General features: G+C 37.4%; 1 protein-coding gene across 2 annotated transcripts; it reads left to right on the top strand.

Annotated features, from left to right (window-relative positions):
* Positions 1–73,038: 73,038 nt before the first annotated feature.
* AHR (aryl hydrocarbon receptor) lies at positions 73,039–133,368 on the top strand. 2 transcript variants are annotated; one of them, XM_034402175.3, is made up of 11 exons: positions 73,039–74,117; positions 90,329–90,516; positions 115,475–115,593; positions 116,846–116,935; positions 117,863–117,986; positions 119,987–120,117; positions 122,853–123,055; positions 123,962–124,071; positions 124,826–124,967; positions 126,309–127,563; positions 130,488–133,368. In XM_034402175.3, the coding sequence occupies exons 1-11, from the start codon at positions 74,062–74,064 to the stop codon at positions 130,638–130,640; spliced, it is 2,571 nt and encodes an 856-aa protein (XP_034258066.1). In that variant the 5' UTR covers positions 73,039–74,061; the 3' UTR covers positions 130,641–133,368. The 2 variants fall into 2 exon arrangements, with proteins under 2 accessions (XP_034258066.1, XP_060541663.1); XM_060685680.2 differs by lacking the exon at positions 90,329–90,516 and having other exon boundaries at positions 73,940–74,117.
* Positions 133,369–144,179: the final 10,811 nt, after the last annotated feature.

Raw genomic sequence — 144,179 nt, 5'->3', positions numbered from 1 at the left:
AATGGAAGAATGAGGACTTACCAACGGATTCAAAAATAATTTATAAAATCATGGAATGTGCGGAGTCCAACAGACTTACAAAACTGATCAAGGGTAAAAGAGACTCAGATTTTTATAGTAGTTGGAACATGTGGTATGATTGGATCCAGAAACGATGGGAGAGAGATAAAGGATAACGTTGGATTATAATTATAGATGATAGTATAATTATGGTAATCAATAAGTATTGGAAATATAAATATGTACATAAGAATATGTAAATAATTTCTATTTTTACTTTCTGATTATTGGTGTATATATACATGGATATTTTGGTGATGTTACACTGTGATAGAAAAACTATTATACATTTGTTTTTGTTTTTGTTTTTTTGAACTATAATAAAAAATTATTTTAAAAAAAGGGGGGATATGATATTCCCACCAAAAATCCCCAGGATAAAAAGAATGGCTGGATGGATACTTTCCTTTTCTTTTCTTCTAAATCTGATTTTTAATATTTGTTTACTAAATGCAACATGCATACTCTCTACTATATAGTTATTATGACTTCATGTGTTGTAAAAACACAGCAATGTAAATTCATGGTATTTGCAGGACATTTTATTGTTTTCCACAAATTAAAAGAACTGCAATCATCCTGGCATTCATCAGATATGCTCGATTTCAATTCATAGCATCGCAATTTTGATTGGGACACCAGTTGGAATAGAAAAAAAGCTTTTCATTCATTCCTGTATGATTTTATCCTCCCTTTTATGACCTGGCTTTTCTCAAGCAAAATCTAAATGAAGTGGAAAGCAAAGAAGCACTTCACAAGATCTTATTCATTTGCAAATGCCAGCATTTCTGCAGGTACAAATGTTGATATTTTTCTTTCCTTCTCCTCCCTCCCCCTTCATGCCCCATGTACCATTCATTTGCTCTCAGGTCTTGTTTAGATTATCCTATTCATTTGTTGAAGATTATTTGTACAGATAGTCTTTGACTTGCCATTATGGTTATGACTGTTGTAAAATGATTCAGTCATGTGACCGACCAATTTTTTTGAAGTGGTTGTTAAGTGAATACCACAGTTGTTAAATGAACACTGCATCATTAAGTTCACTTTGGTTCACATTTGCTGAAAACTGGAAGTAGCTTCTGGTTTTTGGCAAAACTATTGTAAATGCAGTCATGTGGTCATGGGATGCTGCAAACAGCCATAAATGCAGCTGTGTTGTTGAGCGCTGAAAGTGCTTCAGGTTTCCCATAGTTGTGACAGGGAGAGATAAGCATGTTAAATCAACTCTTGTTCATCCAATGATGAGTAGGAAGACAGCTGTAGAGATAGGATGGTCACATCATCTGCCAGATAGAGCTAATGGGTTTGGATTTCAGATCTGACACTAAGTATATTGAATTAGGTGAATTTTAAATGCTTGGCTGGATTGCCTTCTGATTCCCACTGCGGCACTAAAGTGAAAGTGCTTCTGTAGCCCTTAGCTGAAACTTCTTTCAGAGATTTGAGAAATGAGGTGGAACATATTAGCAGCTCTTTGTCACCACCCTGGAAATATAGCCTTTTCTTTAAAAAAAAAAAAAAAGTCAAGCAAGCATTTTTTGAGAGCCAATATCTTAGACATAGTTAATTCAATACAAACATTCCATGCACAGTTGAGTAAATGAAAGACAGTGCTAAATAACGCTCTATCTATAATACATATTTCATCCATGCATTGCGTAGACCTGCCCTAAGGCTTATTTAAAAAAGCACCAGATGTTTCTTTGAGAAATGTATTTGTCTTTGTGTGATGACAGATGCTTTTTGAAATCACAGAGTCTGTAATGGCAGAGTTTGTCATCTGCACTCAGGCAATTCAATTTGTTTCCTCAAAAGCACAACTGAAGGGCAAAATATCTTTGTATTTTTAAACTATATAAATGAATCATTGTAAATGTTAAGGACAAGTTTTGCTCTAATTTATATCCATGGTTTCAAAAAGAAATGAGAACATCAATTTCTGCAATATTGTTGGTATGAACATTCACTGTATCTGAATATTAATTAAAAGGAACATTCGCCTTACTTCAGCTGACTTTATTAAACTGAATATTGATCACTATTATATAAAATGTCAGACTGTTGTATTAATTTTGAAATAAATAACTAAGTGTGGTTTGAACTGATTAAAATGTGAAAACAACCTGAACCTGTAGTGTGTAGCATCAAATACTTTCCCCCATTTATTCATTTATATATCAACATTATCCACCCATCTCCTTCACAAAGGGGGTCTGGGTGAGGTACAATTTAATCAATGCAATAAACATTTTAAAATAATGTAATATTAACAATTTTAAAGTGTAAAACAATATAAAATTGTAAGAGATAGAGAGATGCATGATGGGAAGTTGTTAATACAGATGGGAGAATGTCATGGGATGATGGTGTTCTCCAGGCAAGGCTACACAGCCACATTTTGACCCCTTTGACAAGATCTGTAGCATGGCTATAACTAGATTGGTATATTCCATACCATATACGCTGGTAGTCTCAAAATGACCTTCCCTATACCTTACAATTTCCCTGAGTTCTAGCCAGTATTGCCAGAGGAGAAACTGACATAAGATGTCTAGAATGCACAATATTGAAGAAAGTTGCCATTGTGTGTATGAGTGTATTTAAAACTGAATAGCTATGAATATTTATGCAATAGAAATCTTCCAAACTACCCCTAGTTTTGCCAAATAATATAGAACCAGTAACCACTCATTTTTCAATTAATGTGTCCTTCAGGAAAAAATAAATAAATAAAATGTAACACTTTTAGTGCTATTTTGAAGCCTACTTATCTGTCCTGCCAGCATCCAAAAATGAGATTAATTCTCCATTCCCTCCCTCACATCTACTTCAGTATATGGTGCAGGGAACAGGAAAAATAAATCTTAAGAGCTCAAGTAGCAAAAAATTCATAAAAATCAGTAAGAATAAGTAACATTTCAAATTAATTGAACAGTGGAGATGTGATGTTCTTTCTTAAAGAAAAGGAAGACTTCTGGGAACTGTTAGTACCTATATATAACTTGCTGTGCCACATTTAGAAAATGCAAAAACTCAAAATTGCATCTGATTCAATATTGCTGCCATCAGGTGGGTAGTATACCAGATACCTTTCCAGATGACTTGGTATTTACAAAAATCCAGAGTCTCTAGTTAATATGCTATGAAATGTGTAGTTCTAGCCCAACTAAGGGCACTTTGTTGCACGTTTGTCTTATTGTCAAATTTCCATTTTCCTGATGTCACATTTCTAAGATGCCAGCTACTATACCATTTCTGAGAAAAGAGATGCCATGAATTGGAAGAACAGGAAACAAGAAAAACTTTCTTCCTTTTGAACCTGGACCTAGAAAGGAAGGTTTTTACTTTGTCCTTGCCATTTTTTTGAGTTGCTTCTTTTCAACTACCTAGACCTGTGATGGAGAACCTATGGCATGCGTGCCTGAAGTGGCACATGGAGCCATGTTGCCTGGCATGCGCAGCGGTGCCCATTCCTCTTCTGGTACGCATGCATGTGCGACGATCAGCTGGCCTGTGACCTTGCCAGAGCTGGTCTTCTATTTTCCTGCATGAGCATGTGCACTGGCCAGCTGATTGGTGCGTGCGCATGTGTGGCAGTAACCTGAAGACTTGCCAGCTGGTGCACATGCCGCATGTGTGCTCCCTAGACTGACAGCTTTTGTCTCTAATGTTATGCTTTATGTTCTTTTCATGTATTATTTTATGGTGGGAACATTCCATTGATCCATAGTGGGGATAGAGATGTGTACCAGAATTAAACAGATATTCTTGACTGTGTACCCAGATGTCCTGGGTGCATAGTTTGCTTTTTTTTTTTTTCAGAAGAGATGAAAACCATGCATAGTATGGTTTTTCAGTGCAATTGCTTTAATTACTTTTTTAAATAAACTTCAAATGCTGGGTGAATGGTTTCAGTGAAGAGTGGAGCTACAGTCAGTACCAGATATGCAACTGAGAAATTCAAACCACTGTGTGTGGTCTGAAGTAATGGCATTTTGTTCTGCTGAATTTTCTGGAAAAGGAAACAGATCTTTGTTAACACCAAGGTACTTCAACTCCAATGCATTACCCAGTTAATTTCAATGCAAAATGGACAACAGTAGGAAATAAAATATCTTTTTTAATCAGTTCCACAAAATACGAGTACATATTGATAGGTTGATTCCTGAATTCACAATATGGGCATTGCAGAAAGTGATGAGTTTTGAATAAGTTCAATGTCAACATTATGATACACTGTAATAATTGAAGTATTTTTTATAACTCTAAGTGTACTATTGATGAAGATAACAAGGAGAATCAAATTTGGAAACTGAAGCAATAATTTGAGATATGCAGATAGAACCACTTTGTTAACTGAAAATAAAGAAGACAAAAGAACCTATTAAAAAGCAAATAAAAAGATTAAAATGCTAATATTAAAAAGTAAACAAAAATATCAATCAATATACTTAATGAATTTATTGTTGGCAATGAAAAAGAAAAAGGTGGTAACTATTGTTGTATATTTTAGTTTTAAGAACAAATCAAGAGAGAGTATTAGAAAAACAAAGATTAATCCGACCCTCAGGAATGGGCTGCCCACTAGCCTCAGGACAGCCCCTGACCTCCTCTCCTTCCGCCGTGAATTGAAGACGTGGCTTTTTCACCAAATGGGCTGAATCCGTAGGGGTGATTTTAAATAATTTTAATTAATTTTAATTAATTTTAAATAATTTTAAATTGATTTTAATGTTTATGTAATTTTTTGTTCGTTCTTGTAAGCCACCCTGAATCCTTCGGGAGAAGGGCGGCATATAAATTACATAAATAAATAAATAAATAAATAAATAAATAAATAAATAAATAAATAAATAAATAAATAAATAAAATAATCCCAGGGAGAAAAGCAATACCAAATCTAAATAAGATCATAAAAAATAATAATATTTCGGTGACAACAAAATAAAAATTAAAACAACAGCATCCCAGTGACAATTTATACCTACAGTATGTGAAATGTAAATACTGACAAAGATACAAAGGCAGAAATATTGTCTAATTGCTTACTTAAAGAGATGAACAGCAAGTAAAAACCCTTCAGGCATATTACTTGAGTGGATGACAGAAAAAAATATAGTATGTTGACAAGGTTGAAAAAAATAGAATAAGGAAAAAACAATACATAAAGTGAAAAACTGGAATTAAACAGATTACTGGAAAGTCTGGCAGTTTAATAAATTTGGGGCCCAATGCAATACCAGCCTTAGATTAACACTGCAGATAGATTCCTACAAAGTGAAGGGTTAATACTATACATTCAACCAGTGGTGAAATCCTCCACTGTTTGCCACCAGTTTGCTGTCCATGCATGCACAGTGCATGCCAAACACACACTGCATGGGCATGTGCAGTGTGCACCAAATGTGTGCTTTGCATGGAAAAAGACGCTTAACAAGGTAAGTAGAACAGTGAAAGGAGGAACAGCTGTGCCGCACTATTTAGATTTGCTAGAAAGCAGGATTTCCTGTTTTCTAGCACATATAAATCACACAGCATAGCTGATCGTTGGAAATACCGGTTCAGACCAACTGGTAGCTTTTTTTAAACTACCGGTTCGCCGAACCAGTAGCTTTTATCACTACCAGTTCGCTTGAACCGATGTGAACTGGTAGGATTTCACCACTGCATTCAACATGGAATATTCATAGAACGTGAAATAAAATTAAATATCTATCTCAAAGAAAATGTTGTTACAACATTTTTACAAGGTTACAAGGCATTATAATTCTCACAAATTGGTCACAAAGTAGGACTGACTTATTACAAAGTAAAGTAGACATTTGTCTACTTTAAAATTTGTCCATACAGTCATTAGTAATTGAACCAAATTCAAGGCTTCTAAATCTAGTCCTTACAAACCAAACTATTTTGGTTTGTATGGACTTTTATGGTTCTCTTATCACAGAACCATAAGAGATTGGATCCAAAGATTAGATCCAAATAAAAATAGTTAAAATTGGGCAATTTCTCCAACCTTGTCATAGAATAATAAAAGTGGAAGGGGTCCTTGGCCCATTAACTCCAATCTACTGCTCAGCACAGTATAACAATTCTTTTTCTTCCATTAAAGCGATATGCAAAAAATTGAGGTTATATATTAAATATATTAAGCCTTGAGAAAGGTTGATCTCTGACATCAGAAAGGGATATAAACAGTCTCACCCAACAAAGAGACTATGTGATTCATCAGGAGCCTCTACATGGTTCAGCAAGGGCCTCTATATAGCCTTCTCAAACCTTATGAAGATATTTGGTTATGAAGATATTTGGTACTTAGTAAGAAGAAGACAGAGCCAATCCTCTATATTCTATGTTTCAAAGCAGACTCACTGGCAACTGAATCTTATTTTTAGATAACAATGAGTGAGCTCCATCACAACCAAGGAAGCCAATTTGATCTGAAGGCAGAAGAAAGGCTGCCTGGCACAATGAGTTTCTTTCTCCAGCAGAAGGGAATGTCTGGGCAGTTCAGGAGAAAGGGCCCGGAAGCTGAATTGCCAAAAGCAGTTGCTTCATTCTGCTTAACAGTAATGTCAGCTTTGTTCAACAATTGGAAAAGTTTCTGTGGGGAAGTAATATACTGTTTATATGTTTTATATTTGACAGACAGCAAATAAACACTCTGAAGTTTTTGTTTCTTGTGAATTTCTTCACTTCTGTATAGAGGATTTTAGTGCTTATTTTTTCTGGATACATAATTACAAGACAAAGTAATTTTGGGCTTTAGAATGACCATCTATTCTTCTGAAATGTGTTCTACATCATTTTTATCAACTTGCTATTATTTTACTACTTTCACTAGCACATCATGGCGAAGTGGCAGAAGATTCCTTCGTCTTCTGGGGTCATTTAATAATGGCACTTTCAGCCAAAGTTTGGTACTACTCTCATACTATCGCTACACTCTTACATTCATATTGTCCATGACTAGGTAATTTGTTTTCTTCCTGCTTTCTGGCAAAGTACTCAAATGTCCAAACTTTCTTTGTGATTTGTGATTCTGAAGCTATATTGGATTGGTGGCAGGTCATTTCATTGGATTGTCACCTCCCTTGCCTGAACTCAAAGCCTTTTTAAAGATTTTCATAGTCACTTTGTCAATAAATCTAATGTTAATCCTTTCATCACTTTCACAAACTCTGTAAGAAACTATCAAACTTATCCCCTATTTATATAAGCAGTGTGTTACAAACCCTTGCCTTATTCCACCTTGCAAGCTCTTGATTCAAGTATTCTGTTATTCTCCTATGTATATAGAAACCTTACACTGCAACCAATAAGTTGCAACTTGCTTGATACAGCTTCTGGAAAAAAAGAGTGCTTGGATGCAAAATGTCATGCCATTATAGTCTTCCAAGGGAATTTACAGGATATGTAGAAATAGCACATTCTTGGTTGTTGGCCAAACTGCTGTGATTTGTGGCAGGAGCTCAAAGTTTATGGAAAACAATGAAACAACTGCACATAACATGTACTGAAAACAGAGGGGAAGGGCGGGATACAAATAACCCATTTCTCCTTTTCAATATGTTTTGGACGCAGGACGACAGGTTTAATTGATGTAGTTTACATGTTAGAGCTCTATCACAATATTTGCATTGTCCAAAAGCATGTAAATGCAAGTAGATAAATAGTTACCACTTCAGTGGGAAGTTAACAGCATTCCATGTATAATCATGTTGACTACATGAACACAGATTCTCTTCGGATAATGCTGGCTCCTTCAGCTAAGCAACAGAGATGAGCACTAGAGTCAGACATGACTGGACAGAAGAAACTTTAATGTAATCTGGAGGGGGCACTGGTTATGTAATTTTCTAATTGGTCTCAGGGTTCTAGGATGGCAGGAATAAAGATGATTGCATGGCCAAGTTTGAAATAATTTGATAGGTGCCATGTAGATTCCTACACACTGAAATAACATTGATTTGGGAATAAAAATGTTTTTGATATAACACAGGTTAATATTTGGATGTAGATTTTGTTTTTATATATAGGCATAATCATTTATATTGTGTTTAGAAAGAGATCTGGAAAATTTCATTTCTAACTATTGATGGTAGCATGCTAGGAATTGTAGTTTGTGATCTGGAATTAAAACTTACCCACCCTTGTTTCATGTACTTATACAATACATAACTTTTACCTGACCCAGTTAACATCTAATAGCTAACTATTGTTTCTGTCAACCCAATTTGAAGTTTGTTACAGTACAGTAATCCAGCTCTAAAATTATCCAGAATAATAATAGACAAGTAGGTATAATTTTGATGTTCAGGTATGAGCCAAATGATCATTTTAAAATAACAGCAGAAACAAAATGTATATAACATGATTGGATGATTAATATCATATTGTAAATAGAACAGACTTGGGTATTTCATACGAGATTGTGTCTCAAGTTCTTGTATAAAATACATAGTTTTGTTAAAATGTCTTTTCAACTTTCACATACTTGCCTTTGTTTTATAGCATTGATTCAGTCATTTCTAAAGTTCAACTCAGTCTCAGACTCTTTAGGGCATGACCTCTTAGTTCATTCATGGTACTGTTGTTGTCAAACTGAGAAGCATATATTAGGTATTCTTTTTTGGCACTCAGAAGTGGCAAATTTATTCAGAGCAGCAGTCCCAATAGCTTTTAGAAGATACAGTGTTTTTTTTCTTCAGGGGAAACATTAACCACATAACCCCAACTAGCTTAACTTTGGGGAATGTCTGATATCAGTCATAAGATCCTGAGGCTTCAGCCTAAACAGTGATGCAAATATGGGAAATGCTTTTATGTTTTTTTCTCTAAATACTTACTCATTTTTGTTATGGTTTTTGAGACTTTCCTTTGGCATGAGATGATAGAGATGTCACTCAGGAAGATCAATGGATTTCTTTTTCTTCCTCTTCATTAAAAAAAAGTAAATTTTATTCATTCCTAATGTTGTTTGTTTCCCTTTTTTAAGTTCCAGCTCATCTTGAAAATGCATTCTTGTGTTCTGAAATTAGTTTTTCCTGCACAACTATGTGTATTTTTCTTGTGGGTGGGAGATATATTTTCAGTAATATCTCTTGAAGACTGAATATTTGTCATCTTGCCATAAATGCGGACATCCATGTAGGCCATATTAGGCATGAAAGCAAAAGGATGAATTCTGCAGGGTTGCCTTGCAGCTGTAAATGCCTGAAGTACATTTTGCTCTTTGGAATAACTAACATAAAAGATTGATTTTTAACCCTTTTCATTTCCCATCCTCTAAAATCCATTAGTTTTTGTAACAATTACTTCTTCATCCAATATAGCTTTGAAGCTTTGAAGAAAGTCAGCCTTTCAAATGTTAAATGCAATTATGTGTTTACAGACACCATTATGTGTTTCTTTGACTGGAGATGAAACTTTACCAGACCTGACGACTTGTTTTTTCAGCAAAGGTGAGGATTTTTTCTGTTTTGTAGTAAGTCCTCCGTCTGGTCCGCTCCCCTAGCGGAGCCAAGCTATTCATGTCTTGTTCCTGATTTGCTGCACGTTTGACAACTTAATATAAAAGAGCTGTCAAGCGGGCAGACTTCCTCTCTGTTCTGTTGTTGACTGTTGCCGTGTAAAGTGCACTGTTAGAAATAAACATTAATTGTATTGAGATCTGTCTCACCTCAGTTATTGTTATACCCACTCTAGCCCAAACAGAACACTGGTGACGAGGGTGGGATGCTGAACTGAGGAAACAGATCAAGCTGAAGCACTAACGAACGAGTCACTTGTGCACAATTCCTCATGAACGACGAGAAGTTGTTCCCTGTTTTAATCACACAGAGAGCCATAGCCTAAAAATTACAGAATGGCTACGTCAAATTTATTTTTATTTTTATTTTATATCAAGTTTATATACCGCCCTTCTCCCTGAGGACTCAGGGCGGTGTACAGCCAAATAAAAACATAAACTACAAACATTAAAATACTATTAAAAAGATATATATAAATTTGGCCCCATAATTAAAAAACAATGACAAACCAGTTAAAAACATTTAAAAGTGTTAAGCCAGCCCAGCTTGCTGAAAAAAGAAAGTTTTAAGGGCACGGCGGAAAGCACCAAGGTCTTGGATTCTTCTTATCTCTGGGGGCGGTTGGTTCCAGAGGGTGGGTGCCCCCACAGAGAAGGCCCTCCCCCTGGGGGTCACCAGCCTACATTGTTATAATAATAATTTCCCTCCATTCAGCCCAGCCACTGAATCGTGAGAGGCCTATGTGCAATGTTTTGAATGTTTCTTCATCACTAATGCCTACATGGACCTGTCAAGTGAGTGGAAGTGCACCTATTTCCTAAGTTTCTGTGGGACAGAAATGTTCGAGACTGCCATGATGCTGATGCTCTACAATCGATACATTCAGGATCCTGGGACAACTTTATGAATAAGTTAAAAAACCAGTACGCCCCAGTACCCTCAAGGATCGCTCTTTGCCAAGTTTTTTATCATAAGAACCAAGCTGAAGGCGAAACAATTAATCAATACATGGCCATGCTGAGGAGAGCAGCCCTGCATTGTGAGTTTGTGAACTTGGATGATTACCTCCTAGACCATCTAGTGAGTGGTGTGAGGGATGACCGCCATAAACATTGGCTGCTAACCAAACAAGACCTCAACTTCCAGACGATGTTCAAAGAAGCCTGTGTGGCAGATATGTCCACCCAATCATTGGCTGACATTCAGAGCCTACCAAAATCGAGAGGAGCAGCCATTCATTACAATGGAGCCAACCCAGAACCTGATTCTGATGAGGAGGAGGACACCAATCGCCTTAATGAGGTGATGAAAAGAGCTGGCCAGATCATAGCATCCCAGGCCAGGTGCAAGGGCTGTGGGGGAAATCATCCATGAGTGGCTTGCAACTATAAAGATGCCATCTGCCATCATTGTGGAGGAAGGGCCATCTAGCCAGGGTCTACTGGGCTGTCCAAACATCTCAACCCCAACTTCCATACAACAAACATACACCTCAGAGACCTGTCAAAACCCGAGATGAGTGCTGAACAATTTTGCATGACCCCACAGAGAAAGACACAGTGGTTGTTCACCAAACCACACAGCAAATTTGCCTCACAATCCAAACTAAGGGAACGCCTTGCCAGATGGAGGTGGACATGGGGTCAGCCACATCCATAGTATCCTGGAGCACCTTGAAGTGGATCATGCCAAGGATTGCCAAAAGATGTCTTAAACCGTGCCCCTCATTTTGAGAGACTACCAGGGAAGCTTGATTCCCATCGTGGGCAGTGGTAAATTCAGGGTTCAATTTAAGAAATCCTCAGGTTGTCTACTGCTAGTTGTCATAGATGGATCATTACCTAGTGTCCTAGGGCTGAATTGGTTTGAGGCCCTGGGTTTGACTACACATGGTATCAATTCCATCAACTCCACAGAGCTGAAATCACTCATCAAGGAATTTCCCACTGTTTTCAATGGCAAATTGGGCACCTACGCCGGAACTCCGGTATCGTTCAACCTGGACCCCCAAGTGGTATCTCGCCGACTCAAGCTGCATCGAGTGTCCTTTGCACTGAAGCTGAAAGTAGATGCAGAACTAGATAGAATCATCGCCCAGGGAATCCTTGAGCCAGTTGACCATGTGAGATGGGAACCTTCCTGGAGCACCTTCAAGGTGCTCCAGGATACTATGGATGTGGCTGACCCCATGTCCACCTCCATCTGGTTCACCTTGGTTCACTGAGGAGCTGAGGGAGATGAAATGCCGGAAAAGACATCTAGAGAGCGGTTGGAGGGCCAGTCTCGCTGAATCTGACCGAACACTGGTAAGGTCACATATTAAGACCTACTTAGTGGCGATAAAAGTGGCAAAGTTTAATTACTTTTCCGCTCTTATTGCATCATCAGAGAATTGTCCGGCCGCCCTGTTCAGGGTAACCCACTCCCTGCTCCACCCGGGAGCGCAGGAGGACCCCTTGGAAGGCAGGGCCAAGGATTTCGAACAATATCTGTATGACAAAATCGCTCAGATCTGGGGGGATTTGGACTCTGACTGGGTAGATTCGGGCAGGGTGGCGAGGAATAGTCTTGAGAATGTTATCTGGGAAGAGTTTGACTCTGTGACCCATGATGACGTGGACAGGATTCTGGGGAGACTTAGTGCGGCCACATGTTTACTGGATCCGTGTCCCTCCTGGTTAGTACTGGCTTCCCAGGAGGTTACACGAAGCTGGCTCCAGGGAATTATTAACGCTTCATTGAGTGAGGGTTACTTCCCCATGGCCTTGAAAGAGGCGGTGGTGAGGCCTCTCCTCAAGAAGCCTTCCCTGGACCCGGCAGTATTAGCCAACTATCGTCCTGTCTCCAACCTTCGCTTTGTGGCGAAGGTTGTCAAGAGTGTGGTCGCATGACAGTTTCCGCAGTACCTGGAGGAAACATCTTATCTAGATCCGTTCCAGTCGGGTTTCAGGCCCGGGCACAGCATGGAAACGGCATTGGTTGTGTTGGTAGATGATGTCTGGAGGGCTCGGGACAGGGGTTGCTCCTCTGTTCTGGCCCTGTTAGACCTCTCAGTGGCTTTTGATACCATGGTATCATGCTGCACCGGTTGGAAGAGTTGGGGATGGGGGGCACTGTGTTACGGTGGTTCTCCTCATTTCTCTCAGACCGGTCGCAGTTCATGTTGGCAGGGGGCCAAAAGTCGACCTCGAGGCCTCTTATACCCCTCAGGGGTCGGTCCTCTTGCCCCTTCTGTTCAACATTTATGTAAAGCCGCTGGGCAAGATCATCCGTGGCTTTGGGGTGAAGTACCATCAGTACGCTGATGACACCCAGCTATACATCTCCAACCCAGGCCACCCCAATGATGCCCTTGAAGTGATGTCCCAGTGCCTGGAGGCTGTGCAGATCTGGATGGGGAGGAACAGGCTCAAGCTCAACCCTTCCAAGATTGAGTGGCTGTGGTTCCCGGCATCCCGATATAGTCAGTTGACTCCATCACTGACTATCGGGGGTGAGTCTTTGGCCCCCGTGGAGAGGGCACGCAATCTGGGAATCCTCCTGGATACGCAGCTGTCCTTGGAGAAACATATGACGGCTGTAGCCAGGGGGACCTTCTGCCAGGTTCGCCTGATTCGCCAGTTGCGGCCCTTTCTTGATCGGGATTCCCTGTGCACAGTCACTCATGCCCTCGTCACTTCTCACCTGGACTACTGCAATGCTCTCTACATGGGGCTCCCCTTGAAGAGCACCCGGACGCTCCAACTGGTCCAGAATGCGGCCACGCGGTTAGTCACGGGAGCCACATGGCGCTCCCATACAACACCTCTCCTGTGTGAGCTGCACTGGCTCCCAGTGGTCTTCCGGGTGCGCTTCAAGGTGTTGGTTATCATGTTTAAAGCGCTCCATGGCATAGGACCTAGTTATCTTCGAGACCACCTGCTGCTACCGATGGCCTCCCATCGACAGAGAGGGCCTCCTTGGGCCTCCTTGGGGTGCCATCAGCCAAACAATGTAGGCTGGTGACCCCCAGGGGGAGGGCCTTCTCCGTGGGGGCACCTACCCTCTGGAATCAGCTGCCCCCAGAGATAAGGAGAATCCAAGACCTCGGTGCCTTCCACCGTGCCCTTAAAACCTTCTTTTTCCAGCAAGCCGGGCTGGCCTAACACTTTTTTAAATGTTTTTAATTGTCTGTTATTGTTTTTAATCATGGGGCCAAATTTATATATATCTTTTTAATTGTATTTTAATGTTTGTAGTTTATGTTTTTACTTGGCTGTTCACCGCCCTGAGTCCTCAGGAAGAAAGGCGGTATATAAATTTAAAAATAAATAAATAAATAAATAAATAAATAAACAAACACCCATTGTGACTCTCATCAAAGCAAATGGAGCGATCCGCATCTATGCGGATTATAAATGCACACTTAATTGTGCATTACAAGCCCACACATATCCGGTGCCCGGGGTCCAGCACCTCCTACATTTACTGGGTATCTGCTCAATTTTCACGAAACTTGATTTGGCTCAGGCATACCAGCAATTTCCTGTCAAAGATGCCATCGCAGAGGCCCAGATGATTGTCACACACCGGGGTGTGTTCAAATGCCACCGCCTTCAATTCAGAGTCAGCATGGACCTGGGGTTCTTCCAAAGCCTGATGGAACACCTCCTTCAAGGAATCCCCGGGTCGTACCCTACTTCAATGATGTGCTGGTCTCTGCCACCAGCAAATCAGAACTTATATCAAGGCTTCAAAAGGTGCTCCACCAATTCCAACGCGTTGGTCTCAAGGTGAAACAGGACAAATGCCACATTGCAGTACCCCTGATCAAATTCCTGGGTTTCTTCATTGATGGATTTGGTATCCACCCCACAGCAGAAAAGACAAATGCGATCCTGAAAGCACTGGCACCGAACAGTAAGAGTGAACTCCAGGCTTTCCTGGGGCTTTGGAATTTTTATGTAATTTTTCTACCACACAAGGCATCCATGGAGGAGCCTCTCCATACACTCCTTGATCTAAAGTATTCTTGGTAATGGGGCATGAAAGAGGCCTCAGCTTTCAAAGCTTTTGTTAATTTCCAATGCTCTTCTCACTCAATATAGTGACAACCTACCACTGCTGCTGGCCTGCAACACCTCCCCGTATGGAGTGGGCACCATCCTAAGCCACAGATTTCCAAACAGCATGGAAGCCCCCATAGCATTCTGTTTGTGAACCCTGGCCACTGCAGAAAGGAACTACAGTCAAATTGACAGAGGCCCTAGCATTAGTAGCGGGAATCAAAAGATTCCATGATCAATACGGATGCCATTTCAAACTCATTACCAATCACAAGCCTCCCTTAGGACTGTTAGCCAGCGACCACGAAATGACTCAAGTCCTCTTGTCGTGAATGACTCACTGGACTGTGTTCCTGGTGGCATAGAACTATACCTTAGCTTACTGCCCAGGAAAACACCTCTGCAATGCCAATGCACTAAGCCGTTGCCCCCAATGAAGAGCCGTGGAGGACCCTGCACCTGCCTCGTCTGTCTTGCTGATCAAAAGCTTTCCCCTCCCGGTAACTGCCGTTGATATTGCCAGACATTCTGCAAGGGATCAGGTAATATCCAAAGTTTTGGACTGGGTACAGAGAGGGTGGCCACAGAGGCCGGTCAGCCCAGAGTTACAGCCATATAAGATTAGACAGCATGAGCTTGCCAACCAAAGAGGCTGTCTTCTTTGGGGACACTGGGTTGTTGTCCCCCCCCTCACATTTAGACATGCAGTCCTTATGACACTGCACCAGGGCCACCCGGGCATTGTGAGAATGAAGGCCCTGGGACGGAGTTACCTGTGGTGGCCCAATTAGATCAGGAAATAATTGAATTGGTATCTACTTGCCACTAGTTCCAAAATGATAGATCCTTACCACCTAAGTCACAGGCCTGGGAATGGGAAACCCCTATGTCTCCATGGTCCTGTATACATATCGATTTTGCCGGACCATTCCAGGGGCAGGTTTTCTTAGTAGTAGCAGACGCTTATTCGAAGTGGCTAGAACTCACATTAATGTCTTCAATCACTTCAGAAGCAGCCATTAGGGCCCTTCAGAGGCTTTTTGCCACTTACTGACTTGTTAATGTCGGACAATGGCCCACAGCTAACATCTACCACATTCAAGATGTTTCTAGCCTGACTAGAGATCCACCATGGCCTAATTGTGCTGTTCCATGGCCTTGTGGAGCAGATGGTCCGATCCTCAAAAGAAGCACTAGCGAGGATGGGCCCAGGGAATTGGTAGGAAAAAGTTGACAAATATCTCTTAGTGCAGCACACCACACCTTGCCCCCTTACAAACAAAAGGCCTGTAGAATTAATCATGGGCAGGCAGTTAAGGACAACTTTGGACAGATTGCACCCCCAGTACTTGCCCATTAAGCCCCTTGATTCTACTGGCACACCCCATTCTTTTAACATGGAGAATGCGGTGTACCCCTGGAATTATGGAGGCCATCACCTGTGGTTGTTTGGCAAGATAGTGGGAATAACTGGGCCCTGTTCTTATAGGGTGGAGCTAAACAATAGTAAGTTATGGCATTGCCACTGTGATCAATTTATGACCCGATGGAATGCCTCAACACAACCATTGTCAAATGAGGCCGCAGCTCCTGTAACTTTTCCCATTGCAACACCCACGAGACAGACCAACACCCCAACGCAAACGGTGCTGGGCGACCCTGGTGTTAACAAACCAAGTGACTTACTGTCCTCCCCAGAGAGCCCTCCTGCAGTTCATCCTCCAATAAGCCCCTTGTCAAAGCCACAAAAGGTAATTCACCCAGAGAAGCCCCTGGCCAACTAGAAACCTCGGCAGCAACAGAAGCCAGAAGATCTGGACGAATCCAGCATATCTAAAAGACTACGCATGCACGGACTAGGTGGGAAGCAGTATTGTATATTAAGTCCTCCATCTGGTCTGCTCCCATAGCGGACTAAGCTATTCATGTCTTGTTCCTGATTGGCTGCCTGTTTGACAGCTGAGTATAAAAGAGCTGTAAGTGGGCAGACTTCCTCTCTGTTCTGTTGTTGAATGTTGCAGCATAAAGTGCACTGTTAGAAATAAACGTTAGCTGTATTGAGATTTGCAGCCACTCTAGCCTGAACAGAACAGTTTCTGCTTACCAGACATCATTTAGTCATTTGATTGCTTCAGTGAGGCTTACATATTTATGGCATTGAGAACCTGTAATTGCAAAATTTCCTGCATGGCAGTATGCATTTTTCTTGTGGGTGGACTTTGAGGAAACTGCTTAAATGCACAATCCTATACTGTAAAATTCCAAAATAGTTGAAGAACTGTATAAGATTTAATGACTAATGATTGGCCCAAAATCACTTTGTGGGCTTTCATCCCTTAGGTATGACTGGTATTCAGGGTCTCCTGGTTTCTAGGCCAGCACATTAACCACTACCTCAAACTGCCTCTCTGCCATTCAATAGACAATAGACATGGTATCTCACTATTAAACTCAGTTATAGAAGCCTATTACTGAATGTAGATTTTCACAAATCTTTCAGAAAGTAAATAATAGCTTGCCATTTTCATACCATGACATAGGCCCCCTGCCTTCAAATTTATAAAAATAATAAATAAATAAATAATGTAACAAGTTTTACAACATTTGCATGTTCTGAAGCAACTGGGTCAGGTAAAAGTGAGAATATGGAGAGATTCTGTCTTCAAATATTTCAATAATTTTATATTGTACTACTCTTTTTAAAATGTGGCTGTTAGGCACATTAGTCATAGCAAATATAAGCAGCCAGCTAATCTTGGCTAGCTTTCAAAGAAAGTAAGCTAACTACATGAAAGATCGCCAGTGATTTCACAACAATTCTAAATTGCTGATATTTGTTATCAAGAAAGTCATATTTATCTGGAGTCATGCCTTTACTTTTAGGTGCCATCTAGTGGTGTTTCAAGCAGTGGAAAACTACCCAACCCCAACTGAGGTCATATCAAATCTTTCTGTGGACTGTACTGAATGTTTAATTATGGAAATTCTGCTTTGAAAATTACATGATACACCTTTTCCGCAAAGTGGACTGCATTAATTAGCCACAGTTGACCCAGGGTTTTCTTCAAGAAAACTCCCTGGTTTGTCATTAGGAAACAGCTCATTGTTCCTGATAATTGCATTTTTTGGGGGGGGTGGGGAATATATGTAACTAATCCCTGAGAAATTTAAAGGCCAATAAGTAAAAAGAGAGCATAAATGAATGTTTATTTAAAATGACTGAATTGAATAAATGTTAAAGCATATTTGTAAATTACTGGTGCATTCTTTACATATTTATTTGGGAAGAAAGTTCTGTTTCATCTATATAGTTCAGTGCAAGATTGCAAATAAGACAGAGAAACGGTAGAATTACTTTTGAAGACATATCTAAATTGCATTGTCACTTGATAAATGATAAATAATATTGCACTTTTCTTTTTCACAGCTGTAAATCTATATGCCAAGTCATTTGCTAAATTATGCCAAGATAGACATCTGAATTTTGAACATTAGGCTAAGATTACTTGTTCTGCTGAACTGTGTTAAATTGCTTATGTTTTTTATTTCAAATCTTTCTCCTTTTTTTTTAATTTTTAAACTTTTATTACTTTAAGAAACCACATAATACATTTATAAATGCAATTAAAACAATTTACAACAAGCATCATCTTAATAACATCTACCTATAATATCTGAATTGTTACAATATCAATATCCTATATTCTTCAATATATAATATTTCTCTCACCTTATATAATGATATTATTTTATTGATATCTCGTGTCTCTTTCTTAAATTTCATTTGATGTAAAAATTTATTTTACTCTATTGATATCTTTTCTTTTATTTAATTTTTCTTTCTTTCATCTTCTCTTTTTTTTCACTTTCCTCTAACCATTTATACCATTTTTGCCAGACCAGATAATATTCAGATTCTTCCTTTCCTTGGATCTCCTTGGTATGTTTATCCATCTCAGCGCATTCCATAATTTTGGATATTAATTTCTCTTGAGTCGGGACCTCTTCTTGTTTCCAATTTTGTGCGTATATAATTCTTGCTGCAGTCAAAATGTGTGTTATTAAATATATTATTTCTTTTTCATATTTGCTTGTAGGTATTCCTAATAAATAACTTTCTGGCTTTAATGGCATCTTTTGAGTTATTATTTGTTCCAGTTGCATTTTTATATTGTTCCAGAATTTTTTAGCTTTGGGACATGACCACCATATATGATAGTATGTCCCTTTATGCGCTTTACATTTCCAACAGAGTGGAGATGTGCCGGGAAACATTTTAGAAATTCGCGCCGGTGGGAGATGCCACCTATAGAACAATTTATAAGCATTTTCTTTGTATGGTACAGATAATGTTAATTTATTAATACTTTTCCACAATTTTTCCCACTTATTTAATTCTATTGCATACCCAAAATTCGTCGCCCATGTGATCATATTCTCTTTAACTACTTCCTCTGCTAGTTTATATTCCAACAGAAAATTATAAATTTTGGTTATTAATTTCTCATTGGGGCCTAATAAAATTTTATCCAACTGATTTGGTTCCATTTGAATTCCAGTTTTTTCCATATCAGATTTATATCTGGATTTTAATTGCAAATATGACCACCACTCTGTTTCCACATTTTGCATTCTCAATTCTTCTCTTGTTTTTAGTTTTCCTTCTTCAATTAAGATGTCCTTATATGTTTTTAATTTATTTGTATCTATTGTATTTGGATAAATATGTGCTTCCATTATGGAAGTCCACCTAGGAATCCTATCATAGTGATATTTTCTGATTTCATTCCATATTTTAAGCAGATTATCTCTTACAATATGTCTGCGAAATTGTTCTTGTTTTGTAATTTTCTCTCCCCAAAGATATGCATGCCAACCTCTTGTTAAGTCAAAACCTTCCAATATTAATGTTCTTATGTTTTTGAGTTCGATCCAATCTTTTATCCATATTAACGCTGAGGCTTTGTAATAACTCTGCCAATCAGGGAGTCCCATTCCCCCCCCCTCTCTCTTTTGTCTTGTAGATGTTTTAATTTGATTCTTGCTTTTTTCCCTGCCAAATAAATTTTAATATCATTCTGTCTAAATCTTTAAAATATGTTCTTTCTGGGTTTACTGGTATTACCCTAAATAAGTATAACACTCGTGGCAGAATATTCATTTTAATGGTAGCAATTTTGCCTAAAAGAGACAATTGGAGTTTTGCCCATCTTTCCAAATCCTTTTCTATTTGTTTAGCCAATTTAATATAATTGTCTTCCTTCAACATTGATATTTTGTTTGTAATCCATATTCCTAAGTATTTAACTTTCTTTGCTGTTTGTATCCCTAATATATTTTCCAATTCTTCTTTTTGATACTTGTTAAGATTCTTTGTTAAAATTTTAGTTTTTTGTTTTTGTTTTTACTTCTCCATATTGTTGTACTTTTATCATTAATTTTGGTCCAGATTGTATGGGTTTATCTAAAATGAATACTATATCATCCGCAAAGGCTTGCAGTTTATATTCTTGATTTTTTATTTTTAGTCCAGTTATTTCTGTATCTTTCCTGATTTCTTCTAGTAATATTTCCAATGTTAATATAAACAATATAGGAGATAATGGGCCTCCTTGTCTCACTCCTTTCTTTATATCAAATTGTTCAGTTGTATCTCCATTAATTTGTATTTTTGCTGTTTGGGTGTTGTATATCTTTTTAATCATTTTTATAAATCTTTCTCCAAATTTCATTTTTTCTAATTGTGCTAATAGAAATGTCCAGTTGAGATTATCAAACGCTTTTTGCGCATCTAGGAAAATTAGAGCTAACTGGTTTTCCGATTTTTGCTCATAGAATTCCAGAGTGTCAATAATTGTTCTTGTATTGTTATGAATTTGTCTTCCAGGAATAAAACCATTTTGATCAGGATGTATATAGTATTTGACTAGGTTTTTCAATCTCTGCGTTATAATTGATGTGAATAGTTTATAATCTACGTTGAGAAGAGAAATTGGTCTATAATTTTTAATTTCCATGGGATCCGAATCTTGTTTTGGTATTAATGTGATTATTGTTTCATTCCATGACTTCAGAATTTCAGCTTCCATTAATGCATCATTGAAAACTTGTATTAATATATCATCTAATGGTTGTTGGAATGTCTTATAAAACTCTGCCGGTATACCGTCTGTTCCCGGTGTCTTGTTATTTTTTTGTTTCTTCCTCGCTTCTATTAATTCTAACATTGAGATTGGTCTGTTCAATAATTCTATATGTTCTTCTTCTAATTCTTGAATCTTTATTTTATTTAAATATTCTATGATATTTTCTTCTCTAATCTCTTCCTTTGCATATAAGTTTTTGAAAAATTCCTTTGCAATTCGTTTTTTGTCTTCAATATTCTGGTATAAACAACCATCTACATCTTTTAACTGTATTATAATATTCCTCTGTTTTTCTATTTTCAATTTATATGCTAACCACCGTCCGGTTTTGTTTGCATGTTCAAATTGGTTTTGTTTAGCGATTTTTATTTTTCTTGCTATTTCTGTTGTTGTGACCAAATTTAATTTATGCCTTGTTAAACTTATTTTCTCCTTAATTTCTTGGTTATATGGCTGTTTCTGTAGATCTAATTCATATTGATGTAATATTGTCTGTAAATTTTGTTTTATTTGTTGTTTGTTTTTATTTTTTTGTGCAGTATAGGCAATTGTTAAACCTCTGATATATGTCTTGGTTGCGTCCCATAGATTTTGTAAACTGGTGTGCTCTTTAACATTAATTTGTAGAAATATTTTCAATTCTTTTTGGATCATATCCACATATTGTTTGTCATTTATAATATCTCTATCCATCATCCATCTTTTACGCTTTTGGTGTCCCTTCCATGTTATTTCAATGGGGTTATGATCAGCCCATGTGTTCGTTGTAATTTCTATTTGTTTAATGTCTGCTATAAGGTCTGCCGTCATCCAAGCTATGTCAATTCTGGACCATGATTGATGTGGATTTGAATAGAATGTGTATTGTTGTTTATTATAATTGAGTTCCCTCCAGGCATCTTGTAATTGAAATTCTTCTACTATATCATAAAATGTTTCTGGAAGTGTTTTTTTCCTGGATTTATTATGTTTACAACTCTTATAGTCCTTCTCTATGTTTACAATTGCATTAAAATCTCCAATTATGCATATGTTTTGGTATTCCAGTTCCTTAATTTTGTTGTGCATCTTTTTAAAATAATCAATTTGGGTTCCATTTGGTGCATAAAGTGATACTAGTAATATCTTCTTCTTTTCTGTTTCAATTTCAACCATCAGCATCCTACCCTCCTCATCTGCAAATAATTGCTTTGATTGTATATGATTCCGGATGTACATTGCTATACCTCTCTTTTTTGGTTCTGTTAGTGCTGTATAAAGTTTTCCTAATCGTTTGTTCTCTAATAAACTGTGCTGTTGTTTTTTAATATGAACTTCTTGTAATGTTATAATATCTATCTTCAATTTTTGTAAATTTCTAAAAATACGTGATCTCTTTGATGGAATGTTTAGTCCATTTATGTTAATCGATATCAATTTTAAATCTTTCTCCATTTCAAATTTCTATTTTCTTGATGTTCTTATTTTCCTAGTGTTTTTTTTCTGTAATTTGTATTTTATCCCTTGCTCCCTCTCTTTCCATTCTTTCTTTCTCCCCTCTTTTTCTTCCTTCTTGCTGTATTTTTCTCGGTTTGTCCTCCTGATTTGCAATTTCTTGCTGTGTTTCAGATTCTTGTTCTTCCTCAGGAAAAAAATTGCTATAAAAAAATTGCTGTGCTTTCTCTAGTGTATCAAGTTTATATTTTTTATCTTGCCATGAAACAAGCAGTCCTTCTGGCGTTAACCACCGGAACATTATTTTATGTTTGTGTAATTCTGTTGTCAGAAAGTTATAATTTTTCCTTGTTTCTCTTATTCTTCTTGGTATTTGTTTTAATGTAATTATTTCTTTTCCCTTATATATAATTGGTTTTTCTCTCATTTTTTTGTATATTTCCTCTTTCACCAACTTCCTTTCAAATCTAATATGAACCTCTTTTGGTAACTTGTTTCTTCGGGCGTAATTTGTGAAAATTCTATAGATTTCATCAATTTCCTTATTAATTTCTTCTTTATTCTTTAACGTTGCTTCAGCCAGAATTCCCACCATTACATCTCTCAAATCTTCCTCTCTGTTTTCCATTATATTTTGAAATCTTAGGTAAAATAATGCCTTTTCCATTTCTAAAAATGAAATTGAATCTTCCAGTTCTTTGTTTATTATTTTTGATCACATTCTGACTCTTCTATCTTTTTTTCTACTTTGCCCATCTTATCTTCAATATTTTGGATCCGTTGTTCATTTTTAGCAATATTTTGTTGAATTTTCCCCATCTTATTATCCATTTTTTTAGATTATCCTTAATTTCACCTATGTCCATTTTCAAATCCTCATGGTTTTTCCTACTTTCTTGATGATTATCAGTAATTGATTCCTGTGTTTTGTTCATACTCTCTTGTATCGTTGCTAATACTGAGTGAATGTTTTTGATGTTAATTGATTGAGGAGATTTCTCTTTTTCTGGAAGTAACATTGTGTCTATTGTTTTCTGTTGTGCTGATGATGTAATAGACATTGCTTGATTGGCTATTGCCTTTTTACCTGGTTTTGTCATTATTAATGAGGCAGTAGTTGTCATCTTAATTTTCTAATTTAATAGTTCCCAAATTTTCACGCACTGTCTATAGTATATAGTAAGATTTTCCTTCTGATAATTACAGAAGCCAATATCACTTGTTTAGTTTTCAAATACAGTCAAATTTCTGTAAATCAAACTATAATATCATTATATGAGGGATTAATTAAATTTAAATGAGGAACAGGGATAAAATATGATATCTCAGCAAGTCATATTTCAGTTTCTAAATTAAATATTCTATTTAAAAATATTATTAATTCTATTAAGTTCTATTAAATCTTTAGTTATATCTCTATTAAATTTTATCAATTTTAATATATTTATTCTTATTCTTATTCAATATATATCAATATTAATAATCAATTTTCAATTCATTCTTTTAACACCATATCAATTTTTAAATTAATATTAAATTGTGTCCCATAAAAAACTATTAGAATAGGAAATAAGATAAAACAGAAATAAGAAAAAACAGATATGCTATGTGTTATATTATTATATCTATTCAAAACTTATATATTCCAACTTTTCTTACTTATATTAGAAAGTATATATTTAACGTTTAAACTTAAGTAATCCTAAACCTTATGCTATTTGGGCTATAATATTATATACTATATTCTATATTAAAACATTAAGTATTACATAAATAAACAAATAAATAGATAAAAGTACTTAAAAGTACTTAAAATATTATTAAAACAATTCAATTAAAATAATTCAAATAAATTAAGTCTCTCAAACAGTAAAATAAATTTCTTTCATTGTATTAAGTTCCAGAATATATTAGAAAGTATATATTTTACATTTAAACTTAAGTAATACTAAACCTTATGCTATTTGGGCTATAATATTATATACTATATTCTATATTAAAACATTAAGTATTACATAAATAAACAAATAAATAGATAAAAGTACTTAAAATATTATTAAAATAATTCAAATAAATTAAGTCTCTCAAACAATAAAATAAATTTCTTTCATTGTATTAAGTTCCAGAATTTAAGTCTTTGCAATCCTCACTTGGTTTTGTGTCTTTTCAGTCGTCTAGTTTGTAATTGTTTCCAAAGTCCTTCAATTTGCCTTCTAAAAATATTTTAAACACCTCTTCCAGAGCCTCAATGTTTTTTATTTATTTGCAAGTTAATACTCTAATATAGTTACAGTATCTGTTCACTGAAGCTCTGCCACCGTTACAAAGTTTTTAAATCCCTCACAGTCACTCCCGAAACTAGATACTGTTTCTTCTTTGTCTCTTCTTTATTGTCTTCACACCACCTCCGTTCTTTTTTTAAAAAAAAGTCCAACACTTGGATCTGTATTCCTTTCCCCAAATGAATAATCTTTGTCTATTTCCCAATTTCTGTCTGGTAAATCTATAACTATGTGTTTTATTTCCAATCCACACCTCTCCGTTGCGCTTCCTCAAAATAACCTCAGTTCCGTTGCCTGTCAGTTTCGCCCCCTCACACTTCAATTAGCCTCGTTAACTCACTCCATTATACTTTCACTCCGTTTCTTCTTAACAATTCTGCTTTGCCGATCAGTTTCTTTTTTAGTTATGTATCCGTTGTTTTAAATATTTAAAATGTTTCAGAATAAGAGTAATTAGTTATTCTTATTGATGCTGTTTGCTCGATCCTCACTTCCCTTTTTTTTAAAGCAACCATCAGCGTTCTGGCCAACTGACAAGAGGTTGGTTTTTTTCCGGGCTGAATTAAGGGACTTTCCTTGAACCTTCAGGGCAATTTTTGATACTCCCGAGGTCCTCAGGATTTTCTCTTTAATCTATTGACCTCTTCGTGGTCAATAGAGCTAAAAAATTCAGCTTTCAGACCGAAAATTGGGACCTAGGAACGGAGCGCTGTCCCCTCAGTTCCTATCACGCTGACGTCACCAACGGAATCTTTCTCCTTTCATTGATTTTGGTATGTTTATTCTAAGTGCATATTCATGAAGTATAGACAATACAACATCCTTTTTCTTAGTTCATTTTTTCCTTTTATAAATTCACTTTCAGAAAATAACATTCACTTTCAGAAAATAACATTTATAAATTCACTTTCAGAAAATAACATTTCAGAAAATAACACTTTCAGAAAATAACAACATAATTTCAACTATTATAGTATATCAAGCCTGATAATAATAATAAAAAAGACTGTCATGAGGTAAATTCCTGCAGAATGAATTAGTTAATTTAGTTATAAGCTAAAATTAAATTAGTCAGAAGTTATTTTTTGGAAATAAGATGCCTAAACCTCTGAAGTTCATTAAACAAGCTACCTATTTCAGTTGCAGTGTGGTATTATTATATATGATACAAAATTCAGTAAAAAATAAAGAAAGACTTTCTATTCCATTTATGCTTTTGTTTTTTTATTTTTCTGATTCTTAGTTTGGGATAAATCCATAATTCTATATCCTTAGCATGAGCACTGGACAACAATTTTTTTCAAAAGTTTTGCTTTTTGAAAAGCTTTTGGTGATTATCATCAATCCCTTCAAAATGAAGAGAAAGATGATTTCAGAATGACTGTATCATGTAAGAATCTTGAGAAACATGAAATTGAAATTTCATGACTATAATGTATTTAACCACATAATCTGACATGCTGCATGAGTTCATCAGGGTTAAAACTATTTTGCTATTCCTTTTCATTTGTACTCAGTGCCTGATGCATTGCAGTGTCCAACAAAAATCAGTCAGCATTGATGGATTCTAGTTGCCCTAAAATAGTTTTTTCACTGTTGCAATATCCTGGAGAAACCTTTCATCATGTTCATCACTGATTGCACCTAGATTCTGGGAGGGAGGGGAGTTCAAGGTGAATGGAAAAAATGAACCTTCAGTGACGTGTTGCACTTCATAGTCTTCATGTTATAAGAAGTTTGCCACCAGCTGAATGTAGTTTGGTGCTCCTTGGATTCTTTCCAGGAGATTATCTCTGGCCATATAAACAGACCTTTGAATTATTTGTCATTGATGACATATCTCATTCCAATCAAACTGCCTTTCTTAATTTTGGCATCTTGGAAACATCTCTCTCAAATAATGAAAAACTTTATCCTTGTTTATCACTTTCACAAATTTTTTCATTAGTCTGACTTTTTTATGAAGTTTGGCAAAAGTATCTTTGTTGTATTAATAAGGGGTTTGTGTATCACATTTTTCGGTCCTGGAACCAAATTCTTTTGGAGTGATTATTTCCTTTTAATGTAATGCAACTCCCTTGCATGGCTGTCCCATTCACATATGTAGCAACAGTACTTGGTATATCTGAGCTGCAGCAGCAGAGACATTATAGATGTCTCCATAGATATTCCAGTTGTACTGAATCTGCTTCAGCAACAGTTCCAGGTTTTTGTATATTTCTTTCATATGTGCATCATGGCCAACAGATATTGAAGGCTGTACATTGCCATTATGTAAAAACAGAAAATTTCTATAAAATGATATATGATATTTGACTGAATCTAGAAAGATGGCTAAAAGAGGCTTGGATAACTCCCTGGACTATATAAAGGGACCTGACTGACTAGGTATGGAACATAAAGAACTGTGGTCAGAGGATACTTTGAAGAGTAACCTCAGGTTGGAATAAATGGTTGTTGGGCTATTGACTAAAAGTGGAATTTATTAAACAAGATAAGATGCAACAGAAGGAGCAAACAAGCAGAACTTTGATCGAGATCAATTTTATGTTCCAAAACATAAAGGATATTATATAGAAAGAGCATAAGGCCATGGTGGAATTAATGGATGGGATATATCAAAAATTGGAAAACATCATATAAAGGACAATAAGTAATGAACAAGATGCCCAAGAAAGGAAGGAGCTAGCAGAAGGAATAGAGGGAAAAATAGAATTGAGGAATCAACTGACAGAAGATAATGAGGAGTCATTAATAAAATTAGTAATGTTTGATAAATCAAACCAGGGGAAAAATATTTTAAGAGATCTGAAAAGAGAATGGGAGAAGCAGGAAGATACTTTGGGAAGGGAGACAGGGGATAGGGCTGATAACTTTAAAGCTAGACAGTGGAAAAGGATAGGGATGGGAGAAACACTTAGATTGACCAGGTAGGATGTAGACATAGATATAGACAGAGATAAAGATTTAAAAGAAGACTATCGGAGGCAAGTTAAAAAAAAGAAAAAGAATTAATGTATTGATGCAGACAAGAGATGATGGATAGAAGGCAGATAAGAAAAAGAAGGAAAAAAGAGAAGAAAGAAAAATCCTCTTTTTTTGTTTTCTTTCCTTTTTTTATAATAGTAGCATAAGGAGAAATTAGAATAGGCAAGCTAAAAACAATATTCTGATTGGTAAACACTAAGTAATTAAATAATGAAAAGAACATATTTTAATATAAGCATGTGTATTAATACTAGAATCATAAAGATTGGATGAAAGCAAGAATATGAAGAGTTATTTTGTATGCTTAAATAATATTGTGATTTGCATTACAATAATATATTGAAATATTGAATAATGAAATAATGAAGGATAAATAATGACTAAAAAAATGATGAAAGAACATATTTTATGTTGGTATGAATAGGTGTATTAATAGTGGAATCATATAGATTGGATGAATATAAAGAATAAGAATAGAATTAAATAATATTGTGATTGGTATTAGAATTTCATATTTAAATATTGAATAATGAAATAATGAAGAATAGCACTCTAAAAACGGAATTTCTTTTAATATAATGGTCACATGAATATAAGTTAGAATAAAGACAGAAATAAGAGGAAGGGGGAATATTAGTATACACATTTTTATAAGATAAGATAAGTGTAATGATAACAGGGTGGTTTAGAAATTGAACAGGGGTAGCATTTAGTATGTTTAAACCATATGAAATAATGAAAGATTATAATTTGATAGAAATGTGTATTACTATTAGAAATATATAAGCTGGATGAATGTGATAACTATGATTAATAATATTATTTTATTTTATTTGTACTGAAATGTATGGCACCCAGGTGTCACGCTGTTCACGCATTTTATATGTAATATATATATATTATATTACATATATAATATGTAATATAAAATTTAAAAATTAATATAAAGAGAAAATTTCTATAAAATGGTAGATGATAATTTAAATTATAGGTCATTTTTGTGATTAACAACCCAACATCTATTAGATACAATCAAAAGTGTTCAGAAACAAAATATTTGTTGTGCAGTATTCTTTGAGATAAACTTGTAGTGGTTGTAAACAACACTACAGACTCATTCTGAAAGAGCTCAAATACTATTAGTATCACTTTCATACAGTTTCATGATATGAACACTGCATAAAACAATGAGCAGATTCAGGAACAACAGTTACTAAAAAAAGTTTCAGAAGGCTAATTGATTGAATGTTCTAATTTTCCAAATGCGTGTCTTTATTCTAACCTACATCTTTCTTGATGCCAGAAAAATAATTATGTTATCAATAAATAAAAAGCATACATATTCCTACTGATCAAGAGTAGAATTTTTCTTTTAGCATTATATAATATTTATTTTCAACAGGATACCATGCTTCAAAAGTCTATATTTTTTTAATTTACTAAGAGATTCAAAATACTTGGGTACAGCCAAGTGAAACACATATATATTTACATACGGCACTTATTAGGCTTATAATATTTGCGATTTGAGTTTTAAATGTGGTAGTATGACAAGTACAGAGCATTAATTAATATTCCAACTCATGAATTTCACTTCCAACCTCATGGTATTTGCAATCAATTCTTAATAAACTTTGCTTAAAGGGTCCAGTATATCCACCAATTTTTATTAATCTTACTTGAACTTCATGCAAACTAATTGCACGTTATTTGATTTAACCCTCCACTGCTTTATTAGATAGGATATTCAACTTATTATCACAAAAGCTACTTAAATTTTTCTTCAGTTTTCTTCAGCTTCCTATAATAAGTTATGGATATAGGAACTACAATTAATTCCTCTGAAATCTTCAGCTATTGTGAAACATGTCTAATTATACATGCATACATAATTAAAGAATATCAAATAGTTATTCTATTCTATAAAGTGCTAGAAACTTCCATCCAACATTTTTTCAGGATGAGTCTATAAATTTTATTATTCACCTTAGCCAGCCATCAGGTATTCATGGCATCTTACTTAATTTAGTCCTTCAAGAAATTAGAATCTATATGTCAACTAAGGGGGAAAAATAGGTGGCTCAATACTTGTTGGATTTTTCTGAGCAATTCTCAGGACTATCAAAATTACAATGATACTTTTTTTATTAGCATGTGGCCTTAAAATTTTACACAGTGTTTCATTTGTTTCCATAAATTATATTAATGTGTAGGATTCAGATTCTTGTCTGTTAATGGACATTTACAAATTGGAAAGCTTTATAGCTCGATCGGTCTACTGTAAGAATTTAAATAAATCATTTCAAAATCTGATTGAAAAACCCACATAAAAGTATTATTACTTATCATTTTTAGTAGTCTTGAAGTTCTGAAATTGTAATATCAGATTTGTCTCCCTTTTGCATCTTACAGTCATAAGTTTTGTCTATATCTTTCTAAGAGCCATGGTGGCACAGTGGTTAGAACGCAGTACTGCAGGCTACATCTGCTGACTGCCAGCTGCCAGCAGTTCGACAGTTCGATTCTCATCAGCTCAAGGTTGACTCAGCCTTCCATCCTTCCAAGGTTGGTAAAATGAGGACCCAGATTCTTGGGGAGAATATTATGACTCTGTAAAGAGGGCTGTAAAGCACTATGAAACAATAGATAAGTAAGTGCTATTGCTATATCTTTATTGATTAAATATTACTTTTCATCTTTGTGATTGACACTGGCATGATCATGACCCCTCATGATCTCTCTTTCTCTCTCTCTCTCTCTTTCTCTCTCTTTCACACACACACACACACACACACACACACACACACACAACAAGAGAGACAGACAGGCAGGCAGAGAGACAGAGAGAGAGAGAAAGAGAAATGCAAATTATATTTTTATTTAAAGAGTAGTATTTTTCCTAACTATAGCAAAGTTTATGAACTCTTATTTGACCAAAGTCTAGTTTGGTCTAGTTGACCAAAGTCTAGTGAAAGTTATTTAGTTATTTGATCTTCAGTTGAGCAAAAATGGAGAGTTTGTAGATTTTACATGCATCTAGCTGTTATTTTTTTTTTCTTTTACTTTATGTTGACTCATCTTGTCAATGCAACTATTTTCCCATTTTTTAATTTAAAGATTATGCTTATTTGGTAATACCTAATTGGAATCATTTAAAGAAATTCCTTCCCTTTGAGGATGTTGAGTAAAAAGACATTTTGATTTTTTTAGAAGGGTAAATTACTCATTTCAGCAACAAAGTCATCAAATTGGAATTAGGGAGAAGTTGGAGTGGGGATTGGGAACACCTTTTCCTAACTATTAACAGTTCCTTTTCTGAAAGATGTTCAGTAACCAGTTCAGATTATTTTCACACTGCTCCATAAGAAAGAGATTAGTATAACTGCACTGCCTGTATTTTTAGACTTAAACAAGAATGAGGAAATTGCTATCTTTCTGAAAAAGAATTAGAAACAGAGACCATTGCTCATTTATGAAAAAAATGTTAGTTGCTCAATCCTATGAGTTATTAACTGGGGGTGAAAAAGATGACCTGTCTCCATATTTCCGTCTTTGTACATTCAAAATTTTACCAGAAACCTTTATCCAGGGTTTCCTGCTGTCTGACCTACAGAAGCCAGAAGGGGTAGGTAAGGTTTCTGTTATTCTTGATGCTATTTTCAGGGAGCTCAGTTCAGCTACCAGGATCTAGTTGGAAGTCACTTCAGTGCCAAAAGGTTTTTTCTTAATTTTCCCATTCCCTAAATTTTAATGCATTTTATATTGACATTTGTTATGAATGCTAACATAAATTCTGTGTGGTGTAGAGCACTGTTTCTCAATATGAGCAATTTTAATACATGTGGAGCTCAACTCCCAGAATTATCCAATTAGCATGATGGGAGTTGAAGTCAACACACATATTAAAATTGTCAAGACTAAGAAACTCTGGTGTACAGTATCTGAACTATGATGTCTTTCCTCTTTTTGTTCTTTATAATCAAAAGATATTCCCAATAAAAATGTAATTGGTTTTATTCTCATAACCAAGGTTTTTCTATATCTGCAATTTTTTCCTTTGTGCATGTGTGTGCGTGCGTGTGCATGCACACGCTCGTGTGTGTGTGTGCATTGTAAGGATATAATATCTGAAAAGTGTAGGCATATACCTCAGTTCAATATCTGGGAATACTTCATGCATTTCTCCTACTAATCTGTTGAATAAATCCTGTACCCAGAATTTATTCAGAATAAGATCTATCCACAAATTCAGAATAAGATCTATCCACAAAGGAGAAGTTTAAAAAATAATTTATATGAAGGTTTGCAAGAAATTTTAATAAAGCTACTCCGTTTTCAAATTGTTGTCAAGTGTCTGAAATATTTAAAATAATTTCATTAATATCATCCATGTCTTCTATCTTCACTTGAACTGATAAAACTGCAAAATCAAGACTGTCGAACTATTTCTACCATTTTTGTTCATCTTGTTCGTATGTTTCTAACAACATACTAAATTTTGGCTAATTTTAACCATAGGTTCTCAAAGAACTCAAGGCCTGATTTATAGATTGACATTAAGGTATAAGTGTTTCACTTCACACATCAATTAAATCATATTTAACCAAAATATACTGTGCCTTAATCAATCATTGTCTAGGGATATAGAAATAAATTTTGAATAAATAGTAGACTGTTGTTTTGTAACTGACTGTAGGCAATGGCAATGGAAGCAGTGGAGCAGAATGCAAGTTATGTGAATCTTAAACATTTTTCTTCCTTGACTCTTGCCTCCAACAGGGCTATTATCATCAACTTTTCCATACTAAAATTGCCTGAAGACAGAATGAAAAGGAAGGCAGGCACCATCATTCACTGCCACCCTGGTATCATTGTCACCCAACTTCCTAAAAATTATTTATTTAATATTTATAGTGTTTTATGTACAAGAATTGTTATTCTAGAAAGCAGAACATAAATAATTATGATAAATAAATATTTGATCCCATTCCTTGAGAACAGAGAAGGAGGTTCACTATGTGGATTCATTCTGATAACTGCCACCAGTGCATTAAAAGGTTTGCAGTATATCACTTTTGGCAACTGTGTCTTTCCCTCTACCTCTCTTGACCAAATGACATTACATCCAAGATATTTGGAATGGCAGTTCATACTAATGCATATCTCAGACAGTGATGGTAATAAAATCTTTCACAGCTGGGTGGTATTATTGATTTATAACTGCTGTCATATGATGAATGTGCATGGAAGCTTATGTGTTGATGTGAAATACTGGCAAATCATGAGAAACGAAGATGAGAATATCAAGATATGAAGCAGCACAACAGCAAGCAACAGCTGTTGGGAAGAAAATATTCCTTAGCCTGAATGTCTTGGGGTTATGCCAACTATGTAGAAAGAAAATATTCTGCTAATGGGTTAGCCACTGAAAAATTATGCTGCTTCACTGGGCAGAAGTATATTCAGAAATAAATTAAAATGAGCTTCTCTTTTTAATTCAGAAAACATTTAATGTACTGTTATAAGTGATTTTTACATTGATAAGTTGTGGGGTAAAGGATACTTAAATTTGCTTCACTCAAATGATAAACTGTAGAATTCCCTACCAAGGAGAGTAACAAACATGACTAGTGAACTGGAGACTATAACACATGAAGAATGGCTGCAGGAATTGAGTATGGCTAGAAAAAAGAAGGATTAGGAGTGACATGATAACAATATTTCAATATTTGAGATTCTGCCACAAAGAAGATGGAGTCAACCAGTGGTGGGTTGCTACTGGTTCGCACCAGTTCATGTGAACCATTGGCGAAAATTTGGCCAAGGTCCCAGAACCGGTAGCAATGGCCGGCTGGCCACACTCCCGAACCAGTAGCCCGGTCGCTTGCCATGTTTGCTGCTGCCATGTTCTTTGCGCATGCGCATCCCATTGCCTTGCAAGTTCAATCGGATGCGCATGCGCGAAGAACATGGTGACAACAGCTTTTTCTGCCAGTACTTTTCAGAGGCCTGCGGAGAAAATGGCTTGCAAAGAGGCTTCTTTGCCAGCCACTTTCCAGCAGCGACAGGACCGTGGAAGGTAAGCAGGTGGTGGTGTGGGAGGAAGTGGGGCTAGGTCTGGGGCCGGTAAAGGAGAGCCAGGTGAAGAGAACCAGGTGAAACCATGCTGCTGTGAAGCAGTCACCTCCTTCTGCTGCCACTGCTGCTGCCACCTCTGCCTCTTCCTTCTTTCTGCGAACAGAAGTCAGAGAGAAAAGGCAGTTGCTTCAGTGGGTGTTTCTCTGTGCCAGAGTCCTCTCCATGAGGTTGCCGAAGCCGGCTTGCCTGCAAGGGAAGCAAATGAGAGATCACCAGCCAGACTAGGGAGGTGGACAGGGGGGTGGGCATCCCTCAGGAGAGTGCTGTGCTGTGGTCTGTGTGCTCTGGGGCCTCCCACCCATCTCTGTTTCTGCAAAGCAAAAAAAAAGCCATAAAAGTCTTCTGGGACCCTGGTCTCGGCGCCAATTTGAGTGCATCCTCTGCAGACTGCTAAGAGCCCAAAGTTGGTGGCACCAAGGCAGCCCATGCCTCCTGCTGCTTTGGGCTCAGAGCTGTAAGCCACATCCAGGGAGCACTCTGACAGAGAAAAGCTGTCGAAGTCAGCCCTAGCTAGGAATCTCAAATACAGATGAGAATAAAGATTGTGTTGTAGCCAGCGGTAGATCAGCCCACTGAGAACTCCATCTCTCAAGGACCCCAGCCGCTCGCCAATCGTCAAGTTGCCTGGACTCTCAGTGAGGGGATGGGGTCCTTCAGGCACTTAGTTTGGCCACCTGTTTAGTAACTCCAGCCAGCAGCTACCAGACAAACATTCATTCTCATCCGTATTTGAGATTCCTACTGCAGTTTACTTGTGAGGACAAGAGAGGCAGGGAGAAAGGCCAATGGTGCTCACGAGTAAATTGCAGATTACAGGCAGCCAGCAGATTGCTGGCTTGCTTGCTTGGCTGCTTGCCACCTGGAGCTCACAGGTAGTGAATGAAACTGCCACCTCCTGCCTCCATGCATCCTGGAGGCTGAGCAGCAGTGGGAAAAGCACAGACCTCCTGAAATGCAGGAAGCGGCTGCCAGCAATGCCCTCAGGCAAAGATGTGAGTGGGGAGGCTCAACCCCCCTTAGGAGCCATGAAATGCTTGCTGCCCCTCTGATACCCAACAAACCTTCTCCCACTGTGCTCCTCTGCCTCTTAACTAGAAGCACTCATAGTGCCGAGATATTTTTGCAGGCTTGCCCCCACCTGGCTTCAGTACGTGGCTTGTCAGCCTCCAGATGTCATATTCTCACCACCCAGCACCAGTTCAGAGGTTCCTCCCCACCCCCGGGGACAGAAAGAAAGAGGAAGGGAGGGAAAGAGAGAGAGAGAGAGAGAAGAGAGAGAGATGAGAGAGAGAGATGAGAAAGAGAGAGAGATAGGGAGAAAGAAAGAAAGAGATGAGAGAAATGAAAGAAAAAGAGATGTGAGAGAGGAGATGAGATGAAAGAGAGAGATAGGGAGAAAGGGAGAAAGAGAAAGAGATGAGAGAGAAATGAGAAAAAGAGAAAGAAGATGAGAGAGAGAGGGAGAAGGAGTTGTTGGAAACTGGCAAAAAACATAGAAAACCTTAGTCATATGACTGTGGGATGTTGTAACTGGTCATAAGTGTAAGTGTGTTTGTGTGAGTGTGTGTGTGTGCATGGCTGTCAAAACTCCAAAATCAGGTCAAGTAGCTCTGGGAAGGTCAGTCGTAAATTAGGACACTTGCTAAGCAACCAGCCATTAAGCGAGGACCACTTGTATTTGGTTTGCCTTAAGGGTTCAGAGTTGTATGGAATACAGGTCCGGATGGGGGAATCCTCGTAGTGGGAACTAGGATCGTGACCGCCTAGCCATGCTCACCCAGTCAGATGAGCACCAAGCCACACCCACCAAATAAGCCCACAGAACCGGAAGTAAAAAAATTTGGAACCCACCACTGGAGTCAACCTATTTTTCAAAGCACTGGAAAGCAAGAACAATGGTTCTTGCAAGAACAATGCAAGAACAATGGTTCTCCTAGGACCAGGAGAAAAGCGACTTAGAACTAAGAAAAAATTTCCTGACAGGGAGAACAATTAACCAGTGGAATGGCCTTCAAAAACTGTAGGAGGTCGTCTTAAAGACCTCCATCTTTGGAGGTCTTTAAGATGACACTGGACAGCCATTTGCTGAAATCATATAGGGTCTCCAGCTTAAACAGAGGGTTGGACTAGAAGACCTCAAAGGTCCCTTCCAAGTCTGTTATTTTATGTTGTTCTAAGTTATTATTCTATGGTACTGACCACTAATTTAAATGCTTTAAAACATTATTAGAGAAACCTTTGGCCTCTCTATTATTGGTTACTATTCACAAGGACCAGACTTTCAGAATCAGATGTAGTCTGTTTCTGCTTAACTGTTGCTGGGAAACAGTATTTTATTACATCTGCAATGTCATATGTCTTTAAATCTGTTGCACTGTTTTGCTTAATATTTCATGCCACTTTGAAACAGCGTTGTCATCTATAACTGTAGGCTTGGGAGAGCCCATCCTTGTTTTATAATGCAAATGATTAGTTGTATTATCCTCAAACTAATATTTTGTATAAATGTATTTTTTGCTCTAATGCAGGCTTTTTCAAACTTCACAACTGCTGGCTGGGAATTCTGGGAATTGAAAACCTCACATTTTAGAGTTGCCAAATTTGAAAAATATTGCTTTAATGTGCTTCAAAGATCCCTAAGCTAATGGGCAGTTCATGCAAATGTAAAAGTATATTAGAGACATTTGCATACAATGTCTTTCATGAGGGATTGACAATATAATTAAAATGTTGAGCTTTGAAACATGTTAATCATTTTATTTACTTGGCATGTGTCAAATAATTTTGTACAGTAATGAATTCTAAAGCATTACATCTTGTAAACTGGTCTCAAATTTCAATCAGATTTATCTATTAAATTAGGAAATCTGTGATTTCTTTATCAGTCTCCAATTATAATAAACTATAATAAAAAAATTAAAGAAGATTGAACATTTATGAAAATATCTAGTCCAAGATAGGCATAGGGCCTAGCTATCTGCGAGACCGCCTGCTGCTACCGACGACCTCCCATCAACCCGTGCGCTCCCACAGAGAGGGCCTCCTCAGGGTGCCATCAGCCAAACAATGTAGGCTGGTGACCCCCAGGGGGAGGGCCTTCTCGGTGGGGGCTCCCACCCTCTGGAATCAGTTGCCCCCAGAGATAAGGAGAATCCATGACCTCAATGCCTTCCGTTGTGCCCTTAAAACCCATCTTTTCCAGCAATCCCAGCTGGCTTAAGAAGAAATTTTTAAATTCTTTTAATCAGTTTGTGACTTCTTAACTTTCGGGCCAAATTTATATATATTTTTAATTGTTTTTAGTATTTGTATTCTATGTTCTTATCTTGGCTGTACACCACCCTGAGTCCTCAGGGAGAAGGGCGGTATATAAATTGAAAATTAAATTAAATTAAATTAAATTAAATTAAATTAAATTAAATTAAATTAAATTAAATTAAGATGAAAGCAAGAGTTTGTAAATTTTGTATTTCTATGCTGATGCATCAGGAGTGATTGGATGTTCATAGGCCAGACATATAAAGAATGGTACATCTTGAAGTCTGATTTCTACCACCACCATTCCACATACACCTTTCACTATTGGAAGACTTGGGCTATAATTTAGGTCCACAGATAACAAGTTAAAAGTTCAATTTAGCATCATTAGTAGATATACAAAATAGACATTACTGTAAGGAACCTATATATACTGTATATACAGATGTATTTCTAAACTGGCAAATGCAATTTAGCTTGTTTATTGTGTAATGTGAACTCAGCCATCAGATTTTTAAACAATGATAAGGGGCTAAACATATGATGTAGAACTATCAATGGTGGCTTATTCAATAAATTATAATTAAGCAAAGTATGACTTTGAAATTATGACACCAAGACTATTAGAGGCCTTAGTAGAAGACCTTAGAAACCAAAGTTAGACGAGCTTAAAAAATTAAGCTCTGATTCAAAATAAATATTCATTCAATTTGATTTGATTCAAATTTTGTGGCTTAAAATTCAGATACAAAAGCAAATAAGTTCTGATTCATAATAGAGGAAACCACAGCAACTACAGAAACCAGAGACTATAATGGACATGCCTGCAGCTGCTTCACTAGAACTTTTCAAGGATGTTAACTTCACAAAGGTTCATCCAGATGGGTTCATAGATTTCATGGCAAACATTTCTAAAAAATATTTTTTATGACCCTGTTTAAGGCAGAGATAGCAGAAATGAAGAAAGGTTAGCACAGTTTCCAAAGTGTCCAGCAAAGAGGTTAGAGAATTTGTCCTTGAGCAATGTTGAAAGAGTTGCAGTTTTCCCCTTCAGATATTGCTTAGAAGTAAAGCCTTACTAAAACAATATTACTGCATATGAGTTGAAGAAATCCAGAAAACAACTTTATGGGAGTTTTACTGGTATAGAATGGTGCTCTGGAAGTTTGTCGTCAGTCCAGACACAGTACACAATGGGTCCCTGGTCCATATATATAGATGCAGATTTGACCCCTAATTATTTGCTTTCATAATCTGACATATCCATAGGCCTGTGGTTTTAACATAATCTCCACATTATTTGTGAAACGTTTAAAAAATAACCATTGTATGTGTGTTAGGTGGTTTCTTTATATCACAACATATTATACAAAGCAGTCCAATTATTTCAAACGTACACAAAAAAGTACCTTCACTCATTACTGTAGGATTTTTGCCCTTCAGAGGACTTGTGTTAAGAATGCCCTTAAACCCTGTTCCAAAACTGTTGATCTTCGCACTTCAATGATAACATGACTGGTCAAAAAAACCCCACCTAGGTCTGAATAATGAAGAAAACAGATGAATCCAAATCAGCTGCTTTCTGCTGCTATTTTACTGATACACTTGTGAACGTCACCCCATTGAGAATGCAAGAATTGCAACATATTCTGGAAATCTGAATTAATCAAGAACAATCCTAAATTACAGGGAAAAGAGGAGGAGGGGAGAGGAAGAGAAGGAGGAGAAGAGAAGAAGGGGAAGGGGAAGGAGAAGGAGAAGGGAGAAAGGAGGAGGGGGAGTGGAAAAGGAAAAAATAGTGAAAACTGAAGATGCCCTAGGGAACTAACATCAAGAGCTTGGATGAAGTTGATAACTACTACAAATACCTGTGCATTCTCCAAGCTGAGATCAAGTACACTGAAGTCAAGAAAAAAGTTAGAAGTGAATATATCAAGAGAATGAAGAACATCTCAAAATCTAAACTCAGTGGAGGAAATACCATCAGGCAATAAACACATGGTAATTCCAGTAATTAGATACACAACTGGAATAGTGGAGTAGACTGAAACAGAACTAAAAGCCCAAATAGAAAGATCAGAAAAATAATAACAATGGATTGTGTCCTTCATCATCACAGTGTTGACAGACTACCTACCTACCAAGGAAAATAAGTGGGCACACAATGTTGCAAATACACCAGACAGTTAAGAAGAAGAAAAAAGGCATTGGAAGAATATGTGAAGGATAGTGAAGAAGATATGCTAAAACTAGTATATCAGCAAGGCTTACTGACTACTGGAAAAACTAAACTGGCATATAAGAAAGAACAAATAAAGAACAAAATGGAGGCATGGGAAGAAAAAGTATGGCTGGTACAGATAATAAAAAGATCTGGCAATGGCTAAGGGCAGAAAATGTGAGGCAAGAGACCGAAGGGCTAATTCTTGCTGCATAAAACCAAGCCTTAAGAACAAATGCATATAAAGTCAGAATTGAGAAGATAGCAACAGAAAGCAAGTGTGCCTATGTAAAGAAACTGAAGAAATACTGGACCATTTGGTTAGCTGCTGCAAGAAGATACAGATTGACTACAAGCAATGCAGTGGTGGGTTTCAAAATTTTTACTACTGGTTCTGTGGGTGTGGCTTTGTGGGTGTGGCATGGCTTTGTGAGCATGGCTTGATGGGCGTGGCAGGGGAAGGATACGGTAAAATTTCCATTCCCACCCCACTCCAGGGGAAGGTTACTGCAAATTCTCCATTCCCTCCCCAATGCAGGGGAAGGTTACTGCAAAATCTCCATTTCTTCCTGATCAGCTGGGACTCGGGAGGCAGAAAATAGATGAGGGCCAGGACAGTCAGAATTTTTACTACTGATTCTCTGAACTACTCAAAATTTCTGCTACTGGTTCTCCAGAATTGGTCAGAACCTGCAATGACAATGACAAAATACAATAATGGAATATCTGCAAGAAATATCATTTTCCTGTAAGCAACAACTTATGAGAACATAAAATATTGAAAGTCATAGAAAATCATAGAAAATGAAGAAGCTAAAGTGCTCTGGGACTTTAGAATTCAAACACCACCTGCAATATAACACCTCAGACTGACAATTGTCAATAAGAAAGACAAAAACGTTTGTCTCTCTTATCAACAGTGTGCTTTCATAGCAGACATGGCAGCACGTAGAAACAACAGAATAGAAGAGAAACAATTGGAGAAGGTAACAAAATATAAAGACCTGCAAATTAAAATAGAACAACTGTGACAAAGGCAAGCAAGGGTAGTACCAATAATAATAGATGGCTTGGTGCAATCCCAAAACAACTGGGGCACCACTTGAATACCACTGGCATTGACAAATTCTCCATCAGTCAGTTGGAAAAGGTGGCTTTAGTTGAACAGTTTGTATCCTGCTTTATATCTATATTAAATATCTATATCAGGGGTGTCAAACTCAAAGCCTGCAGGCTGGATCCAGCCCATGGGATGCTTAGATCTGGCCCATGGGACTGGCCTGGAAATATCAAAGGACGGTGCCTCTGCCGGCCAAAATGGTCTGTGGATTGTTTTTGGCCAGCAGAGTGCTGCAGAGTGCTGCAGAGTGCTGCAGGAGGACTGGCTTGGACTGGATTACAGTTATGTGGCCTCAGTTAAGTGCCTGATCTGGATAGAAAACAAACAACATTGTATGTTAATACTATAGTTTAATGGCAAATTTTACATTCTGTAGGTCCACAGAACAATCTATTCTGTATTCTGTATTCTATTCTGTTTCCTATTCTGTATCTAAATTTGACAGCTATTTCTATTTACTATCCTGGAAATTTACTCTCCTGTTAGATTTTGTATTATCATGTTATTTATGCTATTGTATTTTTATTATTAGTTGAATAATAAAAATACAATAGCATAAATAGCTTTTCTGGATGGAAAAGCAATTTACTATTAAACAATGAGGTATAAATATAGAAATAAAAAGTTTAGTGGAGTATCAAGAATAAGTAATAAATGTTTGCCAGTAATATCTGGTAGAAGAGATAGGAAAATGGTTATAGTAAAGAGCTGTGGAAAGAAAGAAGAGAAGGGGGAAAATGCATCTTGAGCCTGTGTCAAACGCCCACCATGGCCACGCCAAACTCCGGCCACTCCCTCTCTGGCCTTCCGAGGTCAAACACATGATGTGGTGATCAATGAAATCGAGTTTGACACCCCTGATTATATCTAGACAGACAGACAGACAGATAGACAGACAGACAGACCTACCTACCATCTATCATCTATCTATCTATCTATCTATCTATCTATCTATCTATCTATTTTAATATCTGTAATACCATCAAATATCCACATCTGCCTGTTCCAGGTCCTTAGAAAGCACTTGATAAGAAGACAAAAGTGCCAATCCACTCTGGCTGACTGTGTATCGAACCATAAATGTATACAATATGATGGAAAGAAACATAATCTATTCCAATATATTCCTATCAATTTAAAGAGTTTTGTTGTTTTTTTCTTCACCACTACTAAAGGGTAAACAAAATGTCCAAAAGTTTTCACCTGCCAAAAAGAGATTGTCAAAATAAGAAAATATGATTAATTGGTACAACATCCTTATTGATATTGGTTGATATTTAAATTTGCAGAGGTAACCATCAACCACTAATTACCCATTTGATGGAGAAAAAGGCATGAGACAGACAAAATTAGTGGATATACTTGATTGATGCACTGATGGGACAGCACATTCTGGTATACAAAAAAGGAACACAAGAACACTTAAATCCTGTACAGAACAAAGAACATCTTTGTTCTTTTGCATTCACACCTTGAGCTCAGTTTGATCCCTTTTCCAACTTTCTACAGGTAGAGGTCATATTGTGACTGAAGCATATGTTGGCTTCATCCGGCCTTGATTCTTATTACTAAGCTGAATAGCTTGTTAATAAAATTTGCAGCTGACTTTATTCCTGGCATTGCTAGTTTGTTATGTGTTTGATACTACTTTTCTAGTGTTAAACTTAAGTTTTGTTTTTTGCCTTCTTATTTTATGAAATGGATGTGCACATGTGCACATGTGCACATGGACATAATACACAGACATTGGTTTTCCATTGGTTTTAAATAATTAAAGCTATTTAAATAATAAGGGGCAAACAACAATTTAAAAGCGACAAGCAGTTTCACAAGTATTTACCATACAAAATTAATATTAATTTGTTCATATATTTTGTCTGAATCATTTTAAACAGTTGTTTAAAAAACAACAGCAAGTGATGAAACAGTTATTAAGAATCCAGACTGAAAAATATTGTCAGAACTTTGTAACAGAAGCAGAAAAGATAATTGACAACAGTTTTTATCATTTGTACTACCAATCTCAAAAATTAATTACATTAATAAAAGAAAATAAACTTGCAAGCAAAACTTTATTTTTTTTTATTCTTAATCTGTATTAGATTAATGTATAGATACATTTGTGGTCATAGCACTAGGAGTTTTGTCTACATCGTTAAGCTTTGAAAACTGTTTATTGTTTTACATAAAGAGGGTTAGCTATTTTGTCTTTCAAAATTTTAAGTGCAGATGTATTGTTGAACAAACAAAATGTTCTGAGATAATATGACTGTCTTCCTAGAAAACGTCAACTAAAAGACGTCAACGACAGGATGTTCATTTTGTGGCTTATCCTTGTGGCTAAGAACAAAGGTGATAGAAAACTGACCCTTTCTTTCAGTAAAATGCTATGGGGGAAATGTCAAAGCATTTTAATTACCATGATTCCTTAAGTGTTTTCTTAATCCCATTACAGATCTGTTTATGGTGATGATCTTAATGCCATATTGCTCTTTTTTCTTTCAATCAGCTTTTGTCATTTTACCTATATTACCATTTTTATAAAATATTTCTTGCAAAACTTCCAAGGACAATCCTAATTTTTTTATGACTATCCTGTAAATTTCTTTCTATGTCGGTATTTTTTATGTAGTGGAGGACCAGATTAATAAGAAAGGTCCTAGTACTAAAAGCTTCAGCTAGCATAGAATATGGCAATGTGGTGGTTAATGGTGCCAGTTTCAGCATATGTGACTTACAGAACTTTCTCTTTCTAGTTATTATCTACCCATCCTATCCAGACCATCAGGAGTCATACTATTAGTAGTATCGGCTAAGGGAATATAAATTGGTTGAACCCAGAAGGAGAGTGTTTCCTGCCATGGTGCCATGGTGCCCATTCACTGAAACATTATCTGCTTAAACCAACATCATTAGGTTGGCCCCAACTTCCTTGCCTCCCATAGAACCTTGAAGACTTGAAGTCCTAATGGACTAATTTTCTGGGTCCACTGTTCTGGGTGTTGGGAATTTATAACTTAATTTGTGAGTTACCCAAAGCCATACATTTAAACTGGGTGGCCACAAAAATCTATTAAAGAAGTATTTCTGGGCACACCCACTCTGTAGGTGAAGGCCAGGAGGTTGGGGCAAACCTAATATTGTTGGGTTAAGCAGATAATGTTTCAGTGAGTGGGCACCATGGCAAAAAAAGGCTGTGTGATGAGCCTTACAAATATCTGAAATTCAAATACTTTGGTCACCAAATGAGAAGAGAGCTGAGAGAAGAGAAGAAAATACCTTGATTTTGGAAAATATTGAAGGCAAAAGGAGAAGGGGACAGCAGAGGATGAGATGCATAGATAGTGTAATTGAGGCAATGGACATGAATTTGGGTAGATTCTAGGAGACAGTGAGGCCAGAGAGCCTGGCATGCATGGTCCATTGGATCACAGAATTGGACACAACTTAGTGACTGAACCAGAACAACAACCTGACATCCTCCTATATGTTAACATTAAATGTTAGAATGGTAATCTCAAAGGTGCTTTTTCAAAAGGCAACTGGACTGGGTTTTCTTACTTGAGGAAGAAGAACTATGACCTAGATGACTGAGAATAATTACAATGTTTCCTATAGTGTTGATATGGATAACTGTCCTGAACTCTAACAGCTGAACAGAAAAATGGAATTAGAATAGGAATAAGTCAGTAAGCAAATCCCCCCCTTGGTTTTGTTTTCAAATAGTTTTTCTGAGAATACTCACCTTGTGTTCTTGTGTTTTGTAGTTCAAATGTAGCCTAGTATTGTAGAAAAAGGGAAAAACAGAGTGCCATTCCTGTAATGACTATGACATTCATGATGAACACATAATATGTTGTTAACATGTTGCATGGCACATTGCTTCCTCTTATTGGGTAGAGTATTGATTGGCATAGAGGTGCTAGGTGCAGTTCTAGTCATCATTGTCCCTAGATTCCTAATGTTTTGACTACAAAATGCACAAAATGGCTTCCTTGGTATCAAAAGATTAGTACAGCAGATAATGAAAGGATACATTTTACTTATCCTCATACTGAATTGTAGATTGGCTTATTTTCAATCCAATCCCTTCTGCCTTTCACTCTCTCTGTCTCTCCCTCTCCGTGTGTGTGTGTAAATGTGTATGCCTGGGTGCATGCCAATGCGTGAGCATACACAAACAGAGGGAAGTAAAATAGCATTTACGTCACAGGTAAATATGTATAGAATGGGAGAATTTAATTTATTTGATTTTTTTTAATTTATGCTTTGCAAATGATTAATTTCAATGTCTGGAAAAAAGTGAGGAGGGCTACCTTGTCAGCCCATGGAGTAGGAAAAAGGGGTTAATTGAAAAATATATGGACGAAACAAAATCACCATTTTTGGCTCTTGTTCCATCTTTTTCCAATGCTGTCACATTCAACTTTACACACTATTGCCTTGTGTTTCTGCCCACTGATTAATCCTGAAGGAATGTAGGGAAAATATATTTTAATGATTACTTTAGTGAAAATTTAGGCTTTTTATTATAAGGCTGTCTATCTAGCCATGGCAGATATGAATCCCTACCTTGATTATTGATATATCACTATATTCTGTCCTTGTCAGTGATACATCAGTTCACTGATGACTGGCTAGTGCTATATATAGATAGTATGGATTGTATATACATTTCCATGTAAGGTTCACAGCCCGATCTTGAATCTTGTGTTTACAGGAATGTTACACACTATGTAATTGTGCAGCTTAAGAGCTGAGACCTAGAGCCAAATATGTAATTGGTTTTCCAGATCCATGGAATACTATTGAAGGACAGTAGGAGTCATGTCCCTTCATCAGAATTGCATCATATGTGCTATCCTATTACAAGTTCTCATGCAATATCTTATTTCAAGATGAAACAAAATAATCAATTAAAATGAGGGGGACACCAAGCCCACACAGTGAAAAACTATATCACATAACTTGAAATATGTCCCTTAAGACTTCATATTGTACCATCTACAAAGGAATGAAAGACCTATACAGGAGGCCACCAAAAAGAAGTTATGTCAAGCTCTAGTTGAAAATATTTTAGTGCAGCATATTTAAATACTATTCAAAACTAGCCATTTGAAAGGAAAACTTGGTTTAGAATAAACTACAATTGGTTGGATTGGCATAAAATACTAAGTTGTGCACAAACCAACCATATTTGTATTAAATGATTATTATTTGGCAAGTTGTTCTCCCTCTCCCACCCACCCCCCTTTTTTTGTACAAGTTGTCACCCATTTTAAAATATCCTTCCAAAATAGAATTTAGCTAGTATATTTTTGGTTTCTCAAATTTCAGGTTCCTCTTTTAATGGAAACATTCCCATACATTTATGAAACATTGCTTCATGCAAGTTCCTTTATGTATTTCACAATATCTTTTAAAAGCTTCTGCTTACTTCTCAGTGGAACAATATGAATGAAAGGTTTTAAATGGTATACTGAAGAGGTCCTTCTCTTTTTTAGAAATATGGACTTCTTTTTCACAGTTGCATATAACACATGGAAGACACTATGTTTATTTTAAGCAGCAAGGCAAATTAGTAGTAATTGTTTATTGGGAAACTTTTGGTTACTAAAATGATATACTGATTAGATTTCTTCATGCATATTCTCAAGGAGGCTAGGACAACATCTACTGGGAACTATTGGGAACAAATGCTGCTGACAGCACTATCAAAAATAGCTCCTCTGTTCCTATATTATTGATTTTAAAATGTATTGTACTTCAGTATTAATCATCTTTGTTATCACAATCTTTGTCCATGATAGCTACACTTGAGTTTCGATACAATCCAATACTGTGTTGCCTTCCAGCTTAGTATTAGATAAGGTAGGCCGCTCTAAAATTTAGTACCTGAGCTATGGGTGTCTTCCATCTTTATCACCTATAGTCCACAATAATGTACCATAACAGTTATAATACTAATATAATACAATTTCCAAATTGTCCAATTCCCATTTACTCTTAGAGCTAGCAATTATTTTCTGGTCTTAAATAAATATTATGGAAAAAATATTACAGAACAAATATTTTTGAGATGACAACTGGATGTACGTGGTAATTTTTAACAGAAATTGAACAGATTGAGTTGGAAGGGACCTTGTAGGTCATCTAGTCCTATCCCCCGCCCATGCAGGAGACCCTACCATTTCTGACAGGTGGCAGTTCTCTTCTTGAAAGCCTCCAGTGATGAAGCTCCCACAACTTCTGAAGGCAAGCTGTTCCATTGGTTGTTCTCACTGTCAGAAAATTTCTCATTTCCAGGTTGACTCTTTCCTTGTTCAATTTCCATCCATTATTCCTTGTCTGGCCTTCAGGTACTTTGGAAAATAGCTTGAAAATAGCTCCCTCCTCTCTGTGGCAGCCCCAATGGGGCTTTTGAACCACTGATATATGCCATCAGCTTTAATTCAATCTTTGTTGCAGAGAACATTAACAAAGAGGAGGCTAAACTAGTTAAAATAATTGGAACTGTTTAGGCTAAAGAAGAGAAGGCTAAAGGAGAAATGGATAGCAATACATGAAGAGCTGTCACAGAAAGAGGGTGTGGATTTATTATCCGTATTATTATCCATAGTCCGTAGTCCCCTAGAGCTATTAAGCAGTGGAAAAGTCTCCCTCTTGGAGTCATGGATGCTCTATCTTTGGAGGTTTTCAAACAAAGATTGAAGAGCATTTGCCTGGGATACTTTGGTGATTTCTGCCCTTTTACAGGGGCTTGGAGTAGAACTTCCAAGATCCCCTTCAACACTATGATTCTGTTATTACAAATAAAGGTGGTTAGGCTGCATATTTAGTCTGGAAATATTTATTTTAAATGTTTTAGCTAAATTTTTTGATATATAGATATAAATATAGATAATAGATAGATAGATAGATAGATAGATAGATAGATAGATAGATAGATAGATAGATAGATAGATAGGTGGGTGGGTGGGTGGGTTAGTGGATGGGTGGACGGATGGGAGGATGGACGGATGGACAGACAGACAGATATATAGACACACACAGAGAGAAAAAAACAGAGAGATGATATTATCTTATTGGGTTAGTGATCATCTTTGAAGATTTCAACAAAAAAATTTTTAAGATGGAAAGAAATAGATGAGTCATTTTATTCTCTGCCAATAATAACTGTATTTGATTATATCAGAATGAATGTTTAATTGCTAATCAGAGGAATGCATGACATTATATGTGTAATGGTGCAGATCTAAATCAGTAATAATGAACTCAATTTTTATTAAGCTGAAGACAGAATGATTGTGTTTGTCTAACAAATGTTACATATGGAAACATGATTAGCTTCTAATACACAAAGAAAGAAAAACATTATGGTTTTTATACTGTCTAAATTGTCTGTGAATTATCTGTCTAATTCATAATCTTTCTAGTACTTTTCTCACAATATTTGCTGTGGCATTGTTGGAAGGTTTTTTTTTTTTTAATTTTACAAATAGGACATTAGGATAGATAAAACTTCTTCCCCAGTTTTATTTGAATAAAGTTCAGTGTCCCTCTCCCTATAATAGCCACATTGGCTGTACTGCTGAGTTCATTCATCCACATCTAAGAAGCAACAACTTTCCCATCCTTATTTCATAGTTATTGCCCTAAAAGAGTATTTCTCAATCTCAGAAACTTTAAGATATGTGGACTTTAATTCCTATAATTCCCAGCAACCATACTGGTCAGGGAATTCTGGAAATTGAAATCTACACATCTTGAAGTTGTTCAGGCTGAAAAACACTGCCCTAAGGAGCAGTAGTGGGTTTCAAATCCCAGTGCTACCAGTTCGCTATCGGTAGCGGGTGGGCAGGCACACTCGCTTTGCAAGCGCACAGTGCTTCTGCGCCTGCATGGAGCATTTTTTATGAAGTCTGGGTGGGTGGGTGGAGCCTCCTGCCGCTGCCGCTACCGGTTTGCCTGAACCGGGGAGAACCAGGGCAAACTGAGAGCAACCCACCACTGCTAAGGAGTAAATGCATAGACTGTGGTATAAATAATCATTGGCAAATTATCTTTGAAGCTCACCTGTGTTGTGGGAATAGTGAAATATAAGAAAGGATATGATATATTTAAACAGCAGCAACAACAAAATATTCTTGACCAAAAATACTCAAAGCATTTTTCCTTCAAAAGACCTCTTTCACTAGACCATGATGAAGTCATAGCTTAAGTTTTTGGTATCCTGAATAACTGAATGCTGTGTTACTATGTATGAGTCACTGTTCTAAAATGAAGCAAATATGCATACTAAGCAGTTGGGTTCTTTATTTTTTTTGCACTAAGATGTATTTAGCCTACATGTCAATGAAATAATCTAGCTACTTTTTTATGTGAGTGCCTTGCAGCTGTTGTGACATCTCACACAACTGTTGCATTCAAAATCAAAGTTCTGATTGACAAGAATCTTGAAGATCCTGAGATCTAAAAATAAATCTTATGGGAGTTTTGTTAATGACTTTTATTTGCTTTCTAACGATGCTTACAAATAAATACTTCACTATGATACAATCAAACGAATAAATATACCTTAACACTATGCTATCCCTTTTATAGTATTTTATTCATCTAAATCAGGACCCAGCTGTCCCACTTTATTTATTTATTTATTTATTTTGCAGCTGCACTGAGAATGTGTTGGGCTGATCTGTTATTTATTTATTTTTTTCAAAGCAATGAAGGTCAGGAATCTGGCAAGGCAAGTATAGGTCCAAAGTATGCAAGTAAATTTCTTGAATCCATTTGTTGATGGATCACACAAGAACTTAATTAACTGAAATAGGTATGGTTAAAATAGATTTAGATTTTTTTGGATGTTACAAAAGTAAAGATAATGTATATACAAAGTTATTTGCAATTAACCTACAGTTTGGCAGAAACTATGTACCAGTAATATTCATCTGAATGTACTTTAATATCCCTTTGTTTTCAATTTAATATGGGTTTTTAGCTTTTAGTACCCTTGTAATCTTGAAAGATTCATTAGATGATTCTAGAATAAAAAAATCATGACTTGTATCATAGGCTGCCATATTTGGACTGCAAATTCTGACTTACATTATTACATGAAACACATTATTACAAAAGAATTTTTCATATGAGTACAAGCCATTCTGATGAAAAAAAAATCACAAACTTCTTTTGGTCAGCTTACAATTCAATTAATGTCCTTTTGGGTCAACCTTGAGAATGAATGCAAGGGTTGTAAATAAACCATATATGTCATTTATATAGTTGTACATAGTAGAGCTGTGCAATTTCCAAAATGTATATAGGAATATGATTGTAATTTCTTAAAATAGTTAAAATATTATTTCTTAGGACAGTTTCTTAGGACAAGTTATTAGGAAAAAGTACACTTTCTTGAAGGAGTTGCAGTCAGGCAAGGCACACAAAAAGGAGACAGAAAAGGCAGCAAAGCCCTTGTGCTTTGGCTGCAGTGGCTGGGCAGAAAAAGTGAAAATTCAATGCAAAAAACCAGCAAAAAAGGCAGTTGGGCAAATGAATGCTTACTGGTATTACTGTAGGTGGAGTGGACTGGGGCAGATGAGGTTCCCCAGGGCTCCATGCTTCTGGAGCTGCTTGCTGCCCAACAAGGCAGGGTACAGGGCATAGATGGGGAGAGATAGGCTAGTGCCGTGTTTCTCAACCTTGGAAGCTTGAAAATGGGTGGACTTCAACTCCCAGAATCCCCCAGCCAGTGCTGCTGGTTGGTGGATTCTGGCAGTTGAAGTCCACCCATCTTCAAGCTACCAAGGTTAAGAAACACTGGGCCAGTGGAAGGAGTTGAAGCACCACTGGTCATAAGTAGAGGACTACCTATTAAACAAATAGGTAAGAGTTGGTCTCCTCTGGGTCCCCTCAGCTAAACAATGCCGGCTGGTGGGCCCGCGGGGGAGGGCCTTCTCTGTGGCTGCCCCAGCTCTCTGGAACCAGTTACCTCCTGAAGTCCAGACCATCCCCACCCTATTGGCCTTCCGAAAAGCGGTGAAGACCTGGCTTTTCTGGCAGGCCTGGGACCGTTGATCTCGCTCTTGCGATCCGGCGTGATCCTGCCATGAATGGTGTGAATGAGTTTTAATGTTTTTAATTTTTGAAATGTTTTTTATAATGATTTTAAATGCATTGTGAGCCGCCCTGAGTCTTCAGAGAAGGGCGGCATACAAATTGAATTAATAAATAAATAAATAATAAATGCATTATTTGCAGATTGAAGATCTCAGAAAGTGATCACATGACCTTGGAACACTGCAACTGTCATAAATATGCCAAGCATCCGAATTTTGATCACGTGACCATGGGGATGCTGCAATGGTTGTTAAGTGTGAAAAATGGTCATAAGTCACTTTTTAGTGTTGTCGCAATTTAAAACAGTCACAAAGTGAACTGTTGTAAATTGAAGACTACCTGTACTTTCTCTTCTGTATGTGATTAAAAAGCTGTTTGTCTCCAAATATTGTTTACATTTTTTCTTTAATCAGTAGTGAAGATAAAAAAACTGGACAAAGGTCCAGCAGAATTTTATGTTTTAACATGGCTAGCTGAATATGTAATCATTACCCTTTACTGACTGCTTTGGGATCCAAGGTTCCACTTGGATAGGCAGATCCATTTTGCCTGCCTTCACCCCCATTGGGTCCGTATAAGCATTGGGCCTGTTCCCAACCCAGTCACTTAACCCCCCAAGGGAGCCTCAGGCAGGCTCAGGGGCTACTGATGCTCACAAAGCTTTTGCAGCTTGTACGGCTTGGCCTGCTCCTCAGCCAACATCAGGGCCAGCAGAACCCAAATTACCTTTCTGTTTCTCGCAGCTTCTGACAGAGGTGCCCAGCTGCTGAAAGGCTCAGATTTCTTAAAGAAGGAGCCTTGTGCCACTATGCAAGCAAGTGCCTACTCTCAACAATGTTTGGAAAGCTCCATTTTCAAGAAGGCTAAATTTTTAAGAAGGGAATGGGACCCCTGGGTGGTGGGATGGGAGGAAGATAAGAGCAGGGGAACACTGGAGTTTTAGAATTACAACTCCAGAATTTGCTTGGTTAGACTGGAAATTGTAGCCCTAATGCATCTGGACGGGACTCAATTTGGGATGATGGACTAGTGCATATAGCTTGCATCCATGGGCAGAGGAATACAGAATAAATGAAGAATGATCGTATTTAAACCAATAACTACACTACAATCTGTGTTGCTTTTGCAAATTGGTCTGTTGGAACACTTAATGGTTTTGCTAATTCATATTTTTCTTCCCTTTTCTCTGGCTTTCTTTACAAAAAATGGACCAATTCCCTATGTTATGTCAGCATAGTCTGATAATCACATTAAATTTTTTCATAGATCCATTTCTATTTCTATTCTGTGCTCTGTCATCAAAACATTTAATTTAAATGATTCTCATACAGTTTGTTTCATCTCTTTGCCAAAAGTAACAGTCCTTCCTGCACATCGGGTTATTCATCACTTGCCAGGTCTTCAGAATAGTTCCCAGTTCACTTTTTCCCTTAAAACGATTAATTCCAATGCCAGATTCATTTCTAATTTCATGGGCTTCCTAGTCACAATTGTACATTTTCTTCAGGCTATGTTTCCTCTCTTGGAAATCATCCCAGAAGTCGTGCAACCAGTCACAATATTGTAGAGAATATTTAGTGAAGTCTTTGTTTTCCTGCACATTCCTTCTTACCACCATTTCTGATATCAATTTGAGACGAGTTGCAATCTTGTCTTTGACCAGAACTATTAATCAGTAAGACATATTTACAAGAATGTTAAAGAATCAACAGTTACCTCTTATCATTGACGCTTAGCTTCAAGCAAATAGATAACTGATGCTTACGCAGTCATACACTTATTTATTGTATGCCTATCTTCTGTTTTACTATACTTGTTATGAAGAACCACTGCCTGTCTTTATGGATAGTAAAATGTCCTGACATTTACATGTGGTAAGTAGATTGCCTCCATATCCAGGACCTACAATTATTTCCACAATTGGTGGAATTAAAACAAAATTTAAGTTTGTTACAAAGGAGCCAAAGATTTATCTAGAAATGAACATTAAGAACCACATATAGACCTTCTCTAGGATATTCTGCCTCCAATTTAACCTTTCAGATGCCCCAAAACTGGATTGATTGTCACTGTAATCAAGTTCATCCATCCTCTTTTCCTCTTCATCTCTTTCCTTTTAACTGTCCCAGAATTATGGACCTCTAAAGGGAGCTGGCTCTTCACCTGTCCTAAGTTAAAAATGTCAGAAGTATGATGTCTTATCCTGATTTTCTGTGCCTTAAGTGATTACAAGTAGTTCATTTAGTGACCATTCCAAGTTACAATGGCACTAAAAAAAGTGACATGACTATTTTGTACACTTATGATCCTTGCAGCATCCCCATGTTCATGTGAACAAAATTCAGATCCTTGGCAACTGACTCATATTTAGGACGGTTGCAGTGTCCTGGAGTTATATGATCATCTTTTGTGACCTTCTGATGAGCAAAGTCAATGGGGAAGCCAGATTCATTTAAACAGTGTTACTAAATTAACAACTGTAGTGATTCACTTAACAACTGTGGCAAGAAAAATTGTAAAATAGAGCAAAACTCACTTAACAAATGTCTCACTTAGTAACAGAAATTTTGGGATCAACTGTGTTCGTAAGTTGAGGACTACCTGTATTGTAGGTTGATTTGTCTAGGATCCATTTGTTATTCGTGGTACTGTTGGGAATCTTCTGTAACATACTGTAACAAATTTACAGTATGTTCAAAGTTCAATATGTTTTCTAACAGGCTTCTACATATGATCATAATCATAATCATAAGTTTATTTGTCAAACATATTTAAGATAACAGGTAAAAGTATAAACATAATTTGAATACATGAAAAGAGTAAGTAAAAAGGAATATTAGGACAGGAATGGAAGGCACACTGGTGCACTTATGCACGTTCCTTACAGACCTCTTAAGAATTGGGTAAGGTCAACAGTAAACAATTTATGGTTAAAGTTTTGGCGGTTTGGGGAAGAAACTACTGAGTCAGGTAGTGCATTCCAGGCATTGACCACTCTGTTACTGAAGTCATATTTTCTACAATTGAGTTTGGAGCGGTTTACCTTGCATTTGTATCTATTATTTGCTTGTGTATTGTTGTGGTTGAAGCTGAAGTAGTCATTGACAAAAAGGACATTGTGGCAGATAATTTTATGTACTATGCTTAGGTCAGACTGAAGTCAGCGTAGTTCTAAGTTGTCTTAGCCCAAAATTTGGAGTCTGGTGATATAAGGTATTTTATTGTGGTTAGAGGAATGGAGGACTCTTCTTATAAAATATCTCTGGACTCTCTCGATTGTATTTATGTCCGATATGCAGTGCGAGTTCCAGACAGATGAGCTGTATTCAAGAATTGATCTAGCAAATGTTTTGTATGCTCTAGTTAGTAGTACATTACTACCAGAGAAGACGCTATGCAAGATTAGGTTAACAATTCTTAATGTCTTTTTGGCAATGTTGTTACAGTGGGGTCTGGCACTTAGATCTTTAGAAATGAGTATTCCAAGGTTCTTGACAGAGTGAGGGTCATCTACAAGGTCATATCCATCTAATTTGTATTTTATGTTTTGATTTTTTTTTTTTTTTTGCCAATGTGCAAGACAGAGCATTTGTTGGTTGAGATTTGAAGTTGCCACTTGTTAGACCAATCTGACACATAGTCAAGGTCTTTTTGAAGGGTTGTTGCATTGTTGGTGGTGTTGAATAGTTTAACATCATCAGCGAAGAGAACACAGTTGCTTTTAATATGATCACAAAGGCCATTTATGTAAAGTATGAAGGATGTTGGACCTAAAACACTGCCTTGGAGAACACCGCTATTAACATGTACAGGATTTGATAGAGCGTTTCCTATGATCCCTTCTATAGAGGATCACAGAGAGATCTATTACCTCTGTATTTCTTATCTTTATAGGTATAGACCAGGGGTGTCAAACCTGTTGTCACCACGGTGTCATATGACTTTTTTTTTTTTTTAATTTGATTTATATGCTGCCCTTCTCCGGAGACTCAGGGCGGCTTACAATGTGCTCAGCAATAGCCTTCATCCTTTTGTATATTTATACAAAGTCAGCTTATTGCCCCCACAACTGGGTCCTCAATCTACCTACAGTACCTTAGAAAGGATGGAAGGCTGAGTCAACCTTGAGCCTTGGCGAGATTTGAACCTGCAGTAATTGCAGGCAGCTGGTCTTAATAACCAGCTTAATAACAGGGTGCCTTAGACCACTGTACTACCAAGGCTCTTATATTGAGACTTCCCCCCCCCCACTTTACTAAACCAGGCGTGGCCAGCACATGACGCATCCGCAGGTTTGACAACCCTGGTGTAGACTCTTTCCCATGCTAAAAACATTGAAGCAGTGACTGATATCAGACAACACCAAGATGGAAAACTGAGTTAAAGATCCATCTTTCTTTGCTTAAAAGTACTCTTCATGTTTGTATATGTGTAATTACATCAGTCCTAGGCCGGAAGAGAAGGCTTAACTTTCTTTCCCAATATTACTTTCCTAAATCTTGTCAAAAGTTCTGTCAAATATGGACATCATAAAGCAAGTATAGATCCTTTCTCTTTCACCTATGTATAATAGAAATTTAACTAAAGATGGAAAATGAACTAAGGTGGGAAAAGACAATCTGGTGGCCACCCAGTGTTTAGACTTCAGTTTCTATCAGTCTTTGCCAGCAAGGCCACTAGTGAGGCACAGTAGGAGATACAATTGAAAATATTTGGCATGCACTAGCTTGCATAAGGAAAAAGAATTAAACTGGCCATGGCACTGATCCAGATTAGCGGCTCCTCTCTCTTTAACTACCTTAAAACAAAGAAAAATACTTGGAAATATTTGATCATTTCTCCTTTGGCCAAGAGACAGCCAGTCTGCACTGCAAATATATTAGTGATGAATGCACTCTCTGGGCCAACATTACATTGCTTTTGATATATTAAAAAAGCCTTTGTTCTGTTAAAAACTGGCTGAAAATGATGGTGATACCTTATGATAAGAGATGTAAAGGATTCACTAAAAATAAACAAATGTGCTTTGAATGTGTGCATATAGATTGTACATCTGATGGTGTTCACAAGAGACAAAGGGTATTTATATTGCCAATTCTATTATTAGTGGAGTTGTCTTCAATTTGCCAATTTTTCCCTGAAGATCACACCTAAGGCACGTATATTTAAACCAACATGACCAGACGTCCCGCTTTTGGTGGGACAGTCCCGATTTTTAACAATTTGTCCCGCGTCCCGCGGCGTTTTAAAAAAGTCCCAATTTTTGGACTGCGGACCTACCCTGTCCTGTAGGGACAGGGGAAGAGAGAGGGACCCCTTGGTCATTGTGTGATTTTTGTATGAAAAGGAAGCAAGGCTGAGACAAAGATTTGGCACTAACTTCTGAAGGAAGAGACATATATATTTAACAGGGAACAATAGAAACTGCAAAAACACCAGCAGCTTCTTATGGAACAACTTGCTAATATAATAGCAAGTCTCTCCAGGGTAGGTATAGAATAGATTATGGGTGGCGGAAGCAGGAACAATAGCAGCCACTCTAGGCATCTCGGAGGTCCTCCTTTTTTCCGCCTGGTTGGGGAAGGAAAAGCAGGGTAAAGGTTGCTTGGAGAGGTGGCGAAGCCAAAAGCTGGGAGAGTTTGTGTTGAGCAATCTCGCTTCCGAAGCAGCCATGGCGGAACAACCTAAGTCCCCCCAGGCACCTATTAGCCCTGTAAAAAACTTCTTCACGGGTGGTTTCGGAGGCATCTGCTTGGTCTTCGTGGGACACCCGCTGGATACTATCAAGGTGAGGGGGGCAGGAAGGACTACAACCCCCGATAGACACTGCGTGGGTGGGGAGGAGAGGCTTTAAAACTAGGGTCAACGAACTACCATTCCCAGAATGCACTTTGTCGAAAGAATTATTTTTCTCATGGAAAAAGAATTAGTACTCTCCTCCTGCGCAGGGACAGACTTGACACCACTTTAAACATGTGAAAGAGCAGAGGTTTTGTTTGTTTATTTTTAAAGTGTTTATTTACATGTCATATTTATAATCTACCTTTCTTACAAGATTTCAAGATATATGGATACAGTGGTATTTCGTTCTCCATTTTTTTTTTCTAAAGCAACAACTTGTGTGGTTGGTGGAAGGGTGTTTGTTTGGGTGATGGGTCCCCAAGGCACTCTGAATTTTGGTAGCTGAGAATATTTTTTCCAATTTAAATTTAAACTTTATTTAGCACACTGGCTTTGGACCCTTGGATCATTACTCTTCTTCGTAATCCTGTGTACATGCAACAACGAACCTATGGAATGGTGAACTAATTGGTTGGATTGGACCAAAACGATGAATCAGAACAAACTGCTCTGGCTGTGATCACAAACACACTGAACTACAGAGTAGCTATTTTAGTCTCACAGTGGGCATGTCCATTCAATTGCTGGCATAATGCACACAACAGAGCCTCTAGGTTAGGGGTATCAAACTCGCAGGCTGGATGCGTCACGCCCACCCACCCCCTGTTTAGCAAAGTGGGGAAAAGTTGCGATATGTCACAGGATGACAATGTGATGCCACGAGTTTGACACCCCTGTTCCAGGTCAGAAACAATTGCTGAGTAAAGAGGTTTACAGGGTGTAATTGGAGATGTTACAGTTGTCTTTTAAAGCCTCAAACAGCTGTTGACCCATTGTGACCCCATGGACAACATTCCTCCAGGCCTTCCTGTCCTCTACCATCCTCTGGAGTCCATTTAAGCTCACGTTGACTGCTTCAGTGACTCCATCCAGCCACCTCATTCTCTATCGTCCCTTTCTTCTTTTGCCCTCAATCATTCCCAGCATTAGGTTCTTCTCCAGTGAGTCCTTTTTTCTCATTAGGTACCAAAATATTTGAGTTTCATCTTCAGGATCTGGCCTTCTAAAGAGCAGTCAGAGTTGATCTCCTCTAGGACTGACCGGTTTGATCGCCTTGCAGTCCAAGGGACTCACAGGAGTCTTCTCCAGCACCATAGTTCAAAGGCCTCAATTCTTTGGCACTCAGCCTTTCTTATAGTCCAACTTTCTTAGACAGCTGTGGGTCCTGCTAGATTTAAGGGACCACCTTTGTCCTTAGAGCAACGTGACCAGACGTCCTGCTTTTGGTGGGACAGTCCCGATTTTTAACAATTTGTCCCACATCCTGCGGTGTTTTTAAAAAGTCCCGATTTCTGGACTGCGGACCTACCCTGTCCTGTAGGGACAGGGGAAGAGAGAGGGACCCCTTGGACGAGAGAGGGACGGGCAGGTCCCTCGGGGCTGGAGGAAGCCCTCTGAGCTGGTGGCGGGGGAGCAGTAGTCATGGCGACTTCCTCCAAGCCCGTGCCAACCAGAGAAAGCACTGTGCAGGAGGAAGAAGAGAACGGGAGAGCGAGGTGTTCGGAAGCCGGGTAAGCAAGACTAAAGCCAGGCGGGAACAGCGCTTAAATTGTGGATTACAAATGTGCCCCAGCCTTAATTAGTGGCTACGGAGGATTGGGGCAAGAAGATTTACAAAATGGTTTTTAAAAGAGAAAGATCCATTAACTTTATAAAGGTTTGCGGACTTTATTGCTAATTGGGAATGACTGCTCTTTTGGGGAGGTATAAACTTTGAAAAACCGTTTCTTTTTACCAAATGGGAATGGATTATTCTTGGAAGAGAGAAAAGGAAAGAGTTGATAAGTGGGACCTTTTTAAACAAAGGGAAAAGACAAGCAGATAGGCTTGGAATACACAAAATGGAGACTGTGAAGAAGTGAAAGTATAACTGTGGCTTGTTAGCAATCTGGAAGAGAAACTATGTGTCTCATTAACTTAACTGGACTACTTTGGCAACAAATAAGAAGCTTTGATTTTGGAGAAACTCAATTTGTCTGTTGGAAACTTTATTGATGGAAAGAAAGAAGGAATAAAATGGATAATTATAATTCGATTTATAGGCGCAGCAATAAAAGGAAAAAAGGTGTGGCACTAAAAGAAGAATTGATCATACATGGAAGGATATAAACGAATCAAACTTTATAAAATTCTTAACAGTGGTAATATTGAAAATGAAAAAGAACAATTTTGGACAGATGGAAAAAAGAATAAATGGAATACAGCAGGTTATGAGACAAGAAAAATAACACAGTTTGATTAAATTAGAAATGTAATGAATATCTGAAGTCTGAATACTGATACGAAGAAGTGTGTGTGTGTGTGTGTGTGTGTGTGTGTGTGTGTGTGTGTGTACAGTTAATATTTCGGGTTTCTTCCCGTGTAATTGTAAACATATCCTTAAAAGGGTAGTAGCGACGTTTCGACGAAATCGCATTTGTCATCTTCTGGCTGAAGTTCTCGGTTTGGTGCTTATGGACAAACTGTGTGATCGTAACTGACGTTTTTCTATGAAAAGAGGCAAAGGTGTATTCTGATTGAAAAACGTCAGTTACGATCACACAGTTTGCCCATAAGCACCAAACCGAGAACTTCAGTCAGAAGATGACGAATGCGATTTCGTCGAAACGTCGCTACTACCCTTTTAAGGATATGTTTACAATTACATGGAAAGAAACCCGAAATATTAACTGTACACACATATATACCCGTGAAATCTTGCATAAACATACACACACACACACACACACACACACGTATGTATGTATGTATGTATGTATGTATGTCTTTGATTATTCGGGTTTTCTCCCGCGTAAAATTGGAGGTTTCTTGGCAACGTTTCGACGAAGTCTCATTCTAAATGTTATCTGTTTCACTGCTTCACCACAAACATGTTATATTGACAGAGTACATTATCAACTATAATCTTCTGCATATCATTGGGAAATGAGTGCCTTGGATCTTTAAAAAGTGTCCCTAGATTCACCACTTCCCCCACCCCACCCCCGGCTTGCTAGGAAACAGCTTCCTATGCAGTTGTTTACTTTGTTAGCTGACAATGGAATCTAGCTAAGGTCCTTGGATGGGAGGGTGAAGAGAACCCTGTTTGGATGAAACAAGAGTAGTCATGTTATAAAGGTATTCCTCTACTTATGACCACAATTGAGCCCAAAACATCTGTTTTTACATGAGACATTTGTTAAGTGAGTTTTGCCCCATTTCTTGCCTCAGTTGTTAAGTGAATCACTGCAGTTGATAAGTTAGTAACCTAGTTGTTAAGTGAATCTTGTTTCTCCATTGACTTTACTTGCCAGGTCACAAAAAGGGATCACATGACCTTGGGATACATCAACAGTCATAAGTATGAGCCAGTTGCCAAGCATCTGAATTTTGATCACATGATCATGGGGATGCTACAAAGGTTATAAGTGTGAAAAATGGTCACAACTCACTTTTTTCAGTGCTTTTGTAACTGAACGGTCACTAAATGAACTGTTGTAAGTCGAAGGCTACCTTTAAGTCCATCTTGCTATTAAAAATTTTTATCTTAGGAATTCTGAGAGAAACAATCCCCTTCACAGGAATGCTTCCCTTCTCTATTGAATTGTGCATTGTGGGAAGCAGAAAGCTAAATTTGAAGATGTAAAACAGATGTAAGTCCCAGAGAATTAGCTCTAGAACTCAGCAAATTACTGTCTACATTATGTGGGCACCTCTTGAAGGAAAAGAAGCTAATAGCTTCAGCTTTATTACTTTCCAGGGTGATCAAAGAGAGTAATGATTTACCATAATGATCAAAAAGGAGTACTTGTGATCAATTGCCCAACCATAGCAGATCTGTGGAAATTCTGATAAAGGTCTTTGATTACATCTCCCTCCCCCCCTTTCCCCCCCCTCTCTCCCCCTCTCTCCCTCTCTCTCTGTCTGTCTCCTCTAAACCCAAGAGCTTCCACTTCTGTTCAATTCATAATTCTCAAAACAACTGATTGATACTTCGTGTCCCTTAAAAAAATACCAAAATTGTCCAATATTTTGCCTTTGAAGACCATTAATGGAATAGTGATTAAAATGCAGAATTGCAGGCTAACTCTGCACATAGCCTGGAGTTCAATCTTGATGGGCTCAAGGTTGACTCATACTTCCATCTTTCTTGAGATTGATAAAATGAGGACCAAAATTGTCGGAGACAATACACCGACTTTGTAAACTGCTCAGAGAATGCTCTAAAGCACTTTGGAGTGGTATTTAAGTCTAAGTGCTTTACTATTCTTTCAATGGAAAAGAGGAGTAATGATTATAATGAGGGTCAAGGTTCATTCCCCAAGCTTGTGGGTTGGTTTCTGGACGTTTTATTACCCGCCTAGGTAAAATCTTCAGTGGAGTTTAAGGGATGTCAGTGACAGTGTTCTTCTGTTTATAAGAGCTTCAGGTGTGGGTGTGTCAAGTGATGGTCTTGTAATAGGTATTGGGATGGGTCAGGTGTGGATGTGACCAGTAAGGGTTTTGTAATGGGTCACTGGGAGGTGAACTGTTGGTGGGGGGCTTGCAAGGGTTGGTTGAGGGTCAGTGTTGTCTCTGGTGGGCTGTGCAATTGATTTAGATTCTGAGGGGGTTGTAGGCCTGTTATAGGCCAATGTAGGTCAACCAGCCTATGAACCCCTCAGAATGCAAATTCTCAACCAACCCATGGAAGCCCTCCCATCAGCAGTTCACCTCATAATGATCCTCACCTGGTGTAACCTCCCCACCACAAGACCCACCACAAGACTCTCACTGATGACTCACACCTGACCAGTGGTGAAATCTAAAATTTGTTACTACCAGTTCTGTGGGCGTGGTTTGGTGGTGGAGGGGGTAATGTGACTGGGTGGGCGTGGCCAATTTTTTAAAAAAACTTTTAAAACCATTTTTTCTATAACCTCTTCGGCAAAGAGGTTGTTAAAAAATGCTTTCAAAAGGTTCTGATGATCCAAGCTGAGTTGCCCGATTGGCAGAGGCTTTTTAAAAAACCTCTGCCGATCAGGCAACTCAGCTTGGATCATTAGAGGCATTTAAAAGAAAAAAACCCTTTTTTTCTTTTAAATGCCTCTGACGATCCAAGCTGAGTTGCCTGATCAGCAGCTGCACAATCATCAGAGGCTTTTTTTTTTTACTTTTAAAAGCATTTTTTGGCCGAAAAAAAAGCAGAAAAAATGCTTTTAAAAGTAAAAAAAAAAAAATGGTACATCATGATAATGATGTTGACATAGCATATCTGAATTTCAGCAAAACATTTGACATCATTTTCTTATGCTATCCAATTGATAATTGGATATAAAAAGTGGAGTGAAAGCTACTATCCTCCTAATTGCTCATCAAATATTAACTACAGTATAATGCTATTTATTAGGAAGATTAGAATTTTAACTGTTGTTTGTAACTAAGGTTTTTTACTACTAGGTACAAATATTATAAATATCATTAATGGAAACAATATTTTTCAAGTAACATAATAATAGAATAACAGAGTTGGAAGGGACCTTGGAGATCTTCTAGTCCAATCCCCTGTTCAAGCAAGAAACCCTAAACCCGTGATGGTGAACTTATGGCATGCATGTCAGAAGCGGTATGCAGAGCCCTCTCTCTGAGCACATGCACTGTTGCCAGGTCCTGTTCCAGGTTCCGTAGTGCACATGCGCACCAACCAGCTGGTCCATTGCGTATGCGCACCCAGCCAGCTGCTCTCTTCTGGGTTCCAGCGTGCATGCTGGTCTTCATGTGAAAACCAGCTGGTCAGCGTGCATGCATGCATCAGAACCTGGAAGATTTGTCTGAAATCGTTTAAGGAATGATGGTTAACCTTTTCAGCACTGAGTGCCAAAACTGGATCACGCATGCACATGCCGGCGCACTGGAACCCAGAAGAGAGCAGCTGGCCGGTGGCATGTGCGCAGCAGCCAGCTGCTCTTCAGGGTTCCGTTGCATGCATGCGTGCCAGGCAGCTGCTCTCTTCCAGGTTCCGGCACTCGTGCATTCCTGTTTCAGCACTCAGTGCTGAAAAGGTTAACCATCACTGCCCTAAACCATTTCAGACAAATTGTTGTCCAATCTGTTCCTAAAAATATCCAGTGTTAGGAGTAGCCACAACGTCTGGAGGCAAGTCGTTCTTCTGATTAATTGTTTTACATGTCAGGAAATTTCTCCTTAATTCTAGGTTGCTTCTCTCCTTGATTAGTTTCCATCCATTGCTTCTTCTTTTGCCTTCAGGTGCTTTGGAGAATAAGTTGATCCTCTCTTCTCTGTAGCACTCTCTTAGTTATTGCAACACTGTGGTCATGTTGCCCCTAGCCCTTCTTTTCATTAAACTAGACATAATACCTGCCCAATTCTTGCGACAGTTCTTCATATGTTTTAACTTCCAGTCCTCTAATCATCTTTGTTGTTTTTTCTCTGCACTCTAGTCTCATCATCTTTTTAATAGTGTGTTAACCAAAACTGGATACTAAATTCCGAGTGGGTCTTATAAAGCAGTACTAATATTTTACTGGCTCTTGATTGTATCCGTCTATTAATGTAGCCTAGGATTGCATTAACTTTTTTGGCAGTTGCAGCATCTTTGACAAATGATGATCCAGCCTGTTTGAAAACTCCAATGAAGAGAATTAACAACTTTCAGATATTTGAAGAGCAATATCGTATCTTTTTTAGGCTTCTCCGGTTGCTAATTTTATCCAGATCCTTTAACTTTTCATGCTAGAGCTTTGTATCTATCTTGGTAATCCTCCTTTAAATTTTCTCTGATTTGTCACTGTCTTCTTTGATCTATGCTGTTCAGATTTGGATACAAGGGTCTAAATGAGTGTGGTCAGGAAAGGGTAGAGTAGATAAATTACTTTTTGTAATCTGGGTTCTATATTTTTGTTAATGTAACCCAAGATAAGTATTCATAGATATACTTATCTATGAGATCAACATTAAAAGGAACATTTATAATATTCCTTTGGCTTTTTCACAGGTGGATCACAGTACTGGCTCATTTTTAATTTTTTCAGTTTTTCCCACTCCTATAAACTTGGTAAATGACCTTTGAATTCCATCATCCAAAATGTTTGACAACAAAGTCCCAAGTAATAGAACTTGCTATTCCATTTGGTATTTCTTTCTAAGATAACATAGATCTTGGAATCTATTAATGGATTACATTATCCATACATTAATGAGCATTGTTTGGATGTGGTCATTCAGCCAACCATGGGCCCATTTAAAATTAATGTAATCTAGCCCATATTTTAGTGATAAGAAGAATATCATGAGCTGCTGGTGATTTTTTCAAGGTCCAGATATACCAAATCCCAGTATTCCTATGATATAGTATGGTAATAAATAAATCAAATCAAATTAATAACTTTAAATCTATAAATCTATAAATCAAATCAAATTAATAACTTTGACAGTTATTTTGATACTCTAACACAGTGGTTCTCAACCTTCCTAATGCCGCGACCCTTTAATACAGTTCTTCATGTTGTGGTGACCCCCAATCATAAAATTATTCCTAAAACCATTAAAAATATGTGTTTTCCGATGGTCTTAGGCAACCCTGTGAAAGAGTCATTTGACCCCCAAAGGGGTCGCGACCCACAGGTTGAGAACCAGCAGTATGCTGCTGGATAATCTATTTGAAAATTTTGTCTAGTGTAGATGTTTCAGATGAAGATGACATTTGTTTTCCTCTAGTCTTCTGAAACTTCCAAAATCTAAGGGGCTGCCACAAAGAAGAGGCAAAGGCAGAACAAGAAGCAATGAATGAAAAGTAATCAAGGAAAGAACTAACATAGAACCAAGGGGAAATTTCCTGACAGTTACAATAACTAATAAGTGAAACGATTTGCCTACAGAAGTTGTGGGTGCTCCAACCCTGAAGGTTTTCAGGAGGAGATTGGACAACTATTTGTCTGAAATGGTATAGATTTTCCTGCCTGAGCAGGGCGTTGGACTAGAAGACCACCAAGGTTCCTTCCAACTCTGTTTTCTGTTATTTACTAAAAGTATTTTTGTAACCACTTCTATTACTTCCCTTAGTGTCCTAGAATATAATTCATCTAGACTTTGAATTTCTTTAAATTACTTCTTTCTTAATTTATTCTTCCTTGTTCTAAGCTGCAGTTGCTTCATATCCCCAAAGCATAATGATGATAAACTAGGGCTCCATTTGGTTAGTTTCAAATGAAGTTAAATTCTGGGATATAGCCAGTCATTTGTACTATGAGAAATATTGTAGATGAAGATAATGGAAGTCAGAACCACAACACTGGCTGATCACCTGAACTGGCTGGACCAGCAATATGTAGTCTACTTTCTTCCTATAATGTGGGCAATGGCACTATAGCAACAAGGGTCAGATAGACTGCTCCCTCTGAACACTGTTATAGTGGATGGAGAGATGGGGCTTTTGACATCAAGCTATTTTGAGCTATTTCTTGAAGAAGATAAAAAGCCATACAACCTGAAGTAATTTTCCAACCTTCTAGGCAGTGGTTGTTAAAATGCCATGGTTGTTATTTTATTTATTTTATTTGGGGGGGGAATCATGTATTTTAATGGATTTTTTACAAAAAACTAGCAAACAAAATGACAGAAATCATTAAAAAAAAACATTGTGAAATGTGGTCATGTGATTGCAGAATACCATACTGACCTGCCCAACATGTGGTCACATAATTGCAACAGGAGCAGTGTGACCATTTATAGTAGATAAGGGTAGTGTAGAGGGTATAAATCCCCTGTTCTGCGATTGTTATAACTTCAAACAATCCATACATGTCCCCTAACTCTAGTGCATATACTTTTAATGCATTTAGCAACTGACTTTCAACTCTATGTGTCTATGGAGATTCTCAATTATCCAAAGGTGGTTTTTTTTCAAGAGGCAACTGGACTTTCTGGTTTTTCTTTGAAGACGTTTCACTTCTCATCCAAGAAGCTTCTTCAGCTTTTACTGAATGGTGGGAATGGAAGGATTTATACTCCTTGCAGACAGCTGGTCATTTGCATTCTTTTAGCAGGTCATTAAAGTCACCTGGAGGTTTAGCTGTCATCTGGGTCACCTGAGTGGTGCAAATTGGTGTGGAGCAGGGGTGTCAAACTCGTGGTCTGCGGGCCGGATGCGTCACATGCTGGCCATACCCACCCCTGGTTTAGCAAAGGGGAAAAAAGTGGTAATACTTCACATGCTGACAACATAACGCCATGACTTTGACACCCTTGGTGTGGAGCCTTCTTGGAACTGTTGAAAGGATAGGATTAAGAGAGAGGGTGTTCAATTTTGACATAAATGGCCTCTTTGACTCCTCTTTCAAACCAGCTATCCTCTCTGTCCAAAATATGGACCTTGTTGTCTTCAAAAGAGTGGCCTTTGTCTTTTAAATGCAGATGGACTACTGAATTACTTATTACTTCCTCTTTTCATGTATTCAAATTATGTTAATACTTTTACCTATTATCTTATATATGCTTGACAAATAAACTTATAATTATGATTATGAATGACTACTGAGTCCTGATGTGTTTGTTCTCCTATGTTGTGCCATGCATTTATGAAGTGGTTGTTTCGTTTCCCCAATGTACAGATCTGCACATGGCTCACTGCACTGTACTGTATATACCATGTTGCTCAGTTTCTGTCTGGGTGTTTTATCCTTGGGATGGACAAGCTTCTGCCTTAATGTATTTTTGGGTTTGAAGTGTGCATGCATGTTATGTTGGCTGAAGACTCTCCTGAGCTTTTCTAATATGCCTGCAATGTAAGGAATGACAACGTTACTTTGTTTATTGTTCTCATCATTGTCTGTTACAGCTCTTGTGGGGTCTTTTTTAAGATTTGATAATCTCAATGTAACGTTCTGATGACTTCCATTTTGTGCTCCAGTGGGTGGTGGACGATACGTGGGTCAAGATCAAAACACAGGAATTGAAAGCATTCACCAAACATATCAACTCTGTGGACAGATACATCAAATTCATATGGGAAGATGTTAAGGGAAAGAGTCTAGGCTTCCTGGACTGTGCAGTACACATTAAGGAAGACAGAAGCCTTAACATTGAAGTTTAAAGAAAACCCACTCGCACAGATCAACATTTACATTTTTATCCCCACCACCATTTAGAGCATAAAATGGGAGTCATCAGACCCTTACATCACTGACCTGAAGGCCTGCCTACCAGCAAAGATGTGAAAGAAAAAGAATGTAAACACATAACGGAAGCCCTTAGAACATGTGGCTATCCCAAGTGGGCCTTCATCAAATATCAAAAAAGACAAAGGCAGACAAGTCCAGTTGCCTCTTGAAAAAAAAAAGCATCTTTGGGACTTCAACTCTATGCTTTGTCTAAATCAGCAAACGTACAATAATTTTTCTATCTCACTTTCTCACAGTGACCAATTGAAGAACAAAACTTTGATCTGCACTCTCTATGACTACTATGTAGCAACACTACATAAATTTTGCTCATTGTCACTTCGCTGTATCATTTGCATTAGAATTCTGCAGATACCTTTCGGGGCTTAATACATTAGTCCCGCAATAACTCTTTTTCATTCACATTCACTCTTGTTATCATTCCCTTTACATAAAGAAACAATAATGGCATTCTTTCAATCCTCAAGTACAGATGCAGTTTTTATATATACATATTAAACAAGTTGCAAACTCAACCCCACCCTAACATTCCTCCAGTTATATTGTTCTTGGGTATCTGCAGAGGAGAGAAGTAACAACATATACAGTCACTGTACTCATGCAAATACTGTGACTTAGGTCCTGGCATCAGATGTCCTGATGTAGGGAAATAATAGCAACATTTGTATAATTCCATCATGCTACTAGTGCCATCTGTACCTGCAGCTTGACTAACTGTTTTTTTTTTTTAATGTTTTCACATTTATGACTTTCTTGCCATCCATTTTTTTCTTGGACACAAATATTTATAAAGTATTCCAATTTTAGTCTCCAACATATCACTATAATTTCTATACAAATCTCTAGAATATGTCTTCAAGCATTCCATCATTTCAGTTTCACCCTATTTATTTTATCACTTTCATTTTTATATTTTGTTTATTTTGCTGGAGGCTCCTTGTTTAATCCTTTCCATCTGCTAATGACTTTCTTTTGTCTTTTGTCTTTTTTTTTTGCATTGTCCATTTCCTTATATAAATTTTTATCCTCATTTACAGGCCCCTTCACTTCATTACATCAAGCAGTTTTAATCATGTTTCTCACGGATATAATTACACATTTCTATGGTACTTTGAAACATAATTCTTTTCATATTATTCCAAGCAATATTTATATGATTTTTCCCTATGTCTACTTTCCATTCATCTGTTAGGACAGTGATGGCGAACCTTTTTGGCACCGAGTGCCAAAAAGGTTGCACGGAAATGTCACACACACGCTTGTCGGGGCTGCACTCCGGAAAAGCCAAACTTTGGGGTTCTAGTGTGTATGCACGCCTGCCGATCAGCTGGCCAGTGCGCATGCACATGCTGATTTATGGCATTGCCACGCACATGGCTTCATGTCCATTTTGGGCATGCATGCCATAGGTTTGCCATCACGGTGTTAGGAGATGAACTTTTTCCTCTAATACTTTCTCATAAAAAGTTACCCCTTCTCTTTCTGTGGTTGTTCTATTGTAGTTTCTTTTCTTCCATGTCCATTTCCCCTTACACATACAGATATACTTTAGATACTTTCAAAAACATTCAGGACCTCTCATTGTTCTTATAGGTAAAGGTAAAGTTTTCCCCTGTACAGTCATATCTGCCGATAGGAGTTGGTGCTCATTTCTATTTCTTATCCATGAGAGCCAGCATTGTCCGAAAACAATAGTTTCTATAGTCATGTAGCCAGCCATAACTATAAACTGAGGTGCATGGAACGCTATTAACTTCCTACTGAAGTGGTACCTATTTATCTATTCTAGTTTGCATGCTAGGTGGGAGGAGGTGAGGTGAGTAGCAGATTTTCTAGTTTCACATTGTAGTCTACATCTCTGATATTTCCAACCATAATTAATCAGATCTGAATTTCTTTAGCTTTTCAAGATTAGCCATAATCAGTCTGGTTTTACTTAATTGAGGGTTAATGAATTAGAATAAATCTGCGTTGTTATTTTCAGTTTTTAGGAATATCTATGCAAACTGGCAAATTTTCTGTCCTATTCTAAAAAAAATAATCTTTAATGAGACAAATTGTTCTTAAGTGTATCTATTTTCTATCTGGCTTCCAATGTTGCCAGGTGGTTTGGAAGAGAAAAATTAGCTGGATTATGTTGTGGTTAGTACCTGTCCCACCAAAAGTACACAGAACTGAATCTCCTAATTTGGTTTCTTTGTTTTGTTTCTTCTATGTTTAATCTTATTATCTACTATTAAACATCACACTTAATCTGACTGACTGATAAATAAGGCTTATATTGACAGTATTAATTCATTCCTATTGATTTTATTCTTTAATCTATATAGGACAACAATTATAGCTATAGTCAGGTATTGAAGACATGAAGTATTAACAGTAGATAGTGTCTCTGGACATTGTATGCATCTTCGCCTTTTATATCCTTTATTTATACTACACTACACCTTCTTTCAAGCCTACTCCACTGGGCAGCAAGTTCTGAAAAATGTTGGAATTTGAACAGAAATCTTATTTTTATTAAATTAACAGAAGTTTGTGGGCCAACATGGTAATAAATTGTTCTCCTAAACAATAATTGTATAAAAGTTAATTGTTTGGCTTAGATTCATAGGTAAAACCATTAATATATAACTTTCTTTACTATGACATTTTTGGAGAGATAAATGCTATTGGAATTGTAGGAAGTTAACACTTACCCTTTTCCTAGAAGAATGAAATATTTTGGGAAATATTAAAAAGGCAGAATACTATATTTTCCTGGATGAGAAACATATTTTAAAGACAAAACAGCGTCCTGCCTCCCCCCACCTTTGTCAATGGGCCATTAAGGCCTTAGCCAAGATCACTCATTCCCTCCACTTTTGTCAATGGACCATCATCTGCAACACAGTAGGACCCATCTAGCAACAGAAACTCACCACATGCACCTGGGAAGATTATATTAGCCAGCAAGGCTAGCTAAAACCCCCACCCCCTGGGAGTCTGACAACCAATCTGGATACTCTTCCTGTGCCCCAGGAAGTTCAAAGCTCAGAGGGCATAAAACCAAGGCACACTCAGCATCTCAGTGTGCTGAGATGCCTTTTCTGTTCAGGAACTCAAACCATGTGATCCTGTCCACCATTAAGCCATCTTTCCAAGCAGTCTCCATGTTTCCAGTGTCTTTTCCCCCCACTTGGAGCTGAACCCAGAAGGATATTTCTTCCAACAGAATTTAGCAAAATTATATTAGAATTTATTTATTTTTCAAATAACAGAAGTTATTTCTTTCCATTTGTGTTAGACAAAATACTACATGATTGAAGATATTATATTTTGAAATGATTCCAATTAATCATTTCCTAATGATTGATTCCCTAATATCATCTTTCCTGAAACTATATGAACCCATAATATAATTATCTTCAATAATTAGTTTTCCAAAAGTCCCAATACATTTCCCTATTTTTTTAAAAAATGTATTGAAATATATTACAGAGTGTGCATGGCAATTAAGTTGATCCATAAATCAACTTTGTAGAACCATTACTGCATTGCATTGAATACAATGCAATAGTGCATTGAAGTATTTACTTCACTCAAAATCCCACTAGGTTCAATGAGATGTATTCCCTTGTCTTATTAATTTTATTGAATCCTGAAATTTTATTTTCTATAGTTCATGGCTTAACCATATACATGAGCTGCCCAATATTTTTTACCTCACAAAAACAGGAGAGGCTTCAGCTGGAAAGGAAGAAAACAAAGTTGGTCATGACCAAGGTAAAGTCTTCAAAATACAGAAAAGTAGAACCTCTAAATTTGGCAGAACCTCCAAGTTTACATTAAAATAAAAATAAGTAAGCATTGTTTGGCATGAATAAAATGCAGAATTTGGCATGAATAAAATGCATTGGCAAATCTCAGTGGGAACTACACTAAATCTCATCAATACAAAGGAGTAGGAAGATTCCTTTAAAAAAAATTCTGTGGAACTTCAGTGACATCCCTGATAAAAATTGAGCTATTAAAATAACCTTTCTGTATTTGTTGCCTGTATATTTGCAGTTTCAAGCGAATATCACACAACTTGCTAGTCCTATGTTGGCTTCCATTCAGTTGAGATCATTTATTAGATCTCCATCTTGCATTTTGCATTAGAGCTCAAGATTATCTTATAATTCTGTCAGGAACTAAAACCAAACATAGAAGATGTTACCTCTAGCAATGGTTATCCTAGAGAAATCTTGTGTGGAAAGTTAAAAGAATCAGAGGTGTTTGTGAGAGTGGCTGTGCTTTATACAGTTAGACCTGCTTAGCAACCACTTGTTCAGCTACTATTTGGTTACAATGGTGCTGAACAAGGATATTTACAAGCAGCCTTCAAATTTGCAGCTGTCCTCATGGTCAAGTTATATCAGTGTCCCATGATGATGCGATTGCCATTTGTTACCTTCACTACAGTGTAATGAATTTGGGGATGACCTTGGGCAATGAGGGAAAGAGAGGCTGCCTAGAAAAAAAAATCAGACAAGAGAGGGAAGAGGTCCCAAGGATTTAATTATCAGGGGAAGACACTTAAGAACTCGCTTGTGTTGACCCGATGGTTAAAAGAGGCAATGAGAATTTTGTATCTTCAGATTTGCAGGCAGGGGTGAAATTCAGCAGGTTCTGACAGGTTCTGGAGAACTGGTAGCAGAAATTTTGAGCAGTTCGGAGAACCGGTAGTGGAAATTTTGAGTAGTTCAGAGAACCAGCAAATACCACCTCTGGCTGGCCCCAGAGTGGAATGGGAATGGAGATTTTGCAGTATCCTTTCTCTGGAGTAGGGTGGGAATGGAGATTTTGCAGTTTGCTTCCCCTGGAGTGGGGTGGGAATAGAGATTTTGCAACATCCTTCCCCTGCAACGCCCACCAAGCAGGGCCGGATTTAGATGAAAAGAGGCCCTAGGCTATTCCACTTATGAGGCCCTTTCACCTATAGTGAAAGTGTAATTTTAATTTTGCTAACAATTTGAATGTAGGCCCCTCTTGATCTTGAGGCCCTAGGCTGAAGCCTAGTTAGCCTATAGGAAAATCCGGCCCTGCCACCAAGCCATGCCCACAGAACCAGTAGTAAAAAAAAACCTGGATTTCACCACTGTTTGCAGGGTTTTGTTAATGTACCCTTATAATAGAACAGATTTATATAATCTAGTCTTACTTCCTATCTGGTTTATCCAAAAGTCTGATAGGCAGCTTCTGCCAAGCAAAGTCAATGGGAAAAATGGCAAGAATTTGCAAGTTGTGGTAGTATGACATTGCATTTAATGACATCAGCCAAAACTAATGGGACTGCTGTTAAAAGTCAGCCCAATCACAATTTTTCACTTTATAGTCAATCTGGCAAACTTTCTGTCCTATTCTAAAAAAATGATCTTTCACTAATTGCTCTTAAATGTATCTATTTTCTATCTGGCTCCCAATGTTGCCAGGGGTTTTGGAAGAGAAAAATTAGCTGAGTTAATTTGTGGTAACATGATTGTAAGTGAATTTGGTTTCCCCATTGACTTTGCTTGTCAAAAGATTGCAAAAGGTGATCATATGACCACAGGACACTGCAACCATCATAAATATGAGTAAGATACCTAGCATCTGAATTTTGATCATGTGGCTATGGAGATGCTGCAACACTCCTGTGAAAAATGTCATTGGCCACTATTTTCAGTGCCATTGCAATTTCGGTCACTAAACAGTAGATTCTAAGTAAAGGACTACCTGTATGTTACCAGAAGCAATGGGAAAAGTACTATACTAAGTAAAACATTGGTATTTAATAGTTCATTAAATCAAGATTTTAGTCTATTCTAAAATTAAAGACTTGCATAAAATAGGAATGCTCAGGAAATTAATTTGTGTTTTTTATTTTTTAGATTAAGCCAAGGAAAGCACAGAACAATGATTTTAAGAAAACTAGTTTCAGAAAAATACAGCTCATGTCTATATGAGTTTGTTCCAATGTAGAATTGATGCCCTTTGGTATGTTTACTTCTATTTGATCTGTAGCTAATTATATATTTTCTGGATCATATTTTATTTTAGTTAAAGCTGCCATGGGAAAATATTTTTAAGCAGACAGGGACATTTTTTCATAGTAAAATGAAATTATTTTACTCAATATCTCATTTTAAACCTTCTTCTGTGAAGCCTTTCCAATACACATCTACATTCTAAAAATAAACCATGTCTCTACTTAACAATATACTATTCTCTTTGGGGCTGGTATAAGGAGACATTTACTCCCAGTAATTTTTAAAAACTGCAGTAGTTTATATGTAGAAATGTAGGAGGTGTGAATTGTTTATGCCAACCATTTTCGATCTGGGAATTTTTGATTGTGCTGTTTGAACTTTCATTCCAATTTATGGGGAGGGATACCAAGTTGGAAAAGCTTGCTACCCAAATGGCTTTTCTCCACATTAACTTGGAATTTGCTAGGCTTTGTCACCCATTATCTTCGAGGGAGATCAGATGATCTGCCATTCTTGCAGATTATGGAGGCCCCAACTGAAGTAGAGCCAGCTTTCAGCGGGGACAGCCCATGTTATGCAGATACTGTGTTTTACCACTCGCGGGGGGTGGACGGCAAAGACCCCCCTGCGAACTATTTCCGCCGCGCCTATATTTCTGGCGCTTCATTTACAAAGAGGCAAATTTGCCTCCGAAGGCCCCTTAAGGGCTACTCCGAAGGTAGGCAGTCGTGTGCCAAGACGGCCCGGAGATCCTCCTGCGGCGCCCAGGGAATCTCCGCTACCCGCTTTTATTTTTTCCCCGTCGCTTCGGGCTGCTTGCTTTCCTCCGCCTGGTTTCCGATCGCGGCGGTTCTTCGGCTCCTTTCCGCTGCTCAAGCCACACTGAGGCCTCCTCGGTGGGCTGCGGGCCGGACCCGCGAGAGAGGAAAGGACTGGCGACTTAACCGGGTCGCTGCTGACCGGGAGCCCACGGCAGACTGCCGCCGTAGTCCAGGAAGACAAGCAGAGATCGGCGGTGGGAGGAGAAAACACGAAACGTAACCAGGCCCTCTGGCTCCTCGAAGAACGCCGCTGCTGACGACAGCGGCGAGGCGAGCTTTGCATAGGGGAAGGGAGGTTTCGCTTCCAGCCGTGGCAGCCGCCAAGGTCCCTTTGCTCCTGACGAGAAGGGGAGGGGAGAGCCAATCGGTCCGCCGGTCGGCAGCCGCCTCCGCACCTGTTTCGGAGACCCCGCCCTGCGGCTGCCCAGAGGCACCCGCCCGCTCGGAGGAGGAAGAGGAGGAGGGGGGGCGACCACGACAACAACGGGGGAGTGTGGGTGCTGCCGGCGCCGAGCACCTGGCTCTGCCGCCGCCACCCCCCCCCCAGAACCCCCGCTCCTCGTCTCTCGCCTTCCTTAGTCGGCCGCCCCTCGGGACTGCGAGTGGCGGGAAGAGCGGGGGCTCTGCGTGGCGAGTAGGAACCACAAGCAAGGGCCGGGTCAAGGAGCGGGTGGAGCCGGGGCTCGCTTCGGCGAAAAAGCCCCCTTCAAAGCCGTCGCTGTCTGGCACGGTGCCCGGAGCTTTCTTTTCCTTTTGCCTTCCCGTTTGTAGCCAGGAGTGAAAACTCAAAACTCTGTGCCGAAAACCCCGGTTGGCCGAAGAGGAGCTGTGGCGTGGGCGGCAGGATGAATCCCAATGTCACCTACGCCAGCCGCAAGCGGCGGAAACCCGTGCAGAAGATGTAAGGGGAATGTTTTGTCTGGGCGCTGAAGGAAGGAAGTCTTCGGGAGAGGGGAGGAGAGGGGGGAGGTGGACGGGCGCAATGTTTGGCGTGTCTTCGCTGCTCATCTGGGCTCCGGCCTCTGCCCTCCTTTATGAAGTGACACCTCTGACCCACTGCGGTGTCCATTGAAATATGTGGTGTCTTTCTCCTGGCCTCTTTGGCAGTTCTTTCCTGACTTGCAGCTTTGTGTTTTACTTTATTTCTCTGCCTCTTTTACGTGCTTTTAAGGGGACCAGAAGAATTCAGGGTTGCAGGCCTCATTCCGCTGTGCGCTCCTATTCCCATCTTTAAAAAGCAACAGAAACCCGGGCCGTGCTTTCTAAAAGCAAGAGACCCTACAAGCCGCAAAGGGTTTTCGGTGGCCTGAATAAGAGCTTTGCGCAATCTCTGCTCATCTCCTCCTTCTCCTCCCTGCCTGCCTCCCTCCCTCCCGCAGTCGCTTCTAGTAACTCCTGGGATGTTTGTAAATAATTAGTGAGCGACTGTTTTCGGCCTATATAAAAAGTTTGGTTTTAAGTCAATGGAACATTGATGAATATTTTTTTTAAATAAAGGAATATTGAGACCTGGGTATTGCTATTTAGATCCATAGGTAAAAGGTAGCATTTTAAACATGCCCAGAGGCTTTCTTAAAAGTATATGGACTTAGAATACACTGGTGTTGGATACAAGTTGATGGATAGTACAGTCCAAACCTCAATTCAGTGCCCTGGTTTTATGTGGCTCTGTTAAAGCCAGGTAGCTGATTAAGGTCAGAAGAAGCCTGACAAGTGGGAAAGGATGAAGCCATATGCTTTTAAATCACATGGCTGGATTTCCTAATCAAGAATTTGAGATATTTTAAATAATTACTGAAATTTTAAATAATTACTGAAAGTCTATGGCTTTTTGCTAAAGTTAGCTGTGGGCCCTGATTATTGTCATCTAATAGATTGCAATAATGCAGAGTGCACTTGGGCCACAGTTTTAGTATACATGTGCAGAAAGCCAGTTTGTGCAGGCTATAATCTGTAACTATACTGCTGGATTTCTCTGGTCTAAGGATTAATATTCACTCTACATCAGAATATTTGAAGTTTTCATTTATGCATTTTTTTTTATTTTATTCTTCTACTTTTAAAGCATTGAAGAGCAAATACAAGTACAGGTAGTCCTCGATTCACGACCACAATTGAGCCCAGAATTTATGTTCTTTGTGAGAAATTGTTTGAGTTTTGTCCCATTTATGACTTTTCTTGCCACATTTGTTAAGTGAATCCCTGCTGTTGTTAAATTAGTAATGGGATTGTTAAAGTGAATATGGCTTCCCCATTTACTTTGTTTGACAGAAGGTCACTAAAGGTGATCGTATGACCCTGGGACACTTGAACCGTCATAAATATGAACCAGTTGTCTAGCATCCAAATGTAAATCATGTGACCATGGGGATGCTGCAATGGTCATAAGTCACTTTTTTCACTTTTTGTAACTTTGAATGGTCACTAAATGAACTGTTGAAAATTGAGGACTACTTCTATAGCAACGGACATTTTATATTTGCAGATGATCAAGTATTGAAATCAGAATGAAAGAAGGGTAATACAGGTAGGCCTTAGCTTACAACAGCTCATTTAGTGAGTTTCACCAACTATTCTACTAGCAAACATGGATGACCTAAAGCTCTTTGGGACTTGACTCAACCTTTTGAAAAGCTCTGGATGTTTTTTGTCCTCTGATTCAAAGAGACCTACACAGATCTACACAGACTACATTCATAGTCAAATAATAGCTAGTTCTGTTTCTTTGATCTAATAATATAGGTAGTCCTTGAATTACAACAGTTCGTTTAGTGACTATTCAAAGTTACAATGGCACTGAAAAAAGATTAATGACCATTTTTCACACAAACGTTTCAGCATCCCTATGGTCACATCGCTACAATTCAGCCTTTTGGCAACTGACTCATTTATGATGGTTGCAGGGTTTTGCAACCTTCTGACAAGCAAGGTCAATGGGGAGTCCAGATTCATTTAATGACTGTGTTACTAACTTAACAACTGCAGTGATTCACTTAAATCTATTTTAAAAATTGTCTTAACATCTGCAAAACTTTTATGTGGGGGTGGGGACTCTCAACTCCTAGCAACAGCTTGGAAAACTTCATGCAATTTTCTTGGCAGGATTTCAGAAGTGGTTTGCTATTGCCTACTTCTAGAGCTGGAAGAGACTGATTAGGCCAAGGATACCTAGGCAAAATTAGAATTCAGTTTCCTAATTACAGGAAGTCCTCAACTTACAAAAGTTGGTTTCGTGACCATTCAAAGTTACAACAGCATCATAATGATCATTTTTCAAAGTTACGATGTTTGCAGCATCTCTATGATAGATCATGTGATCAAAATTTGGACTCTTGGAAACTGGTTCATATTTATGACCATTGCTGGGGTCATGTGATCACCTTTTATGACCTTCTGATAAACAAAGTTAATGGGGAAGCCCGATTCACTTAACAACCAGGTTACTAACTTATCAACTGCAGTAATTCACTTAACAACTGTGTCAAGAAAGGTCATAAAATGGGGCAAAACTCACTTAACAAGTATCTCATTTAACAGATATTTTGGGTTCAATTGTGGTCGTAAGTCAAGGACTGGCTGTACTAGTCTGCATTAATCACTACACCATACGGGGTCTCTATGCAATATTTGCATCAGGTTTTAAGAATGTTCTTTATTTTATGAAATAAGTTAATCTAGGTATTCATATCAGGAAAGTATTGAAAAATCACGGTAGAATTAGTTAAATAACATTAATTTCTATATAATTATATATAAAAAGATTGTGGCATTGGGAATTTTTAAAAAATATCAATGAAGGTGTAAATTATTTAAAAAATATTTCACTGAAATTAGTAAAATTAACTTCATTGTTACTTGATTTTAGGTTGAGTGCTAAGATTATTTTCGTTTAAATAATCGTAATACGTAAATACTTTTCGTAAAATAATCTTAGCACAATTGACCTTAAATCTAAATCAAGTAATGCATGAAGTTTATTTTGATAATTTGATCATCTGATAATGTCAGATATGACAACTCTTTTCGGCATTATTAAATTACTAACGTGTTTACTGTCTAAGTAGGACTGCTGATGAAATATTCATTAGCATAACTGCATTGAGCCTACAGATATTTTCCAAAGTTTACCCCGAAAGATTATTGGTAGTCCTTGTCTTACAACCATTCATTTAGTAACATTTTGAAGTTATAAGGGCACTGAAAAAAGACAAAATCAGTCCTTGCAGTGTCCCCATGGTCACATGATCATATGTGGGCACTTAGCCACCAGCATATACTTAAGATGATTATAGTATACTAGAGCATTGTAATTACCATGTGCAACCTTCCTAAGGAACTTCTGACAAGCAGAGTTAGTGGGGAAAGCCAGATTCACTTAACAACTGCTAATTCACTTAACAATTGCAGTCAAAATATTATATATTGGTACAGTCACATATGACTCAATAATCACATCACTTAATGATGGAAATTACATGCCAACTGTGGTCATAAGTCAAAGACTATAAGTTCTTAAATTAGTAACATGTTTGTTAAGCGAATCTGGTTTCCCCATTGACTTTGCTTGTCAGAAGGTCGCAAAAAGGGAATCATGTGACTCCAGGACACGACAACTGTTATAAATGTGAGTCAGTTGTGAAGCTTCTGAATGTAAATCAGCTGACCATGGGAATGCTGCAACGGTCATAAGTGTGAAAAATAACAATAGCAATACCACTTAGACTTATATACCATTTCACAGTGCTTTATAGCCCTCTTTACAGAGTCCACATATTTCCCCGACAATCTCAGTCCTCATTTTACCAACCTCATAAGGATGGAAGACTGAATCAACCCTGAATCTGGTGAGACTCAGCAAATTAGCCTTCAATACTGTATTCTAACCACTGCACCAGCACGGTCATAAGCCATTTCTTTTCAGTGCCATTGTAACGGATACTAAATGAACTGTTATAAGTCAAGGACTACCTGTACATATTTCCAATAGTAGCTGACATATCAGGAGATGGGCCAGGCTCTGTGTTTCTCCACAATCACATAGCACGTTGTTATCCACTAAGGAGCCTCTATTTGTGCATATTGGTTTTACATTTAGGCATTCCAACTCAACCTGTTCAGGGTCCCCCAGAATAAGGCAAGTCAGATCCTTCAGCCATATTCTCCTTTAATGTTATTCCTTGGTCCATCTTTTAACAATATTTTGTTCTTGTGTATCCTGAAGACTGTCCATTCTTGCCATAAAGCTGCTCCTAGACCTGTGCCAGTGGGCTTGGGGCACCTGTCCATTCAGAGGAAGTCAAGGATCATTCTCTTGCTTAGTTCTCTTGCCATCTGTTGGTATTCCTTTGAGTCAGTTTGGTCTAGTGGTTATGGCATCAGACTAGAATCAGGGAGACCATGAGTTCTAGACCTGTCTTAACCATGAAAGCCAGCTGAGTGTCTTCAGGCTAGTCACTCTCTCTCACCTTGTAAGTTTGCTATTCTGGGAAAAATGGGAGGAGGAATGATATTAAGTATGTTCGTTGTCTTGAGGTATTTATAAAAAATAATGAAAGGGGGATATAAATAAAGAAATTCTCAAAGGGGATCATGAATACACAGACCAAATATTTATCATAGTGTAATTGTCCTCTGTAGTGCAAAAATGCATATGCTATTTATTTTTCGCATTCAAAATAGTTTGATCAGTATACTCCATGTGTGATTTTGCAGTATGATGGTGTCTGTGCTTATAAAGTGGCCTTAAGAGATGAGATATATTATATACTGGTTTCTAGACTTTATATAAAAGTAGTACACACCTATAAAATGAATGTTCCCAGAGTTTACCTTAGAGGTGACAGTTGTTTGTTATGCAATATTTACTATTAAGCAATATGGTTCGTTCTGTAAATAATAATGGACTGACTGATATGCAACTGGATTTTAAAATGTTAACTTGTTCAAGTATTTTATAGCATAACATAGTTATCTTAAAATAATTTCTAGAACATTGTCTTTTTTTGCTAGCTATTCAGTTTTTCATATGAAAACGTCCAAACAGGATGTATTTGCAATAGAGTCCTAAAAGGAATAAGATGTTTACCAAGCCATTTGTCAAGCCAAGCAAATAGGTATTCAATACTTTAATATTAGAAAACTGATTTTGACATAAGGCAAAATCATAGAATTAAAATTGACAGGAACAGGTTCTGATTTTATCAGTGCATATCTCTAGGAGTCTGGGGAGGGCAAAAATGGCCTTCCCCACTCCTTCAAGGCCCCCCGGAGGCCAAAAACTGCCCATTTGTCAACTTCCGGAATCCCTGGAGGCTGGGGACAGCAAAAGCGGGCCTTCCGGTCCAACCGAAAGTTGGCAAACAGGCCTTTCTGGCCTCTGGAAGGCCTCCGGGGGAGGGTGAGGAAGGCCATTTTTGCCCTCCCCAGATTCCTAGAGAGGCCATTTTTGCCCTCCCCAGATTCCAGGTGAGAGAAAAAAGGGCCTTCCCCCCCCCCGAGGCCCTCCAGAGGCAGGAAACAACCTGTTTCCCTAATTCTGGTAAACTCAGGCCCCAGAAGGCCCGAAAATCAGCTGGCGCGTGTAGGAGCTGATATGCTCTGTGCCCACTAATCGCGTGCCCACTGATATGGCTACAGGTGCCACCTGTGGCACACGTACCATGGATTCACTGTCACAGACCTAGAAGTTTTATGCAGTACCCTGCCCCCAACTCTGCAGAAAAGTACATTACAGAGTAACTAAAGAATAGTAGAGAATTATGTATTACAAATAGAAATTCCTAGTTTAATTTTTGTGTTTACTTCCTGGAACTGAAATTCAGCTGTTTATTTTAAAATATTTAGTAGTCTAAATTAGATAACTCAGCAAATTGGAATCTTATAAAAACTTAGCTGGGAATAAGTGTCACTGAATAGACTTTGAGGTTTACAGTATGTATGTATAAAATTTTACAAGAAAATATTTTGAATTGTGATGCCTAAGTAAATACTATTTGGCCTTTTTCTTCTCTGTGTTACTGGAATAGTAAATTATATTTGCGAGGGAGAGCTAATGCAGTCTTATCTGCTTTTTTCTGTTTTTTTAATCTGTTTTAAGTATAATACATAAGAAACAAAGTAGCCCATACAGAAATCAGAGTTAAGTAATATGTAATATCTTACTATACATATCTTAACTATGCTGTTTCTTCACTAGCATATTGATCCAGGGAATCATTGAGAAAAATCAAAAAGCTTCTAAGCTTGTATATGTTGCCTACTGTTAAGGATGTGAAGTACAGTTTGAGTTTACCATGAGTTCCTTTTGTATCTTTTCTTTGAATATGTCACTTGTAAACTATAAATGGATATTATGGACCAAATTTGTCCTGTAGAATCTGAAATACTTTTAGGGCATAAGGCAGGGATGAAATCCAGCAGGTTCTGACAGGCTCTGGAGAACCGGTAGCAGATATTTTGAGTAGTTGAGACTCTTCTGCGCATGCGCAAGATGGCGACTTCCCTGTGACTCCGGTGTTTCGGGGGGGTGATTATGGCTTCAGGGGGCCTTTGGAGGGCTGAATTTTGATCGTTGCAGCCCTGGCCCAGCTGGAGGAGTGTCGGGGCTCTCTTTTGAGGGGTCTCCGGCTTCTCAGGATGTCCTCGAGGCTCGTGGAGGTTTGCGGAGGCTTGCGGAGATCGTAGGACGGCGAGAGCGGCCCGAAGGAGGAGGGGCGGCGGCTGACTCTCCATGGCGAAGGCGGCAGAGCCAGGATGACGGCGTCAGCGCCGCGGCGGTGGTGGCGATGCGGCACCCTCGTCGGGATCCTCGCCAGCCCAATCCACTCTGGACATGTACTGGGGCGGAGGGGGGGGCGAGGTGAGGACGGGGAGGCTGGCGGCAGCGGCGATGCTGGCGGCGTGGAAATGGCGGCTGCCGGGACAAGGAAGGAGCCGCCGCAGTTTGGTGTATGGGAGTGTCGGAGATGTTAGCAGCTGCTCGCTTGCTGTGTTGGACCTCCTGGGTGATCATGGGGCGTTGTTTGGCCCCTTGGTCGTCCCAGAGACCTCCATGGGGATTTATGGAGGCTGGGCGAGGCGAGCAGCATGGTGATAAGGAAGATCTGGGAGGGGCTGGGGAGAGCTGGACCATGACTGAGGGGTTTCCCCCCCTGTGGCGTTTGTTGCCTCTGCTCTCCTTTTTTACCTCCCATTCCCCTGAATGTGGTGATACCATGCTGCGCATGCTTGCTGGACAATCATCTCCTGGTCTACGTGTTATTCTTGACCTCCCCGGAATTATGACTGTTATGATCTCCGACGTCTTGAGCCTGCTTTGGACTATGTGGACTGACCTGATCCCATTCTTTCCCTCTATTGAATGGAGGTTTACATCTGGGGGCTCAAGTCTTGGTGGAGTGGGTCTACAGCTGCTGTCTCAATTCCGGCTTTTTGGACGATCGTAGTTGACCAGCCGCTGTGAGAGAGGGGCTGGGTCACCCTCTACCAGATCGAAACAGCATTTTACTCCCGCCATTGCCGTGAGAGGGCAATGAGGTCCCACGTGTTCCATTGGAATTCTATCGAAGTCCGGCATTTCACTCCTTCTGACTGTGATAACATCAAATTGTCCCCTGGCTATTGGCCATGGGTTATTACCTCCCCTTGATGTCCAGATGTACTCGGTGAATGAACTTTGTGCCCTGCGAGATTCCCCCCTCTCGCAGGTTTGGCCCTCTTCGTTATCGAGCGCCTATCTTGATGACGGGCGTTGGAGCCCCGAGAGATGGCATGCAGCAAAGAAGAGTTTGAGGGGTTTTTTAAGTGGGTTTCTTAGTGGGTTTTTAACAAAAATTTTAAGGAGTTCGGGGGGGATTAGGGTGGGTTCTGGGGGAAATCCACCGGGTTCAAGACCAGCCTTAGCAAAGGGCTGCGACACCAGGGACGTAGAACCGGAGGTCGGGGAGGGGGTTGGAGTTCGATCTAAAGAGGGCTGTTCTATCAGTATAGTGAGTGGGAGGGGCAGATATGGCGGAAGCTGGGGACCATATCATGTTCGGGGAATGCTTGGGCCATTTCCTGAGACTCTGGCTCATGACTCGGCTGAAGACCTGGTGGCCGCCTGGGATAGTGCGGCTGCCGGGGCCTTGAACCGTGTCGTGCCTTTGCGGCCTCTGACCCAGCACCGAACTCACCTAGCTCCTTGGTTCTCCGAGGAGCTCAGGGAGATGAAGCGCCGGAAAAGACGCCTGGAGAGTAGTTGGAGGACCAGCCGCTCCGAATCCGACCGAACACTGGTGAGGTCTCATATTAAGACCTACTCAGTGGTGATAAAAGCGGCGAAATCTAGCTATTTTGCTGCTCTTATCGCGTCATCAGATAATCGCCTGGCCGCCCTGTTTAGGGTGACCCGCTCCCTCCTCCACCTGGAAGCGCGGGATGACCCCTTGCAGGGCCGAGCTGAGGATTTTTTGCAGTATCTGTATGACAAAATCGCTCAGATTCGGGAAGGGCTGGCCTCTGACTGGGTATGTCCGGACGGGATGACTGAGGCAAGTCTTGAGAGTGTTATCTGGGGGGAGTTTGATCCTGTGGCTCCCGAGGACATGGACAGGGTCCTGGGACGGCTGAACGCGACCACATGTTTATTGGACCCGTGTCCCTGCTGGTTGGTACTGGCTTCCCGGGAAGTGACACGAGGCTGGCTCCAGAAGATTGTTAATGCTTCTTTGACTGAGGGGGTCCTGCCGGCCGCTTTGAAAGAAGCGGTTGTGAGGCCCCTCCTCAAGAAGCCCTCTCTGGATCCGGCTGTTTTGGCTAACTATTGTCCAGTCTCCAACCTTCGCTTCGTTGCGAAGGTTGTTGAGAGTGTGGTGGCGCAACAGCTTCCCCGGTACCTGGATGAAGCTGTCTATCTAGACCCGCTCCAGTCCGGCTTCCGGCCTGGGCACAGCACGGAAACGGCATTGGTCGCGTTGGTGGATGATCTCTGGAGGGCTCGGGATAGGGGTTGCTCCTCTATCCTGGTCCTGTTAGACCTCTCAGCGGCTTTTGATACCATCGACCATGGTATCATGTTGCACCGGTTGGCGGGGGTGGGGGTGGGGGGCACCGTTCTGCGGTGGTTCTCCTCCTACCTCTCTGACCGCTCGCAATCTGTGTTGACAGGGGAGCAGCGGTCAACCCCGAGGCACCTTGTTTGTGGGGTGCCACAAGGGTCGGTCCTCTCACCCCTTCTGTTCAACATTTATGTAAAGCTGCTGGGTGAGATCATCCGTGGCTTCGGGGTGGAGTTCCATCAGTATGCTGATGACACCCAGCTGTACATCTCCACCCCAGGCCACCCCAACGATGCCCTTGAAGTGATGTCCCAGTGCCTGGAGGCCGTGCGGGCCTGGATGGGGAGAAACAGGCTCCGACTCAACCCCTCCAAGACCAAGTGGCTGTGACTTCCGGCGTCCCGATATAGCCAGCTGATGCCATCGCTGGCTATTGGGGATGAGATCTTACTCCCCACGGAGAGGGCTCGTAACTTGGGCGTCCTCCTGGACGCATGGCTGTCTATAGAAGATCATTTGACGGCCGTGGCCAGGGGGGCTTTTTATCAGGTTCGCCTGATACGCCAGTTGCGCCCCTTTCTAGATCGGGACTCCCTACGCACAGTCACTCAGGCACTCGTCACTTCCCGCCTGGACTACTGCAACACTCTCTACATGGGGCTCCCCCTGGGGTGCACCCGGAGGCTCCAGCTGGTCCAGAACGCGGTCGCGCGGGGGATTATGGGGGCAACGAGGCGCTCCCATGTGACACCTCTCCTGCGTGAGCTGCACTGGCTCCCGGTGGTCTTCCGGGTACGCTTCAAGGTGTTGGTGACCACCTTTAAAGCGCTCCATGGCTTAGGGCCGGGGTACCTACGAGACTGCCTTCTGCCACCAATAGCCTCCCACCGGCCAGTACGCTCGCACAGAGTGGGCCTCCTCAGGGTGCCGTCCGCCAATGTCGGCTGGCGACCCCCAGGGCTAGAGCCTTCTCTGTGACGGCGCCCACCCTCTCAACTCACCCAACTCACCCAACCTCCCCCCAGAGATACGTACAATAACAAACCTCCAGATTTTTCGTCGGGCCCTGAAAACCTATTTATTTCAATTAGCTGGGCTGGCTTGAGTTAAATTTTAAATTGATTTTAAAATGGGTTGTTTTAATTTACGGCCAAAATATTTAATTATTTTAAACTGTTTTTAAATTTTGTGTGTCCTGTTTTTTACTTTGACTGTTCACCGCCCTGAGTCCTATTTGGAGAAGGGCGGTATAGAAATTGAAACAAATAAATAAATAAATAAATAAATAAAATAGTTTGGAGAACTGGCAAATACCACCTCTGGCTGGTCTCAGAGTGGGGTGGGAATGGAGATTTTGCAGTATCCTTCCCCTGCCATGCCCACCAAGCCACACCTACCAAGCCACGCGCACAGAACTGGTAGTAAAAAGAATTTGGATTTCATCACTGGCATAAGGCATCTTTTTAACTGTTATGTTCAGCTGTATATTTATGAATGAGAAGATATTTGATATATGATCTTTGCGTAAGAATGTAACAGCTTCTGTAGTTCTGATAAACTATATATCCTTTGGAAGGCAGTGAGACTTGCTGATAATACTATGATCAAAGAACTATAATTGGCTTATTAGGAGAATTGTTGTCTGCAGTAACTTAGTATATGATGACAAAGGCCTGAAAATTTGATTGGATGATGCATAAGGATCTGTGAGGGTCAGGAAGTATATTTTTATTTTTATCCTTTTCTAATTTGCTCAATCTAATTGAGGCAGGCACATCTGGAAATTCTGCTCCTAACCAGTCCTTTATTTTCCACCCAAGCTGTTATTTTGGGCAGATTTCCTTGATATAGATTTGAAAATATTATGTGGTTCTTCATTCCCATATTGATGTTCATGAACATATTTAACATGGTAATTTTAAAATAACATTCTATAACAACAGAATATTTAAATATTTATTTTGGGAAACAATCATTTAAAAAGAAACTTACCTTTTGTTGTTTAGCTTCAGTTTTTTTAAGTTTCCTTTTTATTTTTCATTAAGGGACATATGTATGTGTGTAGATTTGTATTTGATTTATATCCTACCTGTCATTTACAGTCTCAAGGTAGCGTAAGCTTAAGAATATCAGCAGCATATTGATAATATCTAATTCCTTGCAGAGGTGTTAGCCCTGTGAAGTAGTCCAGACAAGATGCACAACCAGGATTACTAGCTCTATTTTTATTATAGAATTATATTAACAGAATATGTTCTGTCCCCCTTCCCCACACAGGCAAACACACAACCAGGCACGCCTGCCAAGATTTTATTAAGCAATCAGACTAGAAACCCTTGCAGATAAGAGTTTTGGCAGTAAACTGCGAAATGACTGCCAAGTCAGTTTTCACTCACAGTAAGCAAGAGAGAGTTTATCCTCAGTCCAGTTCAGTAGCAAAAAGTAATCCACGAAGCAAGAGTTAGCCAAGGTCCAATCCAAATATGCACAAGCCAGATTTCAGGTAACGCGATGTGACTCTCAGGTTTTTAATTTTGACCGTTACAAAGCCTGAAGAGCAATCACACCCATTTTTATTCCTTGTGGGGTGTGGCTCAGTGACTCAGCCCAATCTCTGGCCCTCCCACGTCTCTTTCGTTGCTGCACACACTTCTCCCTCCGATGCTGCCTGGGATCAAGCCAGGATTCATCATCCTTGTTCCTATCTGTTGTTGTTCCGATATGCTTTCCTCCTGGCATATCCCAGGCTGTTCCTCTTGGCCTTCGGATGGAACCTGAAGCATTGCCAGAGAGGAGGGTCCTGGAGAGGGAGGCCTTATCAGTTCCTCCCCATCACTTCTGAGTCCTCTTCCTCTGTTAGGACAGGCTCGGGAGTCGGGGTCACAACAGAATACTTGCACAACTGAAAGTATTTCTTCCTTCCTTTTCCTAGGGATGGTCCCTTTTAAAATGTTTCCTATACCTTCCTGCTTCTATGAGATGAGATATATTTTACATGCCATTTGAGTCTGTGTCTTGGCTCCTATTTCTTAAGATCATTCCCAGATACCATTATAACATGACAACTTCATCCAGCAGCTTCATATAGTTATTAATTAGGAGTGAAAAGAGAGTAATCTCTGAGGAACCTTATAACGCATGGGTTCAATATTCAACTGCGCTCTTTACCAACTCTAACTAGAACTGATCCCAGAGGAAGGAGGAGAACTACTACAACAGGGGTATCAAACTCGCAGACTGCAGGCTGGATGCGACATGCGCTGCCTACGCCCACCCGGTTTAGCAAAGGGGAAAAATGTTGTGATATGTCACACGATGACAACATGATGCCGCAAGTTTGTCATCCCTGTACTACAACACTGTGCTCTCTGTCCCAAATCCTTAAGCCAGTCCAAAAAGGATTTCATGATCAATGGTATTGAAAGCCACTGAGAGATCAAGGAAGCCAGAACGTATGCATTACTTTCATCCTGAGCCTACTAGCGATCATCCACAATCATTGCCATCTTAGCACTATACTCAGGTATCAACTGAAAGAGATGTTTAAGAATGTTATCTTGTGCAAAATGACTCTGTACAGATAGTCCTCAGTTAATGATGGTAATTGGGACTGGAAATTCTATCGCTAAACATTGCAGTTGTAAATAAAAGAATTGCATGACTACTGAGTTACAATGACAATTCTGGCACTTCTAATTGCTGTAGTTTAATAAATTACTGTGGGTTGTTAAGTGAGGATTTCACATTATAATGACTTGTGACATCCTGCTGGCTTCCATATTGACTTTTCTTTGGGGAAGGTGGTCATGATCAGACTGAACCCTTTAATTTACAGTGAAGATTCAAGGAGACCTGTTCCATTGTATGATTCACTTTTTTAAAAGCCTGTTTAAAAATCTAGACATTTATTGACTCTTACAATTAAGTTTTTGTAAGGATAAGAACATATAGTTATTGTAGAAGTCACTCACGATGAAATATTTAAATTCTATCTGGAACAGAATATACCTGATCTAGGAATCAGTAAATAGATAAATTAAAAGTTTCTTCAATTAAATAAATTTATTTGTGCCAACAAAATATGTTTTCAATAAATTAGGAGGAATGCCAACTACTGGTTCCATGACCCAATTCACACATTAACCTTGTTGTGTGGGTGGAAGTTTGAAAAGCAACTATATGCATATTATCTGTTTCACAAGCTATTTATGTAACTCTGTAATTTTGGGGACTCATTTGTTCAGTTGCAAATGAAAAATATGTTTCAACAACATAGAGACACATACATAACTAAGCCTGCAGTTTATGGTTCCAATCATTTTTATATGATAGTGCAACATCTGTTTGATTATATCATCTTAGGTAAATATATTTTCAATTCTTGGTAAATTTATTTGTATTCTCTAGTCTAGGATTTAAATATTATAGCTCTGATTGGATATAATAGTTACAGTAGATATAAAAAGTCTACACACCTGCGTTAAAATGCCAGATTATTCAGATGTAAAAAAATCACTTTAGAATTTTTTACTTTTTATATAACAAATTAGTTGTGCCATTTAATTGAAAAACAAACTCAAATCTTTTAAAATCTATTTCTTTGACAAAAAAATAAAAAACATACAATAATGTGGTTGAATAAGTGTTCAACTAATACATCGTCAGAGCACCTTTTGATTTTATTAGTCCTTTAGGATAAGAGCCTATCAGCATGGCACATATTGCTTTGGGAATCCCTGCCCACTCTTCCTTGCAAAAGCGCTTCAGATCTGTGGGATTGCAAGGGCATCTCCTGTGCACAACCCTCTTCAGGTCACAGTAAATATCTTGGTCTGATTTTTTTTTTACATTTCAAAACTTTGGCATTCTAATGTGTGTTTGACTTTTTATATTTTATATCTACTGTATAGATACCGTGTAAGTTTTATAGTGTGTATGAACTATTTTGAAAGGTGTATAAACTAACTGAAGATTTATGGAAGTGTAGTATATTAAGTATAATCTATTAAGATTAATAATATATTAAGTATAGTAATATTAATATAGATAGTATATTGATTTTATAAATGTATGCATACTATTTGAGATCTGGTATTGTATAAATAGTTAGTTAGTTTATTATATTTATATACCTCCCTTCTCCCGAGGGACTCAGGGCAGTGAACAGCTATAGTAAAAACAATATACAACAAAAATTAAAAGCTTATTAAAATAATTCAATCATTCGGCCAAATTTAAAACATCCAACTAAAATCATTTTAAAACCCCTATCAAAACCCAATTTAAAAAAACCTTTATCCTGTCAAACCAGCTTGCTGGAATAATAGGGTCTTCAGAGCGCGACGGAAGGCACGGAGGTCGGGGAACCTTTGTATATCCGGGGACAGTTCATTCCATAGGCCGGGGCCCCCACAGAGAAGGCTGTCCCCCTGGGGGTCGCCAGCTTACACTGTTTGGCTGACGGCACCCTGAGGAGGCCCTCTCTGTGGGAGCGTATTGGTCGGTGGGAGGCAATTGGTGGCAGAATGTGGTCCTGTAGGTAACCAGGTCCTAAGCCATGGAGCGCTTTAAAGGTGGTAACCAACACCTTGAAGCGCACCTGGAAGACCACCGGGAGCCAGTGCAACTCGTGTAAGATAGGTGTTACATGGGAGCGACGAGTCGCCCCCATTATTACTCGCGCGGCTGCATTCTGGACCCGCTGGAGCCTCCGGGTACTTCTCAAGGGGAGCCCCATGTAGAGAGCATTACAATAGTCCAGCCGGGAAGTGACGAGGGCGTGAGTGACTGTGCGCAGGGTGTCCCGATTCAGAAAGGGACACAACTGGGAAATCAGGTGAACCTGATAAAAAGCCCCCCTGGCCACGGCCGTCATATGATCCTCCAAGGACAGCCGTGAGTCCAGGAGGACGCCCAAGTTGCGAGCCCTCTCTGAGGGGGGTAAGATCTCATCCCCAATAGCCAGCGATGGTGTCAGCTGGCTATATCGGGCCATTGGGAGCCACAGCCACTCAGTCTTGGAGGGGTTGAGTCTGAGCCTGTTCCTCCCCATCCAGATCCGCACGGCCTCCAGACAGCGGGACATTACGTCAAGGGCATCATTGGGGTGGCCTGGGGTTGAAATGTACAACTGTGTGTCATCGTCATACAGTTGACACTTCACCCCAAAGCCACGGATGATCTCACCCAGCGGCTTCACATAAATGTTAAACAGAAGGGGCAAGAGGACCGACCCTTGCGGCACCCCACAAGGAACCTCGAGGTCGACCTCTGCCCCCCCATCAACACAAACTGCGTACGGTCAGAGAGGAAGGAGGAGGACCACCGTAGCACGGTGCCCCCCACTCCCACCCCCTCTAGCCGATGCAGCATGATACCATGATTGATGGTATCAAAAGCCGCTGAGAGATCTAGAAGGACCAGGACAGAGGAGCAACCCCTGTCCCGGGCCCTCCAGGGATCATCAACCAATGCGATCAATGCCATTTCCATGCTGTAACCCGCCCTGAAGCCCGACTGGCACGGATCTAGATAGACAGCTAGTGGATAAAATGTTGGATTAGGAACATAGAAGCCCAGGTTGTAGTCCTTTAGACATAGTCAGCTAGGCAACTTTTGACCAGTCACTGTTTAGCTGGCAATTCAAAAAATTATCTAACTGCATGGGATCAGCACACCATATTGTAGTTAATTGCTGTCAATAATAATAATGTGTAACATTTAAAATAATAATAAAAAAAAAACTTAAATATAAAGTTTCTATATTAGTTATAGATGATACATACTGATAAAATAGTTGCAAGATATTATCATTTTAAACCCGGAAGTTTAATGATCAGAACATCTTTCAGCTGTTCCTCTGTCCTCCTTCTGCTTCATCTCTTCTTAACAGCTTTCATTTTAATGGAAGAGATACGTTTGAAAACAAAAATATGTTCGGGATATACATATTTCATGTATGTATAGGGCCAGTAAGAAAATGTATATATTATTTTGGGATACTTCTGAATGATACTTACAGGTGAAAACACCCGTATTTTAAATGTGATCTCACTATGTCCTATTATTATGGCAGAATAAAACCTTCCCCTCCTGAAGGAGTGAAGTCAAATCCATCGAAAAGGCATAGAGATCGATTGAATGCTGAGCTGGATCGTCTGGCTGGTCTTCTGCCATTCCCTCAGGATGTTATTGCCAAATTGGATAAACTGTCTGTACTTAGACTGAGTGTGAGTTACCTGAGAGCCAAAAGTTTCTTTGATGGTAAGAAATTTGAATTTGTTCCTGACTGACCATAATGTTAGTATTTTCTTAAGTTGTCTGCTTTTTTTTTCTTCCTCTTTTTTAAAGAATTTGAATTTTTTAAAAAAATTAAGGTTGTGCTCCTTTTAAAAGTTGTGGTCCTTTTAAGCAATAATATTTCAGCAATTTATTGATGTGCTTCTAGCATCTTACTATCCTATGACATTTATTTTCTTTATTTCTTTATTTGTTTGCTTGTTTGCTTGCTTGTTGTTTGTATTAAAAAGGACATCTTTTTTCTGAGTTAGAAAGTAAATGAAAACCCTAACTGAGGAGGAGTTGTGTGTACAATGTCTGTGATTGTACTTTGTACAGTTGCAATTGTACTTTGTATCAGTGTGCTATGGAATTGTGCAAGAGATTACAAAGGGTGTATATTGTTTCTCATTATCAAAGTGAATTAAATATCTATTAATAATAGGCTATTAGAAGGGATAGAATAGAACACAATCACACTGTAGAAACAATGTTCAGAATCTGAAATAATTCTTTAGTTGATTAGATTTGAGAACTCTTTCAAGATCTACTGCAGGTTTGGGCTGGACAAGCTGTTTCTGGCACTTCTCCACCCCTAGTCTTCCCATTTCCAGGAAAACAGTCTCAGTGCATAATATTACAAAATGTAGAGGAAAGTAAGTATGGATATCTCTAAAAAACAGTCACAGAAATAAATCTATAGCTTTGTTAAATTTTGGTCTTGTGAATTGTGTTACTAGTGGAACTTGTTAGAATAGATAATCTCTTGGAAACAAATCCAAGGCAGAACTTGCATGCTACATTAGTTTGGTACAGTGAGAGTGTTTGCTTTTCTGGAGAATTTAATTGAGTAGAATATGCGTTACAGTAGAGGAATGTTGGGTAGTTGTAAAATACTGAGCTTTTCTCGTCTTGTTAATTTCTTCTCAGTGTTTAGGATAGTTTCATACCAAAGATCTTTCTCTACTTATACCTCATCACTGCACATACATGCCCAAGATACTCCTTTTTTTTGTTTCTATGTATCAACATGATCCTTTCTTTCTGGTCACATGTGTGAGATATCTTAAATCATTCTTAGTTGTTCTTATGCTAAAGTGCTGTTTTTCTCCCTTGAGTGGGTACCAGTTTCAAGATGTGTTAAAATGCCAGCAGAATAGTTGAGTGATTAGTGAATGACAAGATCAATGTAGTATTTATTAACCACTTAGGTTGGTCCTGGAATGCCTTCACCTGGGCCCCAGGCAAAGTCCTCTATTCCCATTTTCCTTTTTGTCTCAAGAGTGCTTGAAAATGTGCCAATAAGTAGGCTTGTAACCTTGAAATACAGTTAGATACCAGCAGAATAGCGAGGTTGTACAGATAACGCCTTAGTGCTTTTTCATATTGACTCTATTTTTTTCCTGTTTACTCTTTTTCTTTTCTCAGTAAGCCTATTTACCAGCCTGTTCTGTGAGTTTATGAAACAAAGATGAATAAATTGAAGATAAGAGTTAGGATTCATTCTACTGTATTTCAGCTATATTGGACAATCCCTTCACCCTGAAACGAAACACCCAAATAAATGGAAGGGTTGCTAATAGGGACAGCAAGTTTGGATTTTGGCTATCTGTTCTCATGTATCAGTTTTGGGGTATAGAGAGGTGTAAGGATATAGCAATAATACTAGCAATAGCATTTCGACTTATATATCCCTTCATAGTGCTTTACAGCCCTCTCTAAGTGGTTTACAGAGTCAGCCTATTGCCCCCAACAATCTGGGTCCTTATTTTACCGACCTCAGAAGGATGGAAGTCTGAGTCAACCTTGGGCTAGTCAGAATCGAACTCCTAGCAGTGGGCAGAATTTTCATGCAATACTGCATTTTAACCACTGCACCACCACAGCTCCTAATGTTGTTAGGAGAGCCAATTTGGTGTAGTGGTTAAGACATCAGGCTAGAAACTGGAAGACTAGTCCCACTTCAGGCACAAAGCCAGCTGAATGATCTTGGGCCAGTCATTTTCTCTCATCCTAGGAAGGAGGCAATGGCAAACCATTTCTAAAAAACCTTGCCAAAAATGTTGCGGAAACTTTCTCACACAGTCTTTGAAAATTGGACATGATTGAACAGAAATAATAATAAAAAATAACATATTAAAATAATGGATGTGTCTAGTTCTATTTGAACAACTGATATCAGTGAGTCTGTTTTAGAAATATTATAGTATAGATCAGGGGTCACCAACCTTTCGGAGCTCAGAGACCACTAAATTCATAATTTTAAATCCCACGGACCACTAATACGATCTGCCTAATGACTCGCTGGGTAGGCGTGGCTAGGTGAGTATGTGACTGGGTGGGCATGGCCAACTTGATATCACTCACATTGAGGGGCGCCTCGCTGGCTTCTACTCACCCCTCCCCTCCCAGCCACTCCTCAGTTCCCTGCCTAGGCTCCTTATATCTCCAACAGGAAGCAGTTGTTGGAGCTAAGCAGCCACCACGAGAAAGAGTTGGCAAAACAGTTCAGTTTAAATTGGATCTGACCAGGAAGCAGGCTCAGTAGAAGCACCTCACTGAGGACTACAAGCATAGGCTTTCCAAGCAGAGGGAAGATCTGTGGGAGTGCAAGGCCAGGTACTGGCACCTGGAGGCTCAGCAGGCTGAGATAGTCAGCCAGTTCCAGGCCATGATGCAGTCCCACTGGAACAAGGTCCTGCGGCTCTTCGCCACCAGCGGTGCTTCCTCCAGCCTTTGCCCAAAGCCTCACACCAGGAGGCTGAAGCAGACCCCAAGTTGGAATTTCTGCCCCCGTCCAACCCACCCAAAAAGACCCCGAAGGGGGAGACTCTCTGCAGCAACACAAACATTCATTGCACATATCTGTCCCAGGGGCATTAGTTTGAGGGCCCCTGATTTAGTGCAATATAAAAAATGCAAATAATTTTTCTGCGAACCACCAAAATTTTCTTGTGGACCACCAGTGGTCCATGGACCACCAGTTGGTGACCGCTGGTCTAGATCAAGACATAGCCTTATATTAGATGCTTAAGCAACATACACTTTGCATTCCTGCTATATAAAGTCTTCAGTGTCGACAGAGATTTAGATTTAGAAATACCTGTAAGGTGATTTCAGAACAAAGCCACAAGTATATGATGTATTGTTGTCTGTTTACCTTCTTCTGAATACATCCCCACCCCATGCAGATATGACTTCATCTGTTTGTAGCATGCCAGGCTTATGTAGCCTGCAGTATAGTAATAGTGTTTTATGGAAGCAATAACCAGTAAAGTTAGGAAGCTCTGGTCGGCTTGCAACCATACACATGCCTCTCTTGCTTGTTGGCCTTTGCTATAGTTAGTCATGGAGTTACATAAAAGAGCATAATTAGTGGAAAGATGTAAAAATACAGTTTTACACATGAAGCAGGTTCTAACACATAAGTATTAGTGTTGAATTATAAAATGTCCTGTAAATATAAAAATGTTCTCTTTTGCTCGTGGGTTTAGTTGATAGGTTTTTGTTAAAAGTTTGTTGAAGTAAAAGGGAAATGCTAAATGAATAACAGGATACAAATGAGGGGTGTGTGAATTCCTGAGGAAAGTTAAAATATAAACCTGCAATCATATGATCACATTTAAAAGGAAACCCAAGCTTTATCTGAAACAATAGATTTTTCTTCCCCAAAGAAAACACTTGCCTTTTTCTAGGTTTAAACAATCCAGTTAGGAAGTTGGTTAATCCAGGACCAGAACAGGCTTACTTGTGAGAATGTTTTATGAAACAGTACACCTTAAGCAATATGCTATTTTTTAAGGTGATCAGATGGCAATGTTAAAATATTTGCTATTCTTGGCATTCAAGTATTATTTCACTCCTTATTCCAGGGGTGAGGAATTAATTTTCCCAAAGGGCGCCATGAGAAACTGGAACTATTGTGGCAGGCTGCCACTACCCCCCCCCCCATGCCACACTCCCAACACTCCATTCTCCCCCGATAGTGCACCCATGGCAACATTGCCCTCTTCATCCCCCATGCTGCTCACATCTGCTACTGGTGCCGCTGATTTTGTGGGCCAGACAAGGAGAGCCAAAGGACCACATGAGGCCCATGGGTGGTAAAATGCAAGGTCTGCTTTATTACAATTGAAAAAAGCAAGTTTGCATGCACCATTCTCTGAAATTCTGTAATGTTGAATTTTCTGTCAAGCATAAGGAATCGGGAGCCTGAGCGGGAATCAGGAGCCAGAGCGGTTCAAATGAATATAGGATTATTGCATGGTAACACTCTCTACAAGAATCTGAACTATTACCAGTCAAAGCAAATTGGTGGTAGATAAGAGTCAGTGGAATTCAAGTGGCTGGTGGCCCACTCTTGTGGGCATGAAAAGATGGAGACTAATGGTCCCTTCCCTCAGGCTCAACCTGGTCATTTCCTACATTTTCACTTTTTATATCTTTCTTTCTTTGTTGTTATTAGTTGCGAAGTCGTGTCCAACCCCATGGACAACATTCCTCCAAGCCTTCCTGTCCTCTACCATCCCCCTGGAGTCCATTTAATCTCACACCGACTGCTTCAGTGACTTTATCCAGCCACTTCATTCTTTGCCATCCCATTCTTCTTTTGCCCTCAATCGTTCACAGCATGAAGCTCTTCTCCAGTGATTCCTTCCTTCTCATTAAATGGCCAAAGTATTTCAGTTTCATTTTCAGGATCTGGCCTTCTAAAGAGCAGTTGGGGTTGATCTCCTCTAGGACTGATTGGTGTGATCGCCTTGCAGTCCAAGGGACTCAAAGGAGTCTTCTCCAGCACTATACTTCAAAGACCTCAATTCTTTGACACTCAGCCTTACTTATAGTCCAAATTTCACAACCATACATTGCAGCTGGGAAAACCATAGCCTTGACTGTACGCACTTTTGTTGGCAGGGTGATGTCTCTGCTTTTTAGTATGCTGCCATAGCTTTCCTCCCCAGGAGCAAGCGTCTTTTAATTTCTTGGCTGTAGTCCCCATGTGTGGTGATCTTGGAGCCCAAGAAAATAAAATCTGTCACTACCTCCATTTTTTCCCCATCTACTTGCCAAAAATTGAGAGGCCTGGGAGCCATGATCTTAGTTTTCTTAATGTTGAGTTTCAAGCCAACATTTGCACTATCCTCCTTCACCCGCATCAGAAGGTTTTTTTAGCTCCTCTTCACTTTCTGCCATTAAAGTGGTATCATTGCATATCTGAGGTATGCAATCTGAGGTAATTCTCCCGGCAATCTTAATTCCAATTTGTGATTCATCTAGCCCCACTTTTCTCATGATGTGCTCTGCATATAAGTTAAATAGGCAGGGTGACAGTATACAGCCTTGCTGAACTCTTTTTTCAATTTTGAACCAATCAGTGATTCTGTGTCCAGTTCTCACTGTTGCTTCTTGACCCACATACAGGTTTTTCAAGAGACAAATAAGATGGTATGGTACTCCCATCTCTGTAAGAACTTGTACAATTTGTTATGATCCACATAATCAAAGGCTTTTAGCATAGTCAATGAAGCAGAAGTAGATGTTTTTCTGGAACTCCCTAGCTTTCTCCATGATCCAGCGTATGTTGGCAATTTGATCTCCAGTTCCTCTGCCTATACTTCTGGTAGTTTTTGATCCACATACTGCTGGAGCCTAGCTTGTATGATTGTAAGCATAACTTTACTACCATGTGAAATGCAATGGTGCGATAGTTTGAACATTCTTTGGCATTACCTTTCTTTGGAATTGGAATGTAAAATGACGTTTTCCAATCCTGTGGCCTCTGTTGAGTTTTCCAAATTTGCTGGCAAATTGAACGTAGCACTTTTACTGCATTGTCTTTTAAGATTTTGAATAGCTCAGCTGGAATACTGTCACCTCCACTAGCTTTGTTGTTGCTCAGATTTCCTAAGGCCCATTTGACTTCACATTCCAGGATGTCTGGCTCAAGGTCAGTGACCACCCCATCGTGGTCATCAGGGACGTTAAGCTCATTCTTGAATAGTTCTTGTAATAATAATTTTTGTCAACTCTAGTAATTTTGTCAACTCTTCTTAATCTCTTCTGCCTCTGTCCCTGCCATTTTGGTCCTTTATCATGCCCATCTTTGCATGAAATGTTCCCTTCATATCTCCAATTTTCTTGAAGAGATCTCTGGTCCTTCCTATTCTAATATTTTCTTCTATTTCTTTGCACTGTTCATTTAAGAAGGCATTCTTATCTCTTCTGGCTATTCTCTGGAATTCTGCATTTAATTGGATGTATCTTTCTCTTTCTCCCTTGCCTTTTGCTTCCCTTCTTTCCTCAGCTATTTGCAAAGCTTCCTCAGACAGCCATTTTGCTTTCTTGCGTTTCTTTTTCTTCGAGATGGTTTTAGTTGCTACCTCTTGTACAATTTTGCGAACCTCCATCCATAATTCTTCAGGCACTCTGTCTATCAGATCTAATTCATTAAATCTATTTGTTACCTCTACTTTATATTCATCAGGGATATGATTTAGTTCATACCTGAATGGCCTAGTGCTTTTCCCTACTTTCTTCAATTTAAGCCTAAATTTTGCCATGAGAAACTCTTGATCTGAGCCACAGTCAGCTCCTGGTCTTGTTTTTACTGACTGTATAGAGCTTCTTCATTTTTGGCTGCAGAGCACATAGTCAATCTGATTTCTGTGTTGACCGTCTGGTGATGTGTAGAGATATATCTTGGGTTGTTGGAAAAGAGTGTTTGCTATGACCATCGTATTCTCTTGACCAAATTCTACCAGCCTGTGCCCTACAAGACCAAACTTGCCTGTTATTCTGGTTATCTTTTGACTTTCTACTTTAGCATTCCAAACCCCCTGGATAATAAGGACATCATTTTTTAGTGCTAATTCTAGAAGGTGTTGTAGGTCTTCATAGAATCGGTCAACTTCAGCCTCTTCAGCACCAGTGGTTGGGGCGTAGATGTGGACTACTGTGATGTTGAATGGTTTGCCTTGGATTCGAACTGAGATCATACTGTCATGTTGGGGATGGTATCCCAGTACTGCTTTCTCTATTCTTTTATTGACTATGAAAGCTACTCCATTTCTTCTGAGGGATTCTTGCCTGCAGTAGTATACCTGAGGATCATTTAAATTAAATTCACCTATTCCTGTCCATTTTAGTTCGCTGATTCCTAAGATGTCTATGTTCAGTCTTGTCATCTCTTGTTTGACCACGTCCAGCTTGCTTCTCTCAGTCTACATTTGTATAAACTAAACCAGTTTATACAAAAGATGTTTAAACTAATCCAGGCAGGACATACTAAGCATGGTTTTTAGAACTCTTTTTTTTTCATTATTTTCACCAACAGTGACCATGAAAAACATATGTATTTTAGTTTGTATAGCAAACTAAAATATCTAGTTTGGGGAATTTATTGATGCTCTTACCTCATGAAACATCTTTGCAGGTTTGTGTACACTTGAAGTTATGGAATGTGTTTTATACATTCCATTTTGGATTATATGACCAGAGGACAGCAAGAAAAAGAATCCTTTGAAGGTATTTTCACTTGCATACTACGTTATTGCCCAACTGCCCACTCTAGGAATACATCAGGAGATGCATTTTTCTCTGTCTCTCATTGCCTTATCTGGCCAATTTTCAAACCTGATCTTACTTTCAAAAACTTCTGATTTTATTGGTCCTACTGTATTAAAATTAAAAATTTGTGTAGATTATAATTAAGATTCATCTATTGTTCATAGGAAAAATATGGTACAATACTTGGCCCAAATTTTTAAATATATTTGTATAATATTTCTCTGTACTCAAAGCATTCTGGGACATGAACGCCAGAAGGAATTTAGGAAAATGTGTGCTTCAAGAAGCACCTTCTTAATGTAATCCTAGTTTAATTCCATAAGCATATACATACTAGCAAAACATAAGGAAATATCGTTGGAAATGTTACTGTAGAAAAGGAAATGTCCTTAGAACAGGGGTATCAAACTCAATTTCATTGAGGGCTGTATCAAGGTTGTGTTTGACCTCTGGGGGCTGGGGTGGGCATAGTCAGGGTAGGAGTGGTCAGGGTAGGCATGGCCAGCTTGATGTCACTCTTGTCAGGGCCACATGTGCTGGCCAAGTGCTAAGGCAGGACTTCCCTCAGACTCTCCCTCACTCTTATTATAATCTTCCTTCCTTCCTTTTTTCTTTTTCTTTTTCTTTTTCTTTTTCCTTCCTTCCTTCTTTTTCCTTCCCTCTTCCTTCTCCTTTCTTCTTCCTTCCCCTTTTTCCTTATGTTTCTTTCCTTGCTTTCTTCCCATCTTTTTCTTTGTCTTTCCTTTTTCCCTTTCCCTTTTCCTGTCCCTTCTTGCATGCTCAAATGAGTTTGACACCCTTGCCTTAGAAAATACAAGAATATAGTAGAGGTTAATTTAAATTATTTTCAGAACAGAATTTTATTGAAAGAAAACTTACAAAATACAAGTTAAATAATTAATTTGGAACCTTCTTAAAAGATTAAAAAAGCAGTACTGTAGATTAGGGTAAGAAATGTTATGGCTATGTGAAATGACTTTTGCCTTTGGAAGAAATGTGAGAGGGAAGTAAGAAGAACGGCTGAGAAAAGATTGTGATTTCTTTCATATTGTTGTGATGGGACTTTCAGAGGATGTTGTGATAATTCTAGGATATAGAACTGGCATCATAGGGAATGTATGTTCAATATTAAAGAGATCTCAGAAATATACAAGCCTAGTGAAGGAGAAATTGCAAAGGAACTAAATTAATCTGGAAGGGAAATTTACAGATGATTGTCTATGCTATTCTAATAAACTAACAAATAACAGATCAACAGAGTTAGAAGGGACCTTGGAGGTCTTTTAGTCCAACCCACTTCTTAGACAGGAAACACTATACCGTGTATAGTGTTTCAGGCAAAAGGTTGTCCAATCTCTTCTTAAAAACTTCCGGTGTTGGAGCATCCACAATTTTTGGAGGCAAGTTGTTCCATTGATTAATTGTTCTAACTGTCAGGAAATTTCTTCTTAGTTCTAGATTGCTTCTCTTCTTGATTAGTTTCTGTCCATTGCTTCTTGTCCTGCCTTCAGTTACTTTGAAGAATAGATTGTCCTCATCTTTCCTGTGGCAGCCCTTCAAATATTGGAACACTGCTATCATGTCACTTCTAGTCCTTTTTATTAAAGTAGACATACCCAATTTCTTCAACTGTCCTAATCTAGTCCCCTAATCATCTTTGTTGCTCTTCTCTCCTCCTCTCATCTCAACATTTTTTTTATATTATGATGTCCAAAACTGGATGTGTGTTTTTACCAAGGCATTATAAATTGGTGTTAACACTTCACATGATGTTGATTCTATCCTCTGTTAATGCATCCTAGGACTACTTTTTCTGACAGCTGGCTCATATTTAAGTGATTGTCCACTAGGACTCCAAGATTCTTCTCACAGTAATTACTATTGAGCCAGGTATCATCTATATTATACCTGTGCATTTGGTTTTTCTTATGTAAATGTAGAACTTTTGTCACCATTGAATTTCATTTTGTTAAATAGAGCCCAGTGTTCAAAATCTATCAAAATTCTTCTGCATCTTAAGTCTGCCTTCTAGAATGTTAGCTATTCTTGCCAGCTTGGTTTTGTCTGCAAATTTGATGAGGTCCCGATCTATCCGCTCCTCTAAATCACTGATGAAGATATTGAAGAGTACTGGGCTGAAGACAGAGCCTTGGGATACACCACTGCCTACTTCTGCATACATGTAGATTCAGTTCCATTGAGGACTACACAATGTGGTCTATTTTATGAAATCTCTTACTTAAGTTCAAGTAAATTATATCCGCAGCATTTCTCTGGTCCACTAATTTTGTCACTTTGTCAAAGAATGCAATAAGATTTGTTTGCCATGATAGATTTTTGACAAACCCATTTTGGCTTTTGGTTATGATTGTTTAAAATAACGAAAATATTTTAATAATGTTTTGAGTTAGAAAATGTTGCTTCATGGCCAATTAATAGCAATATGGCTATTTTTCATTGTATTAGAACAGGAAAAATTGTAAGTTTACAATCTTGAGAGATTCCACTTACTTGAACAGTGGGCAGGATATTTTCTTTGGTTGTGTCAATAACTTTGCAGTACTTATATGGAGTGGAATTTTCTGTATGGCAATTTTGATTATAAACTTGGATTTGGATATTACCATAATTTGGTGCACTATTTTAACTTAGTACTGTAACATTGGTAAAAGCTGTTTCTACTATCAATAACAATGATATTTTGAATTGGGTTGTAAGTTTTTTGAGATATCATCTGGATTTAAAATATTAAGCAAACAGATATACTTTTTGTGAACCGTGCAGTTGCATTTTAATTTGATGCCTAATTATATTCGATTTCCTACAGCAAAGGATAGGCATATAAAATGTATTAAAAACAGAAGTTAAACTTGTCTTATCCTGTTAGTTCAGTTGATACATTAAAACAAAGATAAAGGTGGAAGAAAAATATGGTTACTCAGGAATTTTTGTATTGAAGATTGCAGAATGAGTATCATATTCCATTTTAACATATTTTCCTTTTTAAGTAGTTCCCTTTTTATAAGCATCTAAGTAGACTTTTCACATTATGTAATGATTTGTTAATATAGTTAATTAATTATTATTTATAGTTAATATTAGTACTGGTAGTCAGCAAGTGCAAACCACCATAGCCACAAACCATGGAAAATAAGCTCATGTATTTATAGCAGCTAGGATTACTGGTTACTGCCAATATTGGTATGATTTGAATAGTTAACTATTAACAACTTGTTTGAAAAACTTTGGCAAAAGGCAACAATGGAAACATTTCCAAAACATCTCTACATAATACTACAAACTGAGATAATTTTCAGGTGGAATAATCTTGTTTCATTTGTTAATATAAAGTTTAATATGATTGTATACATTATATTTCAGTTTGTATAAGAAGTAGCTGTAGTTATTATGTTTAATATTGAATTCCTTTTTATTGGTTTAATGTAATTTGTATAATGCTTAAAAATGAACTAAAATAATACCAAAGATAAAGCAGAAATTATTTTTATGGAGCTTCATTTGTTACTTACATTTTGCATATCCTTTCTTAAAATAATTCAATTAAAATTTTATTTCCAGTTAATTACTGAACCTGGCAAACAAACTTTGTAAACCAGAAACTGGCTTATTATATAAAATTACATTCATCCTACAATAAAGGCCATGAATTCCTTCTATCAGGAATTGTACTCTCAGTTAAAATATAAATTTACTGTGTAGTTTTTATATTGCTTATTTATAGCTTTTGAAAATTTTGCTTCGTTGATTTTTTGGTTCTTTTGTGCTCCTCAGAGAAAGTCTTTATTTATACAGCCTCTTATTTGAGCATAAGAGATCAATACAGTTTAGTATATGATTTGTTATCTTATCCATTTATATAGGAAAGCACTTGAAACAAAATGAATAAACTTAACAGCACAAAGCTATGTATGTTTTGTGGAAATTAAGTAATAAACCCTAGTGGGGTTTAATTCAGGTAAATGTAACTAGAATCACAATTTAAATATATCAACAGAACTGGGTGGATTTCATACTTAATTTAGAAGTCAGTAATTCAAATATAGTTTTCTTAAAATGCTGATATACCAGATCCTTAACTCCATATTCAGAAACTTGCTAACAATACAATTTTCACAAATAAACTATATGTATCTATCTACTTAATTATTTGAATTTTAAACCTTTTTTTCATGCCTGTTTGAATTAACACACTTCCAATCTTTTTTTTTTACTTGATTTAGAGACATCTGTTTCATGGACTGTAACATGCATGTCTGGCACAAGTAGTTTCACCTGGCTGTCCAAGCACAAACATCAGTAACATTAATTACAGTTAGCTAAATCATTGTACAATGATTACAATTCAACAGATAAAGGTCAATAGATATATCAAGTTCTTCTTAACAAAATGTTAAAAACCATAAAAGTAGGATTTGGATAATTCTCATTAAAAATATCGTTCAGAACCTGGTAATACAGAAATAACCAGTTCTGAAAATCTTGAAGTGCAAGCCAACGTTATGGGAGAATTATTTCCTCTTTTTCATTTAACTACCTTTCAGTATTTAAACTATAGATATAAATAGAACAATGAAGGTAATTATTGTATAATGGACATTCACATATTTCATATCAATACTTTGGCTTGGTGCCAAAATAAAATTTTTAAACACTGTTTACAGGTAACTTGATATAGCATGTTTCAGTAGTCTAAACAAAAAGAGCTTAAGTCATGTAACAATGGTCTTCTCTGACTTTTCAGTATTGAGTACACTAGACTTTGCTATAAAGAAGCACTGCTGACTATTGATAAATCTGGATATTCAAGTTCAAAGCTGAATCTAAGAATGAGTATGTTTTTATTTGAAACAGTGTTGTACAGTTGTACAGATAAAATTCTTTTCTTTTCCTTCTGTAGTTACAAGTTGAATTATACTCTGAAGATGTAGGTTTCATTTTTTTTTTATTTAGCAATTATAGTCTTTCTAATTTTTGCTTAAACCTGAGAATTCCAGTACCGTGTTTCCCCGAAAATAAGATCCTGTCTTTTTTTTTTTTTTTTTGGAACCCTGAAACAAGTGCTTGGCCTTATTGCCATGCGCTCAAAAGCCCGATTGGGCTTATTATCAGGGGATGTCTTATTTTGGGGGAAACAGGGTAGTAACTTGAAAAATCCATTCAAAAAAGAGGCAGGGGGAATGTCAGGATTAAAGAAAGGTCACTAGTATGAATATCCTGTATCTTTTGACATGTCAACATTTACTCTTTCATTTATTTTCTGTACTGTTTGCATTCTATATATTTGCCTATTTTATCAACAAGTATATGAAGTTCATTATAAAATTAACTAATAATGATCTCCTTCATAGCAGTTATTACAGTTTGGTTTTAATCAACATATGGTATACTTATTTTTTTAATCTTTAGGATTACATTACCCCACTTTATATTTCTCTCCTCTATTCCTTGCATTTGTATCCAGATCTATTCAGGGTAAACTTCTCAGACAGTTTACCATCTCATATTATCTTCTGGTTGACCTATTCTATCTTGATACTTATAAACTCTGATTATTTTCCATATCCATATTAACAAATATGGTGAGTATGTGAAGCCAGGATTATATATTTGGGTTATCTTAATTTTTTATGAAGTTAAAGTTTTAATTCAATTTATATTTTGTAGATCCAGATTAAAATTAAAAAATTATTAGCTCCCTTTCTATTAATTTGTATTTTAAATAAATAAAAGATTTTTTTTTATCTAATTAAAATTTTAATGCAATTCACTTCTTAAGGTAAGAAGAATAACCCTCATTTTTCTGTAATCTTAGAATTCAAGTTGAATTTAAAAGCTGGTAACATTAAAAGAAATGAAAAACATAATTTATTCGTATCATTAATAATTTATTGCTGTCAATTAAAGAACACCTGTTAAATTGGAACATACCATATTATTTCAGCTTTTAAAGGACATCTGTGCCAAAAAGTAAAAGTGTCCACCCAGGAAATGGACAAAGAAGATTTTTGCAAATTAACACAGTCTATTCAAAAGTAACCTGTTACAAAACTTAAAAATATATTTAGAAAAAAGATGGTAAGAAAACATAGTAATGAAAAATGACACTTGTTTGTAAAATATCTTGTCTTTTTAAATAATAGCATGTACTCAGTTAGTTATCCAGTTAGTTATATAACAGGTTATAAATATTACACCTTTTTGTGAAATGGGCTTTACTTTAAGTGAGATATTTAACTATTTTCTAGTTTTCCAGAAAACATAATGTTTTAGATATAGAATTCTGGTTATGCACAACACATTTATGAATTAATCTTGATATGTATTGACAGTATCTCTGAGCTTCTAAGCAGGTCAACATACTTTTAAAAACCTACAATTCACTCTAAAATAGATATTTATTTTTTAAAAAGACAATTGAAACAACACATTAAGATTTTAATCGTTTTTTTTTTAATCCTACATTATAAAGGACTAATTCTGTTACAAATGCCAAATACAAGACAGCTATATGTAAAAATGTGTTCTTGGTTGCAAATGTTTGGGCAAAGAAATACATAAGTGAATTCAGGCATAGGACAATCCCTTAGATATCCTTATAATAAATAATTTTAATCTTAAATGTATTATCTCATTAAATTGTATACAGTAAAATCCTTGCATCAGTTTCATCATGGGAATGTCTTAACAATTAATCTGCATTGTAAGACAATTCAAATCATATATTTCAAAGGATGACGTATTTGTGTAACTCAAAATACAAGTTTCTAAATTCTAATTTGATTCACCTTCTGTTAGACGGCAGTTTGACAATGAACACCCTAGTCCTATAAGGATCAGTGAAAAAGTCCCTTCATCACCAGAAAAATATTCAGAAAAATTGAAATGAGAAAAGGGAAATGTAGCAAAGTCACATCATGCATGTATTCTGTATTAATTCTTCACTTTGGAATTTATTTTGAAATTTTACGTGTCTCAGAGAATTATTTAGAAAAATATCAGGTCCTTTATCCATCAGCCGAAGCTAAAGCACAACTAGATCATGCAGCAAAGCAGTGAGATATGCAAACAACTTCAAGAGATTTTTTTCAAAAAGCATTTTGCAATGGCTACAACATAATCCAAACTTGGTAAAAGAATAATGATAGTTTCATTGTGTAAGCAAAAGTATTCCTGAGTACCTGTTGAATTCCTGCAATTTTTTTTCAACTTCAAATAATGCACAATTATGATGATAATTTAAAGAGGAGAAATGTTACTAGTATACTTTGCAGTTCACACCATCCTTGTTTATTTCCATTTTCATAGAGAGAACGGGGAATTTTGTATAATGGCTTCTAGACATAATAATAGATAAGGAGTGGTGAGCAGCAACATTAGCAATTTGTCACTTTCACTCATTGTGGCTGGTCATCTGTCACTGTTTTATATTGTCATCTCTTTTATTATATATAATTTATTGTCTGAATATTTTAATACTAGTTTAGTATTTAGTTCTGAATGGCCCTCATTACATAGTTTTTTTATAGAGTACCACAAAATCTTTTCAGATGGGGATGACTTGGTAAATGGAAAGGAAAAGCATAATGCATGATATAGCAAAATATTTTTTTTATTTCACTTCATTTTGCTAACTATTGCTAACAGCTACAATTTATTTCTGCAATTAATTTGGCAATATTTGGAGCTGTATATCTCATTGAACGTTGTACACTATGATGTAAGAGATTCATGGAGACAGGAGACCTGCAATCTATTGTTTATCTTACATTGCTTAATTCTATGTTCATCCTAAAATAATATCCTTTCAAATGATGCCATTATAATATGTTTGACAAGGTCAACATATTTTGATAAAAATATTCAAAGGCATTTGATATATCTTATCATCATGTGTTTCTCTAGTCTTCAAGCCACTTCAACCTCATATTTTAATCTTTTAGTTCTTACATTCACCCGAGGTTACCTTCATAGAAGATGATTTAAATAAGATTTCATCTTAACTTTCCATATTTTAAACACTGCACATCACAAAGTGCACCTTTCTCTTCTAGAGCCACATTTATATAAAGTTATAAATAAATGTTTATATCTGTTATTGGCAGCATGGTTTAAAAATTTGGTTTGTGTGAGGTATAACTTCTTCCTTTATAACTATTATTTTAGCTAATATAAAGCCACCAAAATAACTTGTTTTCTTAATATTATTTATGCTGGATATTTATTATTTATTTGTTAAATTTATTTGCTGCCTATCTTGCCATGAGGTATTCTAGATGACTTACAATAATAAAAAGAAAGAAAATAAAAGGAATATAAACAGAACAGAAATAAAATAATAGAACCCATAAAATAAACAATGAAAAATGAACACAATGAGAATACATCAATATGATAACTAAAAAGGTAAAGGGGTAGAGAGCAAAGAGTATGGATATCACATTCATTACTAAAAGCAAATTCATTACTATCACTTTATGCTAACATTTAATTTATACCCTTGTTTTCTCCTCTTTTGGACACTCAAGCAACTAATATAATTAACAGTTAAAAGTCTAAAGAAAGATGAATGTACAGGTAATTCTTGATTTACAACATTTGTTTAGTGATCAAAGTTACAACAACAATGAAAAGGGGGGTTTTCACACTTAGGACCATTGCAGCATCCCATGGTTCATGTGATCAAGTGTGGATGCTTGACACCTGGTACATACTTATGACAACTGCAGTGTCCTGGGATCATGTGGTCACCTTTTGAGACTTTTCGATAAGCAAAGTAAATGGGGAAGCGAGGTTCACTTAACAACTGTGTTACTAATTTAACAACTGTAGTGATTCACTTAACAACTGTGGCAAGAAATGTCATAAAATGGGACAAAGCTCACTTAACTGTCTCACTTAGCAACAGAAATTTTGGGTTCAATTGTGATCATAAGTCGAGGACTATCTGTATTTCAAGGTTTGTAAATACTGAAAGAATAGAAGTGAAATATAACTTCTAAAAATTCATAATCTGGAGTAGTGGAGAGGAAGGTGTTTTCCTGCAATTCGTAATGGCTGGCGTGGTTCAAGAGGTTGACAGCTACTCAGTTCAAAACCCAAAAGCGCGAGCCATGTGATGGAATGAGCTCCCATCAACCTAGCAGTTCAACAACATGTAAACGCAAGTGAATAAATAGATACCACTTCAGTGAAAAAATAATAGAGACATGAAAGGAGCACTAGGTGTCCCCTGGGAAACAGTAAATATCATTAGCTAATCCTTTCAACCCAGAAGCACTTTGGTAGATGATTCCAACACAAATGTCCATAAATGGCTGGACAAGTTTTAAATTCTTCAAGTCTTAAAGGTCAGTATGTATTCAAATATGTTATGGAACCACAGTGGCACAGCAAAGATTACTGTACCTCTTCATGCACCGAAGAATCATTTTATAAAGTGGTGGCATCCAAGAGTGAGCTTATCAGGTGGTGGGGGAAAATAGCTGACCCAGCAGTATGATGGTGTAACTTGATTATAGTAAAACATTTTGATAGACATTTCCTGAAATCCTTTTGAAAGAAGTCCATTGACAGCCCTAGCAGAATAGAGTTAGACCCACAGGAAGATTGTATTGGGAGAACTGAAAACAACTTTACTGTTCTGGCAGCAAGAAATACCTAGGTCACTGAAGATGGGTCTTGAACACTAGCAGGTTGTAGGAAGAGACAGAAGACTAGCTTCTTGTGCATGAGACCCATATTTAAAGGGGCACTTCATGGCACAGCCTATTAACACTACTTAAGTTTAGGGCTAGATCCAAGTTAAATCAATATGATTTTAGTCATAGAACCCCAAACAGAAATTGCTGTTTTCTCTCACAACATATTTTCAAATTAAATTTCAGCTTCTATAGTAGCCTTATATTTATTACCAGATTAACAGAGTTGGAAGGGACCTTATAGGTCATCTCGTCCAACCCCCCGCTCAAGCAGGAGACCCTATACCATTTCTGAAAAATGGCAGTCCAATCTTTTCTTGAAAGTCTCAAGTGATGAAGCTCCCACAACTTCTGAAGGCAAGCTGTTCCATTGGTTGATTGTTCTCACTGTCAGAAAGTTCCTCCTCATTTCTAGGTTGAATCTCTCCTTGGTCAGTTTCCATCCATTATTCCTTGTCTGGCTTTCAGGTGCTTTGGAAAAGAGCTTAATCCCCTCCTCTCTGTGGCAGCCCCTCAAGTATTGGAAGACGGCTATCATGTCTCCCCTGTTCCTTCTCTTCACTAGACTAGCCATGCCCAGTTCATGTAACCGTTCTTCATATGTTTTAGTCTCCAGTCCCCTAATCATCCTGGTTGCTCTCCTCTGCACTTTTTCTAGAGTCTCAACATCTTTTTTATAGTGTGGTGACCAAAACTAGATGCAGAACTCTAGGTGTGGTCTTACTAGGGCTTTATAGAGTGGTATTAGTACCTCATTTGATCTTGATTGTATCCCTCTTATATCACATCACAGTTACAAAATTTAGGACAGCTTCAAGTTTAATTCAATCTAATATTCTCACTGTAGTTTTGGAAGGGAACTTAAGGAAAACTTATGAAACATAACATTGTAATATGGTACTATAGAAAGAACAGCCCACATTCTTTTTACTACCAATTCTATAGGAACATTTCTCACCAGCTGATTATCCCCTTTTTATCTAAATTTCCCAGGCACTCTAATAATTTTTGTTTGCAATATTTGTCAGGTAACATTAAAGACAGTAAACGAGAATATAATGTATGTTGGAATAAAGAGGCCTAAAACAACTGGAATTAGATAATTTATTAATCAAGTAAACAAACAATTTTTTTGTTGAGAAATAGTCCATTGCCAGAATTATTTTAGTCCTATCCCCTTTCTTTCTTAATCATGCTTAGGAGAATTTGATATGCTTTGAATAGGAACTACTTTTAGTTTCAAGCACAGGCTAAGAGTATGACATTATTTATTCCATCTACACAGGAGGTAGTTCTGCTTTGACTTCTTACACAGACTTTGGTAATTAACTCTTATCGATTATTGTTGAACTGCTTTACTCCAGAACAAAATCAGGAGGTCAGTGGCAGACAATATACAGGTAAATCAGTTGGCTCAGGCAATTATCCCGATGATACCATAGCTAGTAGAAAGAGACAACAACCAGTTGAAGTTAGCTGCTGCTACACACCCCACTGTTCCAGTTCCTCCAGAAAGGCTGCTCTGCTTTCCAGGCTTCAGAGGGAGGATTGATGTAATGGTTCCAGAGTTATGAGTATTGATAAGTATTCAGGACACTGTATATTAGATAGCTTTTTAGAGGCTCCTTTGTTATCGTTGAAGAGATCTGTTAATTCCCAGAAAGGTGGTTATAAGGCAGAGGTGGGGAACTATGGCCCTTTATGACTTGTGCACTTCAACTCCCAGAATTCCTAAGACGGGAAGGACCATAGTTCCCCAACCCTATAATATAAGGGGAATGAGGAAGAATCCTCCATAATGAATGTTAGGAATACAATTGTTGGAAATTGTAAAATAGTTGCCAGAATTCTTATAGCCCCATGATTTCCTCTTAGTATATCTTGCTACAGACATTGTGAAAAATTGTGCCTGAGAAAGGAGCAAGAAGCACCAGCTGCTAGGTGTTGCCATAACAGAGTGTGAGATAGGGAGCATAGAGTTAATATAAGAAGTAATAGAAAAGTAGAACTAAAATAAAAATAAGGCAAAGTGTGTGCACTTGGGTAAGTGTGTACACATATACATGGATCTGCAAAGTTTCATATAGAGAATAAAATTATGTAAGCAGACACAACATGAAGGTCAGTTTAGTATAGTGGTTAAGGCAATGGGTTAGAAATTGGCAGACCGATAAATGTGTAAAATATTGTAAATGAATAAAACTAGAAATAAAGGGATGATAAAGATAAAAACAATAAAGAATGAGAAAAATGGGGAATGTAGAAAGTAGAAAGTAAGAGGAACGAAACTGATATGTAAAAAGACACACATATGGTGTGTTGATGTTTTGTATGTTGTGTTGTGTTGTGTTGTTGTAAAATCAATAGCAAATATTATAAAAAGAAATTGGCAGACCGTGAGTTCTAGTCGCACCTTAGGGACAAAGCCATCTGAATGATATTGGGCCAGACTCTTTTTCTCAGCCCTAGGAGGCAGACAATGGAAAGCACTTTGGAAATCTTACCAAAAACACCCTGCACTGACTAATTCTAGGAATTTTTTTAAAAAAAAATTGACCCAAAGTAGTATAAGATAATATTAAAGGCAGAAAGATATTGAACTAGAAGACTTCCAATGTCCCTTCCAACTCTGTTCTTCTATTAAATGTATAGAACTGTAGAGAAGTAGAACTAATAAGACATAAGAAGTATAAAAAAACTATATGGAGGAGAGTGTATTTATATAGAGTCATATGGACTTGTGAAATCTCTAGTAAATAAATACCTCATGACTTTATTTTGCTTTATAATTAAAAACCCCTGATTGAATATACAACATATGTCTCATAATCAATTAGTGATCAATGTAGATCTTTCAATATCAAATACAGATAATCTCTATTTTGCACTATTCTACAGGACAGCTCTTCTGCCGACCTAGCAGTTCGAAAGTACATAAAAATGCAAGTAGAAACATACCCTATTCTTGCAACCATCCTTCATATGTTTTAACCTCCAGTACCCTGATCATTTTGTTGGTCTTCCTCTGCACTGTTTCTAGAGTCTCAACATCTTTTTTATATTATGGTGACAAAAACTGGATGCAGTATTTCAAGTGTGGTCTTAACAAGGCATTTTAGTAAATACCAAAGTGGTACTAACACTTCACATGATCTTAATTTTATCCCTCTGTTAATACAGCCTAGGACTGTGTTAGATTTTTGGGCAGCTGAAGCTTACTGCTGGTTCATATGATTGTTCACTAGGATTCCAAGATTCCCCTCTGATTGAGCCAGGTGACCTGTTCTATTTCTGTACATTTTGTTTTTCTTGCCTGAATATAGAATCTTACTTTTCTCACCATTGGGTTTCATTTTGGTAGGTAGGGCCCAGTATTCAAATGTGTCAAGATGGCTCTGTATGTTGAACCTATCTTCTGGAGTGTTGGCTATTCTGCTAGCTTGGTGTCTTGCAAATTTGATAAGTTTTCACTGTTATTCTATCTACCAATAGCTATCCTGCAGTCTTGTTCGGGTAACATGTGCCCTCTTGATGGGGTCGGGAGACTGAGAAATTCTCCTACAAGGCCATGCAGAACTCTTTGCTCAGCATTTCTCAGACAAAATCACTCAGATTGGTTCTCTATTGAATGTTGAGCTTGCTACAGGTAGATAGATGCCCAAGGCAAATTCTTGCTATTTTAAAAGGTATCGGTTTGAACATGTTGAACCTGAAGACATGGACAGGATCATTAGACATGTAGATTGGTCACATGCTTATTGGATCTATGCTCTCCTAGCTAATAGCTTCCCAGAAGGTGTTTTGTGGGTAGGTTTTGGCAGTGATGAATTTGTCCTTGAGTGAGAGATTTGTTTCTCCATTGGTTGACCCACTCCTCAAACTATTTCTGGATCTCACCATAGTGGACTTTCTTTGCCCAGTATCTAACCTTCCCTTATGGAGGAAGGTGGTTGACAATGTAGTTAGGCAGCAGCATGATGGGATAGAGGAAACAATCATCTCTATTTGAGTTCCACTTGCAATTATAACAATGTTATACTTTTCCTTATGGTGCCAATTTTCATCTGTATCTTAGAAGATTATATATTTTGATACACAATACACATCCTTGTGATGCCAGGTTTTCTACATAATATTTGTTAACTTTCAGAATGCTATATTTCTTAGGGCTCAGGTGAATGTAAGAAACGTTTTCAGGAAGAAAAGAAATTTGGGAGCCTAGAATCTTTCCCAAGAAGTTTTTTTTTTAAGTTAGCTTTCTTTCTTTTAGAGACTTATAGTCTTTCAATCAACTGTTTTGTGGTGACCTAAAACTCATTAAAATAAGGCCAGATATATTTTGAGAGTAAAGACAATATTTTACTGAAAATGCTATTGTTTACTGTAGATGTCTGTCAGCATTATTAAAAATTTTACACAGCCAAGTCAGCTTAAGTTAGGTGGTAGTTAAAATTAGATGCAGATTGGATCAAGTTGGGTAGAAATGGAGAAGAAATTGGGTTGGGCATAAATGTTTGGAAGCCAATCCACTAGGGTTAGGCCCGGTTCATCTACTTGCTGTCAGGCCACTCATGATTTTCTGTCTTTATAACTAACTCAGTTTGATATTAATTATCAGTCTTCTCCTTCTCAAGCTTTCGGTCTTATATTTTTAGAATTCTCTCTGAAAAGATACATACTTTTGCTTCTTACAGGAGAATGAAGGTCAATGCTCACCTCTGCTTGTGAAAAAGAAATGGAGCAATAAGGACAGAGAGATTGTCAGGCTTCATCAGTAATTTTTAGTAAAAATCAAGTCTTCACAGCAGCCTTCCAGAGGCTCATATTGTTCCTATCATCCCATCATTTAAAAAGCAGTTAAACATATGTTCATTGCTTTACTCTTTGGGTAAGAGTGCCAAGCTGGTACAGGTAGTCTTCATATTACAACCATTCATTTTGCGACCATTTGAAATTACAATGGCACTGAAAAAGGTGACTTACACTTAGAACTGTTCACATCTTCCCCATGGTCATGTCATCACCATTTATTACCTTTCCAGCCACGCTTCTGACAAGCAAAGTCAATGGGGAAAGCCAGATTTGCTTAACAGCTGCATGGTTCATTTGATAACTACAGTGATTTTATTAACAGCCATGGCAAAAAAAGATTATGAAATTGAATACAACTCAATAACTGTCTTGCTTAGCAATGGAGATTCTGGTCCCATCATAAAATCATGGACTATTTGTAGTAGCTTTTATTTTTCAGTTATAGTGTAAACACATCTCTGATCTGTTTTCTGTTCGGTTTAGGGTGGGTTGGGGTTTTTTTTGTTTTTGTTTTTTTATTGCTATAAGATACCAGGTCATCATGCCCTTATAATCTTGATAATAAGGATGTCAGTTTGTTGGGAAATTTAGCATTCAACTATGATATTACAAGTTTCTGACTTATCTCATTCCTGACTACAAAATGAAGGTTTTGTACATCCTGATAATTAAGGAAAAGTTCAATGTCTCTCACAACAGTTCTTTTTTTTGCAAAAGTATTTTCATCTGGCCAGTCAGGGAACAGTTTTCATGAAACTTACACTTTTCATTTAAAAAAAAAATCCTAAATAGGTTTACTTTGAAATGACTCTTACTAGATTTCATCCATTTTTCTTTGATTCAAAAGAATGGAGGAGTTTCATTTTCTTCATCCTGAAAAAGAAAATTAATTAGTTACATAGTAAATAAAATGAATACAATTATATCTTATTCATGTTCTTGCATAACAGAACAGACTAAGAGAAAAAGTAGCTAAACAGTGTGAATTGTATTTAACAGTCAAATGCAGTTCAGAAAATTATGTCCTTTTTTTCTGTTACTGCTGTGGTCTCACTTAAATTAGAATCTCCATTGAAGTATTCAACTCTTTGTGACTTCGTGGATATCAATGTGGGGTTTTTTGCCAATTGCAGAAGTGGTTGCCATTGCATTCTTTCAAAGTGGTGGCTCCCTAGGTGGCTCAGTGGCTAAGACTCTGAGCTTGTTGATCAGAAAGGTCAGCAGTTCTAATCCCTAGTATACGTTTCCTGTGTGAGCAGGAGGTTGAACTAGATGATCTCCAAGTTCCCATCCAACTCTGTTATTGTTAGAGTGGTTTCTGATTTCCAGTAAGCCCCTTTAGCAGTTGGAGATGGAGATTGGAGATCTTTAAATATTAACCAGATTTGACCATGCTTAATTCCCTGGCCCAGAGAAGGCTATCCTAATACTGCCATGTGCCAAGATGCTGCTAAATTTCTACAAAAAAATAAAAGGATTTACTTGCAGCTTTTAGGACTCACACTTTTTATTACTTACATCTTTCAAAGAAATAACTTTTTTTTTTTGCAAATCTAGATGAGACTAATTTCTAGCTGCTGCTTAATAAGAAAAATGGCTTTCAATGTTCTTTGGCTTTTTCAGTATAGGTATTTTTTATACACTGTCTTTCATCCTTACTGATATTCACTTTTTACTACCATTGTAATTCTAATACTATGTGTTTAATAATTAAAAGATGAACTCTATTGTAAAATGTAATACATATTGGAACTTATCTTTCAAAAATTCAATTTCTAATCAATTTTATTGTCTGGAAATTGCATACCACTCTGGAAAAGTTGGAAACTTTAGAAAGTGCAGCAAGATCATTATTGTAACTATCCTGCAGTGACAAATATTAAACAGCTGACAAAATTACATTGTTAGTTAGCATCATTAGTACAGGCCAAAATAGATTTTATGTTACAGTGACCAACAGAGATGTTAAATATATGAAATTAGCTTTGGGATCAGTCATTAGTAGTGTTGCCTTTAATCTTGCACTTGAACAGACAGGATAGATTTAATAGTTTGAGGTGGGTTGTTTGGGTGAAGCAAAGGAACAATTTTAATCTATTCCAATAAGTCTATGCAAGACATTTGAAAAAAGAAGCTTTACAAAAGATACTACCAAACCAAGTTTTCTCAAAACCTTACAATAGACACACTATTTGGAAGAAGTGCAAGGCTGTTTGAAGGCTGCCCCTAGCAATAATGCACAGCTGCTTCACTGGCACTTTTAGAAAAAACAATTTGGGATGGCCTTTGAAACAGACATAACATTTCTTTAAAATGTAGCTGACTTAATATTTCACGGACTGCTGCTTGATTGGCTTGGCATCCTTGGTAGATATCCAATCATCAAGAACTTACTTTTTTTTTTCCAAAATGGAGAAGTGGGAGGATGCCTAAACCCATCAGCAAAGCAATCTGCCAATTGCAATATTGCTGTGTTGGGCAGTTGGTTCTCCATTGGCTGGTGGTATAAAGGGAGGATCAAGCAAAGCCAGAGGGGTTTGCTTAGTATTTCTTGCACACCCAGAATCAGAATAACACCATTTCCTAGCAAATCAGAGTAGAAATAGGTTAAGAATTTGTGCATTTTATACCAATATAACTGTTTGCTTATGGTAACTAGATAGAATTTTTCTGTTGCTGTATTGCTTTTATTTTCCTTTATATTTCATATTGTCTACACACAGTGGTAAATTATGCATTTTATTAATATTATTTCAAAATTACATTTTGATTGGGTACATTTATCCAATTAACTTCTGTGAAATGCTTATAATACGTTTTGAATGTTTCATTTTTTTTGCCTACAGTTACATTGAAGTCAAGAAGTTCAGCAAAGCCTGAAAGAAACAGCATGCAGGACAGCAACAACAGCACCGTGCAGACCAGAGGGAGAATGAATATGCTAGAAGGTGAACTTTTGCTGCAGGTAATTATCATCATTACTGTGAATATTTCAAAGGAATTTCTTACAGCAATGTACAAAGGAACTTTATATTGCCTTGGGTCTGCCCAGTTATTATTATTATTAATACAATTTTGGGAGTGTTCTTGGAGGTTTTCTTCTTTTTTGTTGTTACTTTTTTGCCTTTCCTTTGTTTTTCTACTTTAATAAAAGGAATCACTTCCCCAATTTCATGGACTTCTGAATTACTAATCTCTTAACAGAATTGCTTGCTATTTGAGGAAGAGTTATGATGATATCCATCTGTGGAGATTCTTGATTGTCCAGGTTAAGATTATCCCAGAGGTGGTTTTACAAAAGACAGCTGGACTTTACTTTTTTTTTTCTTTCAGAACATTTCACTTCTTATCCAAGAGACTTCTTCAGTTCTTTAGAATAGAAGAAACTTCTTGGATGAGAAGCGGAAATGTTTTCAAAGAAAAAAAAAACCCAAGAAAGTCCAGTTGCCTTTTGGAAAAGCACCTTTGGGAATCATCATTCATTTCTCCACTGATTTAACAGGATAGCATTCTCTTTCTCAGCCCAGATTGTAATATGAGATGATTTATAAATAAATAAATTTTGCCTGGCAATTAAACAAATGTTGGATAATAGTTTGGTTGCAATTTTTCTGGCAACAAATTGCACTTATTTCCCTAATACATCAAACTAAGGGACATTGTGCTTGCTTGATTGTTATTTTGTGCACTGTATGAATCCATCCACTGTTAATTTTTATATATGAATCAGCATGCTGGTTTTCTGAAAATCTATGATTGAAAAATCTCACTTTAGTGCCATTTAGCCACTGTATGTCAATAGCCTAAAAATTTAGATATCCTACATTTAAGAAAAAAACAAAACCTCAGTTTCTCTTTGAATCCTTCTGATTGCCTTTCAGGTTTTGCCTTTATATTTAACTCTTAGTGTTAAAAAAAATACTTCCCAAAACATAAAGGGTTTTTTTTTTCCAGATTTCTTTTTCTATTTCATCCCCTTGGTCCCTTAAAAAATTATTTACAAAAACCAGTGTGCTTTCTAAAGCATTACTTTAAAGAAAAAGGCTAGAATAGGAAAGATAATTCTGCTGCTTTGTTGGATGCGTTCACAAAGTGCTGTTAAAATTATTATATCACACTATTGCTATTTTGTGTACTAGTAAATTGTTCATGCATGATCATTTAAACTCATTTTAAAATCAATGCTTTTTTAAAAACCATATTGCTATTGTCTTCAGGCATTAAATGGCTTTGTGCTAGTGGTCACATCAGATGCCCACATATTTTATGTGTCTTCTACAATCCAGGATTATTTGGGTTTCCAGCAGGTATGCATTTTAATTATAGATTTTTTTAAACAATTCATATTGTTACTATGTTGTTGTTATTTAGTGAAATGCAACTTTTAAAACATCACTTCCTTGGTTCACTGAATAAATAGTATAGTGTACAAACAATCCAGGAAGTTGTGGGCTCATTTTAAAGAAAACTATTCATTTTTCTCTCTGTTCATATTTTTTTTTCCAGAGCTGTTAACTTCTCAGATCATACTAAATTATGGTTTGTCCTCAGTATATGTCTCTCCCTACTGTCATCTACTGCTTGCACAGATAATAAGCATTCAAATGAATTTAGGAGGCCTTCAAAATTAAGAAATGCTATTTAAAAGGCAATATGGTGGCTTAAATATATGTTAGTTCTTAAACTACTAAATAAATTTAAGTTTTGATTCCAAACTATATCCTGTAATCCTCTTCTGTGGATGAATTGGCTAGATTCATTTCCATGTTCACATCTCTTCTAAAGAAACCCACTCCAGACTCCTTTCTGTTCCTCATACTTCTAGTTATCAATTGAAGAGAATATTTGGAATTCATACTTGAACTGTGGTATCCTTGGTGCTCTTTGAGTTTGGTTGTTTTGGCTACAGACATTGATTGTTTTCTTGCACAGAGTGAAACTTCTGCAAAAAAAAAATATCAACCAACCACAGAAGGCATCAACGACCCTACATTTCTGGATTCTAGATGTTTAGTCTATCCTATGCATCGTCTATCCTTTCTTTGCTAGTAATATTGTTCCAGAATGATAAAAAAAATCTTTTAAGTTATTCAGTAGGGGTTTTTTTTCCATGTAAATCATTTCCCTGTCTTATTTTGTCAATTATACTGAGTTAAACTCTGGGGCTCATTCTAGTAATCAGATTTGGTGAATAAAATGCCTGAAATATTTTTATTATTATTTCTTCGATGTAGTCTGACATTATACACCAGTGTGTGTTTGAATTAATTCACACAGAAGATAGACCAGAATTCCAGCGTCAGATTCACTGGGCTCTTAATCCTATACAGTCCACAGATTCTGGACAGATAATGCAAGGTGAGGATCTGATAGCTGCAAGCAACTACATATGTTTCAATGAAAGATAATGAGTTTAAAATTTACAGAATTCACTTCATAATGCATTTGCTACTTTACATCAGAGGACTACATCTGTACAACAGTGTCCTTAATTTTATATATCTATCAGTTTTTAAAGGAAAGGTTTAAAAACTGAAATCTTTTCAAGAAGTATAATTTGGAGCAGATAGAAGCAATAACTATCACTTATTTTTAAGTACATGTCAACTTTATAAAATATATAGTTTACTTTGCTCATAAAAATATTTTTGGTACATTAAATTTAAAGGTTTAATTTATTCAGACAATAATTGTAAATTAGAATTGATTTTCCATATGATAGTGGATAGTGTGAGATGGATGTATGGATAGGTGGATGGATTAGACAGACAGACAGACAGACAGATAGATAGATGATAGATAGATAGATAGATAGATAGATAGATAGATAGATAGATAGATAGATAGATATAATGAGTGGGTGGGTGGGTGGATGGGTGGGTAGGTAGGTAGATAGATAGGTAGGTAGGTAGGTAGGTAGGTAGGTATATAGACAGACAGAGACAGAGACAGAATGGATGGATGGATATAGATATAGATAATGGATGGATGGATGGATGGATGGATGGATAGATAGATAGATAGATAGATAGATAGATAGATAGATAGATAGAAGATAGATATAGATAGATAGATACCCTGTTTCACCCAACATAAGACAGCCCCTGATAATAAGCCCAATTGGGCTTTTGAGCGCATGGCAATAAGGCCAAGCACTTATTTCCGAGTTCAAAAAAATATAAGCCAGGGTCTTATTTTTGAGGAAACACGGGAGAGAGAGAGAGAGAGAGATAATGGGTGGGTAGGCAGGCAGGCAGGCAGGCAGACAGATAGACAGACAGACAGACAGACAGATAGATACCCTCTTTCCCCCAAAATAAGACAGCCCCTGATAATAAGCCCAATTGGGCTTTTGAGCGCATGGCAATAAGGCCAAGCACTTATTTCAGAGTTCAAAAAAATATAAGCCAGGGTCTTATTTTTGAGGAAACACGGGAGAGAGAGAGAGAGAGAGATAATGGGTGGGTAGGTAGGTAGGTAGGTAGGTAGGTAGGTAGGTAGGTAGGTAGATAGATAGATAGATAGATAGATAGATAGATAGATAGATAGATAGATAGATAGATACCCTGTTTCCCCCAAAATAAGACAGCCCCTGATAATAAGCCCAGTTGGGCTTTTGAGCGCATGGCAATAAGCTCAAGCAGTTATTTCAGGGTTCAAAAAAATATAAGACAGGATCTTATTTTTGGGGAGAAATGGTAGATAGATAGATAGATAGATAGATAGATAGATAGATAGATAGATAGATAGAGATAGATATAGATATAGATAGATATAGATATAGATATAGATATAGATATAGATATAGATATAGATGGATGGATATAGATATAGATAATGGTTGGATGGATGGATAGATGGATGGATAGATAGATAGATAGATAGATAGATAGATAGATAGATAGATAGAATTGAAATTAAAAATATACATCAGTTAAATTTGTCTGTTTAGAAGTGAGTAAATAATGTTGAAAACAGAAAAAGCAATGATGGGAAAACAATGGAAGTTTTGTGTTATGAACAAAAAATTACATGAGTTTTCAGCAAAGAAAAACAGAGAAGAAAAAGCCTTTATATACCTTTCCATATGAAACAATCTCATATTCTAAAATCTAATGTCACTCTGTGTGTGACAGAAATAAAATGTCACAGTTAAATAATAATGAAAGTAATTGAATACAACAGTATTAATATTTCACTTAATTGTTCTTGTTCACTCACTTTTTGTTGCTTCATCCCTTTTTCCAGTGCTCTTAGCATGCCATTCAAAGTCTGGTTGGGCAGAGACTCCCTTAAATTGCAAGTTTTATAATGCAAATTTTCTTCAAAGAGATTCTAAGATTATTTTTCCCCTATAGGAGATAATGGCTTTCAACAAATAGCAACATATTACAACCCTGACCAGCTTCCCCCAGAGAATTCGTCCTTCATGGAGCGAAATTTCATTTGTAGGTTACGCTGTCTCTTGGATAATTCATCTGGATTTTTGGTGGGTACATAATTATGTGATTTTAATGAATGATTTAATTTCTCATGATGGCAATGCTCTATGGCAAATCTTTGTCCACCACACCTTCATTATCCTACACATATTATCCTATAAATGCCTGTTACCACAAAACAATACATAATATGTGCTAATAAATTGTTTGTACCACAAACAATCAGTGAAAATTGATGCCATGCTGACTCTTTGAAAGTAGCTAAATTTGGTAGGTCATTACGTCTCAAGACTATTTTGCAAATTGTGTATAGTATATTTTAATGTGCCATAAGAAACCTCCAGTTGTGCCATACTACTAGAAGCAGAATTCTACTGCATAAAAGGAAAAGAAGAGGGGTGGGACCATTATAAAGAGATATTAGAATTCATAAAAGTTCTTGTTCTATCAATTTTCCCTCATTCCCAGAAAAGTAAATGGAGCTAGGGAGGGCAGGCTACCATAGCAATCTACTGAAAAGTTGGAAGAAGATTTTTGAAAGAATTCTGAAAATATAGTTTTAAATAGCATAGGAAAAAATGAAAATCAGATATACATGTATTCTGGATGCAAGAAGGATTCCCTTGACCTTTTGGGTTAATAATTTGGCCTACACTAGGAAATAAGAGCAATAATTAATCAGATTTACTTCTACACATACCACATTCAATAGCAAAGCAAAGGAAAATAGCCAAAACATTACAAAGGTTACTAAAACATTGCTAACTTCTAGAATTCACACATTGCAAACTGTGATTTATGAATCTTCAATATCTGAAAAGAATAAACAGCAGACAGACAATGCTATTACGTTAAGTCATAAATTAAACATATTTTCCATAATAAAATGGAATGTTTACAAATAGCAATATCCTGCTTATTAGGCAGGCAAGAACAAATTTTCTTAAGTCAAAATAGTTCTTAATTATTGTTAATCTCCTATCCTGAGTTTACTTCTTTTATAAGTAACTGAAGATAATGAACATTGGGTAATGAACAGTGGGTTGGGTTGAGAGAGAATGATTGTCCCAAAGTCACTTAGCTAGCTTTAGGCCTCAGGTAGGACTAGAACTACACTTTCCTGGTTTCTCCTGGTGCCTTAAATACTAGAGCCCACTGGTTCTAAATATTTGGCTTTAGGATAATTACATGGCACCCATTTTAAGTTCACAAGAAGCTCTTTCCTTTATGGATATCTTAACGGATTCTATAAGAATATGAGGAAGATCAGAGTTGCAATAAAAAACATTTTTTTAAGCTAAACCTTAACCTTATCTTACGTCTCTCCTTCAAAGAATGCCATTTCTAATTTCAGTCTTCAATATGCATAAGGATCACAGTACGAGATTGAAGTACAGTCCTTGAATGCCTTCCAATAGTTAAAAATGTTTATACATCTTGGCACCTTGGAGCCATTGCACATGTCAGATTATCTTGGATTTTTTAAAGGGTATTTCAGTGCCACTCACAATGAAAAAGAAAGCTTGGGATAATCACAAAACTTCCTTAGTTATTATTCTGAGGCAAACCTTCAAATGTCAGAGGACTGAAAAGTAACTCCCAAGATTTTGAAGGATCTAAGTTGCTTTAAGTCATCCCCGTTTATTTGTCTCTTTGTCTTTACTAGAATTTCTTTCTTGACATAATAGAAGAGAATGGTCAGATTTTAAACTGCGCTTGAGACACTGCTTTGCACCATAAAGTTGGAAAGGAAAGAACATCCCTTGAATAGAGATTTCAGCAAACTGCTTGCTTTGGTTTTCATATTTGACCTGCAGCCAGAAACTATCATGAAGTATTTTAATTTGGAGTAATAATTAATAGTCTATCAAGAAACGTTAACATTAATACAGGTAGTCCTCGACTTACAACCACAACTGAGCCCAAAATTTCCGTTGGTAAGCAAACAGTTGTTAAGAGAGTTTTGCTCCATTTTATTTTCTTACCAAAATCGTTGAATGAATCACCACAGTTATTAAGTTAATAGCATGGTTGTTAAGTGAATCTGGATTCCCCTTTTTTACTTTGCTTGTCAAAGTAAAAATGTCAAAAATGGTGATCTCATGACCCTGGGATACTGAAACCGTAATAAATATATGCTAGTTGCCAAGTGACCAAATTTTGATCATGTGACCACAGAGATGCTGCAAGTGTGAAAAATGGTCATAAGTCACTTTTTTCAGTGCTGAATGGTTGTAAGTAGAGGACTACCTATATACCAAAGTGTTAATGATACTTGACTTAGACCAAAATTTAGCCCCAAATTTCCACTACAAAGCCATGGTTAAATGAGTTTTGCCCCATTTTACAATCTTTTTTGCTATAGTTGTTAAGCAAATCATATGTGTTAAGTAAATCATGCAGTTGTTAAATGAATCTGGCTTCACCTATTGACTGCTTATCAGAAGCTGTTTGAGAAGGTTACAAATGGTGATCACATGACCTTGGGACAGTGTAATTGTCATTAATACATGCCAGTTGCCAAGCACGCAAATTTGGATCACATGACCATAGGGATGCTACAGTGGTCGTAAGTGTGAGAAACAATTATAAGCCACTTTTTCAATGCCATTGTAACTTTGAACGATGACTAAACAAAGTTGTAAGTCCAGGACTACCAGTAATAAGTGAATTGCAAATTTCTCTTTCACTTTCTCTTTAACTTCAGTTGTCTTTTGCGAACAGAGAAATATGGATTAAAACTAAAGAATATGATTATATGCTTGTTTTTTTTTCTCTAAAGGCTATGAATTTTCAAGGGCGATTGAAGTTTCTTCATGGTCAGAACAAGAAAGGGAAAGATGGAACTGTCATATCGCCCCAGTTGGCTTTGTTTGCAGTGGCTACTCCACTTCAGCCACCTTCCATTCTTGAAATTCGTACAAAGAATTTTATTTTCAGAACCAAACATAAGCTAGATTTCACACCAATTGGCTGTGATGCAAAGTAAGTTAAAAAAAGATAAATAATGAATATTCTTGCGCATGTTTGCTGAGTTGTATACCATAATTCCAACATTATTGCTAATTATTGCTAAGAATAATCATAATCCACTGATACTTTTCAAAGAATAGGTTTTAGACATTTATTTAGGAAGGCAGCTACATTTGGATAGGTCATTTTTCTATACAACTATTGTTAGCAAAATCCTCTAAATTATGTTATATTCAGTTTTCTGCCCCACATTGCTGTTTGGTTTGTTTGTTTGTTTAATATTCATCTTACTTTTCTCTAACAAATATTTTCAGACAATTTCAACATCAATCACAACTAGGTAACAATATGCATTCTTTTCCCGTTTTTCTCATGCCCACAAAACATTTAAAAATAAAAGTGGGATGCCCATACTCCTCTTAAGGCTTTTCTTGGGGATTCTGAAAGGCGCATGCCTTTTAGAATTGCCTCTTGAGTATTATTAAAAGAGAGGGCAGCATTGTTTGTAACATTCTCCCAACCCAAGAACCTGTTTTGCTCCTGGGAATAGGTAAAACAGTTGTCTTAATCTCTGCTTAGAGGGTCACATGCCCCAGAACATTTTTTTTCTTTTCCCCCAAGGTTTGGAAAAGTCATAAATCCTGGTCAGAACAGCCCCTGCTGATTCTGTACAGTTCAAGGACTGATATCTTGAGATAGTAACTGCAGACAGCCAGACCGTGTTTCACTTTTTCCCATTATTTAAACAGATGCTCTGACATTTCCACTCATTCTGTTGTGAAGAACAGTTGTAGTAATGTTCTTGCTTGTAGCTGATCTTTCCAATTGACCTATTGAATGCTGATACGGATGATGTGGTTAGTAATTTTGTTTTTCTTTGAGTGACTGATAAAAAATAGTGTCAAATATATCTTGCAGGGGAAGAATTGTGCTGGGTTATACTGAGGCAGAACTTTGCATGAGAGGAACAGGATACCAGTTTATCCATGCAGCCGATATGCTTTATTGTGCTGAGAACCATGTCAGAAGTAAGAGATATATCTTGATGAAGTCTTGATAAGGAGAAAAATAAGTGCCAGAATAAGTTTTTAAGTATATCCTAACATACGTTTTCTTTTCTTTTCTTTTCTAACTTTCTTTTAAACATCTCCTTTTACTAAGTATAAATTTATGTTGGAAGAGGCAGTATTTTAACATGCCCATGTGAATTATTTTTGCTTGAACCTACATATTCTGATCACATCCCACTCTATATTTTTTGCCACTAGATCCTTTTTCATAATATGTATATTAAAATGTTTATTAAAGCATTTTTCTAAAGGCCAAACTTAGAATGTATTGCAGTATTTTTCTGTATTTAAATATTTTTAAATCAACATTTTATGTTGATTGATTGAACTTCTACTAAAAATGTTCTATCAGAGACATTCTTCCCCTTTCCTTCATGGAAGTATTGTGATCATGTTTCATTTGTTCTAATAAACAGCTCTGTGTTTCATCAATAGAGAACAGCAGGTAAAAGGTATCTTTATCCTATTTAAATATTGCTCCTCTAATAAATGGTGGACAATTTTGATAACTAATGTATAGTGGTTGATCTGTTGGGTGCCAGACCTATTGTAGGTAATTATTATGATATTTTAAGAGTGTTAAGATCTTCAATTTTGTTTTCACCCAAGTTATGGTTTACTCAGCTGCATAAGAAATTGATGAAAGTATAGTAATAAATATGAATGTTACATCTAATTAAATTAATTGAAATATTTCTGTATTTATTTTTAGTGATAAAAACTGGAGAGAGTGGTATGACAGTGTTTAGACTTCTTACCAAGGAAAATCGATGGGCCTGGGTTCAAGCGAATGCTCGCCTAGTTTATAAAAATGGAAGACCAGATTACATCATTGCCACACAGAGACCTCTTACGTAAGTAGCTGCCAAGATAAGTTATAACTATCAACTCATAAATCAGTTAAATCAGCATATACTAATATAAATCAGGGCTGACTTATTGTCCTTATTATTTCAGAGAGGTATATTTGATGATGAAAAGTCCAAAATGTTCATAATTCATATAATTAGTATGGTTTGTTTTAAAGTAAATAATCTGAAATGTATACTGCTGAAACATAGTATTGCCATTAAATTTTGATTATTGTTCTCAGACTTTTTATATTTCACAAAGCTGTTTGTGGTTGCAATCATTTTTATACTCTTCTAAGTAAATGAAGTACTGAAGATTTGTGGCCATTTCAAATATTTTTCCCTACTATTTTATGTTTTTAGATTTGAAACATAGAAGCCAAATGTTTAAGAATCGATCATTAAAGGAATCCTTTTTATAAAATAAAGTGGGTGGAATAAAACTTAATTAAATTATTAATAGAAGCATTTTTTATTGTTGATAAAAAATAGTCCCTTATGACATTAAAGAATGAATGGATACATTTCACACAGAAGTAAAAATAGAAAATAGGATATGCATAAATTATAAATATGCTCAGTCATGTCCCCTTTTTGAATTTTAATCCATTCTTCTTGTAATCAGTTTTTTTTTTTAAAAAAAGAAATTCTCTGTGATAGTATTGGAGGAAGGGAAATCATTGTTTAAAAACAAACAAGTAAGCAAAAAATCCCAAACATTGAGCCATGGTGGCACGGTGGTTAGAGTGCAGTACTGCAGGCTACTTCTGCTGACTGCCGGCTGACTGCAATTTGCCAGTTCAAATCTCACCAGGCTCAAGATTGACTCAGCCTTCCATCCTTCTGAGGTGGGTAAAAATGAGGACCCAAATTGTTGGGGGAAATATGCTGACTGTAAACCGCTTAGAGAGGGCTGTAAAGCACTGTAAAGTGGTATATAAGTCTAAGTGCTATTGCTAATTGTAAACTTGATTTTTAAAATAAAAAATAAAAAAGCAAATAAGCTTGGTTTGGGAATACAATTCTTGTATGGCCGCAAAGAATTATACAGTGATCAGTTTAATGATATGTTCCCCCCCCCATCCTGCAAGTGTTATTTTTACTAATTTAGATTTCTTATGTATTCATAATTTATGAATAAAATTATGCATAAAATCCTGTAAGCTCCTTTTCTCTACAGATTAAACTCATTTTAATAATAAATTAATAGATTATAATCTACTTATAATTATTAACAATCTAGATTTTCTATTAGATTTATTTCTATGCACATTGAGATATTTCACTGAATATTTCAGTACTGAAATTCAATTATTTTTACTCTCTTTGTATTTTTCAATTCAGAGATGAAGAGGGGGCAGAGCATTTACGAAAGCGCAATATGAAACTGCCTTTCATGTTTGCTACAGGTGAGGCTGTATTGTATGAAGTAGCATTTCCTCAGCCTGGTATAATGGATTCATCTCAGACAAAGGTTAAAAGTGGTATTGGAAAAGGAGCTGCTTCCAAGGTTGCACTGTGCAAAGAATCTGTTGATCCCAATTCACTTTTGGGAGCAATGTTGCAGCAGGATGAATCAGTTTATCTTTGCCCACCTGCTTCAAATAAAATCTCTCTTGAGAGGGACTTTTTTGCAGACACTAGAGGTGAATTGAGCAGCATGATGGCCAGAAATTGGCAGGATGGTCTTTTATCAGTAGGGAATAATAGCATCCTCAAACAAGAGCTGACTGACTGTCCTCAAGATAGTAACTTGATGGTCCCTGAAGAAAATGTAGGGCTTTTTCAGGATAACAAAAACTGTGAATTGTTCAGTATCATGAATATGCTCGAGTCTGACTTTAATGGTATAGACTTTAATTTTCAGCAGGACGATGAGTTTTTTAAGAATGATTTTGCTGGTGTGGATGACATTAGAGATGGTGATATAACTGATGAAATCTTGACCTATGTTCAGGAGTCTTTAAATAAGACAGATGTCTTGTATTCAAGTTGCCAGCAGCAGGAGCCCATTTTTCAGAATTCTGCTTGTTTAATGCAGCAGCAAATAGATCAACAGCAGATATCAACAATGATGGAACAGCAGTTGCCACAGCAACAGCAACTGTGCCAGAAGATGAAGCACATGCAGGTAAATGGAATGTTCGCAGACTGGAACTCTCTCAACAGCACAACTCTTAATCCTTCTGAACAGCAGATACAACCATTTGACTTTTCTGAAATACAAGAAATAACTCAGGAGTTCCCTTACAAATCTGAAGACAGTACAGCATCATATGCCTGTAGAGAGGAATATACCCCTTACAAGCAACCTACCAGCATGATGTCACAATTCCCAGATTTTACAGAGGTAGACTTTTTCACTGAAAACTTTAATCTGTCTACTTTTCCAAGTTCTTCTGATTTAGATTTTCTCAGCTGTTTTCAAGTCCCTGAAAGTCAGTCCTGTGAGCAGAACTCTCAGCAAGTTACAGAAACTTCGGAGGCATGCTATGCTGGTGCTTTGTCAATGTATCAGTGTGTGTCCGAAGCCCAGGCAAACGGGTCAGAGCAAATGCAGTATGATCCTGTATTATTGGAACAACAGCCATCAAACAAGGTATGGAAATAACACTTTTAAAACAGTCTTGTAGCGTTTTTGACTGTTACATGTGCTCATTGCTATAGTAAGCCAAAACATAGAAAATTCCAGTTTTATCTTCTCAATATTATTCTTCTATTATTCATTCAATTAAATTAGTCAGAAACTAACAGGGATAAAATAATACATTATATTCATACTAAGACTTCTGAATAATTAAGGTTCTTTTCTGATTCCTGACTATTTAGGAGCAACAGGCAAGCAACCTGTTAGATTTCTGGAAGTCTTTATGCCTAATCGTTCTAAATCTTAAAGGGAACAGTATTGTACAAAATTAACAGATGATCCTTAAAAAAAAATTGTGCTTGGAAATTTCAATTGATTGTTGTGCTTCTGGTTGTTTGAATATTTAGTGGGTTAGTCTGAAACAATATTTTTTTAAAAAAATTATGTATTTAATTATTTCAAATTGCTTTTGAAAACATGTTTCAAATTAACTTTATAAAATGCCTGAAAAGAAAGGCACGTAAATAGTAGGAGTGCCATAGGAGGCATATAAGAGAGCTCTGTTGATGTGCCTGTGAACTCTTCCCTATACAACAGGGGTAAAATGCTTCCTGCTCACACTGGATTGGCCAATCTGGTTGTGATGATGGCCAGCAGTTCAGAGAACTGGTAGTGGTGGAAGCTCGAGGCTCCACCCACCCACCCAGAAGTCATTACTTCCTGGTTTTAACCAGGAAGTAACCTGTTTTTTTGTGCCTCTGCACATGCGCTGTGGCCAAGAGAGGCAGTGGTGGCGGCACTGCATGTGCAGCCCCAGGACATCCACCCTCTCTCCTGGAGCACCACTGCCTTCATCTCTGCAGCCCACTGGCCCCTCTTGCCCTTCTCTTTCTGGGTACAGCGCTTCTGCTTTTGGGGCCACTTCCCCACAACGCTTCTGCTGGTGCCACCACGCAAGCTTCCTGCTCGCCCTTCGCCTTGGGTTGGGGGCCGTGACCCAGGGATTGCCATTCCCCGAGGCCCCAGAAACACTGCCTGCTCGCTGCCTGCCTGCCTGGGTCGGGGAATGCACCATTCCCTGACTCCGGCCACCGCCTGCTCACTGCCCGCTCGCCCTTTGCCTTGGGTCAGGGCCCAGGGACACACCATTTCCTGAGGCTCCAGAGCCATCGCTTGCTTGCCGCCTGCCTCAACAGATTCGGGAAATGCACCATTCCCCGACTCCAGCCTTGCCCCGGAGCTGCAACCCGCTCTCCCTTCGCCACACAGCATGTCCTTACCTTTCTCCCATGGCTGGCTGCCAGGGAAAGCAAGCGCCCGAAAGCCGCTCTCCATGAATGCGCCGCAGCCATCACCGCCCTGGTCCATGTGCCGGATGCACAAGCGCACACCATTTATTTCATTCATTCATCAGCGGCAGGTTGGGTGTGCACTTGTGCAGCCTGCGCATGGACCAGGGCGGCGATAGCGGTGGCACATTCAAGAAGGAGAGTGGCTCTGGTAACTTTTGGGTGCTTGCTTTCCCTGGCAGCCAGCTGTGAGAGAAAGGTAAGGACACCCCGCGTGGCAAAGGGAGAGCAGGTGGCAGCTCCAGGGCAAGGCCGGGATCAGGGAATGGTGCATTCCCTGATCCAGTCAAAGCAGGCGGCAGCTCCAGGGCTCCAGGGAATAGTGCGTCCTTGGGCCCTAGGCCCGACCCAAAGCGAAAGGAGAGTGGGTGGCGAGCGGGTGGTGGCTCCGGGGCAAGGCCACGTTCAAGAAGGGGAGCAGCTCCGGTAACGTTCATTTGTAAGAAGCCTGCAGCCGCTGCATCTTTCAGCACAAGAATCACCTCTAGGCACAGCGAAAAAAGAGAGGCTGCAGCTACAGGCATCTTGCAAAAAGGGAAAAGGCAGAATAGAAATGTAAAAAGTTTTCCTACTGGGTTCTGTGGGCGTGGCTTGGTGGTGGGGAGTCTTGTGACTGACTGGGCGTGGCTATGAGTAACATTGAGTTCACCACGCCCACTCAGTCACAGGACACACACCCCACCAAGCCACACCCACAGAACCGGTAGAGAAAAATTTTAGATTTCACCCCTGCTATACTACATCCAGTTAATCATTCAGGTAGGATATTCATTCATTCATTTAGAATCTTGGCCTAGTCCAAGAAAATAGCACAGCTAATAGCAAGTGATACCCACTAGGACTCAGAAGTAGCACATGAAATAGACAAAATGATGTGGAAGTATACTCCAAATGGATTGCCTCTAATATTAAATAATAAAATATACAGGAAATATATTTTTTGAAATTTATTTGTCAAGCCCTGAGAAAAACCTATAACAAGCTAATCTGAAATGTAACCCAAGAGTGATTTTTTCCTCTGTTTAAGTCAGGTAGCTGTTTTCCCCCTACAGACCAGTGTAACAGCCTACAGATGGGCCACTGGACCTGAATATAATAGCAAGTCTATTTTGTCTTCAAAGCCACAACCAGATAGCTCTGTGCAAGCCAGTATAGTCTCTCTGTTCATGCTATAATGTCCCAGTAACTAGACATTATCATTAAGATGTCATAGATGTTTTTATAAAGCAAGATTTTTGTTGAAAAGAGAGACAAATACAAATAGTGTTGTTTGATTAATAATAGAATAACTAAATATAACTTTGGGCTGCCTCCACAGTAGTCTGAGGATAAGACAAAAGCATTGTCCAATAGAAAAGTGGGGGATTAACCACTCCTATATTAACTATTTTGAAATCAGGTTGACTTAACTTTTCATAATGAATAAATTCATATTGGTTTCAGTGCAACCTGGGACAATTAGTTAAGTCCAATTCTTTCTGTTAAAGCAATAAAATTATTTTTTCTGGGTGTAATATCATTTTTACCTTGTTGTAGATTAAGATAGATTGGATGATTTCTATTTAATAAAAATTTTCTGTTTTCCAGTTTCAGAATATATTTGCTGAAGAAAACTTGCATGATGATTATCTGCAGCAATTAGATGCTGTCAGCACTCAATCTGGGACACATCTTCAGCCACTTCGTCATTCAACAGAATCCAGATCATTCTCAGATTTAGCATCTAACGGTTTTGTGTAGTTCAGCAGCAAAGTCTTGCAGAGAGTTTGAACAAGATTCTTAAGTGGAGAATGAAAATCAGACGTTGCACTTAATATGCATGCATATAGAATACATCATTCAAAACTTGATATTTATATGTGGAAGTTGGAGCTACCCTGTTTCCCCCAAAATAAGACATCCCCTGATAATAAGCCGAATCGGGCTTTTGAGCTCATGACAATAAGGCCAAGTGCTTATTTCAGGGTTCAAAAAAATATAAGACAGGGTCTTATTTTCGGAGAAACACGGTATTTCTATAGCCTAAAAGTGTGCACATGTCAGTGAGAGTATGCACCATTGTAATATAATTGCTGCATCACACTTAGAGCATAAGATAAGGCAAATGGTTTTATTGTTTTAAAAATAAAATGGATACTCTGAGAATCTTATTTGGAATAGCATAAAAATTTCATACATTACTTCAAGCTTTTTTGAACCTGGTGTTCTAGTCAGAAGAGCAAGTAAAGCATATAGTTTAATTGCATACTTGCTTATGATTTTCCATTTCTTCTTTTATTTTATACTTCAGGTTCTAGCACTTTAATAGAAAGTTTGATAGAAAAAAATGAAATGCAGTTTTAGGTTTTGTACAACAAATTTCATTGCATTACTTCTTTACAGTTAGCCCAAGTGCCTCACAAAGTAGCTTCATTATCTTCAAAAGGCACTTGTAGGAAAGGAGAAGTTAGTCATTATGAAAACCAGTAGCCTGCATTTTATGGCTGTTCTTTTGTTGCTATGGTTTGTTTGAAAGCGAAGGATATTACTTTAGATTTCTATTTCTACTAAGTATAATTCTGCTTTTTTAGGGCTTCAGGTAAGAGGTTAAGATTTTTTATTTTATGTTCAGTTGCTTTTTTGCATTCTTCAGGTAGAACAGGGTAAAACAGGCATCTTGTAGGAGTATTCATCTCCTAGAAATTGTTTTTGAATTTCATATATTACAGAAAAAAAACATGTGCCTTATCTTGTGTTGCAATGCTTACTCAGAAGTCTTTTTTTTTAAAGCATAACCCTGTTCTATGCAAATAATTCAATTAAAATTGTTATTGAATGGTTAATTTTTTAAAAAATAGCATAAATAGCAGTAGTAAATACTACTAACTTTTACTTTAGCTAACATTTCTACACCAAGTCACATATTGATCGGCTGCTGTTTCCTTCCTTCTGTTTCAGTGGGAAAAGAGTCCACTGACATTAAACATCCCTGATGATTGCACTCTGAAAGAAAAAGCTCTTTCTATTTTGCAAATTCACTTTAAATATCTTTGTTCACCTGATAAAATTTAAAATTTATTTTAATTCAAATTTAGAAAGAAAATATCCTTACAAGAGAAAGGATACTTTAAATTGTGTTTTAAAATGTAAAGAAAAATCCCTAGTATTAGGGATTTTTTAAACCTGAAGATTTTTTAGTAATGTAAGCACCAATGTTTGGTGTTTTGTAGTAGTTTAAGTGAGGGCAAGAAATATACATGTACAGGCAAATGAATGCCAATATATGATGTGTAGTTAACATATAATAAGTTCCATTTATAACATTATAAAATACTTTAAAGAAGTTAATTTTAAATTGTTATCAATACACATAACATATATTGCATAACTATATCACAAATTACAAGATAGTATTGGTTGATTTTTTTTTTTTTATGAAAATACTGCCTCAGGAGTATGTTCAGATTTTTGTTGAAATAACTTTCAGTCAAATTTAATGAAAAGAATACAAGGAATGTTTTGTAGGGCATGACTAGGTGACTTGGTTTCAAGTGATTCAAATGAGTTACATTTTTAAAAAAATGCTCCCCAAGTTTTGTAATACTGATCTAGCAAAGATTGTTAAGTAATTTGTAAAACTTTTGAGTTTAACAACTAGCACAACTTTTAAACAGCTTTAAAAAGTACTTCTTAATTGCATACTACAATCAAATAACATTCATAAATAAACATGATTTTTGATCCATATTGTCTCATAAGGCACTAGAAGTTTTGCTCTGCCCATCCTCTAAATTTATTAGTTCGGTAATAACTTAATTATTTCTGAAAATTTCATATGGTCTTGTTTCTAAATAATTTCTGTTGCTTTTAAAAAAAATGTGTATGATTACTATTACCATTACATTACCATTCTGATGTTAACAATCAGAAAACCTACTTTAAAAAGTCAAGGTTCAAAGGGATAGCATACTTTTTATATAAAAAGAAAAATGTGGGGAAAGCCACAACAAAAAAATTCTATGTATCATTTCACTGCTATGCCAAATATTATCCAATCACGTAAGTGCCAAGGTTGCAATACAAACTGTGTGCTGCCTTATTGTAAGTTAGTTTATGTTATGCATAATATCAGCTGGTTTTTTTTTCATTAGGTTGTGCCTATATACAACAAACCTGTGTATTGGTGTTGCACTTTTGATCTACATCATACTCTTAAAAGCAATGAAATTCTAACTTCATCCCTTGAAAACTTACCTGTCTTCCCCTCATTCCAAAGAAATTATTGCCTAGTTTTAATCAGTATTAGTGCACCCTTTTGTAGTTTATGTCTTGACTTTTTCTCTTTCCCTTCATTCCCCATTCCCCTTTTGTCTATGTTTTATGTTATACAATTAATTTCTTCTCTGTAAGGTTATAATTTTGTAGTGCTTTTGATAAGCTTCAGTAAAACTTGTAAAGCTTAATATATGGTAATAAAATATGTCCTGAATATCCTGATCCATAATTTATTTTACATCATACTTGGCTTATTTTATGAAAAACACATTACTAGGGGAAAATACAGACATTTGATACTACGTCATCAAACTTTGTTTTCAGAAGTGTTTCCCCTACAGTAATTTCTTGCATAAATCCTTCAATCACTGTGGCTACCAACACAAGAATTACTCAGTGACTATAGGTTGTTTTTCAATAATAACATGTTTTCTGGATACATCAAATACTTGGGATATTCTTATCATTTTACTGACAAAACAAATTATAATTACAAGTAGAATTGAGAATGGAATAAATAGAAATAAAGTCAAGATCTAAGGTTTATTTGATGCTATTTAGATTTGTTTACTGGTCAAGTAGACAGCAGTATAAAACTATTTCTTGAACCCATCAACTCTCAAAATGCTTCATAAAGTTGATGTATGTACATAAAATTATGTGTTTAAATATTAGGATGCCGTGAGGGCAATAGCACTGATTCCATTCTAGACTGAATCTAGAAATAACTACTGAATTCCTACATCAGAATGTAAATCTGGCTGGTATTTGGTGGATGCAGTTATATGTGAAAATCCTTGGGTTGGGACCATAGTATTTCAGTTCTGAAGAAATATTTCTCAGTGTATTATCCTACTACTAAAACTCCATTCTAGTGAATATTTAGAATAGATAATATGTATGGTATTCCTTTCTTGCAATATCTAACCATTAATTTTAATTTTTTTAATTATAAAATTAATAATTAAAATAAGATTTTTAGTCAAGTTTGCATTAAAAATACCAAAGCAATTTTTAAAAAATTACCACTATACATAGTTTTGCTAGGATGAAATATACCAGGTTTTTTTTGGTTGTGCACATTATTCTGAGATTTGAAAAAACACCTGAAACAAGAAGGGATTTTGGGCTCTGGATTCTCAATTTCCAACCATTTATTTAGAGATTCAAAGTTACAAGAGCACTGAAAAAAGTAATGTGACTGGTCCTTGCACATAAACCATTGCAAGATCCTCATTGTCAGCTGATTAAAATTCAGGCACATGTATTTATGATGACTGCAGTCTCCTAGAGTCATGTGATCGCCATGTAGAATCTTCCCTATTGGTTGCTGATAAGCAAAGTCAATGGGAGAAGCCAAAATCACTTTAATAAGTGCAGTGATTTGCTTAACAACCATGGCAAAATTGATAGCAAAACCACACAATTCACTCAACAATTACTTTGCTTGGTAATGGAAATTCTGGTCACAATAAGCCACGAACTACCTATACAAAGTTACTTATTACAATATTTCAGAATTAAAAATAGCTGGATTCAGAGTTGTGCCACAATCAAACTAAAAATTAGTTTGGAGGGAGACTCAAAAGAAGCAAGAAGGAAAGATCAAATTTGGAAAAAGACACAAAAATTGTGAGGGAATGGGGGATGAAAAAAAACTGAACAAATAAAACAACAATCTCTTGTTTGAATTAGGACACCACTAGGAAACTGAGTTTGAAACAGTGAAAATCCAAATTTTTTTCCACAAAGTTATGCAAATAAGAGGGATAATTAATGTGGCGATATGAATAGGAAATCTACTCTAATACACCTTGTAAAAAGTGAATTCTTCCTTCACTCCACCTTTTGATTGGAGAAAAAATAATTAGGAGAAAACCTTTTGGTAAGAAACCACAGACTGGTTTCATATGGAGAGAGTTTGGTCTGTATTTCAACAGAGATTAATTCAATTCTGATTAGTTTGTTTAATTATCTCCTGTTTGTATTTTAGTTTCTTTCGAATAAATTTTTTTTAATTGAATCTCTTAAACTGTGCTTTCTAACACCTGCATTATTTACTGACCTTCCAGAAACAGCTGAAAATATAGCTTTACCTCCTGCCTTGGGATCTGCTAGCGTTGGTGTGCAACCTGCAAAATAGTGATACTGTTAGTGAGATTGACTGCACTCTTCCACAGGTTATGTTGGTTATTACGATTTTGGTTATTTTTGGTTGTGTGTGTTTGTTTATTTATAAGCCACCCAGACTCACATAAATGAGGTGAGCTGTTACATAAACAATGAATAAATAAGTATGCTATTCAAAATTGGTCAGGTTTAAAAATATGACTCTAAAAAAGATTGGCTTTAAACCTTATGATTGGGATAAATGTTGGAAAAATGCTTTGCTTTAGGTTTATTTATTATTTGTTAAATTTATTTACCGCTTACTTTGCCATGGGACTACTCTAAGCATCTTACAATAATAATAAAGATGAAAATGAAATGAGTGTAAACAGAAGTAAAATAATAGAACCATAAAATAAACATTGAAAAAAGATCACAATTAAAATACATCAATATGATAACCAAAAAGAGCAAAGAACAAGGACAGAAGATGGAGTCTGCTGTCAATCTTTAATCCACCTCTGGTTTGGTCCCTGAGCAAACCAGCATATTATCCGCAATTTATCTTTAAATTTAAAGATATCTTTGTTTTCCTTTTTGTTTGTGTAAGAGATTTTTGGTCATCAAATATCTTTATTATGATCTTTGACCAGTCTTCACAGTGAAAAACAGGAACAGTTTGATGCCACAATTCATTTATTGGAAAAGAGATAAAAAAAACAATAGGATAAACCAACATAGGAAAGGATTGGGTTGGAGCTGAATATGTATTCATAGTGCTCACTGATCTCAAAGGTTATAATGGCTGCATATAATATTCCTTATGATGTGAAGTGTTGCATGTAAGACTCAACTGGAAACTGAACAGATAATCCAATTCTAGGAAAATGTATAGATCAGTTCTTTTGGCAACTTACTCCCAAACCAAGTTTGAGAATGGATTGATGCAAAAAAAAGAGTGTAGTCAGTGGTGAAATCCCCCAGCTTGCCAAACCAGTAGTGCTGGTGGCAGGAGGCTCTACCCATCCGCCGGAACATCATTACATTTATTACCATCTGCACATCCGCAGAAGGTTCCCGTGCTCCCGTTTCCGAAACGGTAGTAGGCTTCAAACAGAGAAGCCAAGGGTGACAGACTTACCTGCTAAATTCTTCCTAATGAACAGATGGGTACCTTAAATGGTGCCACCAGTTGACAGTCAACCAACACAATACAGGAGACATGCATAACAGTTAGCCCCATGGTCACCATAGTATGAGCTCAAGTTCTCATCTATGCTTGATCAGATTCACTTTTAGTCTTCTCCACCAACACTCCAGGCACCACTTCTGTCACTTCATCTCCCAAAGTTCGTTAATAGATGGAGTAGTAAATTGGAACCAGTAGAGTTTTAGAAAGAAAGTTGTTAATTGCTATAGCTGCTTCATGTCAGTATCCATAAAATTGGTCCAAGGTTGCCAAATAATTCCATTAGAAATTTGCCAGATATTCCAGAAAAGATAGGAATAGCAAATTGGTTGCTGTAGCTAAGATCTGCACAGCAATTACTTGGTATGGTATTATTTAAAAACTCTTGTGTTTGCAGCCCTGAAAGTTGAATTTCACTATTGTTTTACTTCTTTTGTCTCTCTCATAGTTGCTGGCTGGCCCTACTTTTTCTGTGCTCAACCTCATTTGCCTACGGGCCATTCACTTTGATTGGCTTTGACAATTCATGCAGTTTTGCTGATGATATCATAGATGTTCATGAATGCCACCGCCAATCAAATAAATGAGGTAATTGGAGAAATGATGTTAATAACGAGCAGCATTTTCTCTGTGTTCATATTGTATGAGCATTTAAATTGGGAGCCATCTTAAAATGAGAGTTTTTTCACAAAGCAAAATTTAAAAAAAGAAGTAAGGCACCATTTTTTACAATGAGTTCTGTAGCAGACAAAACACTTTTCAAAGGGAACTAGTTATATATAATTAGAGACAGATTTTAGTAAGCCAAAGAAAGTTTTGATATTAAGCTTTCCTAAAAATAGTATTCAACTTCAGCTGTGTTTATTGGTGCACTTAATACATAATTGAGAATGATTTCAGTAAGAGACATTGTTTGGATATTTTTTGATAGCTGTTTGTTGTACTTTGTACGAGAGCTTGCAATAGACTTCAAAAACCCTTCAATTGCATACAATAGATTTAAACTGAATCAATTCTGTTTAAATCATTGATTCAATTCATAGTCCCTGGTTGATTTATATTTCTAAATTATATTATGAAATCAAACTAAATCAGAAGGACATTTCAATTCAGAAAGAATTATTTCTCCCCCTCTCCCCCACATGCTGAAGGATCATTGATTTGATAATTCTGTGAACATGAACTGTCTATTTTGGAAAGTCATTTTGATTTAGGGAATCTTTAAATCAAATCTCAGTACTCAATGTTTTCACACTCCTAATACGCACTATTCACATTATGCAGCAGCAATAGAATAACCACAACTGCTTTTTAAGAGTTGTTTTTGTTAAGTTGCTTTTTTGGTTTTCAGACTTTAGGGCTCAGCTCAGGGAACTATGCATTGGAAGGAAAGAGAGAAAGACAAAAAATAAAGATGGATATGGATACAGCCCATACAATATGGCCCAGGGATGTATTAGAGACAAGGTTCTGTCCATCCAACCTAGTCATTTAGAGGAAGTCTGCCAAGAATCATACCACTTCAAGAAGTCCACTGGATGATATGGATAATTGGGATAATATGGAACACACTGTTTCAAATATCCCACCATGCAGAAAGCCTTGGAGATGATTTTATTTATTGTATCATTGTTAGGCAATTCTTTTTTTTTTATTGAAAAGTTTTACAGAAAAAAAGAATTCCCCCCCCAATATTCCCCCTACCCTTTCCCTCCCCTCATCCCACCCTCCCCCCCAGACTTCCCAGAGCAGAATACAAGGTATTTCAGTTAACAATCATAAGCTAAATTAATCTACCTATCCTCAGACTACTAACTCCCCCCCTGAAACCTTAACTCCACTATAGATAACATAATACTTCTAATACTTAATGTTCATTCATAAGCTATTTGATATTTTCTTGTCTGATACTTATTTTGAACATGATCAATCCATCTTCTCCATTCCGATATGTATCTTTCTTGTGTATAGTCCTTCAAATACGCTGAGATTTTTGCCATTTCTGCTAAGTTCGTTACTTTCAGTATCCACTTTTCAATAGTAGGCAAAGAGTCCTTCTTCCAGTATTGCGCTACCAACAGCCTAGCTGCTGATATTAAGTTCAAAATCAATTTAGTCTCTAATACTGTACAATCCGTCGTTATACCCAGTAGAAACAATTGAGGAGTAAATTTCAACCTTCTTTTCAAAATGTTCTGCATCACCCACCAAATTTTTATCCAAAATGCCTTGATTTTCTTACAGGTCCACCATATATGATAATAGGTTGCATCATCACATTCACATGTCCAACATTTAGCTTGCAAATTCGAGTACATACATGATAATTTTTTAGGATCTAAGTGCCATCTATAAAACATTTTATAAAAATTCTCTCTCAAATTTTGTGCTTGTGTAAATTTAACATTTCTGACCCAAATCTTTTCCCATGTTTCCATTATCACTGGTTCCTGAAAGTTTTGTGCCCATTTTATCATACAATTCTTAACCAATTCCGTTTCTGAATTTATTTCCAATAAAGCATTATACAATCTTTTAATATGCATCTGACTTTGATCTCTAATCTGTTTCACCAGATTTTCCTCATTTTGCATAACACCAATTTTTTGATCTTCCCTCCATCTAGCTTGAAGTTGACCGTACTGAAACCAAGTATAAATTATCCCTTCTTCTTTTAATACATCTAAAGATTTCAGTTGCAGCTTACCCCTTTCCAAAAGAAGAAGCTCTTTAAAAGTAATCACCTCTGTTTTTTGCTCTATACTTATATTTTCTATTGCATGTCTGGGATTTGCCCATATGGGTATCTTATAATTTAGCTTATATTGATACTTTTTCCAAACCCTCAACAACGCATTTTTAAGTATATGACCCTTAAACACTTTATCCACTTTTTTTTCATATAACAGATAAGCATGCCATCCATATAACAAATCATAACCTTCTATGTTTAACATTCTTTCTTCAGTTAAGTTAAACCAGTCGCTAATTTGTGATAAAGCAGCTGCTTCATAGTACAATCTTAAGTTAGGCATTTTAAGACCTCCTCTCTCACGTATATCCTGTATAATTTTCAGTTTCACTCTTGGTTTCTTCCCACCCCAGATGAAAGTATTAACCCCTTTCTGCCATTCCATCAAATTTCCATCTTTCTTAAGCACTGGTACCATTTGAAACAAAAATAGAAACCTAGGTAATACATTCATTTTTATTGCTGCTATCCTTCCCAGTAATGATAGTTGTAGCTTTTTCCAATTTTCCATTTCTTTCTGTACTTTTTGTCAAAGAACTTCATAATTGTTTTTAAACAATTTTGTGTTTGAGGCTGCAATATATACTCCTAGATACTTAACCTTTTTAACTATTTCAAAACCCGTTATTCTCCCTAAGTCTTCTCTTTGAGTTATGGACATATTTTTAATTATCATCTTTGTCTTATGTAGATTTACTTTAAATCCAGATACTTTACCATATTGACCTATTATGTCCAACATATAGGGAGCCACTTCTATAGGCTGAGATAAAGTAACAACCAGGTCATCTGCAAATGCTCTTAATCTATAATCCTGCTGTCTAATTACAATTCCTTTTATTTTATCAGAGTCATGTAGCTTATTCAACAAAACTTCTAAAGTTAAAATAAACAACAATGGCGACAAAGGATGACCCTGCCTTGTACCTTTCTCAATTTTAAAAACATCTGTTAAACCTCCATTAACTATTATTTGTGCTGTTTGTTCCTGATATATTGCTCTAATTGAGTGTATAAAATACTCCCCAAAATGCATTTTTCTATTATCTTAAACAGAAATTGCCAATTCAATCGATCAAATGCTTTCTCTGCATCCAAAAATATGAACGCTGCAGGGACCTGGCTGTTTTTTTCCAAATATTCCAATAAATTTATAATTTGTCTAACATTATATTTCATTATATTTATATTGCCTCCCTTTAATAAAACCTGATTGATCATTATGAATTGTTTGTTGCATAACTGGCATTAATCTATTTGCTAATATCTTAGCAAAAACTTTATAATCAGTGTTCAAAAGTGAAATTGGCCTAAAGTTTTCAGGTTTAGTACAATTTTGATCTTCCTTCGGGATCAGTGAAACAAAAGCTGTTCTCCATGAGGGTGGAACTCCTCCCCCTAATTGAATTTTACAAAATAGAACTCTAAGCGGTTCTACCATTTCAAGCTGTAAATTCTTATAATAAACAGCTGTTAATCCACCTGTTCCCGGAGCTTTCCCTGTTTTTAACTGCTTAATTGCAGCAATGATCTCCTCAGAAGTTATTGGTTGATTCAATCCTTCCCTCTGTTCTAACGTTAATTCAGGAATATTCCCTTCCTTTAAGTATCTATCTATATCTATACCTTGTATTGAGTCACTAGCATATAACTTTGTATAAAATTCTAGAAAAACCTTTTTAATCATATTCTGTTGGTAAACTTCCTTACCTCTGAATTCTATTTTACCAATGACTCGTAATTTCTGTTTTTTCCTCAACATGTAGGCCAACCACCTACCTGGTTTATTGGCATTACAAAATGTATTATGTTTAGCATATTGTAAGCTAGTTGCCACCTGATCAGCCATTAACATATTAAATTGCCCTCGTAATATATTTATTGTTTCTTTGACCTTCTTATCTCCTGGATTAAGTATAAGTAATTGTTCTTTCTTTTTTATTTCTTCCTCTATCTCTTTCTGCTTCTTTTGTTGTTTTAGTCTATGTTTATTATTCATATGTATTAACGAACCCCTCATATAAGCCTTACTAGCATCCCAAACTATTTCCATAGAGGTACCCTTGTTCATATTAATAGCAAAAAATTCTTTCATTTGTTTTTTAAGCTCTTTCACATTTTCTTCATATCTAAATAAATTTTCATTTAACCTCCAAGACCTCCTTTCTCCCTTCTCCTGTTCAAATTCCACCCAAACCGGACTATGATCAGTTAGAGTTCTTGGACATATCTTCGTCTTCCTGGAAATAAAATCATTTGTAGTTAGTATAAAATCAATCCTGGAGAAGGATTGATGTCTATCAGAAAAAAAAGTAAAGTCTCTTTCCTCCACATTGCGTTCTCTCCAACTATCTCTCAGTTCTATATCTTCCATCATATTAAAAAAAGATTTAGGTAATTTTGCACATATTGAAATCTTTGATAAACTTTTTTTATCTTTCTGCATGTCTATTACTCCATTCCAGTCACCCATTAATATAAAAGATTTATAATCCCATTGTATTATTTTAGTATATAAAAATTTATAAAACTTGTCTTGTTGCTGATTAGGGGCATATATTCCAATTAGAAGCATTTTTCCAATCTGTGTTAATAGTTCAATTGCAATATATCTTCCTTGATCATCTGCCTTAATTAAATTAGCTGATAATCCTTTCCTTACATATATGACTAGCCCATTTTTCTTCTCTGGCGCTGATGCCACAAAGTGTGTACCTAATCTTGAATTTATCAAATATTTTTGGTCTAATAATCTAATATGTGTTTCTTGCAGACAAATAACATCATTGTTAAATTGTTTCAAGTAGTGAAATACTTTCTTTTTTATGGTGAATTTAGGCCATTAACATTCCAAGATAGGAATTTAGTTGCCATCTTTAGCCTTTCGAAGCCGCATGAGCATCAGCTGAAGATCCTCCTCCGCCTTACTCTTCGGCCTAGCCCCCCCCCCCACTGCTTCTGTTTTCTGGACTTCTTGAGATAAATCTTGAGATTGTTGCATTTTTGATTGTTGTTCTTGAAGTTTATAAGTTGATCGGGTCAGTCGTTGTGCTTTCGGCTCTCCCTTCTTAGATGGTTCCAAAGTTGGGAGTAAGCCCCCAAGATCCAAATCTTCTTCCATGATAATTCCTCCAGCTGCAACTTCAGCATAAGTTTGTATCTGCTTTCCATCTTTTCCTTGTTGTATCATCTCCATTTTCTTCCTCCCTCCCCCCCCCCAGTGAGGGTGGGTATCCAGCCTTTAAAACATTGACCTAAAAATCTTTTGCCTTCCAGACTGTGTTTAACCGGTATCTTTCTCCACTATAAGTCACTATTAGACCAGTTGTATTTTTAATTTTGGGCCAAATTTATATATATATTAATTGTTTTTAATATTTGTATTTCATGTTTTTTAATTCTGGCTGTACATCGCCCTGAGTCCTCAGGGAGAAGGGGGGTATATAAATTTTAAATAAACAAACAAACAAACAAACAAACAAACAAACAAACAAACAAATAAATAAATAAGTTGGAACGTCCCTTCTGTATGCCACTTGTTGATTTCTCAGCTCATTTACTAAAAAGCTAAAGTCTTTTCTACTTCTCAACATCTTTGGAGGGATCTCTTTCAAAACCACCACTTCTTGCCCAGCCACCTGAACTTTATTCTTGTAGGAAGCTTGCAAAATATCATTTCTGATCCTCCTAGTTGTAAAATAAATCACCACATCTCTTGGCAGCTGTCTTTGTCTTGCCAGCAAGGAGTTAACCCTGTAGATTTTATCAATTCGGCTTACCACATCTTCTGGTCTTTTTTTAATTATCTCTGCAATAGCATCAGCACAAATATCCTTTAAATTTTCTTTGCTGTTTTCTTTCAGGCCTCTCAATCTCAAAGCAAACTCCATGGACCTGTATTGTAACATTACCAATTCATCATCTACTTTCTCTGTTTTGGTCATGACATCTCCCATTTTGCTTTCCAGATTTAAATTGGCTTCACCAAATAAAAAGTTTCTTCCACTTTCTCATCCAGCTGGATAACAAGCTTTGACAATCCTGATACAGCATAAAAAATATCATCTATTATTTCATCGTGCTTTATTGCAACCACTTCTTTAATTGACTTTATATCCTCCTCAACTTTCTTTAATTTCCCTTCCACAAGTACTGTCAAGTTATTCATTGCTGTGGCTTTATTATTCATAGCTTCTTTCATTGCTGTTGCTTGATTATTCATGGCTTCTTTCGTAAATTCTTTGAAGTCATTAAGAGCAGCCTCCTGACTCTGCGAATCAGCCGGAAGTTGTGCTTTCTGTGTCACCACTGACACAACTGGAGAACCTCCCCCTCCTTTAACTACTCCTGGCTTAACTTGTTTAGAAGCCATTTTTTTTTCTTTTAAAAAGATCTTTTTTTTTCAAAGCCACAAAGTCCCTTGAACAATTTAAAATGCTTGTAATTTATAGTCTCTAATTTGTCAGGCAAAATAGTCTTTTCTCCAGAAGCTCTCACTTCCCAGCAGCTTTAATCCACTCTCCCAGTACAAAGTTCTCAATAAGCACTTTCGTTTCTGACTTTCACTTTCAAAACCATAACAAAGACGCCATCTTCAGCCTCCAGCTCAAAGAAATTCAGTTTGAAACAAAGTAAGTCCGGAGTTAAGCTCTGTTACTTTTAAGGCTTGTTCTCCTGTTTCCGCTCTGCCTGCGCTTGTAATCAATCAGACTCACTTTTTGACAGCAGGATCGGATCGCAGCTTCTAGCTCTGCTTACACAGAGTCGTCCCGGATTCAGAGCTTCTTGGCGGGCTGACTGGGGAGCTCTCACCCTCCAAGCCTCTGGAATTATTCCAGAGGACTTTCGGGGAGCTCTACTCTCACCCACCGGCTCTCCTCTCCTTATTTTCCTGAAGGGGAGGTTTTTCAGCCGCCAGACAGCCGATTTGCGCTGTCAAAGCAGCTTTTACGAAGTCACAGGGCTGGCGGTCTAA

The sequence above is a fragment of the Pantherophis guttatus genome, chromosome 4 (assembly GCF_059756535.1).
Source record: "Pantherophis guttatus breed Tessera chromosome 4, ASM5975653v1, whole genome shotgun sequence".
Taxonomy (NCBI): domain Eukaryota; kingdom Metazoa; phylum Chordata; class Lepidosauria; order Squamata; family Colubridae; genus Pantherophis; species Pantherophis guttatus.
This window is presented reverse-complemented; position numbering and strand designations above follow the sequence as displayed.

What these genes read in the sequence shown, in the direction of transcription:
- AHR (XM_034402175.3), top strand. Translation starts at nt 74,062, where the DNA reads ATGAATCCCAATGTCACCTACGCCAGCCGCAAGCGGCGGAAACCCGTG. An exon ending in TTCTGGACAGATAATGCAAG is followed by an intron (nt 117,987 to 119,986) that starts GTGAGGATCTGA and finishes TTTCCCCTATAG; the next exon opens with GAGATAATGGCTTTCAACAA. An exon ending in TGCTGAGAACCATGTCAGAA is followed by an intron (nt 124,072 to 124,825) that starts GTAAGAGATATA and finishes ATTTATTTTTAG; the next exon opens with TGATAAAAACTGGAGAGAGT.